Raw genomic sequence first — 118,955 nt, forward strand, 5'->3', positions numbered from 1 at the left:
GTCCTTCCCTTGAAGGTCCCTGGGGCCTTGAACCCTGGCAATGAGAAGGAATGTGTGACTGGCTGGAGGGGCAGGGAGCAGTGCTCTTGGTCACACTGGTGACACTCACCATCTGAGGAGGCGGAGCCGTGCTGGGTCAGAGCACATACAGTGTTACATTGTGTAACAGACTTTCAGGATGGATGGGACCTTACAATTCTTCCCTGCAACCTGTCCTGCTCCCACCTCAGTCAGATGCTGCAGTGCCTCACACATCTCTGTCAAGACGGCATCCTTCAAGTCTCTCTTGAAACTTCTCCGTGAAGCCTTCCCTGACACGCCCACCCACAGGTAAAGCTGATGGATTTCTCCCCTGTCTTCCTACTGGACTTTGTCCAAACCCAGAGTGTGACATGTTTCACACTGTCATGTCATCTTTTATTTACTTTTTGGTTAGAAATAATTGAAAATTTACAGAACATTGCAAAAATAAAAATAACACAAAAACACACATATAGCTTTTACCTAGATTCACCTATTGTTAGTATTTTACCCCATTTGCTTTATCATGTATGCCCTCTCTCTTTATGCATACACAAACACTTTTTTCTGAACAAGTTGAGGTAAGTTACATACATGAAGGCCCTTTCCCCTAGATAAGTGTGTATTTGCCTAATAGGGATATCCTCATATATAACCACATGCAATTATCAACTTCATATCATTAACTGTTTTTAATGTAACTTGTACTGTCCTAGGGTCCACCAGCCCAGGAGTTCTACTGAGCTGGAATTCACGGTACTGAATTTCTCTGGCTTTCATTCCTTCCCATTATTAGGAGAGTTCCTGCCCACACTGGAGCCCATAATCCCCAGGTGATGTTCTACTCATGCTTACAAACAAGATTTCTCCATTCCACACACACCCCCAGCCCAATTCCTTTCAGCACTGTCCACTGGCCTCACTCTGGCTGACCACTGAACTTACGACTCCTCATCCCCATCCCCTCTGCTGCTCGGCTGGCTCTCTGGGACCAGATGCTGATGTTCAGGGCACTGCTTCCTCTCACTCCTAGGCCTCCAGCACCCAGGAGCCATCCAACATGCTCAGTGTTGAAGAAAGCAAATGCCTTACACATGTATAAACCACTACCCAACCCCAGAACTGGAATATTATTAATAACTTACACTTACCCATGTGCTTCTATATATCACCCTGTCTGTATTTGCGTTGCAGGGAAGGAGAGAGGGAGGGAGAGATGCAGAGAGGACTGACCTGTCTCCCGTGCATCTCTGCTCTTTGGCACAACCATACGGAAATGACCACTAATATCACTTCATCAGGGAATTTCTCAGGTAATCATTAGGGTTGTTCGCTGTGATTAATTCTCTTCTTTTTTGGGGCACGTGGAAGACTGCACCTCTTCTCTGTGAAGTTAAACAAGCCATGGGAATTGTTCTAGCCAAGAAATGTAAGCAGAAGGGGTCACTTTCAGGCTGAAGGCTTTACCAGGCAGGGCACAAGTCAACATCGTCCTTTTTCCAGCCTCACGAAATAAATCAAATATGTAGCCCTGGCTTGGTGGTATGTTTATAGCTGATGAAGAAACTAATCTTGGAGGTTATCAGGATGGAGTTCTGTGTTCTGTTGTAGGGAAAATGTTACATGTGTTGCCTGTGGTATCTCAGGAGGTATGTGATGTAACTACTGCACTGGAGCTTTAAGGGAAGACCTCTGGGAAACAATGTGAGCACTGCATGTCAGCTGCCTTCGTTCTATATTACAAAGGACAAGACCTCAGGGAGAAAAGGTGGTCTGTTTTGCAAGCAGGAATGAAAGGAATAACTGATTCTGGGTCTTCAACAGGAAAATGGTAGGGAAAATTTTCCTTGATAAATCATCTTCAATCAGGACACACACACACACACACACACACGCACAAGCACTATATATATATATATATATATATATATCACTCCCAAAATCTTTCTCTCCATCACCTCAGTCAACAGCAAGTATTTACTACTCATATGCATTATAGTAACCAATGACACAGACCCAAGCTAGCAGCTGAGGGAGCTGAGAAATATTGTTCCTACACAATATATCAAACTTCTAAAATTTGACTAGTAAAATTTGGGGAAATAAAGCAATATATTTAAAATTACATTTGGACTGAAAATTCTTTCCGATGTTCATTCTTTGAGCATCAGCACATGGCTGTATCATCTGCTGAATACGGTTTCTAACGTGGGACTATTGAGACTATGTGGCCAAATGTGTATTCAGTGACCTCTACCAGAAAGGTGTGTAATTGCTGGATGAGACTGAGCAGCCCTAAAACCTGGGCTTGGTTGGGGGGGGTGGGGAGTTTGTGATTGCAGTACAGGTTTGGCATATGCTGACATTCTGAAATACAGAGCTCTTACGTTCCAAAATCCCAATATTTGGGGTATAATAACATATATTAGTGTTTTTCAAAAATATGAAATCTGAATTTGTGTATCTTAATATATATCTTGAGGAACACTTTGCATTAAAATTTCAAATTGAATAAAACTACACTCCTTTAAAAAAATATCACCACATCCATTCCTCACTCAAAAACCCATCCTGGTTTTACCCCAATAAGTACACTAGCATTGCAATCTTACAGAATATCAAAGTGTACAGGAGTACTGAAAGATTGTTTTGTAGTCACAACATCCTGGTAGCAGAACCAAGTTTTAGAACTGGTTATGATCTATTCTTGCAATTTTTAAAAATTCTTACTCCTTGGCATCAGAGAACTCTTTACTTATGTTAATTCATCCAGACCTATTGAGTAATTCATTTCCTTGACATCCTCGAAATAGAAAATATTAGCTTAGCAAACGTGGGAAACCACCAACTTTTTCCTAAGAACTGCTATAAAAGATAAATAAATATTTGAAGTGCAACAATATTAGTTATATAGTAAAAGCTTGCCTCAAAATTATGAAAATACATAGGAGGAAGTAGTTGATTCTATCACTGGGAAAGGGTTTTTTATTTATTTATTTATTTAATTTATTTATTGTTTTTGGCTGCATTGGGTCTTTGTTGCTGCGCATGGGCTTTTCTCTGATTGTGGAGAGCGGGGGCTACTCTTCGTTGCAGTGCACAGGCTTCTCATTGCAGTGGCTTCTCTTGTTGTGGAGCATGGGCTCTAGGCACATGGGCTTCAGTAGTTGTGGCATGTGGGTTCAGTAGTTGTGGCTCGCAGGCTCTAGAGCACAGGCTCAGTAGTTGTGGCACACGGGCTTAGTTGCTCCATGGCATGTGGGATCTTCCCAGACCAGGGCTCGAACCCGTGACCCCTGCATTGGCAGGTGGATTCTTAACCACTGTGTCACCAGGGAAGCCCCTGGGAAAGGGATTTAAATATTTTTTCTCAAAGAAATCATTGGCTCTGGGATATGAATAATGTCAAAGGTTTTGATCATGAGAAAGGTTTGTACTGAATCAAAGAGCCACAAATTGCCGTCTGAAGATGTGGCAGGTCATGACACTTCCAGTGGTTGGCATACAACATACAAAATATAAGAACAAAATTGTGGGACTTCCCTGGTGGTCCAGTGGTCCACCTTCCAATTCAGAGGACGTGGGTTCGATCCCTGGCTGGGAAACTAAAATCCCACATGCCACAGGGCAACTATGCCCACTCTCCACAACTACTGCACTCGCACACCTCAACTAGAGAGTCCGCGTGCTGCAAACTACAGAGCCCATGCACTCTGGAGCCTGCACGCCACAACTAGAAAAGAGAAAACCCGCGTGCCACAATTAGAGAGAAGCATGCCCACCACAACGAAAAGCCCATGCATCGCAACAAGAGATCCCGCATGCCTCAGCTAAGACCTGACACAGCCAGAAAGTAAATAAATAAATAAATATTTTAAAATAATACAACTATTTTTTTAAAAAGAACAAAATTGTGCGTTTTCCATGGAAATAAATATATTCAAGCTAAAGAACTATATTTACTCTGCGATTATGGCCTTTCTATTTTGTTGTTGTTAAAATACCTTTCATTTAAGATGATACTGATAACAGATGTTCTATTTTTGCTTCTTAATCTTCAATTGGCAATTTTTTTAATTTTGTAACTTTATATTGTTTCCCATGGAAGTAAATGAACTTCATGATAAATTCTAAGTCTATGATTCTGTGCTGAGCCTAGGCTGGCCCTGAGAAAACCAAAGTTCTTGTCTCCATTGAGCAAAATATGTGGGCAGTGGCGTCACTGGGCTTTCCTCCTAAAGGACTCAGCAGCAATCCCCAGGGAGTTTACAAAACAAGCACAGGATCCCAACTTAGCAGGGAAGTCCTCATTCCAAGAAGCTCGTCGAGGGAGGGAGACAGTAAGGAAAAGTTCCTCCACCCCTTGGAAGGAGAACTCAGGGGCTGTTCTGGTCTGATGATTAAGTCTCCCACCCCTTTCCGTTTGGGGCTGCATGCCTATTGTAGAACTATCTCTCCTTTCAATCATGTCCATCTTTGCTTTATGTATTTTAATGCTCTATTACTAGTTGCATAAATGTTAATAATTGCTGTCTTCTTGCTGTATTGAAACTTTACTAATATATAATGTCCTTTGTCTCTTGCAACTTTTTAAAATTTAAAGTCTATTTTGTCTGATATTAGTGTACCAACCCTGCCCTCTTTTTGTTAATATTTGCATGGGACATCTATTCCCCCCTTTCACTTTTATTTACTTTCAACACATTTGCATCTTCAGATCTAAAGTGAGTTTCTTGGAGACAGTATAAACTTGGATCATGATTTTTTAATCCATTCTGCCAATCTCTATCTTTTGATTGGAGAATTTAATCCATTTACATTTCAAGTAATTACTGATAAGGAGGGACTTACTTCTGTCATTTTGCTTTGTTTTCTATATGTCTTATAGATCTTCATTTCTCATCTCCTGCATTACTGTCTTCTTTTAAGTTTAGTTTGTAAATTTTTTTGTAGTGAAACGTTCAAATTCTTTTCTCATTTCCTTTTGTGTATATCCTATGGCTATTTTATTTGTGCTTAACATGGAGATTACATGTAACATACTGAAGTTATAACATCATATTTGAATTTATACCAGCTTAACTTCAATATCATATAAACACTCTGTTCCTTTATAGCTCTCCACCCTTCAGTTGTTGTTGTCACAAAATTACATCTAACATTGTGTGTCCAAAAACATAAACTAATAATGTTTTTAACGCATTAGTCTCTTAAATTATGTAGAAAAAAAGTGTACTCATAGTGTTTGAATTATTTGCTTACATGGATGTCTCTCCCTGCCATTCCCCTGACTTTGCCCTCTTTCCCACTGCACTCTACAACTCAATGAACATGTCTTTGTTTTCTTTGCATCTGTTTCAGAGTTTACCACAATGCATGGCACAGTGATTCTTCAGCAGCAGAAAGGCCCAAAAATGTCTTTTTAATGAGTGACTGAAATTGAATTGAAGTATGTCTTTTTAATGAGTAACTGAAATTGAATTGAAGTAGACTTTCCAAAACTCTCAAGAACACAATAAAATAATAGCTAGTATGTATCAAGCAGTTACCATAAGCCGGGCACTCTTATAAGGGGTGTAATGTTATTCCATTTAATTTTTAAAAAACAATATGTGAGGACTTTACCATTATTATCTGTATTTTATTATTATCTGTGTGATCTGTATTCAGTTAAAGAAACTGAGACTCAGATATATGAATAACTTTCTGGGGACCAGGTGAATTTAGGGCACCAAGATTTAGACTAAAGACATCTATAAACATTTTTGAAGTTATCTATATTGTCTGCCTGATAACTTTGTATCAATTTTTATTTCTACCAGTAGAGATTTAAAGGGTCCATTTCTTTCTTTTTCTTTTTTTTGTTGAGGTGTAATTGACATACAATATTATATTAGTTTTAGGGGTACAACATATTGATTCAGCATTTATGTATATTGCAAAATGGTCACCACAATAAGTCTAGTTACCATCTGTTACCTTACAAAGTTAATACAATATTATTGACTATATAACCCATGCGGTACATTACAAACCCATGACTCGCTTTTTTTATAACTGGAAATTTGTACTTAATCTTCTTCACCTACTTTGCTCCCCCAAGCCCCCTCCCCTCTGGCAACCACTAATCTGTCCTAAAAGAGTCCGTTTCTTGAACCCCTAGCCAAGGATTATATTTGGCTGCAAATAATAGAAAAACTTATAGCAGCTTAAATAGTTCAGGGGGTTATTTATCACAAAACAAAATTTCCAGGGGTAGGCAATGGAGGACTGATGTGAGACACAACTGTCTCAAGAGGGTACTTGACTTCTTTGATGTTCCTGCTTCACCATCCTTTGTATATATATATTTTTTCAGCCTCATGATCACAGAATGGTCACTGTCTCTCCAAGTTTTTGCACAGCAAAGGAAACCATAAACAAGACAAAAAGACAACACTCAGAATGGGAGAAAATATTTGCAAACGAATCAACGGACAAAGGATTAATCTCCAAAATATATAAACAGTTCATGCAGCTCAATATTAAAAAAACAAACAACCCAATCCAAAAATGAGCAGAAGACCTAAATAGACATTTCTCCAAAGAAGACATATAGATGGCCAAGAAGCACATGAAAAGCTGCTCCACATCACTAATTATTTGAGAAATGCAAATCAAAACTACAATGAGGTATCACCTCACACCAGTTAGAATGGGCATCATCAGAAAATCTACAAACAACAAATGCTGGAGAGGGTGTGGAGAAAAGGGAACCCTCTTGCACTGTTGGTGGGAATGTAAATTGATACAGCCACTATGGAGAACAATATGGAGGTTCCTTAAAAAACTAAAAATAGAATTACCATATGATCCAGCAATCCCACTACTGGGCATATACCCAGAGAAAACCATAATTCAAAAATACACATGCACCCCAATGTTCATTGCAGCACTATTTACAATAGCCAGGTCATGGAAGCAACCTAAATGCCCATCAACAGACGAATGAATAAAGAAGTTGTGGTACATAAATACAATGGAATATTACTCAGCCATAAAAAGGAACGAAATTGGGTCATTTGTTGAGACATGAATGGATCTAGAGACTGTCATACAGAGTGAAGTAAGTCAGAAAGAGAAAAACAAATATCGTATATTAACGCATATATATGGAACCTAGAAAAATGGTACAGATGAACCAGTTTGCAGGGCAGAAATTGAGACACAGATGTAGAGAACAAACGTATGGACCCCAAGGGTGGAAAGTGGGGGTTGGGGGGAGTGGTGGTGGTGGTGTGATGAATTGGGATATTGGGATTGACATGTATACACTGATGTGTATAAAATGGATGACTAATAAGAACGTGCTGTATAAAAAAATAAAATAAAATTCAAAAATTAAAATAAAATAAAAAATAAATGAATGTGTAAGCCAAATGAATGTGTAAGACATTCCAGTCAGGAGGTCCCCAAGTCCAAGTCTTCCAACCTCCATTGGACACTCTTCCCTCTAAAACTGAAAAAAAAAAAAAAATCCATTGGCTCAATTTCCTGCCTTACATACTATGGAAAAACCCAGCACCCTCTCTGAGATTTCAGGGGATTCCCAGGGGCTCCTTATGGTCACCTCTGGCTCTGACTTCCTGTTCTAGCTGAATTCTCTCACATCTCTCCTCCCACGCTGTTTTCTTCTCTCCACTGCATGTAGGACCAAGTATGGATCCCCCTCTTTCATCTGCAAAACATCACCAATCCAAGACAGTTGTGTAGATTGCTACCAAAGGTTTTGGATAACAGAGGAATTACCTCACAGCCCAAAAAATAAAGAAAAATGGGAATTAGGCATCTCTGCTCTCATGTTTCTCAGCATCCCTGCAACAAGGAACTTCCTACTGGCTGAATTTCCCCCTCAGAAGAGTGACCCCGCCTCTGGCTCCCAGACCTATAACAGCCTCTCCCTAGCCTCCCACATCAATCAATTGCCAACTTCCCAATGTTGTCTTATACGGGGAAGCCTAACTCTTCTTTGTTGCACCATCTCCTGTCTAGGCTAGGTTTTCACAGCAAAACTTGCCTATTTAGATGTTTTTCCTAACCCAAGACTTTGCATCTCTCCTTCTAGGCCGTGCTCTGTATAAGAGCATTTCCTATCTTCTATGAGCTAGGTGTCCTAATAGATGCCAGGATATAAAGATGAATAAAATATGGTTTCTAGGGAATTCCCTGGCGGTCCAGTGGTTAGGACGCTGCACTTTCACTGCCGAGGGCCCAGTTTCAATCCCTGGTCGGGGAACTAAGATCCCACAAGCCGTGTGGCTCAGCCAAAAAAAAAAAAAAAAAAAAAAAAAAAAATATATATATATATATATATATATGGTTTCTATGTTAAAGAAGCTCGGTTGTCTGTTCTTTATCTCAACATTTACTTTCCATGATCCAGCTGTCTGCCTACATTAAAATGAAGTACATTTCCATCCTCTGCTTCAACATGTTGTGCTGTTAACAGCAGTCAGGAATCTTTCAATTCCAAGTGATATAAATCTACCTCAAAAACCACCATAAGCAAAAAACGTAGAATTTATCAGCTATGTGACTAGGAGATTCAGAGGTGGAGTCAGGGGCATGATGGGGTAAGTACAGGCTCAGGTGAGGTCCTCAGGCTACTCTCTTCATCTTCTTTTTGCTTCTTTTACTCATTTTTTACTTCTGCAGACAGGCTGTCTCCTTTGGTAGGGAAAATGGATCTGTGGACTCCTCACCCTGTGCAGACGGGCACTGCCACGGAGACTAGCGTGGTGCCTTCTAAAGCATCCTGAGCAGGAGCCCCACTTGATGGGACTAAGAACAGTACTAACCATCTACTCAAGCTGAGTTGGAAGACTTGGTTCAAATCCTGCTGATTCTGCCTTTTAAATATCACTTAAAAGTCTTAAACTGGGACTTCCCTGGTGGTCCAGTGGCTAAGACTCTGCACTCCCATTGCAGGGGGCCCAGGTTCGATCCCTGGTCAGGGAACTAGGTCCCACATGCTGCAACTAAGAGTTCACATGTTACAACTAAAGATAGATCCCACGTGCTGCAACTAAAACCCGACGCAGCCAAATAAAGAAATAATTTTTTTTTTAAAAAGTCTTAAACCTTGCCTGTCTCCATTCCCTGCTATCACCGCCCTTCTTTTCCTTCACAGGTTTGGATTCCAAAGACCATCTTGTACCTCAAACTCCTTTTCAGTGTCTACCACCAGAGAAGCCAACATGAAACACCAGCCCCTGTTTTAAAATATAGCTTTTATTACTACTTAGGTATGGCAAGGCCAATAAATGAGGACACAACTGTCATTGAAGAGACAGTTATACTCTAGGTTAAGTATAACTTAATGGTGGGATGAACTGGGAGATTGGGATTGATACATATACACTAATATGTATAAAATAGATAACTAATAAGAACCTGCTGTATAAAAAAATAAAGTAAAATTCAAGAAAAAATAAAGGGTTTTGATGGAGATTCATTAGCTAACTGGATCTTTCCAAAATAAGAATACTAAAAATATAAATTACTGAACACACGCTTCCCTTCACGGAGAAAGTAAAGCTGTATGTAGGAATCTCACAGTTTTCTGGAAAAAAAAAAAAAAAAACTTCGCAACCAGTATTTCGCAGACGTACAGAATGCTGACGTGAAAGTTCACAACCGTGAAATGGAGCAGGATCCTGCAGGGCTTTGTTGGCCGAAAAGCTTCTCCGTCTCCCGAGTTTCATGTCCGGAGTTCCTTGTTCGGCAACCACGTCCTTCTCGTTCAGACTGTGAGTAACCAGTAACGCTGTGTGCGGATTTCAGCTCTCTCCCATGGCAGAGTGCTATATCATTTCCATACGGCTTCATCCGGAGTCCCTCCTTCAGGAAAAAAAGAAGGGATAGAAAAGTTTTCGGGCTATAAAACTCATAAAATGAGAAGCGGGAAAAGAAACGAAGTTCTACAGAATGAGAGTCACTGAACACGTATCTAGAAAAAGACGAAAACATTCCCGCCTTACGCTCCGTCGACAGCAGCAGCGCTTCTACTCAATGGACAAGTAGTTTTAAGGTTAACTACTCCTACCAGCCTTTCTCTTTACTCCACAGTTTACAGAAAAACAGGACAAACCATTATTAAAGCCCTGTGGAAAAAAAGGCGATTAGGAGACACCACAAGTGCGTGCTAATCTTGACACAATGAATCACCCCCCAAGTGCTAATCTTGACACAATGAATTACCTCCCATAGAAAAACCGCGCTGTCTTAACACTACAGAAAGAAACCAATGCGCAGGGCGAACAACAGCCCGCCATCATAACTCTCAGTTTTAAAAACTAAATTAATGTGTTACTCTTCGACACATAACTTACCCCATGCTAAATTAATACAAACAACTCCTACTCCTAATTTTATTGAAAACGCCGAGACACGCTACCAGCTGATTGGCTCTGGCCATTGCGGTTCTTCCTTCATCCCTATTCAAGTATGGTGAGCATTCTAATCCACACTCTTTGTCTAATTCCTTTTGCGTCGTCGACAGTGCTATCATGGACTCCTGTGCAGGCTTTCTGCTCTCTACTTTGTGAGGAGAAATTCTATGTACTTGATTGTTCCGTCATTCCCGCGCCGAACAGCCATTTCCAATCTGCATGCTCCGCCTTCTGTCCCCCGAGGAGGCGCGGCTACCGCGAGCAGACTCCACCCTCCGGACCGCCTCCTCGCGCCCGGAGCCCAGGCCAGACCGGGAGCCCGACTCCTGGCCTCCTGGCCGGTGCACTTCATGCTGCAGACCGGGGACAGGGGCGGCAGCCGGAGAATGCGAAGGGAGCGGTGACACGGCAGCAGCTCTCACGGTTCGAGCCCCAGAAATCAAGAACTTGCTTTTGCCCACCGCTCTTCCCCCCGCACGCACTGCACATTCAACAACCGTTCAATGAGTAGGCGTGCCTCCTACACGCTTAGCCAGTGCCCGACACAAGCCATGATTACGGGGGCTCTTCAACCACCACCACACCCCCTCGCCCCTCCTTGCTCGGGGCCGCTCTGCTCGCGTCGGTGTTCGCCCGCCCGTCTTCTGCCCGACAGTTCGGGTCCCGTGGGGGGGGGGGGAGGGTGTCGTCCTGAGAAGGGACTGTCCTGGGTGACAGTCGTTGGAATGCAACACTGCGCGTCGCAAATCAATACTTTAGCATCTCCGTTTTCTCAGCGTGATTCACTTCCGCGGAATTTGCTCAAATCGACGTGCACGGACTGAAGGGCCTGCGAATGGCGCCCAGCCCCCGTGCACGGCGCTCTGCGGAGGCCGGTCGGGTGCCCTTGTGCCCTCACGGTGGTGCAGGGCCGTCGCGGTGCTAGCCACCCTCACTGCAACGGCGTCTGGAATCTCGGGAGATCAGGGACGGTGACCGGAAGAGCAGGGCAGGCGTTCTCCGGCAGCGCCTCTTTCCCCAGCCTCGCCAACAACCCCACGTGGCATCAAACTTGGGAATGCTTTTTTGGTGCGGGGTGGTGAAAGGGGGAGGGGTCGATCTCATAGGTGAAAATGGTACCTCAGCGTAGTGTGGATTTGCTGCTTTCTAATCTTGGGTAAATAAGGTTGAGCGTCCTCTCCTGTTTCAGAGTCGCCTTTATTTTCTCTCTGTGAACAAACTCCTTGTTGGGGGTCTTCGGCCCTTTTCTTCCTGGGTTCTCGGTTGGGCTTTATCCTAAGGGCCTGCATCTGCAATTTACACATTCAGGGGACTGGCCCTTTGTCTGTAATGGAAGCGGTGAACATTTTCTCCTGTTGGATATCTGGCTTTGGCTTTGCTTGAGGTGATGATTCCATTGCCTAAAGGTTTCATGGAAAGTTCTTTTTATACCATCATACTTATCAATTTTAAAAAAATCTTTCAGATTTTGAGTCGAAAGGACTTATAAAATAATTTCCTAAATTAAAAAAAAAAAGTACTAGGGATGTAATGTACAACATGATAAATATAATTAACACTGCTGTATGTTATGAAAGTTGTTAAGAGGGTAAATCCTAAGAGTTCTCAGCACAAGAAAAAAAAAATTTTATTCTTTTTTTCTATTTAATTTTGTACCTATATTAGATGACAGATGTTCACTAAAATCATTGTGATAATCACTTCAGGATGTGTATGAATCAAATCATTGTGCTGTACACCTTAAACTTATACAGTGCTGTATGTCAACTATATCTCAAGAAAACTGGAAGAAAAAAAGAGATAGTTATACTCACAGTTCCCAAGGGAGGGGGGGGAATGCCATACCACAGGGGTGGGGGGCCCACACAGGGAAGAACCAGGGTCAATCAGGAGGCAGAGGGAGTGAGGGGAAAACTTACCCAAGAGCCTTTACTGTGGTTTCCACAGGAAGGAAGAGGCAAGGCAGGATAAGCAGTTTTAGGATTGGCTAGTTGGAATAATTTCAGCAGGCTCTGGGGCACAGGGGCTGTCCCTAGTTGTCTGGTACCTGACCCTGGGTGATTAGGGCAGGTGGATAGTGGCCCAGAGTGAAAGAGCGTAATAGACAGGTGGCTGAGGGTATGGGCTCTGGATTGGTTCGTTTGCACATGGCAGGAATGCTTGCTCACAAGCAAGTTGTTTGCTACCCCTAGGAATTAGCTAACCCGGAAAGGGGTAGTCCCTCCAGGGCAAGTAAGGCCCCAAGAAGTCAAAGTATCTGAAGATTAAAGGAATGGGCTCTTCTGCTGCCATTTTAAATCTAGCTCCTTAAAATGCTCCACCATCGTTGCTGCCTGGACTCAGACTGAGCACCAGGACCCCCACTGTGGAGAACATGAATAATGTGACAACACAGGGGCTTCCCTGGTGGCGCAGTGGTTGAGAATCTGCCTGCCAATGCAGGGGACACGGGTTCGAGCCCTGGTCTGGGAAGATCCCACATGCCACGGAGCGGCTAGGCCCGTGAGCCACAACTGCTGAGCCTGCGCGTCTGGAGCCTGTGCTCCGCAACAAGAGAGGCCGCGATAGTGAGAGGCCCACGCACCGCGATGAAGAGTGGCCCCCACTTGCCGCAACTAGAGAAAGCCCTCGCACAGAAACGAAGACCCACCACGGCCATAAATAAATAAATAAATAAACCCAAAAGTTAAAAACAAAAAAAGCAAACAAAAAAACTTCTTGACAGCTCCCCTTTGCCTATAGTTTTTTGTTTTTTGGTTTTTGCAGTTAAGTGTAAACTGAAGCCACGAGGACCTTCAATTACCTTGTTGCAACTCCCTCTTTTCTCCATGACCCTACAACAGGTCCCAGGGGGCATCCAAGGTCAATCCAGGTACACCAGCCACTAAGGGTGGGAGGTCCCAGAGTCAAGCTATATCAGGCAAGTTTACCCAGAGAAGTCAGAAGCAACAGCACAAAAGCAGGTTCAGTGGGTGAGGCAGGCAGCCGGAAGTCAGAGCTGCAGCAGCAGCATCAGTATTGGGTTTAAGGGTGAGGTAAGGACATAAGCCATGTGTTTTAATCAGGATGGGCTCTGTTATATTTCCCTAAAACAGCTTCCAAACTCAGTGGCTTAGCACAACAGAGGTTTATTGAGTGCTAATGCAGTCACCTGCAGGTCCGGGTGCTTGCAAAATATTTGTCATCCATGGAGCAGTTCACAGTAATTTCAACATGAGGCCTTCTTGGTTACAGAACAGATGATACATCTGGAGCATCTTGCAGGCTTTTCTTTGCTTTAGCCTGGAAATGAAATGCGTCACGTTTGCTGACAGCCCATTGTCCACAACTAGTCAAATGGCCCCACCTAATTTTAAAAACACTGGTACATGTGGGTGTGATAGACAGAATCCAAAGATGTCACCCACATTCCTTCCCCATTGATTACATGGGGATATCACTCCTCCCATCAGAGGTGCAGCCTATTTCCCCTCTCTCCAAATCTGACAATGTCACCTCCTTGATGGATAGAATGTAGCAGAAATCATGTAGGTGTAGCCGAGCCCTTAAGAAGTGGCACCTTCTGTTTTTGCTCTCTTGGAACTCAGCCTCCATGGATAAGGAAGTCCAAGCTATCCTGTTGGAGAAAGAGGGGTCATGGAGTGTGAGACACAGCTTGGAGAGAGAGGCATGGAGGAGAACCAAGGAGCCCCTGCCAAGTTCCCAGCTGAATGCAGCCCCATAAATGACCTGGCTGACAATGCCCATTGCTCAGTCAACATACAAAATCCAGAGAAATAACCCAAAAGTCCATCAACTGATAAGTGGATAAATAAAATATGGCAAATCCATAAAATAGAATGTTTTTTGGTGATAAAAAGGAATTAAGTATTGATACATGCTGCAAAATGGATGAACCATTTATATGAAATATTCAGAATAGACAGATCAATAGAGAGAGAAAGTAAATTAGTGGTTACCTAGGGCCGACAGGGTTGGGGGAAATGGGGTGTGATTGCAATGGGTATGGAGTTTCTTTGGGGGTGATGAAAATATTCTAAACTAGATTGTGCTGATGGTTACACAACTCCGTGAATATACTAAAAACCATTCAACTGTACACCTTAAGTGGGCGAATTGTATGGTATGTGAATTCTATTCCAATAAAGCTGTTTTTAAAATTCAAGGTAATTGATATACCCTCAGAACTCTTAACAAAAATTATCCAAAACTTGCAAATAAGGCGAAAGGATGACTGCATGTGGCTTCAAGGTCACACACAAGCATGGTCCAAGAGGCTCCCCCAAGGATTATCTCATTCTTTCCTTCCGGGCTGTCCAATACTGTAACCACAAGTCACAGGTGTCTACTGAGCACCTAAAATGTGGCTAGCACAACCAAATGTTTAATTTTATTTAATTTTAATTAATTTAAAATTTTAAACTTCAGTTATTGGGAAACTTTTAAATATATATGTATATATATATATATATATATACATATATATTAATGTAAGTCTTTGTCTTTATTTGCATCTTGGGTGGGTTTTTGGGGGGATGTTTGTTTGTTTGTTTTGGCCACGCCACACGGCTTGCAGAATCTTAGTTCCCCGACCAGGGATCAAATCCAGGCCCTCGGCAGTCCTAACCACTGGACTGCCAGAGAATTCACAGTATATTTTTAATTATGTTTGGAACAACTTTTTCACTATAAATTTTATGAAATCTAAATGCAACATCAACAATTCTGATGAATATATAGTATACAAATTGAGCTGAGCTGTATGTGAGTGTTAAATACACACTGGATTTTGAAGACTAAGCAAGAAAAGAAATTTTTTACATTGACTACATATTGAAATGATAATATTTTGGCTACACACACACACATATATTAAAGTTAATTTCACTTTTTTTTTTTTACTTTTTATATAGGGTTAAAAGAAAATTTTAAATTACATATGCAGCTTGCATTATGCTTCTATTGGACAGTGCTGCTCTAAGATACAAACCTTTCATTTACTAGTTGCAATTAATTAGGGCCTAAACTCTGAAGTTACACGTTAACTTGTCAATTTTTACCTCTTAAAAACACAAATGATTGAAGACTACCCCCGAAGTTTTATTGCCCAGCTTATTTCTAACTTAGTTGATTTATTCCAGAAGGCCCTTCCTGACTACTATATAAATCTCTATTCCACAAATGCTCTTTGTTTTTTGTTTTTGTTTTAATTTTATTTATTTATTTAATTTTGCCTGCGTTGGGTCTTTGCTGCTGCACGAGCTTTCTCTAGTTGTGGCAAGCGGAGGCTACTCTTCATTGCAGTGCTCGGGCTTCTCATTGCGGTGGCTTCTCTTGTTGTGGAGCATGGGCTTTAGGCGTGCGGGCTTCAGTAGTTGTAGCTCACGAGCTCTAGAGCACAGGCTCAGTAGTCGTAGTGCACGGGCTTAGTTGCTCTGAAGCATGTGGGATCTTCCCGGACCAGGGCTCAAACCCGTGTCCCCTGCATTGGCAGGCGGATTCTTAACCACTGCACCACCCAGGAAGTCCCTACATTTATTTTCATACTGTTAGAGGTATATCTTCAGGGTAAATTCCTAGACATGGGATTGAAACCGAGTCCCCCTAAAACTGAGTTCTCCTGCTCAGTTTATGATTAACCTCTCTATCCAAAACTTTATTCACTTTCTTGTCCCGCCCCTGTTCCCCTCAGGATTGAGAAGTATCAAAGAAAAGGAGGAGATTGAAAAATGAGCAGGACCCTGCAGGGAATTCCCAGGTACAAAAAGTCCTCCTTGTCCCCTGTTTCTTGTTTGTAGAAAAAGGATTTAGTCCCTTAGGCTTTCTCTGAGTTCCAAAGAGCAGACTCAAACAGTTACTTATTAGGGAAGTGAGGGAATGCAGAAAAAAAGGAAAAGCAGTCAAGCAAGAAAAGTAATGATAGCTTAACAATATTTCAGCCACAACACAGTGTTCTATTTCCTCCTCAAGGGACGTAGATAACAATCTGATGCATATCTTTGAGTTGTTCTGCAGAAACTAAGACACTCCCCACCCACACACCCAGGTATAGGATGGTGACTACATGCTGACCACAGCACATAGACCCTGGACTGGTTGGAACCAGAAGGTTGGTGATCAAGATTCCTGAAACATCAGGAATTCCCTGGCAGGCCAGGAGTTAGGACTCTGTGCTTCCACTGCAGGGGGCACAGTTTCGATTCCCTGGTCAGGTAACTAGGATCCTGCAAGCCACATAGAGTGGAAAAAAAAAAAAAAAGACTCCTGAAACATCACCCTGTTACCTCACCACCAACCAGTCAGGAGAAACTCCATGAGCTGCAATCCTCACCCCAAATGTTGCCTTTAAAAACCCTTCCCTTATAAAGCAGAAGCTAACACACCATTGTAAGGCAATTATACTTCAATAAAGATGTTTAAAAAAAAAAAAAAAAAAACCCTTCCTTGAAAGACATCAGGAGTTCGGGTCTTTTGAGCACAGGCTGCCCAGTCTCCTTGCTTGGTGCCCTGCAATAAATGCTGTACTTTGCTTCACCACAACCTGATATCAGTAGATTGGCTTTGCCGCATGGCAGGTGAGTGGACCTGAGTTTGGTTTGGTAACATAATGACCAGGTCAAATTTTAAATGTATATGTACTTTTGTTATGATATTGACAAATTGCCCTACCTTTTGGTTTGTGTGTGTGTGTGTCTGTGTGTTTTTAAATATTTATTTATTTATTTGGCTGTGTTGGCTCAGTAGTTGCGGTGCGTGGGTGCCCCGAGGCATGTGGGATCTTAGTTCCCCGAGCAGGGATCGAACTGTGTCCCCTGTATTGGAAGGTGGATTCTTAACCACTGGACCACCAGGGAAGTCCCACCCTCCCTTTTGTATTCACACCAACAACATACGAGTGTTTGTTTCCCCCACAGCCTTGACGATCAAGTGTATTATCAAGTGAAGTGGAGCAGAAAATGCCACCCCAAAATGTGCCTTTTTGGTATTGAGGAGGAAGAAATTTTCCTCTACCCAACTAGGTTTTTCTGGCTGGTTTAAGAAATAAATTGACATGAGACAGATTAACAGGAGCAAATCAAACAAAATTTAATTAATAACATGTATACAGGGCAGAGACCCAGGAAAACTGAGTAACTCACCAAAATGGCCAAAGCCCTCACCTTAAATACCATCCTCAGCTAAAGTCAAAAGAGAACGTTTAGGATGGGGGCAGTCGGTTATGGGAAGCTACCAGGAACAGCACAGCAAGCAAGGGTGATTGTGATGCAGATTTAAGTCACTGCCTTCTCCATTGCTAAGAGTTTCCAGAGATTTGGTCCTCTTCCTGTTCCAGGTACAGAGAAGATACACCCTTACAAATGGAGATTTCCCTCACAAATGTAAATGTTTCTTACAAAAGGGCAACTCCTACTTGGTTTTCAGAGCGCTTCCCATGTCTGCTGTTCCTCAGAAAATAACTAGCTTCAAACAATAAATATGCCAATGAGACATATTTTAAAGCGGCAAATTCTGCTCCCCTACATTGACATAAGGATTATCTTGAGTTGCTTACTTTTTAAAAACAGCAGACACAGGAAAAGCTCTGAAAACCAAGTAGAAGTTACCCTTTGTAAGAGAAATTTACATGTTGAAGGGAAATCTCCATCTGTAAGGGTGTCTCCCTTTCTGTACCTGGAAGAAGAGCATGACCAAGTCTCTAGAAACCTCTTATCAATGGAGAAAGCACAGACTTAAATCTGCATAACAAACCTTACCCTTTTTACTGTGTTTTGCCTGAAAACCTCCCATAACTAGCTCTGCGTCCCCAACACTCCAACATTTTGTGCCTTTAGCTGGAGACAGTATTTAAGGTGAGAGCTTCAGCCATTTTGGTGAGTTTTCCTGGAAACATGTGTACTGCAGGTATATATGTTATTAAACTTCTGTTTTTTCTCCTGTTAATCTTTTTTTTTTTTTTTTTTTCTGTTAATCTTTTTAATGTTGGAGGGAGGGGGGTTCTTCAACCAAGAACTTGGAAGGGTAGAGGTAAAGTATTCTTTCCTCCCCTATACAAGCTTTTTAAATTTTCCCGGGGCTTCCCTAGTGACGCCGTGGTTAAGAATCCGCCTGCCAGTGCACGGGACACCAGTTCAAGCCCTGGTCCGGGAAGATCCCACATGGTGCAGAGCAACTAAGCCTGTGCGCCACAACTACTGAGACTGTACTTTAGAGCCCGCGTGCCACAATTACTGAAGCCCGTGCGCCTAGAGCCCATGCTCCACAACAATAGAAGCCACTACAGTAAGAAGCCCACGCACCGCAACGAAGACCCAACGCAGCCAATAATAAATAAATAAAATAAAATAAAATAATAATAAATGTTGCCAATCTGATAAGTGAAGTTAACTATTTTTAATTCCTCATACTTAACTCTATGTCCAGGAAATCATGCCTGTAACATAGCATCACGTTTGGAAGAATAGCCATGCCGGAAGGGTCTAGCTCCACCTGGTGGTAACATATCTAGTTGCAGGAAAAGTACTGTACCTTTACTTCAGGGATATTTGTGCCTTTGCACATTTGCTTACCTCTTAAATCTCCTGCCCCTTCTTCCCTAATGAAAAAAACCTGTATTCTAACCCCTTTCCTATTGGCTACAGCATGTGCCATATGCCAAACTTTGTGAGTTAAATGACCACTAAAATAATCCACACCCACACAGTTTGCTGTTTACATTAACCTGACTTCACTATGTGAAGGTCTGCATTAACAAGACCTTACTAACCCAGGAAACTCTTGCCCAGGAACTAGACATCCGGACAAAGTGTCCTTAGCATAAAATGACTCATCAAACAAGAGTAGCTAGGAAACCCTTCCCTAGAAAATATTTCCCACCAATCCTAAATTATTTTGCCACAGAGTATGCCTAATCTCAATCAGCAACCCCTGCCTCCCCCCACAGTGAAATACCCCCTGTAAACCAGACTCCAGAATTCCCATCAATACCCTGCCTTTGCACCCCCATTCTGAGACTCTACTAAGAGTTTTATCAAAGGCGTTCTCTCTGTTACTCCAATAGGCAAGAAACTCGGTTTTGCCTTACCAACAGATTATTTTGTGGTATTTTGGGGGAGCCAGCTTTCAACTTAAGAGAGAGAGTAGTACCTTTATCACCAAGTTCCAGACAGGGGAAAGGTAAGGGATTGGCCTTTGTCATGCCAGACATTGGGCTTGACCCTCTTACCAACCTCATTTCACAAGTACACCTGTAGTTTAGTCCTTTTTTCCATTAGACTCTTTAAAATATTAGAGGGTGCCTTGGTCCATTTAGGCTGCTATAACAAAATATCATAGACTGGGTAGCTTATGAACAACAGTAATTTATTCCTCACAGTTCTAAAGGCTGGAAGTCTGAGATTGTTACTGAGTCCAAGCTCACTCTGCTCACCTCACGACAGGCCAATAAATCAGGAGAAGAGATGTTGAGGCAAGGAATAGTGACTTTATTCAGAAAGCCAGCAGACTGAGAAGATAGCGGACTAGTGTCCACAGAGAACCATCTTATCGGGGTCTGAATGTCAGTTTCTTTTATAGAGCAGAGAGGGAGAGGAGGTGAGGAAGTAAAGTAAAAAGGCCATTAGTTTTGCCTGGCTTGGCCAGCATATGGGAGGGGATGTGTTAGTTTCTTCTTTTCTGCAGCCATTCACAGGTGGGCAGGGTTCCCTGAGGCAGGCCATTATGTATGACTATAATAACAAAAGCAACGAAAAGCAAAGGTTAAAGTCAAAGAAACAGATCCAACATGGAGTCAGATTTTGCTCTTCCCTGTTACAAGATCAGGGTGCCATTGTGGTTGAACGAGGGCTCTCTTCCTCATTGCAGACTTTTCCTTGTATCCTGCATGGTGGAAGGGGCCAGGGAGCGCTGTGGAGCCTGTTTTATAAGAGCACGAATCCCATTCTTGAAGGCTCCACCCTCATGACTTAAGCATCTGCTAAAGGTCCCACCTCCTAATACCATCACCTTTGAGGGTTAGGCTTTCAGCATATGAATTTGGGTGGAACACAAACCTTCAGACCATAGCAGAGGGCAACTTTAGACCACCTGGACCTTAGGCTCTTTTCTGATGTTGGAGGCTAGAGGTTGTCAGCACCTGCTTCCCCCACTAGCCAGCTTCTTTCCCCCCAACCTATTTTCCTTTTATTTCTTCTTTTCTTTTTTTCCTTCTCTCTTCTACATGCCCAAGGCCTAAAGGTGACACTATAAGGCCCTATCTCAGGACTAAACAAGTTTTCAGTGAATAGGAAATTTGACCTGCATCCGTAAAAAATGCTTTCTTGAAACAGACTTCAGATCCAGCCCTGGATTCTGCAGGCACCACAGGGAGCCACAGGCAAGAGCCCCAAGTTGTGCCCTCCTGGTATCACTCGCATTGAATTCTATGAGAGTGGCACCTCTGGCCTGCAATGCCTCCTAACATGACATCTCTTACCTGTGAATTTTCCAAAAAGCCTCTGGAGTTGTGTACTGAGTGACAGTGCTGGGGTGGTTTAGGGAAGCTTTCCAATAGCTCTTTCCCATATAGATAATTATGTGTCTGTAACCTTGGTAGAAGCAGAATAGTGAGTCTTTAGAATTTGGGCTCTGGAGCCTGTCTGTCTGGGTTGGCATTTTGGCTCGACTACTTACTCCTATATGACCTTGGGCAAGGCACTAACTTCTTCCTGCCTCAATTCCTCACCTGAAAATGGGGATGATAACAGTACCTTTCTTTTAGGTGTGAGGATTAAATGAGTTAGTACATTGAAAGCATTAGAACAATGCCTGACACTAATGAGACTTCCAGGCCAACTACTATTATGTAAAGCACTACACAAATACAGCTTCAGCTCCTGACCTCCAACCAGATTGCTGCTCCCTAGGGAACAGCTTCAGCTACATCAGCTCTTCTGTGGTTCCTAAATGTGTAGCCCCATGAGGGAAAATATAAGGCTGTTTTTCACCTAAATCTGCTTATCTAGAGCTCTAAAGAATGCTCATGTTTCTCACATCTTTTTAAATCTGTGATGGTTTTACCCAACAATGACATCTCTTTTCAGCCTGGACATCTTTAAGGATTTCGGCCTGTGTCTTGTGGAGTACTCCCCTCCAAAAATAGACATTGAAGGGTAGCAGAATATGCCACCCCAAAATATGCCACTTTGGCATATTGATTATTTCGAGCTGAAAGGAATGAGAAGTGGATACAAGAAAAGCCCTCTGCCCTTCCCCTAGCTGCCTAAAAGCAGAACAGAAATTTGTAAAGGTGCCCGCCTACCTTCTCTACCAGGAAGGACAGAAGTTAATCACCAGAGACAACTCTAGACCTTTAGCCCAGAGATGGCAGCAGAAGAAATCCACATAACAAACCTAACACTTATCTCGCATTAGTTTTTCCCATATACTTACTTTCCTACAGTTTGCCAGCCTAGAAAGTCCTTTTCCTTTTGTCTCATCACTTCTTTAAAAATTTATTATTCTTTTGTTATGATGCTGTATATGCCCAAATTCTAACCACTCCTTTGAGTTACTCATCTGAGTTCTCCCCGTGTATGCATGACACATGTTAATAAAGTCTGTTTCTTTGTCTCTTGTTAATCTGTCTTGTCAGTCTAATGACGGGGCCCCAACTGGAGAACCTAGGAGGGTAGTGGGAAAAAGATATGTTTTCCTTCCCCTACAGCATAGACTTCAGGTGTTCTGAGTGCAAACAGAATTGGAAGTCACAAGCCTTTTAGGAATGTTGCCAAAATATTGGTGGAAAAGGGTGAGAGAGAGGGGGCTGAGGCTTTAGGCGTTGTCCTTGCTCCTCCTTTATCCCTCTGGACACACTGCCCTTGCCAGGCTCCTTCCACAGCAGGATAAAGGGACCTCATTCTCAGCACTCAGCCTTTCCTGTATGGGTTGATGTCTCCCTGAGGAAGGTTTCATTGTGCTCCTTATTGGCCACCTCAACACCTTAAACCGTGAGCTGGTCTCAGAGGTAGGAAGAGCAGCTCTGAAAATCCAAGAGCCCAGCCCACTTGGAAGGATTCAGCACACCAGAGGGAGTGAATGAGGCCACTTCATTCTCTTCTCGGCCCCGTACCCTGTTCCACTGTCTCCATTGCCTATACACCAAGAAAAAAATGCACGTTGAAAACTTCAGGGCCTTGGGCTTCCCTGATGGCGCAGTGGTTGAGATGCCGATGCAGGGGACACGTGTTCGAGCCCTGGTCTGGGAAGATCCCACATGCCACGGAGCAACTGGGCCCGTGAGCCACAAGTACTGAGCCTGTGTGTCTGGAGCCTGTGCTCCGCAACAAGAGAGGCCGCGATAGTGAGAGGCCCGCGCACCGCGATGAAGAATGGCCCCCACTTGCCGCAACTAGAGAAAGCCCTCGCACAGAAACGAAGACCCAACACAGCCAAAAATAAATAAATAAATAAATAATTTTTTTTAAAAAAAGGAAAAACTCATAGCTAACATCTTAAAAAAAAAAAAAGTGGTCTCGAATTTATGTGGAAGGGAAAGTAGACTATGGTGAATACATGGATTAAAATAATGTGAGGTGGCAAGCAACAACGGTTATACTGATAACATATTTCTGAGTAACCAGACAAAAGAGAAGGCATAGAGTGGATGATTCTTCTCTGGCCATTGTTTGGTACGGACTCATTTCCAAATGGTGTACAGTCTTTACAGTTTCTAAGGACAAGAATTAAAATATTCTTTTATATAAATATATATATACACACACACACACCAATTGCCAGTCCATCACCTGTTTTTGTGCAGCCTGGGACCTAAGAATGGCTTTTACATTTTTAAACAATTGAAAAAGATCTGTTACCCGTGTGACAACATGTGAAAATCGTGAAATTCACATTTCAGTGTCGACAAATGAAGTTTTAGTTGAACACAGCCACACTCATTCATTGTCTATGGATGCTTCCTTGCTACAACTGCAAAGTTGTGTAGAGACTGTGTGGCTCACAAAGCCTAAAAAGTTATCCTCTAGAGGCAACTTTGAGCTACTGGGCAGATACCATGAGCCAAGCTCACCCTCCCTATTTGAAAAAAAATTTTGTGGGGAATTCCCTGGTGGTCCAGTGGTTAGGGCTCTGTGCTTCCACTGTAGGGGGCAGGGGTTCGATCCCTGGTAGGGGAACTAAGATCCTGCAAGCTGCACTGCACGGCCAAAAAAAAAGAAAAAAATTTATAGAAAAGAAGTTGTCATTGAAATTAAACTGTGGCAGACATGTCCGAGGAATACTGTGGAGATCTGATTCCTTTATGAGTCCTGTGGTAGATGAATGTGTGGAGATGGTAACTAGCAGGCAACAGAAAGATACCAGAATGGTGGTAATAAGAATAGTATCATCATGTTAGAAGACTTCCAGCGTTTATAACCAACGGCTGTGTTCATCACAGGAATCAACTGCTTCTACACATCCCCCATCCAGAGCAACTGTTTTCCTGTGTATATTTTCTTATCAAACTTTCTTTTTAAAAACACCTTCGTGTTGAGGTCTATCCTGACGGGGCTTTTTCTGTAAACCTACACCATTGGAAACGCCTCATAGAGTAATGGTGTGGTTTCCTTTACTCATAGAACTACCTGTTAGATCTGTGGGAAAGAACTACAAGACAGAGCTGCCAAGTAAACTATGAAAAACCTAACAAACTTTTTAAATCTTAGATATTGGCATATCCCAATGATCTGTACTGTTCTAGGGTGTGATGGCTTAGGAGTGAATATGATTTGAACCTAATACATTTTTAGAGGATGTCAAATTCAGAACCAGGCAGATCCATCTCCTGACTCTAAACATGGTCCTAAAGTAAATCGCTTGAGGAAATTGGATCCCAAAGATTACAGGTGGGGAATTTTGAAGTGTGTCCATATTCCACGGGAGATCAAAGAAGCCTAACGAAAAGAACTGTGGGCTGACTCACATGACAACTTCTTTTTGAAAGGGCTATTTTATCGTGAAGATTATGAGTTTGGAGAAACTAAGGTGATTGGCAGTGGAAAGAATCAGAACATGTGAAATTCCTTAAAAATTTATTGACAAATAACTTTGTCTATGTTACACATAATTTTTTAAAAAACCTTTTAAAAAATAAATAAAAATAAAAACACCTTCGTAGGGGACTTCCCTGGTGGCGCAGTGGTTAAGAATCCGCCTGCCAATGCAGGGGACACAGGTTCAAGCCCTGGTCCCGGAAGATCCCAAATGCCCTGGAGCAACAAAGCCCGTGTGCCACAACTACTGAGCCTGTGCACCACAACTCCTGAAGCCCGCGTGCCGAGAGCCCATGCTCCACAACAAGAGAAGGCACTGCAATGAGAAGCCCGCGCACCGCAATGAAGAGTAGCCCCCACTCGCCACAACTAGAGAAAGCCCACGCACAGCCACGAAGACCCAAGGCAGCCAAAAACAAAAAACAAAAAAAACCACCTTTGTAAGTCAAAAAAAAATTACCTAGCCATTTATTGAAAGTTTGTCAACTCCTGGCCTAGAATATCCAGTCTGAAAGCAATTATGGACAGCTCTTATAATGTGAGGTACTGTAAAGTGCTTTACAGACCTTGTCTCATTTAATTCTAAAAATTTCATAGGGTGGGTATTATCACCAATTTTTTCGATGACAAAACTGAGACCCAAAGAGAAAAATTTGCCAACATCACAGAAGGTGGAATCAAACAAGGTCTGCCTGACTCCAAAACTGCTATTCTTTCTTCCCTACAGCACTTCCTCCTTAAAGCTCTGAAGGGCACATTCTGAATTATAACCAGTCTTCTTAGACATCATCCATTGGTCCTAATTTTCTGCCTTGGGACCATCCATCCAGTAATCTTCAAATATCTAATTTTGTCTTGCCTGAGTCTTTGATTCTCTGGGCTTGACGTTGATTCTTTTATTAAGCTTCTAGATAGCATAGTTTTAAGTCCCTTAAGACTTTAAGTCCCTTTAAGTCCCTTAAAAGTTTTAAGTCACCATCCAGATCACTTTCTATGAACATATTAGTTTGTCTATAATCATCTTAAAGTTTGACATCTAAAACAGAACTTGATACAGGAGTTTAGTACCATCAGCGAAGAGTATCCCTCTGGTTCTAGACGTTCTACATCTTTCCAAATTTATACATGAAGAATTGGTTTTGGGAGCCCAAAGTCAGAATCTTAACACTTATTACCACTGAACTTCACCTTGTTAAATGGAGTTTATCATTCCTGCCTACTGAGATCTTTTTGACTTCTCATTTTGCAAGCTGATGAAGTTGTTATTCTATCTCCTTGCCATCCACAAATATGATATGCATGCCTTGTTTTTCATTTAGGTCACTCACTGGCAAAAATGCAGTGATGTTATCCTTCATTCCAGAAGGTGGCACTCATAGGCCCTCCATTTTACCAAGAGCTTCATAATTGTTTGTCTCACTGTCCTGTAGATACTGTTGGGGTAGTCACAGCTCAGAGAAAACCCCAGGTGGACATCATTACTTTCAATGTCCTCTCTCCTAATTCCCACATACCTACCTCTACAGGGAAAGTTAACTTCTATCTCCAGCTCCTCCCCCTGCAGGGTCACTGTGAGCAGGACATATGCTATTCAGCCTCTCCCCAGCTGTCTTGAATCCCAGATCTACTACTTGCCTAGTACTGGTTGTGTGAACATGGGCAGGTTCCTGAGCATTTCTGTGCCTCTTTTCCCCATCTGTGAAATGGGGATAGTAGTAATACCCAGTCAGGAAGTTAGTGGATGATAGTAATTATCCAACAAGTTACTGGGCAATTCCCTGGTGGTCCAGTGGTTAGGACTCAGGGTTTTCACTGCCATGGGCCCAGGGTTCAATCTCTGGTTGGGGAACTAAGATCCCACAAGCTGTGCAGCGCGGCCAAAAAGAAAAAAAAAATTACTTCCCTCAAAAAAGTTCCATTTCGTATTAGATTTTTACAGCTAGTACCAAAGAAGCGATAATAAATTGGAAGAGCTACAAAATTAGAGATTTTTTTTTCTTAAAGTGCAAGTTGTACTTTTTCTTCATTTATCTCCTTTACTAAGCTTGTCCCCATGCCCCCATAGAACATACTGTCCTGTCATTCAGAAATGAACCAACCCCATTTCCCACTTTCCCCTCCCCTGGCCTTGATCTGCAGATCCTGTTGAGACAGGGACAACAAATACATCCTTAATGTTCAATCATTTTATCCCTAATCAGGGTGAGTTCATGTCTAAAACACTAATCTCTGTGGATTACCCTGTTCCTCAACCCCCAAGTCTCCTTTTAATGTAGAAAATGTCCATTTGAAGCATTCCCATCCACGTACAGGCCAATGGTAAGTTAAACTGAAATCTAACTACCAGACTATTTAGAAGGATATCCCTAATCTCTTTCTTAAAAAGACTACAGGTAAGGTTTTTGAATGTTCAAGTCACTTTGGGGGTCCCAATTCTTTTAAGCTAAAACTTCAGGACTTAAACAAACTCAATGTGAAAAATAAACATTTATTACAAAAATTAGTTGTAACATTCTAAAATGAAAGCAGACGAGGTGTTTTCCAACTCAAAGGGACTGTTGTAAGCTGAAGCGGTAAAGTCCGAGGCTGGTAAATAAGTGACTCATACTCCTCACAAGTCGTGACCTAGGGATTGAGGAGCCATTTGCTTCAGACTTAACAGGAGCAATGATTCACCTCTGCTTCCCTGTGGCCTTTTCTCCACATCCCTCCCACCCTGTCCCCCCAACAATGATACAAAACTGAAACATACTTCAAAAATCTCATTCTTACTGAATCGTTTCACAATCTCTACTTTTATTGCCTAATTAGATTTTATTTCCATCTGGAAAGCTTATTTTTTATTGGTGCGTGACGATACGATTTGGTTTTTGTTTTTCCTTCTGGATCCTTGATGAAAAGAAAACTCAGTTCTGTGATGGATTGTCAGATAAGGGAACAGAATATGGCAAAGTGGTGTTCAGTATCCTCCACAGAAATTAGCAAAATCCACCCTAGAAGACCCCTTATTTGCCCTCTTGCTAGTTAATAAATAGACTGGGGCTGCTGGGGTAGAGGGAGAAAACAGATTTAAGGGCAAAGAAGGGTCAAGATGGGACAAGGAAAGCAGTGGCAGGCAGGACTACCCTGCCTACTCCTGCTCTCACTTACACCTACCCCCTAAATAAAGTAGTAGCACTACTTTAAACTACTACTAAAGAAGTGATTCTGAAAATGATTTGAGAAATCCTGCTTCAGGCTCTGGAGCAGCTTTTCCTGTAGCCTCAGGGAAGTATATTAGTGTATCTGGCTGCCAGAGGTGGCAGGGTGGGCGCTTCTCCTCTCACTGGGTGGATCAGACCAAGTAGAACCCAGAGTACACCATCACTTCACCCGGGGTGCCCTTCTCCTGCCACAAGAGGACTCTGGAAATGAGGGTCCAATGTCTGCCTTGAAGGCAGGAACCAGGAAGGGGTAGGACAGTGAGCTAGGGACCAGCCCAGGTTGCTAGGAAGCAGGGCTTTGGGGATTTTCTTGTTTGCACTAAGAAGGAGCCTAGGTATTTCATTTCTCCCATTCCCACAGTACAATCTCACCAAAGAGCTAAGATGCCCTCCAACACACACTCAATTTCAGTATAGAACTGAGACCACACACACACACGCACACACACACGTGCTCAGCAGAGCTGACTACTACACAAATTCCCACAACCCTGCAGACACATCTTAAAAGTGTGGGTCCAGTTGTTCCAGCCAAGGGAAGGGTGATGGCTTGAGCTACCAGCTCCAGCTTTCTTTTCTGTAGATCAGTCGTTTAAAAACTCTTCTGCTCCGTGTGCCCTGAAAGCTTACTATGCTCTCCACAACAAAAGCTCTTGTTTTCTCTACAGATATAGCTGCTGTCAGTCTGCTTGTGTTCAGAAAGAGGACGGTGCAGGAGGATCCCAGTGGCACTTCTGGCGGGAAGACAGAAGAAAGTGGGCTGCAGAGGCGGAAGAGACTTGACGTCGTCACCAAACAACCATTTCAGCTGCTCCAGTCTCCAGTCCCCACTCTAGAACAGCTGGTACCGGTCCTCAGGAAGGCAAGAAAGAGCCAAGGAACCAAGCTCCAGATCCCTCCCTATTTGAGGACCACTACATGCAGGGGGCAGTGAGTACCCGCCACCCTCGCAGTCTACTTGGAAGGGAACTCAGCAGGCATCAGTCAGGACTTCTGCCTGATCCCTCATAGGGATGGGGAAAAAGAGCGTTAAACAAGTCCCAGGCCACTCAGCAGTGGTGGGAAAGGAAGGGAGGCAGGAAGGAAGAAGGTGCACGTGGCAGACATTATTAAAAAAAACACATCCTAACTAAGATAAAAGTGAGGGCCCCTTTGGGGGCTAGAAGACAAATAAGGCATCCCGTGAAACTACAGACATCAGGGGCCAGAGTCTGGTAGCACCTGTGTAAGGCAAGCACAGAGGACGGGAGATGAGCTGGACCTGGGTCACACCAAGAATGATGAGGTCTGTCTGAATTCCCCCTGCAGAAATAAAACATTCAAGTCAACTCTCTACAGTCTTCTTTAGCTGATAATCCCCTGAATACATATAAACAGTCTGGAAACCCCTCACTCCAGCCGGGAGGCCCTCCCCATCCCAGGGCAGGCATACTCACATCTCTTCGAGCAGTGGGCTGGCTGTAAATCACCTTCTTACTCGAGGTCCTACGGACAAGTCAGAAAATGGAGACATTCAGTCCCCTAGTCCCTCTCCTTAACCTCTGCTTGTTAACTTTAGAGGCCAGGACTGAGAACTTAATGGAAGCACAGAGTTCTCGGTAGGGAGGTTTGGGTGCAGGGAGAAAGGACAAGCACAGGACCATAGTGGACAGGGCTAGAAATCCAGATGTTTTTTCCCTACCAGGCTAGTTGCCTTCCCCTCCAACCCCTTCCCCCCGGGCACAGCTCAGCTTCAAACCATATACATCCATGTACTCAACCTTAGAGAGCTCTAGGACAGCAGCTCACTCACCCTTTCTTTGCTCCTGAAAGACAAGAAATGGGACCATGAGTGTCAGCAGGGTAGAAGACAGCATGGCGCAGGAAGATGGGGGACCTAGTGTGTGGCCCTGAGATACGGGGGACTGGTGCTCCCTGGGAGGTAACCCCAACACACACGGGGCTCAGTATCAGGTCAGTACTCAGGTGGCACCCAAGAACCAGGCCCTGAAATGGGGATGATACAAAGGAGAGCCTTTGAGGGCAAATACTTACTGTCAAAGTAGCCTCGGTTATAGGCGAACCAGATGCCAAAAATCAAGACTCCAAGGAGAATGAGTGTTACAAGGACAGCTGCCACGATGCCCCCTACATTCAGCTCCGCTATGGGACACAAATGAGAGGTCAGGCACCTGAAAGCTCGTTCATGGTATTGACAACATTGCCAAAGCCAGGATGGAAAGCAGACCCCAAACCCCACCCTGGGGTCTGAGCTCAAGCCCCAGCCACGCCCTCACTCACCAGCATCCATGTGCACAGTGTCTGACTTCATGGGTGACCCATACCCATTCTGCGCCTCACAAGTATAATCTCCAGCATCAGAGGCCGACATGGGGTCAAAGATCTGGAGGGCAGAAGACGAATTGGCTTCCTGCTTGAAGAAGCCAAGTACCTGTCTTTTCTGTCTCCTGACCCTAACGCCAAGGTTACCTTGTTGCTTGCTCTTCTTCCCCACTTTCGGGGGTTCTATAACCCCGAGCCCCCCTCATACACATCTTTTACCCTGACCCCGTCCGTACCAGCTCCCCTGTCTTATGGTTCAGGCTATAGGAAGAGTTGCTGAAGGCACGGTTGTTCTTGGGTTCCGTAGGCATCAGTAACCCATTCTTGAACCAAAAGTATTCAGAAGGTGGGGAACCGTCTTTCTCTGAGCAGGTCAGCACTGCTCGGGTCCCGATGGTAGCAGAGGAGGGGACACTGATTGTAGGCTTGGATGGAGGCACTGGGGAGGGAGAGAAGGTACTTGTCACAAGAGCAGGAGGGCTGCCTGAAGGCCAAGTAACATGACACTCCCATCCATCAGCTCTAGCCTTCCTCCCTTACTATGCCCTTAGTTTCCCCCTAACCAGGGGCTCGTTCTTCTCTGACAGCACCAGGACTCTGAACACCCCTCTCCCCAGCCCCACCGCCACGAGCATTTTCACCATCAGCGAGCTCCAAAGCTTAGCAGAGCCTGCTAAGGGTTTAGGGAAAGAACTGATTGCAAGCCCACACAGAAGACCTGTGGCACGTACCAAGCACAATGAGCTGGACGGTGACCTCCCCATAGGTGTTGCCGCCTTCGTCAGAGACCATACAAGTGTACGTCCCCGTGTCTTTCCGGGTCACAGAATGGAAGGTGATGCCACTGTCCGAAAAAGTAACTCGGTCCTCATAGGAAGCTACCAGGACAGAGGAAACAGGGGCAGAGTGAGCTGGAAAGCTAAGAGAAGCTGGTGACGGTGGCACCCAAGGCACAGGGGGCTCTCTTCTTCCCCCAGGAAAGGCTCCGGGAAGGCCCTGGGGACTTCAGCCCCAGGGTGTGCCCCCTGCAACCTAGGCAGTCAGCAAGGAGGTGGAGTGACTCACCTGTGATCTTGTTGCTATAGCAAACGAGGCTGGTGATGTCGCCATGGGCAAACTTCCACTCCACACGGGGAGAGGAGAAGCCCGAGTAGGAGCAGGACAACTTGGCAGCTGCAGACAGGATCAAAGTGAGTGGGAGGAAGAAACAGCAGTAAATGGAGAAGATGGGGAAATGGCCCCAAACCACAGTCTGGGCTGGATGTTCCCCAGGGGTCTGCACCTGCTCACCTCCCTTCCCTCCAACTCCCGCCACCCTCCACAGCCCCACCCAACTCACGTTTATTCTCAGCAACTTTGACTACTGGTTCAGAAGTTTGCACTGCACCCCTGCCCAATGCCAGTGAGCCTGAGAAGAAGAAGAGAGGCGGGTCCATCAGGAGTGGACAGAGAAATGCTGTGGAGAGTGGAGAGCAGTCCCAGCTGATGGGGCATCTAGGGCTGGGTCTCCCCATGCTGAGATTCCAAGGTCAAGGGATTCAAGAGATTCACGTTCCTCTCGGATCCCACACTTTCTCACCAATATTCTAAATATCTTTTAAAAATGCTTTTTGTTACAGTTGCAGGCTAATACTTGTTTTATCAGTGGAAATAAAATATTTCCTGCTAATGTAATTTCTTTATTTAAAAAAATGTTTCCCTCTGTGACTCCTAATAATCTAATTAGATTCCTCCTAGTCCAAGAGCAGCTTTCTAAATGACATTTCATGGTTCAGAGAAAGCTTCTCAGCAAATAATTGCAGTCACTTGTCAGACAATCCTGGCAGGAAGCCAGCAAAGCTGGAGGCAAGGGAGGGAAGGAAAGGGAGGAGTAATAATAGGATAATAATAATACATTTGTAGGGCCTTTTGTGCTTTTCAAAGTGTTTTCACATACAATTATATCATTTGATCCTTGAAACAAGCATGACAGATCAGCAGGACAAATATTATCATCCCAGTGTTACATGAGGAACTGAAGTAAAGAAATGTGTCTAAGATCACACAGCTGGTTCTGGACCAGAAGTGGGCTCAGATCATCTCATTAGAATCTCCTTCTGCCCAATGGAGAAGAGAAGGAAAATGTGGTGTGTGGTGAAGGTGGAGAGAGGAGGTGAGGAGAGGCAAGGCTAATTAAGTAACATGGTGGGAGAAAGGCAGCAGGGCTCACAGGAGGGGCCCACACATCCCAAAATAAGCACCAGTGCCAGAGGATTCTAGGATGGTGTGATATAGTTACCAACCTGCACTTACACAATTACTCTCATTCATGTTTTCAAAGCTCAAACTCATGAAGGATGCTTTACTTATAGCTTTAAGTCAAAGTCCTGTCTTCTTTAGATAAATGCAAGCATATCTGTTCAATGCAAGTATACTTTTTCTTTATTAAATTATCCAAGTAACTGAATATGGTCTCTTGACCCTGAACCTCCCTTTTCTTATCTGAAACATGACGGGTTTGAACTAGATGTTCTCTGAAATCCTTTAGGTTCATTTTCTTTTTCTTGTTTCTTTCTTTCTTTTTTTTTTTAAACCTGAAAGATTAAGTGTGTGGCTTCCCTGGTGGCGCAGTGGTTAAGAATCCACCTGCCAATGCAGAGGACACAGGTTCGAGCCCTGGTCCGGGAAGATCCCACATGCCGTGCAGCAACTAAGCCCACGAGCCACAACTACTGAGCCTGCGTTGTACAGCCTGCGTGCCACAACTACTGAAGCCCGCGTGCCTACAGCCTGTGCTCCGCAAGAAGAGAAGCCACCGCAATGAGAAGCCTGCACGCCGCAACAAAGACCAGCCCCGGCTCGCCACAACTAGAGAAAAGCCCGCAGGCAGCAGTGAAGACCCAACGCAGCCATACATACGTACATACATACTTACATACATAAATAAATAAATAGAAAAAATAAAAGATTAAGTGGCTGATCCAAGTTTTCATAGCTAGGAAATGGCAGAGCTGAGATTAGCATACAGGTCTCTCCTACACCTCTTTTTTTCCCTTATTATACCATACTTTTATACACCATGCTGCTTTTCAGAAAAGCCACTAGTTTAACGGAGGCAAACTATGTACTAAAATATAATTCTCTTAAAAGTCAGGTCCATTTTATCTAGAAATTATTTCTAATCATATTACTTTGTATCTGTATATTTGGCATTATATTTCAAAGTCAAATCTATAATCAGATGTAATAACAGATACAGAAATTGACCCAAATAGTCTTTACTAAATTGAAAACTGAGGACATGGAAGTCTCTGACTCAGCCCTCATCAAGAACGCTGACAATGAAATGCTTTGATTTTTTGCCCAAGTCAACTTTCTCTGCTTTGATGATGGGAACTTTGTTTTTTTAAGATTCTCGAATTTTACAATTTGCTACCTGTGATGTACACCAAGATGTGCAAACCAGATCTCTCTTCAGGAATGAAGGACTTGTTGTCTCAGCTGCTGGAACTGCTGCCAGAAGAAGGCCTGCAGCCATCAGCCCTCTCTGAGGATACCCAGAACACTGCCTTGCCCAGGGCCATGCCTCCTACCAGGCAGCAACAGGGTCAGGGCACCGGCATCCAATGCCTGATCAGTGAGAGGGGGGGTAGTTCTCTGGCGACCTAGTGGTTAGGATTCTGGGCTTTCAGTGCCATGGCCAAGGTTCAATACCTGGCCGGGGAACTGAGATCGAGCAAGTCCTGTGGCCAAAAAAAGAAAGGAACCAGCAAGAACTGACTTTTGGAGACTTCCCTTGGTGGTTCAGTGGTTAAGACTCCACGCTTGCTTCCACTGCTGGGGGCTCGGGTTCGATCCCTGGTTGGGGAACTAAGATCCAACGTGCCACGTGGGACAAAAAAAAAAAGGGGGGGAGGACACATATAAAGTCCCAGCTCTATCGCCCCAACTCCCCAACTTGGGACAACACTGAAGGGCTATTTCTGCTTCAAAGGTCCCTGTGCAGTAAGCTGAGGCCTTGTTGGGACTACAATGCAACTCATCTTTTCCCTCTGCCCAGTCCTGCTTCCACAGGTGTGGATCCCAAGAACACTCCCTAATAAATGTCTTGGTACAATAATTGACATCTCAGAGTCAGTTTCCCAAGAACCCAACCTATGACACCACCCAAATGAGGAACAGCTTGTAATTAAACTAAAAACTAGCCTTTGAAATAAAGGGCCGCCCAAAAGAAAATAAATAAATTAATCACAGCATATGAATTTGATGATTGCTTCTGCCTCACTTCTAACTTTAGCTGAAGTTCTTTTTTGAGTCCTCTCAGATTATCAGATCTAAAACATGTGCAGGAATGACACCACCACATATATACACAAACATATTGGGCAACTGGCATCTTCCCCTTCTCATTAATTCTGACTGCTATTACCTAGTCCAGGCTTCTCTCCTCTTGCTTAAAATACAGGGCCCTTCACCTCAGGGCCTTCCCACCTTCCTCTGATGCAGGACTGTTGATGTCTGCCTGTGGCCTGACTGCAATACTCAAACCTCTACTGTGACTGCGTCTCACACCATGAGTCAAGTCCAGCCTCCCCACCATGTCCTTCCTTCCTAGTGACCCCAGGACACCTCAGACATCCTGATCCACCTTCCCCTTCTTGTTCCTGAACAAGCCTCTGGATCCAGACTGACTGCATTCAAATCCCAGCTCTGTTACTTATAATCTGTGTGACCCGGGCAAGCCACTTAGTCACTTTGAACCTCAGTTTGCCCACTTGTAAAATGGGGATAATAAGAGTTTCTATGTCAAAGGGCTGTTGTTGAGAGTTAAACAAGCTAATACAAATAAAGTGCTTACAAGAGTGTCTGACCAACAGGAAGCACCAAATAAGTATTATGTCTTATTATTATCATCATCTGCCCATAGGTCCTTCTGTACATACTTCTTTTTCTGACTTCAAAGTTTTCTTCAGTAAGACATATAAATAAATATAAATACTGCCAGAAAAATGCTTACATTCCAGCCCACTAAACCACCTCTCCTCTATCACTGTAATTGCCTTGGAAAGACTAACTCTTTTCTAGAGCTTCCCTGGTGGTGCAGTGGTTAAAAATCCGCCTGCCAATGCAGAGGACATAGGTTCAAGCTCTGGACCGGGAAGATCCCACATGCCACGGAGAAACTAAGCCTGTGTGCCACAACTACTGAGCCTGCGCTCTAGAGCCCGTGCTCCGCAACAAGAGAAGCCACCTGCGCACTGCAAGGAAGAGTAGACCTCTCTCGCCACAACTAAAGAAAGCCCGAGTGCAGCAACGAAGACCCAATGCAGCCAAAATAAATAAATAAATAACTTATAAAAATTAAAGAAAAAAAAGACTAACTCTTTTCTGGAACCATCATGTATAGAGCAGCAGAGCTGAGGGCTTTCTCTCACAACACCCACAATTTCCCCATCCATTCTCCTCATCTATTTTATATGTTCCCTTGCCTCATCACGACCTCCCTTTTGCACTTAACCTTGGACCTATACTTGGCATACTGTACATACAAATGTCCTACTAGTTAACATGGTAAACCAAAACAGAAGGAAATTTCACCTTTTCCATTGTGATGTTTAATTTACTCCACGTTCACAACAAGAAAAACTACAAAGTCAAAGGCATCAATAAGAGTTTTTGGAAGGTGCGTGGTGAGAGGCCTCGTGGAGCGTGGAGGTGCTGCTATCGCTTCCAGTGGGGCTGGCATGACCACTGCGGGCTTGGCAAATGAAGCTCCTGAAATTCCAGACAACGTGGGAGACTGGCTTCGGGGAGTCTACCGCTTTGCCACCGATAGAAATGACCTCTGGAGGAACTTTTTTTCTTCTTTTTTTAATTAATTAATATATTTATTTTAGTTTTGGCTGTGTTGGGTTTTCGCTGCTGCACATGGGCTTTCTCTAGTTGTGGTGAGTGCTGGCTTCTCACTGCGGTGGCTTCTCTTGTTGTGGAGCACGGGCTCTAGGCGCGCGGGCTTCAGTAGTTGTGGCAGGTGGGCTCAGTAGTTGTGGCTCGCGGGCTCTAGAGCGCAGGCTCAGTAGCTGTGGCGCACGGGCTTAGTTGCTCCACAGCAGGTGGGATCTTCCCGGACCAGGGATTGAACCTGTGTCCCGTGCATTGGCAGGCGGATTCTTAACCACTGTGCCACCAGGGAAGCCTCTTCCAGAGGAACTTGATCCTTAATTTGGGACTCTTTGCTGCCGGAGTTTGGCTGGCCAGGAATTTGAGTGACATTGACTTAATGGCACCTCAGCCTGGGGTGTAGCCGTAAAGATACATGGAACCCCTGTGCTGTACTCGAACCTGCCAAAAACAGAGCCTCCAACCTGTGACCATCCCAAGACTTGCCCTGATGGCAGCTGAAGTTTGATTCAGATGGGCACCTTTCTTTCCCTGCTTGATTTCCTTTTCTTTGCTGAGTCCACTCAGAACACCCTTCTCTGGTCAGCAGGCAGGCTTCAGCTAAAGTGTTGTCCTCTGTTCTCTAAAGTTCTGTACATAGTTCCAAAGTTTCTGCAGGGGATGATCTTTGCTCTTGTCCTGAGGAAAAATCTAATGGTATTTCAACAAATAAAGACTGTACACAAAGACAAAAAAAAATAGATTTTTTGGCCCTTTCATGTACAGAAAACCTTCACTCAATCTTGTACCCCTCTCTAGTGACAATCCTTTCCTCCCCTTCTCTCTAAACTTCTTAAAGAAGTAGTCTACACACACTGTTTCCAGCCCAACACACACATTCACTGCTCAACCTACTGCAATACGTCTTTGGCTCTCACTTTGAAATTAAAATTGATTTTACTAAGGTCACCAATCATATTCCTCAATTCTAAGATACCCTGATTATAAGATATAACATCAATTTAATAATAACTTCTTGGGGGAACATCATATTAAATACGTACATGGGCTGTAAGTCACATCCCAATTTCCAAAACATTAAAGTAGTCTTATAATTAAAGATATCCAGTATTTGTTTTTTCAGTTACCTTCTGTGGCCTTTGTGAGATGTTTGACCCTGCTAACCACTCGCCTCCTCAAGCCACTCCACCCCCTTGGTTTCTGTGTTCAGCCCTTCTGGTCCTCCCCCCACCTCAGTGTTATCTTATTCGCCTTCTTGAACTTTGCTTCCTTTGTCCATCCCTTAATATTAGTAATCCCCAGCATTCCATCCTGTGCCCTTTCTCCTCTCCATATTCTCTCTAGGAAATCTCAAATACACAACATTCCTCTACACCAATATATGGCCAGCTCCAGATACCACCTCTTACCTGAGCTGCAGACTCCTATTGTTGTGCCTCCTGACACTTCTACTTGAACTTCACACTCCCCCTCCTGCAATCTCACGCTGCTCATCATTTCCCACTACCTCTCGCTTCCCCTCCTCTCTCCAGGTTGGTGGTATCACCATTTACTTGGTGACTCACTCTAGAACCTTTTAAGCCATCACCATCTTTCCTTCACTCTAGTCAAACACCAATCATTACAATGTCACCTCCCAAATCTCCCTCAAATTTAGCCCCTCCTCTCCAGACCCACTGCCACTTTTTAGTACCATCTGAAGAATTGCATTTGGTCTCTCAATAGGTTTCTCTGCCTTGTTTAATTTTGACCCACTCACATCCATCCTCCACCTCACTGCTAGAGAAAGAGTTGACATTTATTGAGCACTTACTATATTATATGCCAGGCACTACTATAAGCACATTACATGGATTTAATTCCTACAACAACCTTAGGAGTTGGGTGATACTGTTATTATCACCTCTGTTTTCTACATGGGGAAACTGAGGCCCAGAGCAGTTACGTGGTGGTATAGCTTCAAATCAAGGCAGTCCAATTCCAGAGACTGGGCTACACTATACAGCCTTCTAAAAAGTGCAAATCTAACACTTGCTTCAAGCTTCCAATGATTCCACATTACCTGTAAGATAAAATCCAAATTCTTCAGCCAGGCAAGAGTTCTAGCACCAGCCGAACTGGTGATAAGTTTATCATCTTCATCACACTCCCTATTCTTGCAATTTACGCTCCAGCAATACAAAACTACTTACAATTCCCAGCAAAGACGTGCAGTTTCACAATCTCTGCCTTTGCTTATGCTATTCCTGCTATACGGAACACCCTGTCCCCTCTTTCTCCACCTGGCCAGCAGGTATTCAAACACATTACTTTCTGGGAAATGACTTACCCCACCCCCAATCCTCACCACAGCCAAGTTAAGGTCTCTTTCCTAGGCTTCCACTACCCCATGCAAAGCACTGTCAAAGCACTTCCCACATTATAATGACATCATCTATGCGCCCATATCTCTCCCCTATCAGGCAGTAAACTACCAAAGGAGCAGGGATAATGTGTTAATCTATCATTCTGAGTTCTCAGCACTTAGCATAATGCCTGGTACAAACTGACATTGAACAACATAGAGCCTTAACAAATTAGGTCAGAGCAGACCATTCACTATAACATCTACTTATTAAGGTTTATCTACCAAGATAAGCCCATTTTTCAAACTGGCAGATGGGGCACACCCAAATAAAGAAAAAATAAACTTGGGACTTCCCTGGTGGTCCAGTGGGTAAGACTCCACGCTCCCAGGGCAGGGGGCCTGGGTTCGATCCCTGGTCGGGGAACTAGATCTCGCATGCATGCCGCAGCTGAGAGTCTGCATGCTGCAACTAAGAAGTCTGCACGCCACAACCAAGAAGCCTGCACGTCACAACTAAGACTCGGCATGACCAAAATAAATAAATAAATAAATATTTTTAAAAAGAAGAAGAAGAAAAAACAAACTTGATTCAAACCCAATCTTTAAAAAATTTTAATACTAGCAACAGTGTGTTTTTTTTTAAAAAACAAATTTAGTTCTCAGAAGAAAAAAAAGAGCGTTCTATTAATCATTTTTTAAATTTAGCTTTACAATTTAAGAATTAAGTGTTTTTAATTTGCTTCGTAGTTATGAAACAGAATTAAAGTTCTCTGCACATGAGTGGTTTCCACCTGCCATTTTGCAAAAGGGCCTCATTTCTGCACCTGGGCTGCAGTGTGTCTGTAGGTGTCTGCATGCACAACAGTAGAGGCTGGTTTCCCATATCCAGTAGAAGTGTGCAGAGCCAAAAGTGGAAGAAGTGCCAGCAAGTTTTCTAATGCAAGGTCTAAAATGGGCGGAGGGGGGGAATGGGGAAAAGATGTGAATCCATTTACAACACCCCCATTTCTTTTATGATCACAAGAGCAACCCAAGACTCCAAGTAGACCCAAGTCATCTGAGGAGACACCTGGCTAGATCACTGCTCTGTCTGCAGAATCTTCAAAACGGTTCATGGTTTTTATGGATTGAATTGTATTCCCTCAAAATTCATATATGAAAGCCCTAACCCCCAGTACTTCAGAAAGTGACTGCATTTGGAGACAAGCCCTTTAACGATGTAATTAAGTTGCAGTGAGGACCTTAGGACATGTCCTAATCCAATCTGATTGGTGTCCTTCTACAAAGAGACACCAAACATGCTCATGCATAGAGGGGATGACCATGTGAAGAGGCAGCAAAAGGGCTGCCATTGTAAGCCAAGGAGAGGCTTCAGAGGAAACCATCCCTCCAGCACCATGATCTTGGACTTCTGGGCTCCAGAACTGTGAGAAAATAAATTAGTGTTGTTCAAGCCATCCAGTCTTTGGTATTTTGTCATGGCATCCCAAGCAGACCAACACAAAGGTTTAAATTGGGCATCAGCTGTGGACATTCTGGTTGACTCCCCAGTCATTACAGCCTTGACTCAATCAAGTATGCACAGTGAAAGAATCAACATTCTGCACAGCAAAGGAAATCACCAACAAAATGAAAAGGTAACCTAGAGAATAGGAGAAAATATTTGCAACTCACTTATCTGACAAAGGGTTAATATCCAAAATGTGTAAAGGACTCATACAATTCAATAGCAAAAAAACCTAAACAATCTGTTTTAAAAATTGTCAGAGGATCTGCATAGACATTTTCCCAAAGAAGACATACAGATGGCCAATAGGTACATGAAAAGACGCTCAACATCATTAATTATCAGGGAAATGCAAATCAAAACCACAATGAGATATCACCTCACACCTGTTAGAATGGCTATTATCAAAAAGACAAGAAATAGGGAATTCCCTGGTGGTCCAATGGTTAGAGCTCCGTGCTTCCACCGCAGGGGGCACGGCTTCGATCCCTGGTCAGAGAACTAAGATCCCATGATGCACAGCACGGCCAAAAAAAAAAAAAAAAAAAAAGACAAGAAATAACAATTGTTGGTGAGGATGTGGAGAAAAGGGAACCCTCATGCAAAGCTCATGTTGGTGGGAATGTAAATGGGTACAACCACTGTAGAAAACAGTATGGAGGTTCCTTACAAAGTTAAATATAGAACTATCATATGATCCAGCAATTCCACTTATGGGTAGTATTTATCCAAAGAAAATGAAAACATTAACTCAAAATGCTATATGCAGCCCCATGTTCACTGCAGTATTACTTACAACAGTCAAGACAGGGAAATATCTTGAGTGTCCATCAATGGATGAATGGATAAAGAAGATGTGGTATATATATATATATATATATATATATATATATATATATATACACGATGGAATATCATTCAGCCATAAAGAAGAATGAAATCTTGCCATTTGTGACAACAGGGATGGACCTTAAGGGCATTATGCTAAGTGAATTAAGTCAAACGGAGAAAGTCCAATACCACAGGATCTCACTTATATGTGGGATCAAAAACAAACAAACAAAAAACCCCAAGCTTATAGATACAGAAAACAGATTGCGTGATTGCCAGAGGTGAGGAGTGGGGGGTTGGGAGGCAAAATGGGTGAAGAGGATCAAAAGGTACTAACTTCCAGTTATAAAATAAATAAGTCTTGGAGATGTAATGGGCAGCATGGTGACTATAGTGAATAATACTGTACTGCATATTTAAAAGTTGCTAAGAGAGTAGACCTTAAAAGTTCTCATCACAAGGAAAAAAATTCTATAATCATGTATGGTGATAGATGTACATTTACTGTGGTGATCATTCTTCAATAACTATAAATATTATATTATTATGTTGTACACCTGAAACTAAAATAATGTTGTATGCAAAATATACCTCAATAAAATAATTTTTTAAAAAATCAACAGAATTCTTGAAGACTTCTGCAAAGTTTGTCCTATACTTTTAATTAATTATATCCAAAATCTAGACACATGTTACTGAGCATGACCAAATGAATAAAATAATAGCATGAATAAAATAATAGCAGCTAACATTTCTTGAATACTAGGTACCAGATACTCTTCTGAGCCCTTTACAGGTTTAATTCATTTAATCCTTGTAATAATGCTATGAAATAAATATTATTATTGCTCCCATCTTACATGTGAGTTAATCGGGGCACAGAACTGAAGTAATTTGCTCAAGTTCACAAAGCTAGTAGCAGGCAGAGCTAGGATTTTAACCCAGGTAATCTGGCTCCACGGTATGATACATTACACAACTATGTAAAACAAAAACAAATAAAAATAACCATATTGCCATCCCAAAGGTCAAGGGAAATCAATTTGTTCAGGCATAGAAATATGTCCAAAATGTAAAAACAATATGTAGAACATGACCCTATTTTTACAAATAATAAAAATAACCCAAGTATACACATAAAGGAATCTCTAAGAATAGACTCCAAACACTTGACAGTGCATATTATCTGAGAGATGAGAATACAGGCAGCTTTTCTCTTCTATGTTCTATATTTGTGTAATAAACAAGTATGTATTAAGTGTTTTAATTTAAAGAAAAAAGAGTGGGAAGGGGAATAAAAAGGGAAAAAAATAATAAAGATCACAAGAAGCAAAGAAAAATAAAACAAAGCAAGAAAGGAGAGGCAAAAACAAAGGCAAACAGAAAGGAAGGATGATAAAGAATAACAGGAAATACCCAAATACTGACACACCAGGAAGCAGAGAATGATTAAATAAGACTTCAAAGGTGAAAGGAAGTAACAGAGGAGTAAGAAATAGATTATTACACTATCAAGATTCTGTATGTGAGTCTGATAAATTTCAAGGAGAGAAAAAGAGCAGGAAGAAATGAGCACATGCATTGTCTCATTAAAAACCCTGTGAGGAGGAAAAAAAAAAAGAAAAAAAAAAACCCTGGGAGACAAGTACTATTGTTATCATCCCATTTTATAGATGAGAACATTGAGGCTTAGCACAGTTGCCCCAAATCACACAGCTGCAAACAACAAGGTGGGAATCTTAACCCAAGTCTGCCTAACTCTGAGTCTCCAAAACTACTGCACTACACAGCATCTTCAGCAGAGCAGCAAGGAAACACCATTCATACTTCAAGATCCTGTTCCAGTGTCCCTTGATCCATCATGCCCTCCCCAAATTAAAATTAATCTCTCTCCAACTTCTAGGAATATAGCCTAGGAAAATAAAATAATTAAAGGTAAGCTTAAAGATGTATGTTCAAGGACAATTTAATGTATTTCGTACAGCAAAGAAAAAATAAAAAACCCTAAATGCTCAACAAAAGGTGAACAGTTAATTACAGGATAGCCATACAGTAGAATACTATAGAAGGGATTTTGTTTAAAGTGTATTTTGCTCAAAAAAAAAAAAAAAAAAAATACAGTCAGGACATGCTACCACCATACCAGGGACCATAGATGTTCCTATCCTCTCTGTCATAGAACGTAGTCACTACCTCATTTAAAACTAGTACGGGCTTCCCTGGTGGTGCAGTGGTTGAGAATCCGCCTGCCAATGCAGGGGACACGGGTTCGAGCCCTGGTCTGGGAAGATCCCACATGCCGCAGAGCAGCTGGGCCCGTGAGCCACAACTACTGAGCCTGCGCGTCTGGAGCCTGTGCTCCGCAACAAGAGAGGCCGCAATAGTGGGAGGCCTGCGCACCGCGATGAAGACTGGCCCCCGCTTGCCACAACTAGAGAAAGCCCTCGCACGGAGACGAAGACCCAACACAGCCATAAATAAATAAATATTAAAAAAAAAAAAAATCACAACCCTAAGGGGTACAGAAAATATTAAAAAAAAAAAAAAAAACTAGTACTGTGGGGCTTCCCTGGTGGCACAGTGCTTAAGAATCTGCCTGCCAATGCAGGGGACACGGGTTCGAGTCCTGGTCCGGGAAGATCCCACATGCCGCGGAGCAACTACACCCGTGCGCCACAACTACTGAGCCTGTGCTCTAGAGCTTGCGAGCCACAACTACTGAACCCACATACTGCAATTACTAAAGCCCGTGTACCTAGAGCCCATGCTCTGCAACAAGAGAAGCCACTGCAATGAGAAGCCCACGCACCGCAAGGAAGAGTAGCCCCCGCTGTCCACAACCAGAGAAAAGCCAGTGCACAGCAACGAAGACCCAACGCAGCCAAAAATAAAATAAATAAATTTATTTAAAAATAAATAAATAAATAAATAAAACTAGTATTCTGTCATTAACTAATAATCTAAATGAGAAGGGATCTATAACACAGTTTTGTTTTTTCCCACTGTAATTCCTACATAATCTAACAAACCGGCCACAGCTCAAAGTAGCATTAGTACACAGTTTGGTTTAAACATTGATATCTATGGATTTCTGTTGAGCTGGTGTGACCCTAATCAATATCTGCCCACAGAGCCAAGACTTAAGGAAAAGTCAGTGACACCAAACGGCCATTTTATTTTTTCTGATATATTTTGCACAGGTCATCTATACCACACATTTATTCATAGTGGAAAGACTAGAATAAAACCAGCAATCAGTGTTTATCTCTAGATAATAGGATGACATGTGATTTTACTTTCTCTATATCCCTGTTTTCCCATTATTCCACATTGAACATCTACTATTTCTTAATTAAAAATTTATCATTTTAAAACGTAACTCTTTCCTTCTATGCTCCCCAATCATTTCGTGCTTCGATGACAGCCCCTGACGCACGGGCTCTGTATTCTACTTAGTCAATATATGTCTGTAATTCCTTGGGAACAGAGAAACCAAATTATGTTTGTATCCTCCCCCGTTCCTAGCACTGTGCTTTGCCGCTCTGAAGCAATGCTGTGATGAGAAGGTGGTCACAGAGGGTGGAGGCATCCAGACATCTGACAGAACCCACCAACAACCCTCCCTTGTACACGCAGGTCAAACCCACAACAGAAAAGCTACTTCCTTCTGCTGCTTTACTAAGAAATCTTTGTTTTCTCTATGCATCTTGTTAATTATTAGAATTTTCCTTAAGTTGTTTTCATGCAATGAGTTTGTTTCGATCCATTTAAAAACAAACAAAAAAAGGAAGGAAAAGGAGGGAAGCCAGCCAGCCAGCCAAGCCAGTCTCTGGTTTTCTCTAAGAATTCATCCCAACTTCCCCTCTATGCAGATGAGCCTCACAGTACCCTCCCACTGTAAGGGAGCTGGAGCCTCGGAACAGGGAAGATGAGCCAAAGCCTTGGAAAGCCCCCAGCTACAGTGTGTTCACAGTTTACCTAACGTGGGCTAATTGTTACAATACCTGACTCCCCTCAGAGCTTCTTGATAGCAGATGTTATTCATTTTTTATCCCTAATCTCTAGCACAGTGCTTATAACATAGTAAACACCAATGTTTATTGGATTAACAAATGAATTTGACACTGCAATACAATTAGAACCTGGACCCAGGGCTTCCACCCCCAGTTTGCTCTTTCCTTCCCACCGCTCACCCTGTAGAGACTGAAGTCACTCCTGGGGTTTGGGGTGGGACAGATAAGGAATGAGTGGGCAAGAGGAAGGCTCTGTGAGCCCAACAACAGGCTGGGCTAAGTCAACAGCCAGGCTTGGCTGTACTTTCAGTGACGTGGTTCAACTGGCAAGGCCCTCTGAGGATGGTGGGAAGTGGTGATGGCAGTGGAGGACAGGAGAGCTTTCACGCCATTGCTCCCTCCTGCCCTCTCTCAGCAGAATTTCCAGTTCTACCTGCTCAGCTCTCCTCCCCCACCCATCTCCCCATTACAAGGGAAGGCTCTGCCTGCCTGCCCAGGGCTCACTCCAGGGGGCCTGGCATCAAACTTCCTGCCAACCAGCTGCTTCCTCCTGTCCTACTCATTGTAAAACAAATGACACCAGGCGGACTTTAGACAGAAGCTCTGCTTATCAGGGAGTCCCAGGCAGATGAACTCTTGAGTTTTCAATGCCTGGAAAACCCCAGTATGTATCCACTCACATTACATCTCACAACCCCCTGACAACACTGAAACCTCTTCCACAATTACGTTTGACAACTGGCCATCCAGGTCTTCCCTGAACCTCTAGAGGAAGCAGGTCTGAGTTTAGAGATTCCCCAAGGTCTTTCCTCAATGCTAACAGATGTGAAAAACAAGCCCCATCATTTCCTAATCTCTCACATGACATGTATATAGCTTTTAAATCTGTCTTTGAGCGGGAGTGTCAGCCACTTCTGAGTCCACAGAACAGATGCCCCTTGACCCAGAGGACTTGGGGAGGAGGGCGGGGGAGGGGGTGGAATATTCTAATGGCCAAGGCCACACCACCAATATGAAAAGATCTCCAGGGTATATTAAATGAAATAAACAAGATACAGGATAGAATACAATGAATATAGTGTGCCTCTTTTTGTGTAAGAAAAGGGAAAAGAAAGAAATATATATTTATATATACTGATATTTGTATAACAAAACACTGGAAAGATGTATAGGAAACTAGGGGAGACACGGAGTGAACAGGAACAGGGTGGGAGTGATAACCCCACTCTTTTATATCATTTTGATTCTCGAACCACACTAATGTATTAACCTCTTCTAAATAAATAAACTTTGTTTTTTTTAATTACAGCAGCTCCACCCCAAGCCAAAACTAGGTTGGAGACTCCAGGCAAGCCCAGGTCACAAAGAAACTGAAGAGAAACATCATAAAGTGAAAGTTCTGGAGCCAGGAGGGAAAGACTAAGACACTGGCATTCCACTACCACTCACTTCCTAGTTCCAACTTGCTGTGTCACTAGTTTCTAGGTTCTGGTTTCGAGGGAACAATTCTTTCCTGGGAGTAATTTCAACCCCCCAGTAGAGGGAGGGGAAAGGAGGAGTGACTCACCAATCTACAGTTTGAGGTAAATCTAACCCTGAACAGCAAAGCTAGAAAGGCAGAAACATCAATACGAAAGAAACACCGGGACTCACAGACTGACTCAGACACAGGGCAGCAGTTCCCCCCTCCTGGAATGTTTCAGTGGGGACACTACATGAAGTAAGAGGTGTGTGTGCAAACACCAGGCTTCCAACCTAGGTTTCCCCTTTCTCCTCTGCAGTTACACCAAAAGTCATCCTATGCACACACCACCCTGCTAAGCAGAAATGCCTCTTCCTGCCTGGGAGATAGCTGGAAACTTTTCTAAGCACAGGCTCTCTACGGGGAGGGAGACTAGTACTCTCTGTCACCAGTTTTACTTTTCCCAGGCCCAGTTCTCCCAGTGTTTAGTCTCCAACCCTGTCTCAGTAGGCTCAGGCCTTCCTCTCCACTAGGTTCCCCAGGCTGGGGTTGGGCCTTTGCTTGATCCTTTCTTCTTCCTCCCTGATGGCAGAGCCCACATGAGGAGCAGCCCTGGAGGGAGGAGGGAGAACATGCAGGTGTCCTATATATGCTTCCAGTATCCCAAGGGCAGAGGACAGACTAGATGCCCAAGAAAGCCCCTACTTTTTCACTCTCGCCTTTTGGAATCTAGCAGGGTCTCTCCCTGCTTCCTTTGACCTGCTCTACTATGGGCAGCATCCTTTCATCCTCACAAAATCCAAAGGGGATAAAAGCTGCCCAATAATAATCATTTCATATACATGTAATGTAGCTATTATCCCAGTTGATCCTCAGGACAAGGTTAGGACAAGTATTATTACTCCCGTTTTACAGATGAAAAGACTGAGTTACTAGCCTAAGATCACAAATAAGGCAGAAAGCCAAGCTAGAACCCAGGGGGGATGGCCTGGCTGCTATCTCCACCCTCGTTGTACTAACCAAATTGCTCCCCCCAGGTCTAGCCCTATTTACATGTGACAAGGTCAGTTCCTCCATCTCCTGGACATGTTACTTTCTAGGATCCACTGTCCTATCAAGCTAATACAACATCATCTCAAGCTCCCTCTAAACCACTGTTTCTTGATTCCCTGAACAGACTAGAGGACACTCCCAAGCTCAGAAGGGTGATATCACAACTCTTTCAGTGTCAGTATGTGATTATTATAGAAAATGAGGGGGAGAGAAAAGAAAAAGGAAAGGGGAGAAGGATGCAGCTCTAGGAAGCTTATAAGCCTGACAAATACTGTCACAAATAGTTACTGACTCAGAAACTTCTAGGTTGGGGGTGGGGAGTACTGGTACAGCACAAGTGTTGGCAAAGTGTTTAGTATTGAGTACCACACAGAACCAAAAAATGACCCTGGGTGTCACTAGCAGTTCTAAGATACAGACAGAAGTAAATGGGGAAGAAGGGGAGGAAAAGAATGGAAACTGAAGAAAAAGGGGAAATGGAGGAGTAGAATGAAAGGGAGAAGTGAGAGAAGAAGGAATCTAGTGGGAAAGAAAAATTGAAAAAGGTAGGTAAGATAGTGGACTCTGGAGCAGTATCCCAAACTGATGTTTTGATATCCTGGTTCCTGTGCCACAGGGTGCCTGAGACGCTGGAGCCAGGAGTGGGAAAAGGAGAAGTCAGTCAGGAGACTTTTGTTCCAGTCCCAGGTCCCTTTGTCAATCTGGAAAAGTCATTTCCCCTCTTTGTACCTGTTTCCTTATCTGTACAATAGGGAGAGGATTCGACTTGTCACTGGTCCAGTCCACCCCAAATGTTAATGTTTTCGTGATAAGGGACAAAGAAGTAGTCAATTCATCTGTCTTAAGACACCCTTCAAACTAAGCAAAGTGAATTACCTTATAACCGCTAATATTGATCATAATTGTTCATTTCTTTTATTTCCTAAAACATGGATGTTGAGAGGGAAATGGAGAATCTTACAGATCCCCTACTGACACAACTATCCACAGAAGCACACACACAGACACTCAAGAATCAGACAGATAAGTGCACAGATGCTGACACAGGTAGACTAAGGCACAAACTACACACTCGGCCGGGCACAAGCATATCTATAGACGGAGGCCTGCCCCAACAAGTGAGCCTCATTGTTCCACAGGAAAGGGAGTTTACAAAGGAAACAAAAACTCTCAAACAAGGCCAGGGGGGAGGGCAGAGTTCTGGCTCTGAGAAGGAACTAGCCAACCAAAAAACAGGACCTCCCCCTGCGAATAGTCACTCAGTCAACAACATTTATTAAGGACTCTGGAAGTAGTTATTCCAGAAAGGAACTTTGAATGCTGTGCTCTTGAGAAATTTTAGGTTTCAATTTTATTTCCTTTTTTTTTTTCCCAGATTTTGCACCTAGACACTTTTCCCAGAGCAACAATACCAACCCAAAGATCCGGGGAAAGCTAAAGAAACCCTTCAGCAACAGCCAGGGAAAGAAACTTACCCCCCACCCCACCTCCATTAGATTTTCTCTGAGGACCCTTAAGTAGCAGAGCATCCAGGGGCCAAGGGAGTCAGGGTATGACAGGCTTCCGACTTCTCTCGGGTTGTTCTCGGATGTTGGATGCGCGTTGGAGGGGCAGGATGGCCCCCTTCCCAGGTGTGTGATCCCGGCTGGGCAGGGCCCTCGCGCCCACCGGCCCTCACCAGTAGGTGAGGATGAAGGAAAGGGGAATCAACCTCTCCCCGTTATTTTTGGTGAACGTGCGGAAAGGCAGCTCCCTCCCGGTGGATGTAAGAGGAGGGGTCATTATTCACCAGTGTGGGGGAGGGGAGCCAGCCACTCACCAGGGTAAGAGGGACGGGAAAGAAGAGGGACGAGCCAGGGGTGGAAAGAGGACTAGGAGGGTGAGGCGGACTGGTTTCTGAACCCCTCCCCTCTCGCGGGCAAGAGGTGTGGGGAGCGCCTCCCTCCAACCTCTGACCAGACCCACAGATTCCTCCAAAAACTCCGGGAACTTACACAGGATCATCGACGTGAAGAGAAGCAACTGTTTCCGCCCGACTTTCGCCTTTGTCCCCAGCATGATCAAGATCCCAACAGACAGTAGTCACCGGAGCCCGGGAACAGACACAGCTTCGCCCAACAGGAGCGCGGGGACTAAACTCCAGCCGCCAGGTTGAGCCCAGCCCAGCCCTTCCCTTCATGCCCGATTGGTCGGCGCCCCGCCTCTGCACATTCCGATTGGTGGAAGGAGCCGCCGCTCCACTGAGTGATTCACCGTCGCCAGGTGCAACTCCGCCCACTACTCCCCACGGCTGACTGGCGCCTTTCCAAGACCAAGCCGCCTCTGATTGGGCCAGGAGACTGTCGCGTAAGGAGACCCCAGAACTCACCTTCTGCAGGTGAGGACACTGTGATTGGGCGGCGTTCCTGAAGTAGGGACTTTCTGACTGGCTAGGTTTTGAGTTGGAGCTGGAAGATTAGAGGAATACCTTAAAGGAGGTGGTAAGGAAGGTAGTCATACTGTGGGACTGGAGAGAGACAAGCCTGAGTTTTTTTGTTTGTTTGTTCGAATGTAATGGTATTGTTTGTTTGTTCGAATGTAAATTGCTGGGTGCTGCAGAAACCTTGGTCCCCTCCTTTGGCAAGTGAAAACCACATGTATTAATATGCGAGGGTTGGGGGAGAAGACCAGGAGACAAGTGGGGAATGATATGTTGACACTACCCCCCAAACTGTGTTCCTTTGTCCACTCCATTCGCAGCATTCAAGGCTGCGCTGAGAGGAGAAAAGGAAAAGGAGCGCTCAACTCAACAGTGGGAAAAGCAGAATCACGTTACCAAACAAACCCAGATAATACAAACTGACCTACAGACGCTCTATAAACATCACTGAGTAACTGTGGATATGTCCTTTACATTTGTTTAATCAGTCAGCAGAGCTCTGCATTTCAGAATTACTTCTCTTCTCACTGTGACTAACAGTTGGGTGCTGACTAAACTCTCTATAGGCTATGTTGATACTCAAGCTTTCTGTTAATATTTATACTGTTACATCATTTTTAATTGAAACTCATGCTCAACACCTTTACTATTTGTAGTTTCCATTTTATAATGATTTTATTTTGTGATCTTAGTATATCCAGGTTGCCTGTGGAAAAACTTCCTGAGCCTTATCTCATTGCAAGTAAGAAGTCCACACTTGTATCCAAAACAGTGGTATTCTTTGACCTTTTGCTTCTTTCACCTTTGTTCTCATTCCTTTGGGCCAAAAGTCTACTTCTGGTTTCACCCAACTTAAAGCAATGTTTATCAAGCACCTATTGGGTACGGTGGGGGAATACAAATAAATATAAACCGCAATCCCTGACTTCAAATGGCTTACAATCTACTTCCAAGACTAATACAGGAAACAGGACAATATGTAACCAAAAGTTAAACTTTGTATTACTAAATTGAAACAAATATTTGGGTGCCTGCCACTTGGAAAGCTCTGTTCTTTACCCTCAAGGGAATTTAAAGTCTTGGAGAGAGAGACATATACATGAAATTAAGTCAGAGAGTAAAGAGGAGCAGAGAGAAAAGCTTAGAGAGTCACTCTGGGCTGTGACTGTCAGAGAAAATTTTATGATGGGGGAACTTGAGCAGGGGTTTAAAGGAACTCTGAGATCAGTCTTAGAAGGGTAGAAGGGTCATCTTAGAGGTCATTTAAGTCATCCTCTCACCCTTCACAGAAAGGCCAATACAGCCACCAAGAGTTTAAACATCCTCTGGTTAAACTCTTTGAATAATTATCTCTCTCTTGCTTTTTTTTGTTGTTGTTGTTGGCCGTGTCACATGCTTGCGGGATCTCAGTTCCCTGATCAGGGATTGAACCCGGGGCACAGCAGTGAAAGTGCTAAAGCCTAACCACTAGACCACCAGGAAACTCCCTTTTTTTACAACCCTTAATTGTTAAAATATTCTTTCAACAAAACTGGAATATGTCTCCTGCTTCCAAACACTGCTCTCTGGAGTTACACAAAATGTATCATTATTCTTTACCAATGACAGCCCTTCCTTTAAGTATTTTAATATTCTTATTATGAGCCTCCTTACCTTCTCCAAGCTAAACTATCCTTCAAATAGTCTTCATATTGCTACCCGAAAACTGGGTTCGCCTCTTGGTGGGTGTCAAGCCAACAGACACAACCAAGCCAAAGATCGGGAGAAGGAAGAATTTATTATTACTAGCAGCAAGTAGGGAGAACACCGGGGATCTTTCCCAAAGCAGCATCTCCCTGAACAGCAAAACTGGGGAACATTTAAGCTAAGGGTACACGCACATTCATAAAGGGGCTTGAGCAGAGAACTCAGCATAGAATTGGGGCAAAGGTCAACAGAGTCCAAGCTTTAGTTGATTGAAGTCAGGAGGGTCAACGTCATCATTCCATCCTCCACCTGCTTGGGGCCTTAGTTCTTACAGAACTCAAGGATACATTATTATGTATATCCCTTGAGGAGGAACTAGGACTCTGCTTTATCACTGCACTATTGTTTGACATCACTGCACTATTGTTTGACGGCCTTTTCTCTGTTCTTGCATTCCTTTGTTCCCTTAATATCATTAATTACTGAGACCTGTTCAAGGGGCAAGCATTGCGGCCAGGCTTAGGTCACAAAATAGCTTAGGCCAAAATGGCTTCTCTTATGTCAAGAAAGCCATCCCTGGTCTCTTTCTCCTGGGACCCCCTAACTTATCTGCTTACAAAATAGCACAGATTTACATGCCACCCCCCAATTCCTCTCACTCCTCTGGATAACCCCTTGTTTATTACTGTACCAAGAACTGAACCAGGCACTGGAGAAACTATCTCTATGGGATGGACAGGTCTCAGTTCAAACCCAGTTCCCCAATCTAGCTACCTTGGCCAGCTCACATCTGTCTGAAACTTTCTCCATCCAGAAGGTAGTTATGATGATGGTAATATGACTTACCTTATGGCAAAATAAGAATTAAATAATATAATTGATGTACTATGCTTAGCACAGGGCCTGGTACATTTTAAGTACTGAAATGGTAGCTATTTTCATCACTCTTATTTACAGTCTAAGAATGCATTTGCAACCCACACACTTATGGTCAATTAATCTATGACAAAGGAGGCAAGAATACACAGTGGAGAAAAGACAATCTCTTCAATAAGTGGTGTTGGGAAAACTGGACAGCTACACGTAAAAGCATGAGATTAGAACATTTCCTCACACTATATTCAAAAATAAACTCAAGGGCTTCCCTGGTGGCACAGTGGTTAATAATCCACCTGCCAATACAGGGGACACAGGTTCGAGCTGGTCCGGAAAGATCCCACATGCTGTGGAGCAACTAAGCCTGTGCGCCACAACTATTCAGCCTGCGCTCTAGAGCCCATGAGCCACAACTACTGAGCCTGCGTGCCTAGAGCCTAAGCTCTGCAACAAGAGAAGCCACCTCAATGAGAAACCCACGCACCGCAACAAAGAGTAGCCCATGCTAGCCACAACTAAAGAAAGCCGGTGCGCAACAACGAAGACCCAACGCAGCCAAAAATAAAATAAAATTAATTAAAAAAAAAAAACTCAAAATGGATTAAAGACCTAGAAGAGAACATAGGCAGAACACTCTTTGACATAAATCGTAGCAATATTTTTTTGGATCTGTCTCCTAAGGCAAAAGAAATAAAAGTAAAAATAAACAAATGGGACCTAACTAAACTTAAAAGCTTTTGCACAGCAAAGGAAACCATCAACAAAAGGAAAAGACAATCTGCTGAATGGGAGAAAATACTATTTGCAGATGATATGATCAATAAAGTGTTAATATCCAAAATATATAAACAGCTCATACAACTTAATATCCAAAAAAAACCCCAATTTTAAAACAGCCCAGATAGACAGTTTTCCAAAGAAGACATACAAATGGCTAACAGGCCCATGAGAAGATGCTCAACATCACTAGTTATTAGAGAAATGCAAATCAAAAGCACAATGAGATATCACCTCACACCTGTCAGAATGGCTATTATCAAAACATCTACAAATAACAAATGTTGGCAAGGATGTGCAGAAAAGGGAACCCTTGTACACTGTTGGTGGTAATGTAAATTGGTGCAGCCAGTATGAAAGTTCCTCAAAGAACTAAAAATAGAACTATCATACGATCCAGCAATTCCACTCCTGGGTGTACAGCCGAAGAAAACAAAAATGCTCATTTGAAAATATACATGATGCATCCCAATATTCATAGCAGCATTATTTACAATAGCCAAGATATGTAAGCAACCTAAGTGTCCACCAGCAGGTGAATGGATAAAGAGGATGTGATTGATACACACACACACACACATACACACACACACACAATGGAATACAACTCATTCATGAAAAAGAATGAAATTCTGCCATTTGCAACAACTTGGATGGACATGGAGAGTATTATGCTTAGTGAAATAACTCAGACAGAGAAAGACAAATACTGTATGTTATCATTATATGTGGAATCCGAAAAATAAAACAAACAGATGTATATAACAAAACAGATTCACAGATAGAAAACAAACTAGTGGATACTAGTGGGGAGAGGGAAGGAGGACAAGATAGAGGTATGGGATTAAGAGATACAAACTATTATGTATAAAATAGACAAGCAATGAAGATATATTGTACAGCACCGGGAAATATAGCCTTTATCTTGTAATAACTTTAAATGGAGTATAATCTATAAAAATATTGAATCACTATGCTGTACATCTAAAACTAATATAATATTATCAATCAACTATACTTCAATTTTTTAAAATGCATTTGTAAATATGATTATTAATATAGAATTATTAACTAATAACATTAATATTATAACTACTAAGTTATTTATAGTCAATTTGCAGCAAACTAAAACCCATAAGCCTTTTATTTTCACTTGGACTACTATTAAATCAAGTCTCTCACATACTATATTTATACTATTGTTTGTTTTTTTTTTTTGTCAAACAAAGCTAAATATTTATTTGCATGCTGCATTATTTCCAAAACGAGACGTAAGGCAGTCTACGATAAAAGACTTACAGAACAGGAGTGAAAACAGAAATGGAGCACAGAAAAGAGAACCGCAACTGCCAAATACAACGGCTGATACAATTCGCAAAAATCAATACTAAGTTTGCCTTCAAGCTATCTACTAGCTAAAGAAATAGGGTGTCCATAGAAGAAAACATTTCCTTGAAATATACTCTTAAAAGAAGATCTATTTTAAATATTTTTAGTTGAACCATTTATGCCTTAGGTCCTTATTCAAAGGACGTGGAACAAAGTTTTGCAATAGAAATTTTGAAATGTATGTAAGATGTCCTCAAGAAGGTCGTCCCTGTATCAACACTCAATAAAAGCCAAGCACAGTCAATCCGTGATAACTGTTATTTTTTTGATAATTGTTAGCCTAGTGAAGGCACTGGTGGTGGCAGCAATGGTGATGGTGATGGTGGTGGTCGTGGTGGTGTGTGTTTTTGCATGTCTTGGGTTGGATGGTTGGAAGGAGAGATATTAGTAAGCTACCTAATGAGACCCAGATATAAAACTTTCAGGGGATTTCACCTGCTGTGGTATAAAGTTTAGTCAATATGGAAAGAAACAACGAAGCAGCATCTCCACATATCGCCTCCATGCCTCCCTGGAGTCTCACAAAGTCCAAAGCTTTAGAAGACACCTGAAGAATAAGCAATTCAATATCCAGCCTTCCAAGAAGAGCCTGAAATCCTGACGGTTGGGATTACTGGCTTAAGGAGATTCATGGGCTTTGTGTCCCAAATAACGGCGACAGAGTTGATGTTCTTTTATGCAAGTGAAAAATAGAAAGAGATGTCTGTTTGGAAGGGCTGCAGAAAGCTACTCACTTCTTGGTGTGATGTGTTTTCTCCAGAAGAACACTCCCACCCAAATGAAGTCTTAGCATTTCCTCTTGACATAAGCCTTAGCTATAAGTGCAGACTCCAGTGAACTGTATAAAGTTAAATCAAGAAATAAGATTAAAAACATAGGGTCCAGTAGTCTAGATGGTACAAAGGACTAAACCAGATACACACCGAGTTCTCAACAGGGACATCTCAGGCCTGAGCTGCTCCATCCATGAAACACCACACGTGAGGACAAAAGAAAATGAACGGAACAGCCAAACGTCTGGACACCAATGAAATAGAATAAATGTATGCCTCTCTATCAGAATGTCACTCAACAGTCTTCACATTTGTCTCCAATAAATGAGGAAGGTTGTGGAATTATGCAAAGGTCTTAAGCTTTCAATAAAACTTCTTGACAAGTGTAAAATATTAATTCAATCATGCTGTGTGAAAAGGTCACTGTGAATTATGTCAATCAAGCAATATAGCTTCTGAATGGTCAGCAAACCCACGGGAACATTTAGGATGAAATCAGTAAACATTTTGTGGTGTGACAAAACTGTTCTAACAGTAGATTATGGTGATGGTGTAGAAGTCTCCTTCCTGATGTGGGAAAACAAGATGTCTTCAGCACAACAGTCGACTGAGCTCTTTGGGATCAAATACCAATTTCACATCGTTGACAATGGTTGGCAAGTATTTCAGCGCTGCACCCGGTCCTCCTCTGCCCTCCATGAGTCCCCACGAGCTGGAACTGCTATACTATTGTTTTTAACCAAAGTGCATTTTGCATTTATACCCACTCAATTTCATATTTTTTGTTTTGAAAATGAATTAATATACAGAAAAGTATACATGTAATAATGTTAATGATTAAAGTAAATACAAATAACATGTATTCCAGTTATTTCCATATAAAACATTTATGTATATGTTAATATTTACAAAGCATGAAAGTAATTTTGGGGCATGCAAATAATTTGATATTCACCAGGTTCCTTTTCCTATAAAGTTGATTAAATAAATAATAAATTTTAAAATTTCATTATCATTGACATTTGTTTTCTGTAGTCTTTTTTGAAAGCCAGATTTTGTAAACTTCAGACTGGTGAGTTTGTCTGCAAAGTAGAAAATTCTGGAAGGGACTATTAAATATAAATCTTGATTTTGTCATACAGTATATTAGCAGTTGCACCTGAATCTGTGTTATGTGCAAATTTCATACATATGCTATCTATGACCCAATTCAATAAGTTAATAAAAATATTGAAGAAGGACAAAGTTGAAAACAGAATCCTTAAGTGACCTCTTTCCAAGCTGGCATAGTACACTAATAGCAGTCTAGGTATTGATATTTCCAGAGGTTCCTGTTGAGACATGATGTGCTTCTGTCATATGTTGGTCATATGGATACCTTACTTTTTTTTTTTAATTTTTATTTACTTATTTATTACTTATTTATGGCTGTGTTGGGTCTTCGTTTCTGTGCGAGGGCTTTCTCTACTTGCGGCAGGTGGGGGCCACTCTTCATCGTGGTGCGCGGGCCTCTCACTATCGTGGCCTCTCTTGTTGCGGAGCTCGGGCTCTAGGAGCGCAGGCTCAGCAGTTGTAGCTCACGGGCCCAGCCGCTCCGCGGCATGTGGGATCTTCCCAGACCAGGGCTCGAACCCGTGTCCCCTGCATTGGCAGGCAGATTCTCAACCACTGCGCCACCAGGGAAGCCTTACATTTTATAATCAATCTTGTTAGTCATTTTGCTTTACTCTCTAGGAAGACCAAGCCCAAATTTGCAATGCAAGTCTAAAAATTGACATGAATTCCTCATTTCACCTGACTTTATCCTGACTTCACCTGACTATGCTATTCAATCTTCCTTAGGGCTTCCCTGGTGGCACAGTGGTTGAGAATCTGCCTGCCAATGCAGGGGACACGGGTTCGAGCCCTGGTCTGGGAAGACCCCACATGCCACGGAGCAACTAGGCCCGTGAGCCACAACTACTGAGCCTGTGTGTCTGGAGCTTCTGCTCCACAACAAGAGAGGCCGCGACAGTGAGAGGCCTGCGCACCGCGATGAAGAGTGGCCCCCGCTCGCCGCAACTAGGAAAAGCCCTCGCACAGAAATGAAGACCCAACACAGCCAAAAATAAAAATTAATTAATTAATTAATTTAAAAAATCTTCCCTTAGCCCTGACATTTTTTTTTCTTTTATCCTTTTTGGAATGTAGAGTTTTCTGTACATACAAACATACTGTAGTGATGCTGTGATGTGCTACCCAGACTCCCTTTCAGAAATGAAGAACAATTTCCCCAGCTGTTGGCCTCTTTGGGAATTGCCTCCACCAAAGAGAGGCATCTAGGCCAAAGACACGCCCCCTCCCCTTCCCAGGGGAGGGGATTAGATATGTACAGGGATTAGACATATATCTAATGTCTAATCCCTGTAAATTGTTCATGGGTCACCTTGAAAGAAGTGTCAGTGGAATAGTGGAGTAAGCAATAAAACCTGTATGGAGTAGGCTGAGGAGAGAATGTAAATCGAGGAAATATAGACTATGGCTACAGGCACTTCAAGAGAGACTTTGCTGAGAAGGGCAGCAGAGAAAAGGAGCAGCAGCTGGAAGGGTGCTGGATGAAGGTAGAGCAGGTATTTTGTTTACATGGAAATGATTGTTGGCTAATGTCAATGACCCAGTAGAAAGGAAAAAATTAATGCTGTATGAAACAAGAGGGGTTAGTTGCAGTACCAAGTTCTTGAGGAGAGAGGAGATGGGATCCAGAGCCCAAGTTAAGGGTCAAAAGGGAGCAGAGACAACCATCCACCATGACAAGAGGGAAGTATATGGTACAGTTTGTACATTTGTTGGTGGGAAGATGATAAAAATTTGGCCTGCCTTCTGTTCTCTGGAGCGTGAGGTGAAGTCATTAGCTAAAAGTACAGAGGAAAAAGGAAAGTTTAGGAGATTGAAGAGTGGGAAGAAGCAGAGACAGAAACTGAACATACTAGGGAAGTGTATTAGGCCTGGTGAGCAGTATCAAGTGCCTACTAGATATTTTGGACATAAATTTAAAGAGAGACCAGTCAAGCTGGTATGAATTTTACTCCAGCTGTTTGACTGCAGGAAAAGTGTAAGTGGTTAGTTGGGTGGGACCACAGTTGGGATTTTCCTAAGAAGTGGATGGAGAAAGCAGCAGGGATGCTAAAGAGTTCAAGGGAGTGGCATTTTACTAATTCTCTCTGTGTCTTTCCAGAGTTTCTTTCTGCTAATATAAGCAATTATAAACACGTATTCATAGTATCTTTTTTTTTTTACACTACATTTTTTTTTCACTTGAAACATGTCTTGGAGATCCTTCGCAAATGTACTTGTTTCCTCATTCTTTTTTACAGCTACATAATATTCTATTGTATGCTTATAATGTTATTTATTTAGCCAGTTTTAACTTATAGATACCTGGATTGCTTCCAGTATTTTGCTAATATAAATAAGGTAATGAGGGCCTTCCCTGGTGGTCCAGTGGCTAAGACTCTGTGCTTCCACTGCAGGGGGCACAGGTTCGATCCCTGGTCGGGGAACTAAGATCCCTGCGTGCTGCGGCCAAAAAATAAATAAATAAATAAATAAAATAAGGTGATGAATAAACACATACATATATCATTTCACACAGGTGCAAGGTTATTTGCTCGATAAATCTCCAGAAGTGTGAATGCTGGGTCCAAGGATATATGCGGTTATTATTTTTATTGATATTGACAAATTGCCCTCCATGGAGGTTGTACCAATTTATATTTACATAACCTATTAGCATATCTATTTTCCCACAGTCTTGCTAAAAGTGTTTTATCAAACATCTAAATTTTTGCTAAAATGATAAATGCAAATTGAAACTTCAGTTTAGTTTTAATTTGTATCTCTTATGAGTAAGCTGAGCATCACTGTAGGTTTAAGAGTCATGTGTATTCTATGAACTGTCTCTTCATTTGTTTTGCTCACTTTCTTATTGGGATAGTTGTCTTTTCCTTATCCATTTGTAAGGGCTCTTTATATATTCCAGGAATTAGCCCTTTGCGTATGCTATGAGTTGAATTTTTCCCCTGGTTTGCTGTTTGTCTTTTTTTGTTTTTGTTTTCTTTGTTTTTGGCCCCGCAGCATGTGGGATCTTAGTTCCCTGACCAGGGATTGAACCCGCGCCCCCTGCATGGAATCTTAACCATTGGACCGCCAGGGAAGTCCCCTGCTGTTTCTCTTTTGACTTGACTTGTGTGATGTTTGTTTGTTTTTGCCACACAGAGGCTTGCTTGTTTTGTATTTTCTCAGTCTTTTCTTTCATGGCTTCTAAATTTTGACTTAAAGTTAGAGCTATCTCCCCCACTTTTAGATAATAAAATAATTCTTCTTGATAGTTTGCATTTTTACTTTAAATCTTTGAAATTTATCTTGGTATATAGTGTGGGGTTTGGAACTCATCTATCTAATTGCTAACTATTATATATATATTTTTTAATTTTTATTTATTTATTTATTTATGGCTGTGTTGGGTCTTCATTTCTGTGCGAGGGCTTTCTCTAGTTGTGGCAAGTGGGGGCCACTCTTCATCGCGGTGCGTGGGCCTCTCATTATCGCGGCCTCTCTTGCTGCGGAGCACAGGCTCCAGACGCGCAGGCTCAGTAATTGTGGCTCACGGGCCTAGTTGCTCCGCGGCACGTGGGATCCTCCCAGACCAGGGCTCGAACCCGTGTCCTCTGAATTGGCAGGCAGATTCTCAACCACTGCGCCACCAGGGAAGCCCACTATTATATATTTTAATAGTTGGTAGGGCTTGCTCACCCTTACTGATGTTCTTTTTCTAGATTTTGTGGCTATTCTTAATTTCAACTAAACTGATATATTTATGGAACTGAGTCTTCCTATCCAAGAACCTTTTAAGTCTTATCTTTTGTGCAAGTCTTCTTTTAAGGTCTTTTCATCATGTTTTAACATTTTCTTCATATTGGTTTTGAATTTTCTTGATAAGTTTAGTCCCAGTTATGCAAAGGAATGATGATAATGATGAGCCATGCATGGAATCAACTAGATTAGGAGGAAAATAAAATCATGAGGAAAATAATAGTGAAATTTGGGTAAGGTCAATTAATTGGAGGACTTGATAGGTTGAGGAATATGATTAGGATTGGGAAAACTAGTGGAATAAATGAGCTGGAAGGACTTCCCACTGGGAAATGCTATCAAGTCTGGGTTCTGAAGACTCTCAACTCTCTTGACTCATATTCTCCTTAGAGTCTCTGGCTATGAGCTTAACTGATATTTTCTTTTAATTAAAAAAATCTGCTTTTCTTGTGTCTAATTGTGCTTAGTGTTTTCTTCTTTGGTTAATATGAATTCCAGGAGACATGGTCTATTATTACCATGTAAACACTAACCTAAATGAAGCTGGTGTAGTTGTAATAACAGCAAACAAAATAGACTTTAAGGTAGGAAGTATCACCAGAAATAAAGAAGGACATAATAAGAAAAGGATCCATTCCGGAGGAAGCATAGCAATTCTAAATCTGTAACATATAATAACATAGTCTCCAAATATATAAGTAAAAATGTCAGAAAAAAAGGCAGAAAAGACAAGTTCAAATCATGATGAAAGATTTAAACATACCTCTATAAGTAGCTAATAGAATAAGCAGACAAAAAAAATCAGTAGAGCTATAGATGTGAACAAAATAATTAATAAACTGGCCCAAACTGACATATATAGAACACTACACTCCAAAGCTACAGAATATACCCTCTTTTCAAGTGTTCATGGAACATATATAAAAATTGACCATACACTTGGCTATAAAGCAAGTCTCAATGTGATTTAAATGATTCAAATCACAGTGTATGTTTTCTGACCACAGCAGTGGTTAAATGAGTGTGTAAAAAATCATCAAGCTGAACACTTATATTGTCTGACTCTTCTATTAAATATATTTTCTTTTAAAAAAAACAAAACACTTGGGCTTCCCTGGTGGCGCAGTTGTTAAGAATCCGCCTGCCAATGCAGGGGACATGATTTCGAGCCCTGGGCCGGGAAGATCCCACATGCCACGGAGCAACTAGGCCCGTGTGCCACAACTACTGAGCCTGCACTCTGGAGCCCGCGAGCCACAACTACTGAGCCCACGTGCCACAACTACTGAGGCCCGCGCGCCTAGAGCAAGTGCTCTGCAACAAGAGAAGCCACCGCAATGAGAAGCCCGCGCACCGCAACAAAGAGTAGCCCCCGCTCGCCACAACTAGAGAAAGCCTGCACACAGCAACAAAGACCCAACGCAGCCAAAAATAAATAAATAAAATAAATAAATTTATTTTAAAAAAAAACAAAAAAATAAAAACAAAACACTTTTTGGGACTTCCCTGGTGGTCCAGCGGTTAAGAATCCGCCTTCCAATGCAGGGGACACGGGTTGGATCCCTCGTAGCGGAACTAAGTTCCCACATTCCACAGGGCAACTAAGGCTGCATGCCGCAACTACTGAGCCAGGCGCTCTCGCGGGCCTGTGCACCGCAACTAGAGAGAAGCCCATGCACTGCAACAAAGAGCCCGCATGCCACCACGAAAGAGCCCGCACGCTGCAACAAAGACCTGACGCGGCCAAATAAATAAACAAAACAAACCCCTTGTAAGTTAACATAAATAATATTTTTAAAAAAACACGTTTCCACTGCCAGTCATAAGTTCCCTTCCATCAAGTTTCAATGATATCTATGCTGTTTTATTTATCTTCTTGTGTTTACTCATATATACATCTCTAAATCCACACGTTTTAAATGACAGGCACTTTACATATGTTATCCCAGTAAACTTTCACAACCATCCAAAGAGATAGTCTTTTAACCCCCATTTTATAGATAAGGAAAGTGAGAAGCGGAATAGTTAAAAAGTAACTTGCAGTGACCACTAAGTAGTGCTGAGTCAGAACTGGAACTCAGAACTCTCATTCATAGCCTTTGCTCTTTACATGATAACATGCCATGATATCATTCGTGAGCATTATTCCCAACTTTCACCCCTTGCATTTTCCCCGCTGGAAATTATTAAACACCGCAATAAAAATTCAACATCTATTGAGTACCTCCTTTATTCCAGGTTCTGGTTTCATTGTTGGCCATACAAAAATAAACTAAACAGTCCCTCCCCTTAAAGAGTTCAGTCTAAAGGGGAAGAACCACGTAATTTATAATACAGTGTGTTAAGTGCTACATAGAGGTGTGTACCTTATCCACCATTCTCCTGTTTCTTCTGTCCTTCATGGATCAGTTATATAATCTTATCTGGTTATTTTTCTCCCTTTTCCTTCAGTTTACAAGCCCTCTAGATGAAGACAGCAAGCATCCTGCCAAATACATTCTTCTAATTTTTGTGAAATTTAGTGTGGCACAAAAGAGGCTGGAAGCTTCCCAAACAGGGTAAATGTTGAGTAAAGGCCAGGGTCAGAAAGGAGTAGGGTCTACTTTGGCCACTAAAGAAACTAGCCTGATGGGAGCTGGCACTGAAAGATATGTTTGAAAAGGCAGGGTGATGCCAGATGCAGACTAGAGACTGCTCGAAATGCCAGGCCAAGGCATGTGCTTGAGCCACTAGGCAACAAGGACCTACTGTAAATTATTAACTCTGACTGATAAGATTAAAATGTTATTTTAAGATTGCTCAGGCAGCGATGTTTCAGAAAGACTGAAATTAGAAGATTCTGAAAGTGGCGAGGCCAGTGATGCTCAACAAACACCTACTGAGAACTCAGATCCCAGGCACTGGAGGTAAGGAAATGAAAGCCAGTTCCTGCCTTTGAGGAGTTCACTATCAACTAAGAGAGATAAACAACCAAAACGTAATGTAATAGATATGATGACACAGTCAACACAAACCTAGGGTAGATAAAATATGGTGAAAGAGGGGCTTCCCTGGTGGCGCAGTGGTTGAGAATCTGCCTGCCAATGCAGGGGACACGGGTTCGAGCCCTGGTCTGGGAAGATCCCACATGCCGCGGAGCAACTGGGCCCGTGAGCCACAACTACTGAGCCTGCGCGTCTGGAGCCCGTGCTCCGCAACAAGAGAGGCTGCGACAGTGAGAGGCCCGCGCACCGCGATGAAGAGTGGCCCCCGCTCGCCGCAACTAGAGAAAGCCCTCGCACGGAAACGAAGACCCAACACAGCCAAAAATAAATAAATAAATTTATATTAAAAAAAATATATGGTGAAAGAGAGGAGTCTGATGTAGCATGGAAAGAGAGAAGGCAGGGGAAAGACATGGAGCTGGTAAGCTCTAGCTCTTCAGCCTCACCTGCTGAAATAGTTAGCTATGAGGAAAGAGAAAGAGAACGTTAAAGGGCAAGGTAATGGGTTGGCACAGCCTATCAAGATTATGAACCATATAGTTAATGAGGGAGAAAGAGGAATGTTCTCTTAACAATGATCAAGCCAGAGGGCGTGGTCATGTAGTGTGCCAGCTCAGTTTACTTCCAGGATCCTCTCTAACCCTCATCAGCTAAACTGAAGAAAGCAAGTAGTGTAGGTTGGCAGCCAGGAAGGAAGCTAGAAAACTAGCTTAGGTGCTAGAAGATAGAAAATGGTTGCCTAGAAAGAGATTAGGGATGGAATTGACTGGAAAAGCACCCTAGAGAAATTTGGGGGATTTCGGTGTTCTGTATCTTGCTTAGGATGCTTGTTACAAGTAAGCATACGATTGTCAAACCTCAATGAACAGAACACTTAAGAACAGTGCATTTTAGGGAATTCCCTGGCGGTCCAGTGGTTGGGACTCTATGCTTCCACTACAGAGGATATGGGTTCAATCCCTGGTCGGGGAACTAATATCCCACATAACATGTGACCAAAAAAAAAAAAAAAGAACAGTGCATTTTATTGTAGGTAAATTATGCCTCAATAAAAAAAGAAATCAATTTTGTATCCTGCAACTTTACCATATTCATTAATTAGCTCTAGCAGTTTTCTGGTGGCAGTTTTAGGATTCTCTATGTATAGTATCATGTCATCTGCAAACAGTGACAGTTTTACTTCTTCTTTTCCAATTTGTATTCCTTTTATTTCTTTTTCTTCTCTGATTGCCATGGCTAGGACTTCCAGAACTATGTTGAATAATAGTGGTGAGAGTGGACATCCTTGTCTTGTTCCTGATCTTAGAGGAAATGCTTTCAGTTTTTCACCATTGAGAATGATGTTTGCTGTGGGTTTGTCATATATGGCCTTTATTATGTTGAGGTAGGTTCCCTCTATGCCCACTTTCTGGAGAGTTTTTATCATAAATGGGTATTGAATTTTGTCAAAAGCTTTTTCTGCATCTATTGAGATGATTATATGGTTTTTATTCTTCAATTTGTTAATATGGTGTATCACATTGATTGATTCGTGTATATTGAAGAATCCTTGCATCCCTGGGATAAATCCCACTTGATCGTGGTGTATGATCCTTTTAATGTGTTGTTGGATTCTGTTTGCTAGTATTTTGTTGAGGATTTTTGCATCTATATTCATCAGTGATATTGGTCTGTAATTTTCTATTTTTGTAGTGTCTTTGTCTGGTTTTGGTATCAGGGTGATGGTGGCCTCTATACACTAATGATGAAAAATCTGAAAGAGAAATTATGGAAACACTCCCATTTACCATTGCAACAAAAAGAATAAAATACCTAGGAATAAACCTACCTAGGGAGACAAAAGACCTGTATGCAGAATACTATAAGACACTGATGAAAGAAATTAAAGATGACACCAACAGATGGAGAGATATACCATGTTCTTGGATTGGAAGAATCAACATTGTGAAAATGACTATACTACCCAAAGCAATCTACAGATTCAATGCAATCCCTATCAAATTACCAATGGCATTTTTTACGGAGCTAGAACAAATCATCTTAAAATTTGTATGGAGACACAAAAGACCCCGAATAGCCAAAGCAGTCTTGAGGGAAAAAAACGGAGCTGGAGGAATCAGACTCCCTAACTTCAGACTATACTACAAAGCTACAGTAATCAAGACAATATGGTACTGGCACAAAAACAGAAACATAGATCAATGGAACAAGATAGAAAGCCCAGAGATTAACCCACGCACCTATGGTCAACTAATCTATGACAAAGGAGGCAAAGATATACAATGGAGAAAAGACAGTCTCTTCAATAAGTGGTGCTGGGAAAACTGGACAGCTACATGTAAAAGAATGAAATTAGAATACTCCCTAACACCGTACACAAAAATAAACTTAAAATGGATTAGAGACCTAAATGTAAGACTGGACACTATAAAACTCTTAGAGGAAAACATAGGAAGAACACTCTTTGACATAAATCACAGCAAGATCTTTTTTGATCCACCTCCTAGAGTAATGGAAATAAAAACAAAAATAAACAAATGGGACCTAATGAAACTTCAAAGCTTTTGCACAGCAAAGGAAACCATAAACAAGACGAGAAGACAACCCTCAGAATGGGAGAAAATATTTGCAAATGAATCAACGGACAAAGGATTAATCTCCAAAATACATAAACAGCTCATGCAGCTCAATATTAAAGAAACAAACACCCCAATCCAAAAATGGGCAGAAGACCTAAATAGACATTTCTCCAAAGAAGACATACAGACGGCCACGAAGCACATGAAAAGATGCTCAACATCACTAATTATTAGAGAAATGCAAATCAAAACTACAATGAGGTATCACCTCACACCAGTTAGAATGGGCATCATCAGAAAATCCACAAACAGCAAATGCTGGAGAGGGTGTGGAGAAAAGGGAACCCTCTTGCACTGTTGGTGGGAATGTAAATTGATACAGCCACTATGGAGAACAATATGGAGGTTCCTTAAAAAACTAAAAATAGAATTACCATATGACCCAGCAATCCCACTACTGGGCATTTACCCGGAGAAAACCATAATTCAAAAAGACACATGCACCCGAATGTTCATTGCAGCACTATTTACAATAGCCAGGTCATGGAAGCAACCTAAATGCCCATCAACAGACAAATGGATAAAGAAGTTGTGGTACATATATACAATGGAATATTACTCAGCCATAAAAAGGAACGAAATTGAGTCATTTGTTGAGACGTGGATGGATCTAGAGACTGTCATACAGAGTGAAGTAAGTCAGAAAGAGAAAAACAAATATCGTATATTAACGCATGTATGTGGAACCTAGAAAAATGGTACAGATGAGCCGGTTTGCAGGGCAGAAGTTGAGACACAGATGTAGAGAACGGACATATGGACACCAAGGGGGGAAAACTGCGGTGAGCTGGGGATGGTGGTGTGCTGAATTGGGTGATTGGGATTGACATGTATACACTGATGTGTATAAAATTGATGCCTAATAAGAACATGCAGTATAAAACAAACAAACAAACAAAACAACTAAAAAAAAAAAATCAAATTACAAAACTTGAGGAGGGAAAAGAGAAAACTAGAACAGTTAAGACTCAAAGAGGGAAATTAGATCCCATGAAATATTTCCCAACCAGTCTGAGAACCAAAGGAATTTGGGTATTTGGGGAAAGAGTAACTGATACCTATTACTTGCCAGACCCTAGACTAGACTCTTTCACATATTTCAACTTTATCTCCGACCCAACAATGTCCATCTAAGCTCGGTATTTTAACAGTATTATGACTATTTCAGGGAGAGAGTGAAATAGGTCTGTGAAAGGAGGTGGAGAGCTCAGATGAATGGAAGATTTTGTACAGTGTGCAGTGTAGACTGTGAGATAAAAGATGTATGAGGGCTGGGTTCAGTCCCCCAAAAGGCAGAAGGCGAAGAGGAAAAGGTGAGAGCAAGGCAGGGAATACAGGAAATGTCTGAAGGAATTTCTCCAGAAACTTGAAAAATCAGAAAATTGGGTCCATCTCTGACTCAACCTTTTCTTCCACAAAAAAAGGAATAAAATTTTTGTAAATCAAACTTAAGAAGTCAAAACTCTGCCATTAAAATATCTAGAAGGTCTGGAACCATATGCATTAAACCAGGGGTCCCCAACCCCCAGGCCACGGACCAATACTGGTCCGTGGCCTGTTAGGAACTGGGCCACACTGCAGGAGGTGAGCGGCAGGCGAGCAAGTGCGTGAAGATCATCTGTATTTACAGCTTCTCCCCATCACTCGCATTACCGCCTGGGCGCCGCCTCCTGTCAGCATTATGGTGAGTTGTAAAATTATTTCTTTATATATTACAATGTAATAATAATAGAAACAAAGTGCACAATAAACATAATGTGTTTGAATCATCCCAAAACCATCACACCCCCACCCCTGGTCCGTGGAAAAACTGTCTTCCACGAAACCAGTCCCTAGTGCCAAAAAGGTTGGGAACCGCTGCTTTAAACCATGAACCATGCTAGAGGGAAGTTATATACCTACTGTATAGTGTTGCATTTTATCTCAGTGAACATGTGCTTTTTCTTTTCTTTTTCTTTTTTCTTTTTTTACCAGTTAAATTTTGTTAAATCCACTGTGGGATCAGAGAACAGTGTTGCTAAAAACTGGGACCTCTTTCTGCGGGCACAGGAGGAACTCCTCATACCTGTAATCTCTGTTTGACACAAGTGTAGGATTAAGAGTGGCATCCATTCCTTCACGCGACTGCCTGGGAGAGCCCTTTCATTTCCTCAACCCAGTGACAAAGTCTGAGGGAAGTGAGGTTGGGGCTGGGGACCTGAAGATCTAGAGCAAGCGTAGGCAAACTTTTTCTATAAAGGACTAGATAGTAAAAATGTTAGGCTTCGAAGAACATACAGTCTCTGTTACATCTATTCTGCCATTTTAGCACAGAAGTAGCCATAGACAATATGTAAACAAATGGCCATGGCAGCAAGACCAAGTGGGGCCATAGTTTGCTGATCTCTGGTCTAGAGCAGTGGTTCTGGCTCCTGACTGCACATCAGAATCATTTGAGGGGCTTGTAAAACCACTGATGCCCAGGTCCCACTGTCGAGACTCCAAATCTGAGATGGGGCCCAAGACTTTTTTTTTTTTTTTTTAAACTACCAGGTGAGGACTTCCCTGGTGGCGCAGTGGTTAAGAACGCACCTGCCAATGCAGGGGACACCGGTTCGAGCCCTGGTCCGGGAAGATCCCACATGCCACGGAGCAACTAAGCCAATGTGCCACAACTACTGGGCCCACGCACCTAGATCCCGTGCTCCGCAACAAGAGAAGCCACTGCAGTAAGAAGCCCACGCACCACAACGAAGAGTAGCCCCCGCTCGTGCCAACTAGAGAAAAGCCCGCGCGCAGCAGCCAAGACCCAACGCGGCCAATAAATAAATAAACAAACTACCAGGTGATTCTGAATTATAGTCTCTCAGCAAACGGCTGGGTGTTTTCATTTTTGTTGTGGTTTTGGTGTGTGAGGGTGGAGAAGCAGATGAATGCTGGAAGAAGAAGAACCTAGGGCTGAAATGAAGTCTAGATTAAGATTAGAACTGTTTTCAGTCCACCTGACAAATTAAGTGCTTCCAATACTTTAATTAACTGCTCTTTATTTGTTGCTTTTGGTGCACAGCACTATAAGAAGTTGCCCAACCCAGCAAGTCAGCCCCTTCATCACTCTTAGTGAAGGAGGCCATGGGCGGGTGGAGGGAGCATTCAATAAGCCTCCTGCTACCTAACCTTCTTTCTGGAACCATTCACTATAGGCCCCTTTGTAGTTCCGAGCCCTGTGGAGAAAAAAGAGGGGTGAGGGAAGGACAAGCCCAGGAGGCAGTCCCCAGTCACGCCCCAGCTAGCAATTCACACCATCCCCATACCCTTTGTATCCAAGGCCCAAGGCCAACTGTGTGGCCTGAAAGCCCCGCTTGCCCCTCTGACAGAAGAAAATGAGGTTCTCATCTTCCAGCTTTGGTTTCTCGGTGGAGTACAAAGCCTTGAAAGCAGCTGGCTCCATCTGCAGGGCAGTTTCCAACTCTGACACTGGGAGGAAGAGTAGAGAGGACAGAATGGAAAGCCGGCAGTTTGGCAATCTCAGGCTCTGAGGCTGGGCCTGGAAGGACTGGTCCTGTGGTCGAACAATCTCCAGGGGGCCCCAAAACAACACACGGTGACCACCACCCCCCAACCTCAAAGACAAGATACAGCCTACCTGCACAGGAAGTCAGCCACACAACCTTTGAATGGAAGCCACTTCCCTAGTTTGTGAGAAGGAGCGGGCAAACTCAGGCATTCAGCCTTGGGGAGATCGAGCGTGTACAGAAGCTGGCCTGCCACTTCCTTGTCGCCTGTTATCCCCTCAAACTGGAAGGGCCAGTTCCGCTGCCAGGATCCGCCTCCAATCAACCCTTCTTAAGGGAAGTTTGGGGGGCTACCGGAATACAGGAGCCCCGTAACCAGTGCCTTCCCCACACCATCCTAAGTGAGGTCCCATTGGCTGAGACTCTCCTGGACGGCCTCTACTCCACCACCAGGGCTTCCCCTCTCCATCCCATACCGGGGATGTTGAGCGCCCCAGGGATGGTCCCAGCTGCCGCCTCCTCCCGAGATCTCACGTCGATGAGCTGGGCCCGGCCGGAGGCTAGGAGCGAACGGAGTTCGGGGAGCAAGACCGTGGGCTCTGAAGAAGGGGGCACGAGAGGCTTGAGGGGAGCAGGTCTGCAAGGCCCGGCTGCCGCAGCACCCCCTCACCTGGCCGCGCCCCAACCCGGCGGGGGTTGCGCGAGGACCCCCTCCACCACACCCCTTTGCGCCTCCCTCCGTGTGCACCTCCACCGGGGGGCTCCACGCGCGGCCCACACGAGATCCCAGGTCTCCCCTGCAGGTACCTCCAGCCATGGTGCGCGCTGCAAATGCGAGTTTCAGGAATGCGGCCCCGGCCAGCCCCCTGGGCACCCGCAGCATCTCCCGCGCCCTCTCGGAGCCGGAGCCGGAACCGGAAGCGAAGGCACCGCCTCTCGCATAGCCCCCTGCGGCCCCGGTTCCCGGTGGCCCTAACACACGCCCGCTGGAGAAATCCTCGCGATTGCCGGGCGTGGGCGGGCAACGACACACCGGTCTGAGGTGTGTCCAACAGGTAGGACTCAGAGTCCAGGAGCAGCTCCCCACCCTAACCTTGGCCCAACCCTTACTGGTCAAAGCACAATGTGCCCCCTCCCTCCCGCCCTGGGGCCCGCAAAAGGAGAAAAAACGGAGACAATTGTGGCTCTGTATATTTTATCTTAAAAAAAAAAAAAAAAAGGAAAGAAAGAAAAGGGGCGGGGGAAAAAACCATCCCCACAAGGGGGTAAGGCCCCCAGTGGGCCCTGCCTGTTGTTCTCCCTGGCTCCAGAGACTTCTGCATAGGCCTTCGCTGCTTGCCAGCCAGTCTCCTCTTCCTGGGGCAGCAGCCACTGCTAAGCATCCTATCCCCACTTCTTGCTGAAGCCTGTTCCCCAGAGTCCTCAGGTGCACATCTGAGCTCCAGGGAAAGGGAGAACCAGTGGAAGCGCCAGTGTCCTGGGGCAAGCCAGAGCTTTGCTTGTCAGCAGACCCTCTGCCGGCACTCTAAGCAAGCACAGGGCAAGCCCCCCAGTTCAGTGTGTCCAGTGTCCAGCATGGAGACAGCACATGCATTGTGCAAGAGGAGCACAAGGGCCCAGGGGCTGCACGGTGGGGTTGGGCGAGGATGTCAGTACGCATCCACGTGTGTGTTTCACACCACTGCAGGCTGCTGTATCACAGGGCCTCAGTTCAAAGACACGCCTTCTGAACTCCCCCCAGTCCCACGCCAGAAGTGGGCAGTGAAGGAAAGGGCACGGGGTTAGCCTGTTGCTCCTGGGCCATCTGCAGTTCTCTGAAAGGGGCTGTAGGGCCCAAAGCCTCTGAATCCCCAGAATTAGTTGCTATCACTCTTGATGACGACCTCTACTCCGTGGTGCCTCAACTGAGCTCGTAGCAGCAGATTCTTGTTTTTAAGATCTTCCACCTACCATGGGAAGGAGGCAGTAAGGGAAATAGGTAGCAAAGTTGGCACAGCCAAGTCCCTGAACTTACTGGGACCCCCACCAGTGAGGAGGAAAAGATAAAGCCCTCTCTGTGGAAAACAAAATAGGGAGGCCCAAGCTGGGTTAGTGGTTAGGGAGGCTGAGGACAGCTATACTGAGGGTAGGGGGGGTCTGACCTGCTGTCGAAGCACATCATTGTCCAACTGCAGCTGGTCAAGCCCCTGCAGTTCTTCAGACAACCTGTGGTTACTCTGCCGAAGTTCCTGGATATAATCACAGGCTTTGGATAGAATTCCACCTTTACTCTGTAAGAAAAAGCCAACAAAATGAGGACTAGGATATAAGCTACCTGGCTTGCTTTCCAAAAGCATGTTTACACTTTGGACCTCATTTTCCCTTAAGGATGGTGAAATAACATCTCCCAGGGATTCAGGAACCTCAGAGAGAGATAGGAAAAGACTACTGCCATGTGTGCCCACTCTCTACCATTTCTGGAAACAATACCAGGAGACAGAATTCAGGCATCTTGCCCACTACCAGGGTCTTTCCATGACCTGGCCAGACTTGGTGCTCTCCATGGAGCAGTCTGGGATGATCTTGGACAGCTGTACAATCCAGTTGTTAATCTTGTCTCGGCGGCGGCGCTCCACTGTGGGGCAAAGTAGAGGACAAGGTGACTCAGGGAGAAGTCACCAAAGGCCCCAGGGTAAAATTACCTAACCTCTCCCCTCAACATCACTGCTATCCCCAATCCCACCAGACAGCTCCAAGCTTCAGACGCAGATCATACCTACCTTCATTATGCTGAGCCCTGCGTTTCTCATCCCGAGTTGTCCGGGGAGCTTCTGACTTCCTAACAACAGAGCCCAGAGCGGCCAGAGTGAGGGAGGGTCAAAAAATGAGATTGGAGTTTGGGGTGAGGAATTACACCAAATCTGGAAGGAATCAAGACCATTTCTGGTAACTGAAAAGAAACAGGGTTACTCACGGGGAATAAGGGTGGGTCCTGGGGGCAATAGAGCGCTGGCTTCCTCCTTGCAACACTTCTTGTGGTGACATCATCACAAAGAACTGACCTATGAAGATGCACGGTAGGTTCTGTCAGGACATAGGCCTAGGAACCTCACCAAGCTCTAAGGCCAAGGCCCTGGGACCCTCCTCTAAAAAGGACATACTGCCTCCTGCTGGAAGGGCAGCCCCAGACTCACTGCCTGCCCAGGTCTTTGTGATCATTAAGGGATCATGAGTAAAGGCCCACTGCCCACCAGCCATGTCCCACAGCCTATCCTAGCCCCTCCAGCCAGCATCCTCACATAATATCTCACCAGTGCCAGGAGGGGTCGCCTGCCCCAGTAGTGCCTCTGAGCCCTGGGTGGTAACAACGGCCGCCGTACTCCCCGATGTGGTACCCCCTGCCCCATCTCCCACTGCAGTGCTGGGGAAGTAAGTATAGTGCGTCTCAGCAGCTGTCCCCTCTGTGTCAACTGCATCATCACTCGTGAACGCACCCTGGATCACAGCCTGGGAAGGGGAGCAAGAGCACGGAGACAAGTGACAGTTAAATACTTCCCATGAACTACTCTGCAGCTTCTATCCCTTGGGAGGAGGGAGGGAGAAACATCCAGAAAGGGAGAGTCCAGTGCTTTGGGTCAAGGCAGCCCTAGATGCTTCCCTATCCCTAGCGACACCTATCCTATTGGTTCCCTTCTTCATCTTACTACTCAGAGCTCTAGTCCCCTCTGCAGCCCACACCCCTGTACCTGGGTCATGGATTGAGTGGCAGGGTAGCCACTGATGGCACCAGTCCCCTCAGTCTGGCCATCCAGCTGCCCCTCAGACACCTGGATCACCCTGTACATCACCTAGAGGCGGGGAGGAAAGGGGAAGGAGGGGGAAGAGGGAACAAGAGAGTAAGTGCTAGGGATTCCAGGGTCCCTCATAAAGCTTCTCTCGGATAGGGCCCCCAAACAAGAATCCTTCAGAGACATATATTTAGCCTTTCCCCATATAGAGCTTTCAGCGTAGCCCCTACCCCACACCAGTCTCTACTCCAAACCTCATACTCCATCCCCCATCCCCTTCCCCCCAAATAGTCCACATCTTCACCTCATCCTCCAAACCAGGTTCTACCCATGACAGGTTCAATTACCTCCCTCAATCCCAACCCCAGGTAACACCTGCAGCCACCTGGCCCCCTCCCTTACCTGGCCCCCATTTTCAGTTCGGAAGACGTACTTGACGTTGGGGTCAGGGAAAGTGGCAGCTGACTGGATGCTGGCGATAGCCACACTGGTTGGGTCCTCCCCAGTTGCCACTGCGCCTGAATTAGGAAAAGGACAAGTCTGTGAGTTACTGCTTTTCTCCCTCTGTTGCACTTGCATGTCATTTATAAGAAGCTTGCACAGGTGATAGGCCCATGGGGTAGGGGAAGAGGCCACGATGGGCTCTTGGTCTCAGCTCAGTTCCGTTTCTCCCACTCACCTTCCTGAATCTGCACTGTCCCCTCTTCCGTTTCAGCTGTTTTCTGCTGCCTGTTTGTGAAGGGACAAGAGGAAGAATAAGGGAAAGTGAATTAAAAGCTCACTGGCCCAGTAACATATGGCTCCCAAACTCATTGGCATTCCCAACAGGTGCTAGGTTAGGTTAGAATAACAAGAGCTAGTATTTACTTAGCACTGAGCTAAGCACTTAACAGGCAATATCTTACTTAATACTAAGAACAGCACTATGAGTAGGAAGCACTACTTGCACTTTATAAACTGGAAACCAGATCACATTAGCAGGGTGATGTAGCTGGGACCTAAATCTAGGTCTGCCTGACTCCAGAGCCAGTGCTCTTAGCCATTTTGCATTCTCCCAGGCCTCCCATCTCCCATCCCAGACCCTACCTCTTCTTCACTCACCCCTTCATCTCTCTGTGAGGGAGCACATCCGAGGAACTGGTCCTTCTTTGGAAGTCTTCGTATCTCCTGCCTCACAGGCCTGAGTGCTAAGTCCTGGTAGGGATCAGGGAGTCTAGTGAGTCCAGGAAACTGAAAGCTCCCCTGTTTCTAGAACCTAGGCTCCCTGAAGACACATCCAGGAACATACACCAATCATCTGCAGGCGACAATCAGCTCTCTCCATTCTGATACTGAGGGCTGGCTACGGTGATTGAAAAAGCAACTCTACAAATGGTGCTCCGCGTCTCTCCAATTATCACTCCATCTCCTGATGGAGAGGGAATAATTATACTGCAAGACTGAGAAACAACATATTTCTGGATGGATTATTATTAAAGCTATTACGATCTGCCATGACATGGGGATTAGGAAGGGCCATGTTTAGACCACAGCTATCAAAAAACACAGGGCCGTGGATGCTGACGCTTCTTTCAGCCTCTCAGGCACATAGTGTACCTGTCCTCAAATCTAGGAAAGGGAAACCTGAAACCCATTGGAAAAACCTCCGGAACCATAGAGACCAGACTTGGCCCTCGGGCCCCTTTCTACTGACAGGGCTCTTGTTTGGGGGAGTCCAGCTTTATGTCATTCATTAAAGACCCTAAAGCCCAAGTGTATCATCTTCAGGCTCCTACTATTTTATTCACCAAGCCTTCCTGTAGCCTTTTAGCAACACAGTTGCTAAAATGTTGCCATGACAACTCCAAATCAACTGAGCCTCAGCAAAAAGGGGCGAAACTCCAGGTTCGGGGTTCGGAAAGAGACGAGACAATGGGGGAGGAATCCATCTACGAGGTGCCTGCCTTAAGACCGTTGACACCCGGGGCGGGGGGGGGGGTCGCGGACTGGGGAGGCGGGCAGGAAAAACAAAGGGCTGAGCAGACAGATGCCTCCAGAAAGAAACAGCTATGTAGTCCAAAGCGATAAAATAATCCCGACAAGAAAGGGGTAAGACTTTTGTAAATCCTCTACCCATAAGGTCCCCCAGACCTTTATCTTCAGCGAATGAGCCATGGAAAGCTTGTATCCAAAGTGTTAACCAAAAAAAAAAAAAAAAAGGAACTGAAAGTGAAACTGTCCGGAGGAAGTAGCGCTGCAAGAAGATCCCAGCCCCTAAGGGAGAAGTAGCACCAGTGTTTCGAGACCACCTTACCTCTCCATCCTCAAGCCTGCGGAGGAAGTGCCCCTCTGAGGCTTGCAGCGCTGACAGCAGAAGGAAGCAATGAAACAGAGGCCAGGGCACAGGAGGCGTCTCTATGGCCCACAGCTGTCAGACAGGGGCAGCCTCTGAGGACACCCAGCAACGGGATCAGGCTACTTATTCAAATCTTATGTGGACATCGGGAAGCATTTCCTGAGCATTAGGGGTATGCGACACGGAGAGCGGGCTAGCATGTTGTGGCGTGCACGCTCAGGGAACGAGGGCCCTGCAAGAGCCCTAAGTCTCGACACAAAGGGAAAAAGAATCAAGTTCGCAAAGAAGTCAGGCGCCTAGACCTTGCCTGAGAATGCGGCGTCTCCCTGCAGGCCCACCAACCAGTAGGCGCTCAGCAGCTGAGCGCCGGCCAGGCGCGAGACCAGGAGCCCGCGCGGTGACCTGGCCAGCCCGGCCGGGCTCACCCCCAGCCTCCGCTGCTCCGCAGAGGTAGGAAAGGACACCGGGGGCTCAGCGGGCCCCGCAGTGTCCGGCCCAACGGCTCGCGGATAGCAGCGCGGGAGGGCGGGGACGTGTGCGCCCGGGGGCGGGGAGTGAGTTCGGCCCACAAAAGGGGGAGATAACGAACCAGGCACGGCCCCCTCCCTCAAAACAAAGGCTTCCGCCCCAGGAGTTCCTGAACCTAAAAAACGGAAACAAAATCGAGGCTGCTCTGCCTCGCCGGCGCACCCAGTCTCCAGACTCCCGCCGTGTCCTGCACTCACCGGCCAAGGCAGCTTCAGCCGCCGATCTCCCCCCAACCGTGTTCTCCCTCTCCGGACTGGGGTATCTCCAAAGACAGCTGATCATGCGCACTCCCAGCCCGCACCCATGTTGGTGAGGGGCGGAAGTGTCTCTCTGGACCCGCCCAGGCTACTCAGCCTCTGAGTCGCCCCACTTCCGTTCGCTCCATCTTGATGAGGGCTTGGATGGGGCGTGTTGTGGGTGTTGCTGGGTCAGCGAAGAAGCAATGCTCAGGGATTTCGGGACAATGGCCTTGAAGTCCTAGTCGCTTTCGTCCTAGTCCAAGAACGGGAGAAGGACGACTAACTTGGTGCTACCATTTTTCTGCTGGACAGTGCCTTTTTAGTTCCAGGAGAAGGGAGTGAGAGAGGCCAGCTTAGATCAAGAGAGGGACATCGGATGGAGGCGCCATCTTTAACAAAGGACATCTTTTTTAAGTTTTCTGTTGGAGATTAGGACATATCTGGGCATACATAGAATTTGTATTAGCGTTAGCGGTCACCCAAAGACCCCCAAGGCTTATGGTTTTTGTGAGGCTCAGAGTTTCTGTGAGAGGTATCTTGATTCCCATTCTTTTCAGTCAAGACCTACCCTTAATGGATTTGGAGTAGTGTGGTGTAATAGGAAGAGTTCACACTCTGGAGCCAGACAAACTCGGGTCTCAGACCTAACCTCTGCCACTTCTTAGTTCTGAGACTTTTGGCAACGTTTGACTTAACATTGGTTTCCTCATCTGTAAATGGAGATTACAAGTACCAACCTTATAGAATTATTAGGTGGACCAAATAAAATCAAGAGTGTAGATTCTGTGCACATAGAATACCTAGCCTTTACTGGCATATAATGAGCATTATGTAAATATAAGTTTCTCTTCCGTATTTCCTGACCACCATGAACCCAGCTCTAGTTTCTAGCTACAGGTCTTCACGACAACAACTTAGGAAGAGCACCCAAATAATAAAAAAAGAAAAACACAACGTTTGGCCAAACGTATCACTCAAGACTTTAATAAGAATAATGAGGGCTTCCCTGGTGGCGCAGTGGTTGAGAATCTGCCTGCTAATGCAGGGGACACGGGTTCGAGCCCTGGTCTGGGAAGATCCCACATGCCGCGGAGCAGCTGGGCCCGTGAGCCACAATTACTGAGCCTGCGCGTCTGGAGCCAGTGCTCCGCAACGAGAGAGGCCGCGATAGTGAGAGGCCCGCGCACCGCGATGAAGAGTGGCCCCCGCTTGCCGCAACTAAAGCCCTCGCACAGAAACGAAGACTCAACACAGCCAAAAGGAAATATAAAAATAAATAAATAAATAAAATATTAAAAAAAAAAAAAAAAAAGAATAATGAGACACCACACTACTTATGTGTAAAAATACAACGTTTATTCTGAGACATTGCCCCTCGGGACGTGTGGCCCCAGCCTGTCGGGAGAAGCAGTCCCAGGGCCTGAGTGACGCCATTCCCCTTCCCTAAAATAGGAAGTTATTCCAAAGGAGAAAGGAGAGGCCAGAGAGATCTATACAAGTCCTCTCTTCCTTGAGACGCAGGGAGGCAGAGGGTGGGGGAGCTGGGAAGGGAGCCAGTCCCTCCAACAAATACTCCGCATTCAAAGTTTCCTGCACATTTTCCTCCTAATCTGGAGTTAAGAGGAGCAAGAGGTGTCCCAGGGCCCAAGAGTAGAACAAGGATGGGTAACTCTAGAAGTGTTTGTATGTAACAGGCTCTGATCTGGCCCTGACCCCTGCCTCTACTCTGGACTTCCATGAAGAGAGGTTCATTGCCTAAGAGGGCAGGAACTTGGCTGGAGTTCTGCCTTCATTCTTCACGTTGAGAAACCGTTAAGTTTGCCGCCTACTCTTTGTTCCCTTTGGCCAATGACCCCACTCTCTGGGAACAGGATCTTGGTGACTGTCTCTGGAATCTCGTAAGGGATAAGTGCTTTGTGTCTGAGACAACCTCAGGTAAACGGACCAAGACGTGCCTCCCACGGTCATGAAGAGAAGCTGGAGGGCCAAAACCTATAAAGTTGGGCACTAAAGCTGCTCAGGCTGCCGAAGAGACAGCTGAGAGACCCTGGAGACAGCTACTGTCCCCTCTGCCCAGTGCTCTGGCCCTAATCACAGTGCCTCACCTTTCCCAGAGTTAGCCTGTGTTTCAAATGCATACGATCGGCGCTGGGGGGACGTAACGGGCTCAGGGAGCTGGGGTTCTCTCGGGGGCAGACTAAACCGACTCCGGGGTCCAGACCCTTCTGTGCCTTCAGCCGGGAGCTCCAGGCAGCTAAGGGGCCGAGGACAATAGGCGGGGATCATGCTATAGGGGGAGGTTTTGGGGATGAGGCTGTAGTCCCCAGCCCCAGTACAGGTCTGGGTCCGCCGAACTGCCTGAGCTTCAGTCCTCTGGCGGTCCCGGGCCAGGGCCACAGCAGCATCAAAGGAAAGACTGCCCCCATTCCTCCAAGAGGAGCGGGAGGCTCGGGACCCCCAGGCCCATTCCCCAGGAGTTCCATCAAGCCGGCCAGGCCTTGGGCATGGGTTTGCTGGTGCCACGTGGATCTTGCCACACATTGCACTGGGCATCTTGGCAAACTGTGGTTTGGGGGGCACCACAGGCACAGAGCGGACCTGTTGGACCTGAACCAGGGTGGAAGCCAGGCGCATGCTCACACCACCAGCTGAGCCGAGGGGACTGGGCTGCCCCTCAGGATCCAGCTCCTCTGGCCGGCGTGGCTGTGGGGCTGCCTGTTCTGTCTCAGAGGACTGGGCATTACCCTCTTTGGCACTGTCAACCTCCAGAGACTCTACAGGTGACACTTCAGGGAGGGAGCCCTCTTCTAAATGGTCACCTCCAGCCCTCTGGTCTCCCTCAGCTTCTCCGTCTCCACACTCCCGTTCCTTGCTGACCTCCCCTGCTCCTCCTTCAGCTGCTTCTTCTGGTATTCTGCTATCTTCACCATCTCCTTGGTCTTCTCTTGCCTCTTGGTTCTCATCCCCCCCCTGCCCTTTGACCTCATCTTCTCTGCCTCCTTCAGCCTCTTGTTTGTGTACAACTTCCCAGCTCTCTTCAGCAGTTTGGTTTTCCTGGGCCCCATCCTCTGGGTCCCTCCCGGCTTCTCCCTGGGCTTCATCTCCTTCCTCAGCTTCTTCTTCTCGCTCAGTCTTTCCTTCCTTCCCCTGGTCTTTACCCTGCTCCCCTCCTGTTTCCTCCACACCCTTAGCTTCCTCCATACTCTCATCCTCCTGCTGACCTTTGGACTCCTCTCCCTTGGCGTCTGTCTCCTCTCTCTCTTCCCCGCATCTTTCGCTCAAACTGTCAATCACCTTTTGGCTTCCCTCAGCCTCCACTCCGTCCTCACTGGCCTCTGCACCCTCCACTTCACTCTCTGGGCTCCCCTCAGCCTCCTCCCTGATGTCCCCTCTACTTCCAGGCTCAGCCTCCTTGTCCTCCTCAACTTCCCAGAACGCCTGTTCTCCCTCAGCCTGTCCTGGAGCCTCCTGTCTTCCAGACCCTGTTCCCTTTTCCTCTAGACTGCCTGAACCCTCCCAGGTCGGGAGTTCGGGCCCCAGAAGGGGACTTAGGTCATCATAGGCACTCAGGAAGACTTCCTCCCCACTTTCCTCCTCTGCTTCAGGCCTGGAGCCAGGAGAGTCCAGGGAACAGCAGCTGGGAGCCAGGACAAACTGAGCCTCATCCAGAGACAGGTCATCCAGGGGTGGCTCCACAGAGAACTCCTCCACCTGTAAGCACAGCATCGTGGCTCAGGACCACGTGGCCCTGTCCACCCTCTGGATTCCTTAGCACCCCCGAACCCAGCACAGCGCCTCCTTACCTGAGGCCCAACTCCCAGGAGCTCCTCCAGGTAGCCCATCCCAGGGTCGTCCTCCCCAGGGGAGAAGGCTGCTCCTGCTGGTCCTGCCTTGACCACCTCCCCATCCACCACCCCCACCCACTCGGCCTCTGAGCTGCTTGAGTCCTCTAGGAAGGAGAAGGAATCCTGCACCTCCTGGGACAGGCAGTCCTCCAGGGCAGGGGTCATGTCCGCTGGGCCTGAGTCAGCCAGGGGACCTGGGGCTGGACTTGCCTCCAACTTCTCATCTGTTGGGAGAAAGGTAGTCCCAGGAATACAAAGGTCAAGACCAGCCCTGACCCTTTCCAATGTGAGTCTTCCTAGCATTGCTACACTATGGGCCCAACATTCCCAGCATAGATACTCCATGTGGCCGATCCTCTCAGACCAATATCCCTAACTATTGGCTTATAGCCACCTTTATTGAGCTCCTACCAGGTGCCAAGCACTGTGCTATACATTTTATAATGCATTATCTTATTTTTTCCATAAAACAACCCTATAATGTAGGGTATTTATCCCCATTTTATACATGAGGAAAGTGAGACTCAGAGAGAATTGTCCATGGTCACACAAACAATGAGTGGCACAGCCAAAATTTGAATCCAAGACTACTTAACTCTATAGCCCTTATCCTTACCCAGTACCCAGTGCTGCCTCAGTACTTCTCATTATTGACACTTCAGCAACTGGAGTCAGAGCAAAGATCAGATCCCAGCTCTGCCACCTCCTACCAAATTGCTTAACCTAAGTCTCAGGTTCCACTGCTGTAATATAAGGATAACAACAATACCTGTGTCAACATTATGAGAAAATGAAATGAGCTAATGCCTTCAAAGTCCTTAACAAAGCACATCATAAACTCTCGACAAGTGTTAGCTATTAGTATTAATATTATTATTATTACCATCATCTATGATATATTCCCACTTTGTACTTAGTAATCCCTGCTGTATATATCTGACACAGATCCCCATTCTTGGGTATATCAGTGATCTAAGGCTGCCAGAGATCCTCTCTGCAAGAATTTCACACAACCTGATAATATTACTGGATTCCCCCAATCTTGAATCCGGGGAGGCAGCTAAAGATAACCACCCAAAGCCCAGAGCAGATTCCCCAGCATCGAAGCCTCAGCCTAGCGTTCTAGTCCCCTCTCCCAGCCCTGGGCAATCCTTGAATCCTCACCTGGGGGGCCAGGGCCAAGGCCAGGGCCAGAGCCAGGGCCAGAGGCAGGGCTTGGCCGGGGCTGTAGGGTGGGGTACTCAAGACCACGGGCAAACCCGGCCAAGGAGACGTTAGAGATGATGCCTGGGGATATGTTGAGCATAGAACTGATGTGTGGTGGGAGGTTGACATCGTAGGGCTCCGAGATGTGGACGCCGGCACGGCGCTGTGCATGGCTGCTGCCCCCAGCACGGATTGCTGACCGCCCAGGTCGTGGTGTGCCGGGCTCAGAGCTCGTGCCACCCAGTGCCTCCGCCTCAGGCTCCTGTTCACCCTCTGCTGCATCCACAGAATCATTCTCCAAGCTCGCCAGCAGCAGTGGGGCTGGTCGAGGACTGCTGCGTCCCACCAGCCCCTCTGGCTCTGTGGAGGAGAGAGAGGTAGGCAACAGCCTCTGCAAGGGGACTGGACACCTCAGAAAGGCTCTGGAGAGTGCCCTCTGTTTTCTCTAGCCTGGAAGACACCAGGCCCAGCTTCCCTTAGCCGCTACTGCAAACCTTACACAGCCAGCAGGTCAGAGGTCACCCCACCAACATCTACTTAGGAACCCCCTTCCCTCCCTGGAGGTACAGTCACTAGCCGTCACTACCCGCGCCCCGCCTTGACACACACACACACACACACACACACACACACACACACAAGAGTGCACACCTGTACTCACCATCACTGACCCCAGCCACGGCACTCAGTGAGTCCATGCTCTTGGCTGGCCGCAGACTCCCCTTATCAGATTTGTCCTCTGCAAGACAGGGACGTGCGTAGAGCCAGGGCCTGGCACACCCTCAGCAGAGCTCCCCCTACATCTCCCCAGACTTACCCCTGTCCTCAGCCCCCCGTGGAAGTTTACGCTTGGTCTCATGGCCAGAGCGACCCAGATTGAAGATGGATCTCCACTTCCTGACCTTCAAAGACCCCTTCCTCCTGGAGGGGATGGAGAAATCACTGCAGTTGCAGCCTGGTGGCCAGTGCAGGGGAGGAGGGCCCAGGAAGAAGGCCTTACTTGTGCTCTGCAATCTCTATGATAGTGTGATAAGGCCGCATCTGTGGGGGTCCATCACCAGCCTGCAGTATGCTAGGCAGGTGGTAGGGCAGGGATCGGGGCATAAGGTCCTCGGGGCTGCCTGACACCCGGACCCCTGGAAGTGATCGCCATCCACTTTCCACCTCACCACCTAGGAAAAGAAGAGGAATTGGCCAGCCAGGAACAGCGAGAGGGCTATGGGTACCGAGCTTCTCACTGCACCCTCCCACTCACCAACCACCATGCTAGGGATATACCTGGAGGCAGACCCTCTGTGTCTAGCTCCTCAAGAGGGAGTCCTCAGGGCCAAAGGGAGCCAGGAGATCCCAGGACATCGGCCCAGTGGGCCGGGGGTGGGAATGATCCTTCACTAGCCTTGAGAACCAGGATGGATGGTGATTAAGAGGTCAAGTTATGCCCTGGACGGAGAGCAGAAGAGGCCTACTCAAGTCCTGACTGCACCATTCTCTCTGCAGGGTCTTCTCCACGTGACCATAAGCAACAACACTTTATGAGACCCAGTTCTGTCATCTGCAAAGCAGGGAGACTGAACTAGATGATCTTGGAGGCTCTCTATAACTCTGACATGACTCCCAGACAGAGAGTGGTGATTTGGTGAGTTGGAAGGACACTGACCAGAGAGAGCCGCACCCTCAAAGAGCTGGTCCACATGTGTGAGGATGAACTCGACGACAATGGACTGCACCCGCACCTCCATGAAGGCTGCTGTCCCATTGAAGCCTGAGGCCTCTATGTCCTTAGACCTGTGGAGATGTGGAGTTATTCTCCCCCAGCCCCACCACACTTTCCCATTCGAATTCTCCCTAAAAATATCTTATACCCTTTCCCCTGAATGCCATTAACCCCATCTTCACCTCTTAATCTACATGCATGATTCAAGTCTCAAATGGCCACTTCCTCCAGGAAGCCTTCTTGGACACCCTCCTCAGGATTAATCTCTACCTCCTCTGCACACCAGGGTGCCTTGTGTATAACGAATCTCAGGACTTCTCATAGTCTGCCTTGCACCACAGGGAGTGACATGCAGCCCACTTCTCCGAGACATTTGCTCAACAAACGTTTGACAAGGATCCCCCCCACCCCTTCCTGCTCCAGTCCCTGAGTTAAGTGATGCAGTGTAAGATAACACAAAGGTCTGGGAATTCCCTGGCAGTCCAGTGGTTAGGACTCCGTCCTTCCACTGCAGGGGGCACGGGTTCGATCTTTGGTCAGGGAACTAAGATCCCGCATGCCACTCAGTGTGGACAAAAAAGAAAAAAAAGAAAGCACAAAGGCTCTGTCCTTAGGGACTTTACTCAAGCTCAGAGAAGGGGCTCACGTGGGTGAGCTCCATCGCACTCAATGTGATCCTGAAACTTCCTGTTCTCACCGGGTGAGACCCCTCTCCAGTGCACCCACACAGTCACACACCATCCTCGAGCAGCTTCCCAGGGGCTAGGCTCTGCCAGGATCCCCACACACACACCCACCTCAGCAGGTTGGGGGCCCACACGATGGCCAGGTTGCGGGCGTGCATATTGGTCTGGGCACTCAATGAGGCCATGTGCACCAAGTGCCGCATGAGGAACTCCAGGGTCCTGCAGAAAGGGGGCGTCATGGGGTAGAGCTCACAAAGGGAGCACTCAGGCAGAGGCAGGATTGAGGTGTGGGAGCAGGAAGAGAAGTGACAAGTCAAGGCCCCAGGTGGAGAGAGAGGCTGGGCTGAGTGGGGTAAGTCGGGACTCTGGGTGGGAAGGAGCCCCACACACCTGTAGTTTGGGACAGGGAGTTCTCGAAGCACCTCTAGGATCTTGACCAAGCGCTCAGGTTCCAGTTGCACTGCCACAGCCTCCTGGTTGAAATCAAGGAGCAGGAGTCAGTGACCCAGCGCTGCCCCTGCTTCCTCCCCAGAGTTCTGAGCCAAACTCTCAGAAACAGTCTGTGCTGTACTCCACTCCATCCCCCAGGTTGAATCATCGAAGCACACTGACGTAGAATTTGGGTCCCACAGGACCTGCCGATGAATCTTGGCTATGCCACTTAATAGCTTTGTGACCTTGAGCCACTCACTGCCACTCTCTGCCTTCGCATCCTCATCAGTAGTGCTCTGGTTCTGGAACACATCAGGTTCCACCCTGTGGGTGCCCCAGGGGCCATGGAGTTGATTTCAAGGTGTCCAGGAAGGCCCATGCCCACCCATTCTGTCCTGTATGGGCTGAATGGCATGCCCTGGTATTCAGGGTCTCTAAGTGATGTCATGCTCAATAAAATGCAACTTAATTTAAAAGTGTTACTCAATTCAAGAGAGCGCTTTTGTCATGTATTTTCTTTTTCAAAAGATGTTGAACACACGATCACAGTTCATGGAAGGGCACTCTTGAAAAAATCATTGACTTCCTAAAAGGGTTCTCATTCCCTTAAATGTAGGGAAGCTCTGGTCTAGGTGATTTCCAAGGGCTTTCCAGCTTCTGCTCTCTGTCTGACCTCTCCTCTCCCCCAATCTCACCCTGCACTGTGTGCACTTTGCAGGGAAAGGAGGAACAATGAAGAGCAGAGGGACAGGGGAGGGCAGAGGTTGCAGGGCTACGAGACTTGTAAGGGAGGGGTCTTTTCATTTTCATGTGGTCTCTGTCATGCAGGATCCCTAGAACTCGGTCTGGCATTGGACACATCTGGGATGCCAAAACCACAGAGGTCACCCTCAGCCTTCTCTTCCCCCCACCCCGCTGTCACTCAACTCACAGCAAACTTGTCATAGAGCCGGTAAGTGAGCAGGGGGTCTGGCAGCTCTCTGAAATAGGCCTTGCACAGGGAGGAGACGCAGTGAATGTCCTGAAGGTAAACATCTCGCCGCAGGTCTGGCTTCCGCTCAGCCTCAAACTCCTGCCTGGGGAGGTGCAGAGTGGTCAGGAGTGGTGACGGTCTGGGGAGATGGAGGGACCCTCACCTACATTAAATCTATGATTTGAGGGACCCTCACCTAGGGAGAGCTGTAGAGATGAGCTCCAGGCAGGGTCAAGGGTCAACATGTATGAATCTTGGAAGGAAGAGGTTGGGGCGTGTGTATACGTGAGGCAGCAAGTATAAGGCATTGTGTCTGTCAACGTGCAGAGTGGATGTTGAGATGGGTAAGTGGATAGGTGAATGGATCTATGCATGAACAAGGGTACATATCAGGATGTAGAGTCGGTGTGAGTAGCAATGTAGGGGCATGTAGGAGTCGGTAGAAGTGGGGGAATGAGCCTAAATGTGTGTTTCTGGGTATGTGTAAAGATGGAGCAGTGTAACTCTCAGAAGGGAACATAAGTGTAAATCTTCATGACCTTGGATTAGGCAACAGTTTCTTGGATATGACACCAAAAGCACATGCAACCAAAGGAAAAAAATAGATCAATTTAACATCAAAATTACAAACTGTTGTGTACCAAAAGACCCTATCAAGGAAATGAAGACAACCCACAGAATGGGAGAACATATTTGCAAATCATAGATTTAATAAGTGTCTAATATCCAGAATACATAAAGAACTCTTACAACTCAAAAGACACAAATAACCTAATTTTTAAATGAGCAGAGATTTGAATAGACATTTCTCCAAAGATACACAAATGGCTAATAAGCACATAGAAGGTGTTCGACATAATTAGGTATTAGGGAAATGCAAATACAGATGAAATATCACTTCACACACATTAGGGTGGTTATAATCAAAAGGACACACAGTAACAAGTGTTGGCTGGGATGTGGAGAAATTGGAACCCTCATACATTGCTGGTAGGAATGTAAAATGATGCAACTCCTATAGAAAACAGTTTGGCAGTTTCTTAAAAAGTTAGACATAGAGTTACCATACGACCCAGAAGTTCCACTCTTAGGTATATACTCACGAGAACTGAAACCATATGGCCACACAAATACTTGTACACAAATGTTTATAGCAGCATTAATCATAACAGCCGAAAGGTGGAAACAACCCAAATAGCCATCAACTGATGAATGGGTAGACAAATGTGATAATGCCACACAGTGGAATACTATTCAGCCATAAAAAGAAATGAAGTACTGGTACATGCAACAATATGCACGAACCCTGAAAACATGCTAAGTAAAAAAAGCCAGACACAGAAATTTACAATTATATGATTCCGCTTATGTGAAATGTCCAGAATAGGCAACTCCATAGAGACAGAAAGTAGACTAGCGGTTGCCAGGGGCTGGGGGAGAAGGGCAATGTGGAGTGACTGCTAAGGGGTACAGGGTTTCTTTTGAGGTTGATGAAATGCTCTGGAATTAGACAGCGGTGGTTGCATAACCTTGTAAATGTACTAAAAACCACTGAATTACACATTTGTTTTGAATTATACATTTTTAAATGGTGAATTTTATGGCATGTGAATTATATCTAAATTTGTTTTTAAAGCTGGGTGGGTGCATGTGGGAGGGGAGGGGTGTGTGTGTGTGTACATGCGTGTGCACACACACATGCATGCATGCAGGCTAGCCTGTGGGGAGTGTGGGGCATGGTGTCAATCTTTCCCGAGGAGACTAGAGCTCCTCCCTTGGACAGTATCTATCATCTATGTTTCCTTCTCCCCAAATCCCCTCACCCCTATGGTTCCTGGCCTCCTGGCCACAGAGCCCTCCCCTCACTGCCTGACTCACCGGAGCTTCTGGATGTTGGAAGAGACCCCTGAGAGGCGGTAGATCCCATCCACCACTCCATACTCCTCCACAAACTCTGCACAGCTCCTTAGCACCTGGGGCACTGGGAACACAGATGGGGCAGAGAAAGAGAAATCAGAAGGTCTGGGAGGTCAGAGACTACAGGGGGTCTGAGAAATGGATGTGTCAGGGAAGGGGGCTTGGGAAGACTGAAGGCAAAGCTCGTGGAATAAAAACTTGTCAGAAAGATTCTTGCAGGACATCAGGTCCAGCCTGCCAACCCGTTACAATCTCTCTGCCCATTGGGTCTAGAGTCTCGGCATAAACTCCCCCAGTAAGGGGGAGCTCAATGCCTCCCCAGACTGCCCATTTCTGTTAGAAAGTTCTGCCTTTGTTGACCTGAAATTCTCTTTCTCTGTAATTACTAGTTGCTATTACAGAAATTTTAAAGGGACAGCGATGTGATTGCAAGAGGACTCAGGGTGAAGGACTGGTCTCGAAAGCGCGTTTACGTAACACTTTACATAAGATAAAGGAACGTTAGCTCTTGCAACCAAAATGGAACAGAGCTGATGGGCATTATTGTGAAGCACCTCTTCTGGTGAGAGAATGCATGGATCTTAGATCTGCCATAGGAAGGTACATGAAATTGTGACAGACCTTCAGACAGGTCAGTTCAGGAGGGAAACAACTATATGCCAAGCACTATGCATTAGACATGAAAACTGAGGATCGTAGAAGTAATGAGTGTGCAGTATCACCCAGCTAGAGCCAGCATTCAAATCCAAGAGTGCAAAAAGTTGTATTCTCTCTCCCTTCTTCGGAGCCCTTCCCAGTTACTAGACTGTAAGCTCCTTAAGGACAAGATCTAAGTGTGACCCATCCTGCTGTTCCTCATCTTATTTGTCATGGTGTCTCAGTTGTGGGAAATCCTCAGAAACCGTGTGTTGAATCTCATCTCCACAAGGCCACATAGTTATCTCTCTAAAGCACTTCCATGCTTTACTTCTTTTTTTTTTTTAAGCACTTCCATGCTTTAAACCCTTTGCTACGTACACACTCTGCTCCACCCCAATCTTCAATGCTTAGCTTACAAACACAGAATAAAATAGAAGCTCCTCAACATGGTATACTGTATAAGACCTTTCACAAACCAGGTCCAGCTGCCATTCCAGCCTTAGCTCCAGACAGCTTCCCCAATAAATCCTATGATCCAGCACTTTCCTACTCCCTGAACAAGACTTGGTACCATCACTCATGTTTTCCCTTGCCTGGAAATGCCCTCCTCTCTGTCTCTGCCTGGTGAGCCCCTATGCATTCCTCAAAACACACTTCAGACATCACTTCCAATTCTGAACCCTTCGCTTACATCCATATTATACTTCCCAAGGTCCTTTGTTTATATCTGTACATAGTACTTATTGTACTTTGTTATGATTTGTATATTTTGTATCTATACCTTCTGACAAATAGTAACATCCTCCCCAGCGTCTAGCACAGTGTTGAAACAGAGCAGGTGCTCAAAAGATGCTTATTAAATTACTCAGTGAATTAGTCAATGAACTGGAGCTTTAATAGAGAATATTGCCTAAGACAAAACATTGAGTCCAATTAACTGAGACTCACCAGAGAAATTCCTGTCATGTGTTAGTGTCAGAAAAAGCTGTGCTTCTCCTAAACCACCTATTTTTTTCTTATGGGCTTTATGAATTTCATACCTGATTATGTTTACCTCTTTAACTACCAGGAAGCTCAGAGCCCATATCTTGGAACCATATAGAACCACCTGAAATGCATTTCTAGGTACTGATCTTACCCTTCCTGTTTTCCCTTCAACTCAATTCCTTCAGTCATTTATTCTTTTTGTAAAGTTTTGGGTTTTGCAAGTCATCCATCTCAAGCTCTTTGTGGAATTAAGTAAGTTAGAAATACAGATTGAAGAAAATCAATAAATCCATCAAACACTATTTTAAACCCTCTTTATATGACCTGGGGTCCACACCCTTTACCCTCCTGCACCCCAGAGCCAGGATTTGGGTGAGACAAGGAAAGCATCAAGGCTGCAAAATTTAAGCACTCACTCTTAGGGTTGTGCAAGTGCCAACTGTGCACATGCACGATCTTGAGAGTGAATGCCTCCTTAAGAAAGAAGCACCTAGGACTCCACTTGCCTGGCCCTGAGTGTGAGAGTGTCCTTACATTTTGCACCCTAGTCACCTCTCTTGCCTCACCTTAGTCCTGGCTCTACAGTTCACCATCCATCCCTTCAGGACATCTGCCCATTTGCCAGGGTCCCCTGAACTCAGGTTCCCAGCACTGAATGAAGAGATGAGGCAGACCCTCCTGGTTCAAGCTGTTGCTCTACTCTTGGGTGAATAATGCTACCCCAACTCTTTTGGCCATCACTCTGTTGACTCATAAATAGTTCGCTGTCACCTAAACCCCAGGTTGTTTTCACAGTAACTGCAATCAGTCCAGGTCTTCTCCATCCCATCCTTCTCTGTTGATTTTGAGTCTCCACAGGAGGCCTTTGAAGAAGGCATGCCTTTAAAGAAGGCATTTGAGAGCCTAAGGAGTCAGAGCCATAGAGGAAATGGGTCAAGGAGATGGGAGAAGAGATAATAGGATCAGAGGGATGGAGGAGTCAAGGAGACAGAGATAAGAGAAATGGGGTCAGAGGTAAAAGTTAGAGACATAGTTGGGGTGGTAGAGTCAAAGGGTGGGTCAGGGAGGAGGGCCTGAAGCTTAGGAAACTGGAGAATTGGAAACCTGAATAAGATCTCAAAGAGATAAATATTAGGAAAAGGAAGAACTCAATTCATATAAGGGCTCGGGGAGGAAGAGACCCACCTAGGGCAAAGAGCTGGGAGAGGGTGCTGAGATGGAGCGAAGCTGCAAGGATGGGGGAAACCAAGATAATCAGGGAGGATAAGTTGACCACAAACACAGCTCTCCTGGCCTGGGCTTTCATTTTTGCTGGATCTTGGCTTAAAGAGAGAAGCCATCACTGGCCTCTCTCTGTCCTTCCACTTTCCACCTGTCTATGCTAGGAGGAGCTGGGAGAAGGGGAGACGGCTGCCACTGCTGCTCTGGTGCCCAAGATACTCCTCCCCCCTTGGACTCAGGTGAGGTTCTGGTGAAGGGCAGGAGGTGCTTGGCTCTCTCTCTCTCTGGGATTCACTAGGATCAGGACCCAGCAACCAGATGCCTATCCCTTCCAGAGAACATGTCCCTCACCTTCTGGGAATGCTGACAGAGGCCAGGAAGGGATACAGGAGTGGGATCTGGGCTGGCTGTGAGTTCAGTGTCTCAACATGAGGTTGGCAGGGGGTCCACAGGGAAGGACAGCGCCAGGATGAGGAGGCTGAACTGAGGGTTTGCAGAGAACTGGAAGAACATCAGCCCCAATTAAATCATGTGGCCCTCACACAAGAGCCGTCATTCTCAAGAGGCATCCCTTGTAAAGGAGTCAACCCCACACTGGCGGCTGGGCTGTGCCCTGTTAGAAAAGAAAGAAAGGCACAGAGAAGACACTTCGGCTGTTTAACACCCTTCCTTGGGGCCTGGGCTTTCCCTTAACTGAGGTCAGTGGGATGGGGGCCTCTGGGGGAGGAGAAAAGGGGAAGGAGGTGTCTGGGGACACAGGGGCGGGGCTAAGAGCAGGAAATGAGCTGGGAACCACCATCACCCTCCCTCCACTGCAGGCGCACAGCCCAGAGCAGAGGACAAAGAGGAAATGACAGATTGGGGTGGAGGTGGGGGAGAAATCATGCCCTTCTTTGGGAGGAGGTCGAAGTACCAAAAAACAAGCTGGGCTGGGCAGTCAGGATACCTGCGTTCAGTTCCAAATCAAATCAAGAAATGTTTTTGAGTGTCTACTCCACACCAAGCACAGCTGGGAGCCAGTGTTGTCCCTGGTCCTGGGCGTTTCCAAACGCCCTCCAAGGTAACTCAGGGAGGATGCTTTCCACAGACAGTCCTCACCCCCACCCTCCTTTGTACCCTCTACCCCCATCTTCACACCAGGCCTCAGGCTGTCTCTCTTACGGTTCTGGTGTTCCCATTTTAGCAGCTTCTCCCCTCACCTTCCACTTTGAACCTGTTTCTCCTTTGCACAGAGAAAACCGGAGAATCAGAGAGACTGAGGGAGGGGACTATCCCCGCCCTGCACCTGTGGCCCAGCAAGGCTGCAGAGGGATCAGAGCCCCATAACCTCGTCTCCTCCAACCAGGAAACACCCATCCTCCCCATGTGCCATCCTCAGGCTCTCCAGGGGCCCTTCTCCTGTCTTTTTTCATTCAGACCTAAGGACCATCCATGCCCCTTCAGCCACTCATCTCCTGACCCTGTCCCCTCAGCCTTCCTCTCCTGTCCCCCAGCTGTCATCTTCTCACCTCTGTTTCTTCTACCTCTCCTGGGTCTCCAGTCTCTCCCTCCTCTCCTCTCAGTGCTCCCTCGGTGCCCCCATTCTCATCACCAGTCTCTTCACCCCCAGGCAGTCACACAAGGCTCTTCGCTGAGCCATATTTCCTGCCCTGCCTGCTCATCAGCTTCCTGGGGGTGACCCCAAGCCACTGCCCCTTCTCCATGAGCTCCTGGAAGCTGCTTCTGTACCCTCAGCCCAGATCAGGCTGGAGAAGCTCCACGTCTCCCCATCCACCCGACAGCACCTCCGGGTTGGCCTCCTTACCCTCCTGGCCTGAGTGCTGCAGGTGCTCCTGCAAGTCACACCCAAACACCCGCTCCTTCGAGCTGCCCTTCTTCTTTCCTTTCTGCCGAGACTTCATGGCCGGAGCCCCAGGGCTCTGGCCCGGCCACCTCTGTCCCCTAAGACCTTTGCCCTACTAGTCCCCCATGGGATCCCAAGCCAGCCTCTGGGCTTGGCCTGGCCCCAGGGGGGCAGGGCTCGGGACTGGGGGTGGAGGGTGGCCTGGGCAACGGGCAGCAGCTCCTGCCTCTGGGGCCCCGGCCACACGGAAGTGGCTGTGGAAGAGGAAGCTGCCAGGACCCCGGCAAGAAGTTGTGTCTCGTGGCCGGGCCTGGCACTCGCCTTTCTCGCCCTGCTCAGCCCTGGGGGGCAGGAAGCTGTGCAGCTCCTTAAACCCGCTTCCTGTTAGAGCATCTTTGCAACCACAGAGCTGGGGTGGGGGAGGTAGCTGACGTTCACATCCTCACCCATTGCTGGGCCTCCACTCATTGGTCAAGAGGAGGTGATGTCAGAGCCCTGGGGTGGGTGGTAGCGCCTGCGGCGTGAGCAGGTGACTGACACCCTTGGAGACCAGAATTCTGGGGTCTGAGGTGGAGACCCGAGACTTGCCTAGGAGGAGAGCAACACAGGGCTGTGCAAGGCATACCCAGGAGGGGGGATGCCCAGGCTTTGGCCCTGACCGGCCTGTAGTCTCAGTCAAGTCACATGACTTTGCTGAGCCTCAGTTTCAGCACATATAAAAAAATGAAGAGAGTGGACTAAAATGATCTTTAAATCTTTCCAACTCTAACATTCTGTGGAACTCATTTGAATTTTGGGTTCTTTGACTGTAAAAAGTTTACACTGTTGTCTACTTTCCAGGCCTGTTGTAGTGAGACTCCGATACAATACAGGGTATAAAATACTGCCAACTAAGGCACTGCCTGTCCTGGAAGGGCTTATAGTTCCACTGTCCGACCTCGACTCTCAGAGATGGCTGAAGGTCTTGTGGAGGCCATTTCTTTTCCCCCGTCCCCCATATAGTTCCAGGCAAACTAACTCCTCCGCTACTTGGGACCACAAGGAGGATGGTGCTGAGACAGACAGCACTGAGGTTCAGGACTTACACAGTCCAGGGAGCAAGACAGGAACCAGAAAGAACAGGTTTTATCTGTTTATTTAAAAACAGAATATCTTTTTTATGTACAAATATGAACATATTTACACAAAATATACATACTAGAATTCCATATCTCCAGGTTCCACATCCAAAGTCCTGGGCTGGCTGGAGAGCAGGGGATGAGAGTCTCTCCTTTGGTCCAGAAATCCAGCAGAGTTCAGGCTGAGCAGGGTTTGGGCACTAAATCTAGATATTCTGGTTCAATGTATTTGGGTGGGGCAGGCAACAATGGACCTTATCTAATCCTAACCAGAGAAACTGCTGGAAGAACCCCAAGTTAGTAACCCTGAGACCCCTGGGGAAAAGGAGACATTCTTGCTCCCAGCAGCTCCTTCACCTCCCTTGGTCTATAATCACTATTCTGTCTCCCCTACACCACAACAAAACCAGGAGCCCTTGTCACCAAGTCCTAGCAGCGCCCCCACCAAGGGATCACAAACAACTGTGGATACAACTAAGAAAACATGAGGCTAGGGGAAGAACTGAGGAACCGCTAGGGCCAAGGACCCTACCTACCCTCCCATAGCCAGTAACTGAGGGGCGCACACCCCTCCTTCAAACTCCATCAGCTCTTAGGCTCCCTCCCAAGAGCCTGCCTAGATTAAGATGCTTTAGATGGAGCACCTTTCAGAACCACAGGAATTAACCCCCCTGGGGTAGGACCTGAGCAAGGTCTAGCTTTGCTGAATTCTTGTGTAGGCTGATGTCACTTTAAGCAATCCTTGCAATAATAAATGTCCAGATGAATCAAAAGTTTTTAAAAAGTCTTTTCTCTTATTAATGCGTTTGGGGCAGTAGTCCTTAAAGAAGCTCCACTGTGCAGGTTTATTTACAGCAAATATGTACCTGCAGCAGGCCCAGAGGCCACCAGAGGGCGGAGGGTTTCTTCTGTAACAGTTTGAGCCTCTGGCTGACCCCTAGGCCCGCTGCTTTACACTTGCCCTGACAGCTCCCAAGTGGTGGGAGCCCGGCTCCCGCACTCAGGAGGCCAGATTCCAGCTCCAACTATGCCCGCACACCTGGACATGGCCCACAGTCTCCACCTTCCACCTCCAACCTCTGCATCATTAATACTGCTCTGGGGTCTGAGGAAAACACCTGCATTTTACAGGCACAGGTCACACAGCCACACGACACACAAACCGCTCCCCCGTGGCGTTCCCCATGCAGCCACTGAACCCTGTGGCACACACACCACGGTTCACTTGGACTCTGACGTGACAACACAACGCACACCGTGGGCACAGTCACCCCTCCGCGCACACACAGTGCACACTCAAACAAGCACAAATGCACGCACGGTGACCTGCACATGCTGTGGGAGGGACTCAACAAGCGGAGCCCTTCCATCATCCAACAGAAGGACTGGAGGAAAAGGTCGAGCAGTCAGTGGGGTGGGGAGCATCTTCCTCAAGAAATGAGGTGTGTCGGGAGGCTCCCCGGGGATGAGCTGAAACCTTCCATGTCAGCAGAGGGGGGCCAGGCTTAGGGGACGGAGGCAAGCCTGGGTCAGACCAGGTGCCCCCGCCCATTGATGTAGATGCCATTGCCCGTGGGCTTGGCCCGCAGGGTCCCATTCTCCTGAACAAAATGGTTCATGGCCTGTTTGATGCCTTCATCCTGATCTTCCTCCTCCTCTGTCCGCCCAGAGCCTGGAGACAGCAGTTCAGTCTGTGTTTCGATCTCCCTCACTGTGGTCAGCGTGGAGTAACTGCGGCCCTCTGCCTCTTCGCTCTGGAGACCAAGGGCGGAGGGCAAGTCAGGAACCAAGGCGGGGCAGCCAGACGTGAGGGGGTCGGCTGGGGTATGCTGGGGTCAGAGGTCAGGCACAAGCAGGGGTTATGGTTGCTCAACGGCTCAGAGATGGGGGACCAGGAATGAATGTCTGGCCTGGGGAAGGGGAGACTAGGGAGCAAAGGCATAGCGCGGCAGGGAGGGGATGGGATGGGGCAGCGTGGGTCTGAGGTATCAGGGACGGGGGAAGGGGCAGCTGACGCACCACATCGGGGACCCGGAGAGGGGCCTGAGGAGAGTGGTAGGGACGCCGGTGGGGCCGGGGGCCTCACCATCACAGAGCAGCTACTGTTGTCCTTGAGACTATCAGGGTGGCCCTCGGCTCTCAGCCCTACACTCTCCTCCGGCTGCAGGGCCCGGACATGGGGGAGGAGTCAGAACAGGGCTCAGCCTCTTGGCCTCTATCCTCCCCCCAGCCTCCCCCCCAATCACCTTTCCCCCAACCTGACCTGGCCGTTCTCTTCTCGATGCAAACATCCTCATTTCCCCCACCCCTACCCTCTTCCCACCCTAATCCCACCCTGAAACTGGTGCTGATGGTGGCTTCCCACAGCATCCTGGAGGCCAGTGCTGAAGGGGGCCTTCTGAAGGAGCCCAGCAAAGCCAAAGCAGCGCCAGACCTGCTGGGGCTGAGTCAGCGGCCAGACCTGGGGGCGGGCTGCGCTTCTGGTCCGCAGAGGGGCCCCGGCCCCAAGAATGCATCCAACCTTGGCACACACCTGGTTCTTGGGGTCCGGATGATGGGAATGCAGCCTCCGGATGGAGTTCTCCCTGGTCAGGGTCAGCTCCTCCTCACTGGGAAGACACCCCCTGGTCAGGAGCTGAGGGTAGTGGTAGCCTCCCAAGGTGAACCTAGCCTGGCCAAGCCTATGTGAGCCGGGGCTGGAGGGTGTGGGCGCTGGGTTGTCCCTGCAAGTGTGAGTGAGTGGCTGTAGGTGGCGGTGCGGCTACAGAGCGTGTGTGTGCCCATGTGGTACTCGTGCATGTGGATCTGACCCTCACTCAGGCAGCGTGGCCCCCCTCATCCAGCTGTGACCCAGGCCCCAAGGCCCTTCTCATCTCCCAGAAGGCTGGCTCTGCCTACCTCTGGTCCACAAGCTCCTCAGATGTCAGGCCGCCCAGTCTCCTCTCGCTTCTCGGTCCTGGCCCACCTCCTGGCCCACTCTACCCGCCCAGGAGTGGCCAGTACTCACTATTTCTGGGTCATCTGCTGGGCCTTGCGCCGATGGTATCGGGACATGAGCACCACCACCACCACCAGAAGGCAGAACAAGAGTGCGGCAATCACACCCACCACCACCACGGAGGCCGACACCAGATCCACCTGCTTCCCTGTGGCATCCTGGGGGTCTGCTGGAGACAGGCCACTGTCTGAGGCAGATGCCCAGATCCCTGACCGGGCCCCGGACTCCACAGCCCCCCACGCACTGTCCTCACAAAACACGTCCCAAACCACCCCCTCAGCCTGGCCCTCTGCAAAATACATGCAGTCCAGCCCCCTCCAAATATCTACTCTCCCAATTCACTCTCTCTGTCTTGCTCCCTGTCCCCCGACCAGGCCCCTGGCCCAGGTCCCAGCCTCTGCCCCAGTGCTTACCAAGAACAACCACAACCACCTGAGAATCCCTTGAGGAGAGCTCATTGCTGACGTGGCAGACGTAGGTGCCACTGTGCTCAGCGGTCAGCGGGGGGAAGCCCAGGGTATCTCCTTCTGCTCGTACCCCACTGGGCAGAGGCCCGTCCAGCCTGGAGGACAGGGAAGCTGATGGGTGCTGGCTGGGGCGGGCTGAGACTGCCACGACCCAACGTGCCCGGGCAGCTCTCCACCTCCCTCCCCCATGACGTCACCCAGAGCCACCGGCTGTTCCCACGGTGCCCCTCCTTCCCCTAGGCAGGTCTAGGCAGAGGTCCCTTCTCCCTGCCGCCCAGCCTGACCCAGGCACCCACACACACACTTGGGGAAGATCCACACGTGTGCCGTCCCACAAGCTCCATAGGCATCACGTCATCCCGCACTAGGTACCAGGTCCACACGGTATATAAAGTCCACGCAACAGGACTGTCCCTTCCTATCGGGGCTCAGATGTACTTGGACAATGTGACTGCATGCCCCAGCACCCACGAGGTTTCATGGCAGGATACATGAACACAGCCCCAGGCACAGGGCCACGTGCATGGCTCATCTGCTCACATGTGAGCCTGTCATGGGCTCACACACACGTGTCCCTGACCCCTCCCTGATTGTCTGGCCATCTCAGACCCTGAAAAAAAGCCAAGGAACTGGCAGAGATGGGTGGGTGCTTCTGAGGTGCTAGCAACCTGGCAGTGGCTATAAGAGTGTTAGTTTCACAACAGTCACAGTCAGCTGTATCTTTTGGTCTTATTCACTTTAGGCACTTACATAAATATATAAAGTATTAACATTGAAATGCTGTATTATATTTCACAATTTTAAAGTTAAGGAAAAAAAAAGCCAAGGACTTATCAGCTAATTCCCTGCCAATTACCTACACTCCCAGGTGCAAGCCAATAACAATGTTTGGTGACCATGCATATTCTTGCATTGGTCTGAACATGTGCCCCAATTTATTTGGGGTTCAGAATATATTGTCCCAGTCCACAGTGAGTACGTGCTAGTCCTGAGGGAAAGACCCTGGTCCCAAGCTAGGCCCTTACCGTGTCCAGTTGTACGAGGGAGGGGGCTGTCCTTCACTCAGGCACTTGAGCATAGCTCCTTCTCTGCCAACCTGCCACAGATTTTGGTCTTCAAGGCCCCTCACAGAGGCCTCAGCAAGGACTGGAATGGAAAGGTGGAGGAGAAAGAATGGAAATGATGCCTTTGATCATGCTCTTCCTCAAAGGGCCCCCACCCCAGGCCCCACTTTGCCTGGAATAGCCTCCCCTTGCCCTTCTCCATCCTACTCATCTGCGGCCCAAGCTAGCCCAGCCCCACCTTACTGACAGCTCCCTCCCCTCTCTCTAAGTTCAGAGAGCCCACATGGGTTTACCTGTGCAATGAGCCTATAAGTCCCTCTGCACAGCAATGTGGCACACCTTTTCTGACTCCCCCGTGGTCCGTAGCATAGCGCTAGTCACAGAACAGGTGCTCAGCAAACACTCCCTGATTCATCAAAGGCTTAACCATCCTACTAGTTCATTCATTTCTTTTTTTTTTTTTTTTCTTGTCTGTGTGGCGCAGCTTGTGGGATCTTAGTTCCCCGACCAGGGATCGAACCCGGGCCTTTGGCAGCAAAAGCATGGAGTCCTAACCACTGGACCACCAGGGAATTCCGGTTCATTCACTTTTTTCACAAACATTTGTTGAGGACCTACTTTGTGCCAAATGCTGGGTTAGTATGAGTAGAAAACAGTGCTATCCTCCAGAGAGGCTCAAAGTCTAATGCCAGGAAAACTGTATCGACTGTCGACCGAGCACCTTCTATGCACTAAGCACTATGCGAGAGGCTCTGCATTCGTTCAGAACCCTGTAAAGTTAATATAATAATACTCCTTCTCTTGATGAAGAAAATGAACCTTAATAAGATTGAATAACAGCTGGTAAATAGCAGAACTAGGGCTCATCCTAAGTCTATCTGTCTTCAAATCCTAAACTGTCTATTTTACAAAATGCTTTTAATTCCATGTTTATATCTGATTCTCCCAAAAACCCCTGAAGCAGGGCCAGCTCCTTTGTAAACAGAAGGACACCAGGTCAGAGCATGATTTGCCAAGGTCATCTGGGATGGGCTCCAGGTCTTCTACCTTGGACTGGTGCTCTCTCAGCCATACAAGGTGGCCTTCAGGACCCAGGCTGGCCAGACTGGTGTGGCTTAGGGTCTCTCACTATCTCACCAATCCTCTTGGAGCCCATGGGGGCGCCCTACCCAAGATCCAGGTACTCACAGGCCACTTGGAGGATGTGGATGATCCTTTGGTCCTGGAGCAGGCCAGGGTGGGACACCACGCAGGTAAGTGGCTGTCCATTCATGCTGCGGCTGGGCACCAGATGGAATTCTGAAGTGACAGCAGCTGAGCGAGAGTGCGTGAAAGAGCGGCTGGATGTTGTGCCCTTGACCTCTGTGTCCCAGGTCACGCTGGGGGCCGGGCTACCCTCTGCTGTGCAGGAAGCTGCCAGTGTCAGGCCCTGGCCCTCTTCTAGTGCTGGACCAGGATTCAGCGAGGGAAGGGGAGGCACTGCAGATTGGGGGGAGGCAGAAGTCACAACCTTTACAACCCCTGTCAGGAGGCCCCGCCCCATCCCAGTTCAGTCTTGCACAGGTACAAAGTTTCAGGCCCCTTTTTCTTCTTTTATTTCATCAACAAAGATGCCAGATGAGTGGTAGCATTTCAGCGGACTTTGTACCTTTCTCCAATGCGTGAATTTTTTACAATGAGTACGGGTCATTTTTAAAATAAAAATAATGAAGTAATTAAAAAACTAACCAGATAACATCTATATAATAATAATAATAGCCACCATTTATTAAGCACTTACTATGTGCCCAGAGTTGTGCTAAACACTTTACAAACGTCTCTTTTAATCCTGTCAACAAACATGAAGCAGGTATTACTATCTGTATTTTACAGCTGAAGAAACTGAAGCTCAGGGAGGTTAAATGATTTATTCCAGATCATTAGCTATTAGGTGGTGAAGCCAAGATCCACACCCAGATTTTTCTACCAAGGCTGGTATTACTAACTTCCATGTGGATAAAGGGAAACTATAAAGGCCTTCATTTATTTTTATCTTCATAACATTAACAGTCCAAGCACAGAATGGAAAAGACTTAACTTGACCATAAGTCTAGGGCATCCGTGCAAAGTGGTGGTTTAAAAGGTGACTGTGGTCTCCAACCACATTCACTGAAGGTCCAGATCAGGAAAGGTCTCTGCCCCACTGGTCATGCCCCACTGGTCATGCACAGCCCCACTGGTCATAGCTGGGTCTGCATGTCCACGTCTAGGCACCACATTCTAAAACCATGGAGCCCAGGGTGGTGAATGAGTGTCTTTAGTAGAACTGTTGCAGAAACCTGTACGTTTAGCTTGAAGAAGAAGAGATTTGGGTGGGGCATGACAGAGGTCCTCAGCTGGTGGAAAGGCTGTCGTGCAGAAGGGAGAATAAGCCTGTGCCATCTTGCTGGGGAGGGTGAAAGTAACCGAGAGGGAGATTTCAGATCAGCAGAAGGAAGGACAGCCTAATAACGTGGATTCTTCCCCAAGGCTGACCAAGCAGTATCAAGCTTTTGGGGTCACTTGGAGAGAATTTCTGGATTGGGGTTGGGTGGAGGTGGCTAAATGAAGCTCCCTCATCCCTACAGGGCCCCACCTCTTCTTCCTGTTCCGCCTCTGCCCCCTCCATCTCTGCAGTCTCCATCTCTGCATCCCCCCCGCCTCCAGCTTCTGCCCTCCAAGACCCGGGGGCCTGAGGACCTGGTGCTTCTGCACACACAGCACCCCCGCCCCCATGCCCAAGGGGCCCCACTTACCCAGCACGCGGAGCCGAAGCCGCACCTGGAAGCTGCCAGCAGGGAAGGTACTGACGCGACACTCGTACTCGCCCTCGTCCGCCTGCACCGCGTTGCGCAGAAGCACCGCACCGTCCAGGGGGTTCCTTGGGGGAGGCGGCTCTTCCACGCGGCCCTCGTAGGCTGAGCTCACGTGCAGCCCGTATTTAGAGTTCAGAAGTGCCAGCTCCTGGCCGCCCTCGTCCGCATCCACACGAGCCCACGCCACTTGCTCCACCTGCTCGCCCGGGTCCCCTCGGTAGAAGCAGGGGAGTTTTGCGTCCTGGCCCAGCACCACGGTCACCAAGTCCGAGGTCTCCAGCTCGCCCGCCGGGCACCGGCCTGCAGTGGGGCAGACAGAAGCAGCCAGGATTAGGGGCGCTGCCAGAGCCGGGGGAACACTTATCCACAATGATAATGTCCGCAAAGGCAGCCTGGAACTCCCGGAGCATTTTATGCTTGCAAAGCGCGTTCAGTCCATCACCTCATTAGATCCATAAAACATTCCCAACAGGCAGGCGTTATTATCGCCGTTTAACAGATGAGAAAACTGAGACCCAGAGACAGGAAGTGACCTGCCTAAGGCCACACAGGTGGTACGTGGAAGAGTCACACCCTCTCTCAGCCCAGGATTGTATCCTGAGCAATTGTAAGGTGGGGGCTATAACAGGAGGAGAGACCCAGCCTCTGCCCTCAGGGAGCTCAGGGAAATGGATTTTGTGCACACAAAGATGGGAAGCCATGGACAAACTTTCACAGAAGGCTCAACCTACCAAGGGGGGGAATAGTGAATGCTTTCAGAAAGTGTGGCCAGGAGCCAAGGCAAGGGTCGAGAACAGTTGGTGTCTGGGATGGGGCATGTAGTGTAGGAAGGGTCCAAACCAGCAGGCCCTTCGGAACAGTTTTTTCATGGCTTCAAGATGAGAGACCTGGATTCCCAGAGAGAAGAAGGTATCCTATGTGGGAGGAATGGCACAAACCAAGGCTCAGAGACAGGAATGAGCAAGTCACTGAAGACAGAAAGGTCCCAGGTCAGAGGCCCAGAGATACGAGGTCAGGACAGACACACATGACAGGGTCAGAACCGTGAGCCAGAATCGGAAGACCAGAGATAGGGACCAGTGACAAAAGGTGAGTGTTTTGTGCATTGACAAGGAACAGTATGAAGCACTCAGGGGTATCTATCATGTAGCCTTATCTGCAAAGAAGGATGCATTTCCTGCACTCATAGAACCTGAGCTCTATTCTGGAAGAAGAGATACGTATGGAGACAGCTATGGAAACACTTATGATGGTTTCTGATTTAGTGCTGAGTGGTGTGTTGCAGGTTAGTCGTGGGATGGGACAGTCACAGTGGTCCCAAGTCACATGGGAGGGGCTCATGCATGAGTTGGGTAGAATCAGAAGGGGATGAGACCTGGAAAGGGGTCCCAGGTAAGGGACCAAGGTGGGCAAACCCCAAGGAGGTGGAGAGGCTGGCTGGTTCAGGAAGCAGAGAGGAGAGGACAAAACTAAGGCAGAGGGTGTGTGTTGAGCAGGAGCAGGACATCTGGTCAGAGCAAAATCACCCAGGACCTTCCATACCAGGCAAAGGAATTCAGAGTTGACCAAGATGAAATAGGGAGTCACTAAAGGATGAAGCCAATGGGCATGTGCCCTCAGACTAGAAAGTAGGGAGACTGGGGACAGGAGACCCACCAGGACCCTGCAGCTGCCGTCCTGCACCATGCTGCTGAGAGGATGGGACAGTTCCAGGGGAAATTTGGCAGGATTTGGTCACTGACCAGAAAGAGAGAGAAAAGACTCAAAGACAACTTCTAAGTTTCTAGGATAAGTAACTTATGAGGGAGGCATGGCCGGGGGAATCTCATGGCTGGGAAGAAAGAAATTTGGAGTTGTGGAATAAAGCGTGTGAAACAGAGGGCTGGGGGCTGAGGGTTGTGGACAGAGTGAATGCTCTCTGGGATGGCAAGAGTTCCTTGAGTTGGAATGCATATCCAGCAATTCCCAAAAGTTCAAAGCTCCTGCCTGTGGCCAGCACTTCACACACCCTGCTGGCCCTCACCTTGCTCACACTGTGCTCCTGCCTGGAACGCCCTCCTCCCTAAGTCTGGCAGCTCCTACTCATCCTTGAAGACTCTGCTTAGACATCACTTGCTCCTGGAGTCCTCCCTCCCCCCACCCCCACCTCAGGCAGAGTGAGGTGCCCTTCCTCTGTTCTCCTCTGGCACCCTGCTTTGACCCATCGTAGTACTTTATACCACAGATTGTATTTGCTATTTTCTTGTCTGCCTCTTCCACCAGATTGAGAACCTCAAGAGTATAAACTCGGTCTCACGTCACATATGGAAACATGGTTTCTGATTTAGTGCTCAGTGGTCTGCATTCCTGGCATATAATTGGTGCTCAATTAATGTTTATTGACTGACTGACTGAGTGAATGGGTGGGTGAATGAATGAATGCGAGAGACAGGCGGAAGAAGGAAAGGGTAGAATGAGGAGGACTGTGCAGTCTTTGGTTGGGCTGGGCAGGGAGGGGGTTGGCATGGCAACCTTAGGGTGGAGACAGGATAGGCTGGCTACCTGGGTTCTCTGCCAAAGGGAGTACCTCCAGACTGGACCTAGGGAGAAGGAAGGGGATGGAGGGGGTCAGGCATGGAGGGAGAAAGTGAAGCCCCACTAGAGTGGACCAGAGGGTTCCAGTGAGGCAGAGCGTGGGACAGAGGAAGGGGGTCCCATGGCCCTGCTAGCAAGGGAGGAGGAAGGGAGGATGCTGTTGGGAGCTGGGAGGGCCCAAACGGGACAGGACAGACCTGCAGGGCCAGATACCAGGGCCCTGACCTGCCTAAGCTGATGTTGGTCCCACCCAGCCCAGCCTGGGAGTCCAGCTAACCATCTGCACCTCTCCCAGACACCTCCTCCTGGCGCCAGAGGGAGCAGGGCTGCCAAGGAAGGGCTGGAGGTGCGGTTGAGATAGGGGCTTCCCAGTACTTCCTCTGCTTCGAACACTGGTGTCCATGCAGGTCACAGGGAGTCCAAGCCCTGCTCCACTGGGACACTCAAACCCTTTCAAAGACTAATTCTGGGACAATGTCAGATGGCATATTTCCCATCCCCATCCCTACACTTGCCAACCAGCTGGCCCCTCCCCACCACTAATCACTCACATTTCCCCCCCAAAAAAATACCCTCTTTTTTTTTTTTTTTTTTTTTTTTGCCACACAGCGGCATGCAGGATCTTAGTTCCCCAACCAGGGATCGAACTCATGCCCCCTGCAGTGGAAGCTCAGAGTCCTAACCACTGAATTGCCAGGGAATTCCCAAAACTACCTTCTTAGGGTACAACATGCATCAAGTCCCCAGCACATGTCTGAGTTCAATCTTCCACATCCCTACCTGTGGGTCCAAGAGCCCCATGATCCCAAGTGATAAGCCCAAGCTTTGCCGGATGAGAAACCCAGTAAAACCAGAAAGTCCCTTCTGCGTGAGCTCCCCATTGTCCTAAATCCACTGTTGAGTGGGAGCATCTCAGCTTGAGCAACGCCTTCCTTCACTTACACACACACACACACACAAACACACACACACACACACACACACACACACACACACACAGGCTGCAAGAGATGGAAAAGAGAACTTGGGCTTTAGAATCCCTGCCCTGAGCTCAGTGGACCCAGAAGCTCAAACTCCCAGGGTAGGGTAGGCCAGGACTGCCTCCCCCTTCTTCTCCCCCACCCAGTGCCCGCCCAGCGTCAGCATGATGATGTCACCAGAGCAAAGGAGACACACCGCCTGCCTGGTGAGGTCACCCTGAGGGCATGTCGTAGCCAGGCCAGGCCCACAGACCCTTCTGCTGCAAATGGTTTCCTGAGCCTGGTGGACTCTGCTGGCTGGGCACTCCTACCTCTGACCCTCCCCTCCCCTCCCCTCCTTCTGGAAGTACCAGGACGCTGGTCAGGAGCCTTGGTGATTCAGCCACTGCTGCACAGCAGGCCTAGCCTCAGTCACCACCAGCCACCACCTTGCGCAAGAGAGAGAACAGGCCCAACTGGCCAGACGGGATCCCTGCCCTCAGCCTCCCCCACCCCTGGCCAAGCCCCCACGGGCCTCTTTGGTGCCCTGCCCTCTGTGTACCCTGCTTGCTCCCAGACAGGCCCTCCATTCCTGGCTTGGGCTGGCTGCCTGCTCCCCACCCTGCGCCTGGGTCCCAACTTTCCTATCTGTGTGAGGCCTGGCCTCTGATCTCCAGAGGGGAAACTGAGGCTGGCAGCTGCAGATGACAGCATCTCTGGGGAAGGAGGCTTTTCTTTCTGAGGAGACTTTCACCTTCAGCATCCCCTGCTAGTACATCTAGGGTTACACAGTGAGGTCCTAGAGATGGGCCTGTGAGGAGGAAGAAGGGAATATGTGTGAGCCTTTTGCATCTGAACGTACATCTTTGGGTGAGGGTCTGGTGAGTCTCAGGGCTGGTTCGCATGCAGGAGAGGCTGTTTCTTTGCATGAACTTGGGGGCGTTTTGCACATATATGTGTTCATGTCTTATCTTCAGGAAAGCGTGTGCGCTTGTCTGCATCCAGAGCGAGCTATGAAACGGCGTGTGTGTGTGAATGTGCACACATAGTAAATATTTTGATGTCGGTTTCTCTTGGCTTCTGCACGGCTGTCTGTCTCAGCTGCCTTAGGTCAGTGGTGTGTGGCTCGGCGCCTTCGCCTCTGCACCCATCTGGAGTGTCGCCCAGGCATCCCTCCCCACCCCACCCCAGACTTGAGGGCAGATGCATCTCAGGTGGAGGGACCCAGAGATGAGGTCACTGCCCCTCCAGGGTGATGGGAAATAGCCATCAAGGACTCCCCAGCAGAACAAAACAAAAGCTCTCTCTACCCTTGCTCCTCAGGTTCCTACTAGAAGGACCCTCACCCTTCTCACCCCCCAGCCACGCCCCCAGGCCCCCCAGCACCTCTGGCCCCCCAAGGAGGCCTCTCCCTGGGAATCTCTGTCAGGCCTCTGCTGCTGCCACCACCAGAAAAACCAGCTCTAGCTCCAGGCCTGGGGTGAGGGTTGTCTGGTGTAGGTTGGGTGGGAAGTGGTGGGGGGAGACCCTGCCTGGGGCTAGGGGGAGGGGTCCAAGCTGTCTAGGGTCTCACTCTCCTTTGTTAACTCTTGCCTCCCCTCACCCCACAGAAGCAGCCTCCACCAGAGACAGGTGGAATATGTGGGTGAGTTTGGGATAAGAAAGGACGTGGGAGGGGAGCCCTGAAGCCCCCCATTCGGGACAGGTGATATACACAACCCAGCACTTTTTTTCTTCCATCCTTCCCCCCATAACCTTGGCCTTGGAATGCTAAGGAACTTTGAAAACCAGCAGATTCTCCCTTTGCATTCATCCACCTCCCTCACATTTACCCCACATTGTCCTAAGCCCCCCAGCTTAGTGAGAGTTTCCCAACCTGGGCAAAGCGCCCACCACAGATTAGTGGATGGGGAGGGGGGCCACAGCAATCACAAAGGGAGGTGAGAACAATGGGGGAGGACAGGCCTTGAGGCAGCCCCAGCTCTGGCCCAGACACAGCTCCCAGCACAGATAAGTCCCCTAAACCCCCCGGAGCCAGAGTCTGAGCCTGGTTGAGTCACCAAAACAGCCACACCGTGGGTGGGAGACCCAGAATTCCGCTTCTCCCAAACTCCTGAGATCCTAACCCCCTCCCCAGTCCTGCCAGCCAACCAACCACCCCCTCCCCCATCTCTGCAAGTGTGGCCAGCTCTGCCCCGCCCCAAATCACAGCCTCAACCCAGCTCTCAGGACACGCCAGCCAGTTTTAAAGGCAAGAGGGGAGGAGGGTGGCCTGAGAACTGTGGGTAAACTTCTGAGGCCAGAGGCTCCCTGCCTCAGTGAAAGAGTGACCCTGACCCCCTCCTGTGCAGCCCTGCTCCAGGAGGCTTGGTGGCTTGCCCCCAGTTCTGAACTTGACCTTCGCATTTTAGATTCTGTTCCCAGATCCAGCCCCTAGGCTCCTCTCCTCCCTTCCCTCCTGACTCAGCTCCCCACCCCACCCCCATCCCTTCTCTCTGTCCAGACTTTGGTCAGCACCAGGGCAAGTTTGGAAGGCCGGGAAGCCCAGGCATTCTCTCCTCACTAGGCTGGCTCCCCACGGTGGCTGACCCCCCTTCACTTTGCCTGGAGGACCCCAGGATCCCGAGGCTGGGGTCTAGAGGCTGGGACTGTGGACTCTACTATGAGCCCCTCACTGCCATCTCTGTGGCGGGGGTCACCTTAGCCCAGCTCCCTGAAACACTGGGGTGGGACCAAGGTCAATGGGGCCACAGGGCTTCCCTGGGATTCCCCCTAGTTCTCCCCACCTTGGGCAGGGAAGTTAGCCTCCCTTTCTAGCTTCCCTGGTTTTGGGTAGATCCTACAGGAAAGGGCCTGCCCCCCTCTGTAAACAGGAGTAGGAAAACAGGGATGGGGCCGTTCCCTTTCTAGGAAACTAACTTTAGACAGAAAGCTGGTCCTAACCCTGAGAGGACAGACCTCAGAATTCAGAGAACCCCGTGCCCTCTGGGGTCCTGCAGGGCTCAGTTGGGCCCAAAAAAAGATCTAGGGGGCTTCCCTGGTGGTGCAGTGGTTGAGAACCGCCTGCCGATGCAGGGGACACGGGTTCGAGCCCTGGTCTGGGAGGATCCCACGTGCCGTGGAGCGACTGGGCCCGTGAGCCACAACTACTGAGCCTGCGCGTCTGGAGCCTGTGCTCCGCAACAAGAGAGGCCGCGACAGTGAGAGGCCCGCGCACCCGCGATGAAGAGTGGCCCCCGCTCTCCGCAGCTAGGGAAAGCCCTCACAGAGAGACGAGGACCCAACACAGCCCAAAATAAATAAATAAATTAATTAATTTTTAAAAAAAGATCTAGGAACTAGGATCCTATTGGAGGGGTATCTGTAGATTTAGATCCCTCAGCCCCAGGGCAGGAGATGGGGAGGGAGAAGGGAGGGGACCTTACCTGGAAACTCATCCCATTAAGGAGAGGCAAAGAGCTGTGGTGTTGAGGTGCCTCCCTAGCCTGGGCTCCTTTCCCTGTCAGGGGTGGGGCAGGGCCCTGGGGCTCAGAGCTCTAATGGCCCAGGACTTGGTGGGGGCACTAAGTTGCAGCAGTGCAGGGGCAGAAGACAGTATCCAGGGTAAAGCTACCCTTGGTCCCCACTGAGAAATGGGGTCAGGACATTTCCCCCTTCTGTCACCACAGCCAGACTGACCGCCTCTTCCAGCACCCAGCACCCACCTTCAGTTCGGGGCTGGATATTTACGCAGACACAGGCTTTCAGAGCTGGAAGGCCTATAAGGATCATCTGGTCTACTGAAGTCTAGTTTCTTCGTTGCCCAAGGTTGTGTAGCAAATTAATTGCAGGAAAGGGACCAGAACCCAAGACTCCTGACTTCACAGTCCAAGGCTTTTTCAGAGACAAGAAACACGCTAGTTTCCTGGGGGCCATTGAGGAGATGCCTACAGAGGAGCCAGAATGGGGGTGGCAGTTAGGTGGGTGCATCTGATCCTCGGGCTAGGCACCTGGAGTCTGAGTTCCAGCCTTCAGAGCGCCCTCCAGCTCTGTGCAGGTTATAGCAGTAGAGCGCGGCTCACTGGGCACCAGCTTCCCTGGAGCCGGGTAGCCACAGCGCCTGTCCAGGTACTGGGCAAGGTTGGGGTGACGCCCTAACTACAAGGGGTCTCCTCTACCCTTCCCTGGCTTCTCTGAGAAAGAACAGCTTCGTGTCATGGGAAAAGAAAGCGGGGACTTTGTCTTGTTCACTGCTGCATCTCCAGCATCCGGCACCCTGGCTATCCCCAGTGTGCACTCAGAGGTACTATGCTTTCATGAACTAGGAACTGGGAGACCAAGACGCTAACCCTGGTTACGCTTCTAACACTGAGTAATCTTGTTAGCTCACTTGCCTATCTGTTTCTTTCAGTTTTCCCATCTGTAAAATGAGGGAGTTGAATCGATGATCTCTTTGGTACCTTCTGAGTCCTGAGACATCATGGCTCCATTCTTTAGGCGTGGGTAGATCCTACAGGAAAGTGGCTGCCGAGTTCCCCGGCCTCAGCAACCAGGCCCCACCCTCTTGGCCGAAGCAAGTGAGAAGGTTGTCTGGAAGATGGGAACTAAGATGTGGGGGGTAGGGGGGGGTGGCAGGGCTTGGAGTTTCAGTAACCTGCGATTGGAGGCTGTGCCAACAGCCCTTCCATTATAAGATCAGAGCAGGAGCAGACCCTACCCATCCACACGTCTAGACCTCACTCTCCTCCGCACAGCTTTAGCTGGGGATGGAGGTTGGGGGACATCACTGCTAGGCCCTGCTGGACAACTGAGGCTCCGTCACTGCTGATCCTGGGACTGGGAATCAAACTGTCCCATATAGATAAGGCCTTGTCTTTCCAAGGAGAAAGATTTCTCAGTTGCCCATTATCCTGGGAACAGCCTACGGAACCCTACCTACCGTGGTCTCATTATGTGCACGCACGCCCACACACATATACTCTCCCCCGCTCTGAAGATTATAAATTCCTATCATTTATATCTTCTGTATATACATTACACGAGAGTAATACAAGGCATCTAGTTGAGAAAATGGGGGGACAGGGGATATACAAAAGAGTACCCTACCCTAGACCCCCATTCTTCTGAGTAACCGCCTGATTCCCACCCTGGCACCTCATAGTGTGCTCAGGGCCAGAGGGGGCCAGAGTGAGAAGAGATTCCAGCTCCCCTGTAGTCACCCAACAGTATTCTAGGATATCGTGAAGAGAGGAGAAGGAGATAGAAAGACCCTGTCCACTCTCTGGGCATCAGGCTTCCTACACCTTGATGACTGGGGAAACCAGCTCAACCCTGAGTCAGCTGCAGCCCCAGTCAGCAGTTCCGGAGCCCAGGGGGTAGGCGAGGGAGCGTCCAGGAAAACCTGGGGTGAAAGGGTCCCCACAAGTTCTACCTCCCTGGCTACCTGCAACGGGTCACTGTGTCTCTTCCCCAAGAGGCAGCTCCAGCCCTTTGGCTGAGGTGGTCAGGGACCCCAGACCCAATGACCTGGCCTGGGGCTGGAAGGGGACATGAAGCAGGAGAGCTACAGTGGCTCTTCTCGGGGCACTACTATCAGCTGGAGGTGGGAGAGAGAGATTGATTCCTCAGTTCCGAGTAAAAGGAAAGGGAATATGTACGTGTGCGTGCGTGTGTGTGTGTGTGTGTGTGTGTGTGTGTGTGTGTTGGCTTGGGCTCAGAAGCAAGGATCCTGAAGCAAGTCCTACCTGTAAACGATGCCAGGAGCAGTAGCAGCAGGCAGGTCTCAGGCCCGCACATCTCGGCTCCCAGGGACAGAGGCATCGGTCAAGAGGCAGAGCTGCCCGGTGTTTCTGAAGTTCCACCGAGTTCTCCCTGGGAGCCGGCTCTAGAGCTGGATTGGGCACCGACCCAGAACGCAGGAAGTCACGGAGTCCTCAGGCACTGACGCGCCTGCCTATCCCACTAGGGTCTCCACTCGGGGACCCGGCCCCGTTCCACCCACCCAACCGTAGCTACCCGCAAGTAGCCGTGATCGGGAGCTCCGAGCTCCCCCAGAGCTGCTTCCCACGCCGTGGCCAACAACGACAGCAGAAACTTGGGAACCTGCTTAGCAGGTCAGAACAGGTGCGTCTCTGGGGGCTGGGCCTGGCGCGGAGACTCGGCAGCCGCCACCCCCGCAGCCTGCGCTGGCTAATGGGTGCCAGAGAGGGAGGGAAGGAGGGAAGGACCTGGGGGGTGGGATCCCATCGTCAGCTCCAGGCTTTACCTGGCAGTGTGTGGAAGGGGCTGTGACCAGAGAGGAAAGGCGGAGGGGGAGGGTGGGGGGGGGGCGGGGGGGGCTGGGGGCTGGGTAGGAGAAGGCCTGGCGTGACTCGAAGAGGGAGGCGCCAGGCCAGGAGGAACAGGGGCAAGGCCCTTGTGGGTGGAAAGGAACCCAAGCATCCCACACCCCAGCCAGCCTTGCTGCCTTCCCCCGGGGCCTTGCCGAGTTCCCCAATCTCCCAGAGGGGTTCAGCTTGGGAACCAGAATCAGAGAAGGCCAGAACTGAGGACAGTACTGGCCCAAATACCTCATCCATCAGACAAGAAAACAGAGGCGCAGAGTGAGGAAGGGGCTTGCTGGAGGACACACAACTTAGGTAGTATCAGACATCCCTATCCCTGAGGCAGGGAGTTAGTTCAAAGACCCCTCAGATGGAACTTAAGTGACCCCCTCCGCTTCACCCCTCCCCCACAGAGGATAAGCCAAGGGATTGACCAAGGAATTAACCCCACAGATTCCTGGCCTCCCTAGCAGGACCCTCTCTCAGCATCAACACCTTCTCATTACTGGCCAGAAGTCCCCAAAGTGCGTCAGCACTACCTGAGTGGAAAGGGGTTCCTTTCCACCATCTCCATGGTCATTCTATCCATTTATCCCATGGTCATTGGACAAAGCCACATGTCCGGACTTTGCAAGGACAATCTTGATTCCAAATACTCTGTCCTTATATCCCTATAGGTATACTCAGACCCGTAAGACCACGCGTTTCCATGTTGGATGCATATAATGTAACCGCCAAGTTACACAAAAACTTACTGGCCTAGCTGGGATAGCCAGAGGAGGGGGCAGACTCTGAACTCCCTGAAAACTGAAGAATGGGGAGGGGCACGATTGCTGGCATACTGGAGCTAAAAATAGATATACAGGTAGACAGGAGAGAAGAGAAGATACATACGGGTTAAAATCTTGCAGTGGGATCCTTTTGTCTGGAGAGGGGCAGGAAGGAGGAGCCAAGAACAGCAAGGTGGGGGGTCATTTCAGGTAGAATATTTTCCACACACACACGCACCCCCAACTCTACCTGTCAAAATCTTACTCATCTTTCAAAACCGACCTCAAATGCCACATCTTCCATGAAGCCTTCTCAGCTCCTCCCACCTAAAATTAATCTTTCTCCCTTCTGTTTTTTTTTTTTTTAAATTATTAGCACCTTTAATTTTTATTTACTTACTTATTTTTGGCTGTGTTGGGTCTTCGTTTCTGTGCGAGGGCTTTCTCCAGTTGCGGCAAGCAGGGGCCACTCTTCATTGCAGTGTGCGGGCCTCTCACTATCGTGGCCTCTCTTGTTGCGGAGCACAGGCTCCAGACGCGCAGGCTCAGTAGTTGTGGCCCCCGGGCCCAGTTGCTCTGCGGCATGTGGGATCTTCCCAGACCAGGGCTCGAACCCGTGTCCCCTGCATTAGCAGGCAGACTCTCAACCACTGCGCCACCAGGGAAGCCCCTCCCTTCTGTTCTTCCTCAGCCTCTGCTAGTCCCTTTATTATAGTTTGTGTACTCATAATCTGTGCACATCTTATCTCCTTAACTAAATTGTAAGTGTCAATTCAAGAAGCATCAGTTGAAGCCTGCTGTGTGCCAAGGATTCAGTAAATGTGTTAAATTGAGGGACAGGACAAGAGCTGTAGTCTGTGAACTCTTGGAAAGTCAGGCTTGTTTTATAATCTGTCTCAGTCATCTGTGCTAGGACAGTCCACAGCACTTAATGGAGATTGAATACATTTTTGTTGAAGGCATGATGTTATGAACGGAAAAGGTGGTCAGGTAGAGGAGTGGAGATCCTGACTCTCCTGAATCTGGTTAGTGACCCAGACTTTAACGCTGCCTCTGGACCGTGACCCCAACTCTCTCTCTAGATCCCAAATCTCAGCAGTGTCCGTGGTAGTGACCTCTTCTTGGAGGGCTCTTTCCCACAGGTCGGGGCCAGGCCGAATGCCAAAGCTCCTGTTTCTCTCCACCTCCACTTTGGTGAACCCCTTCCCCTCTTTGGGACTCACATCCCCACCTGTGCCAGGGGAGCAGCCCCACCCCTATGCTGCTTTGAGATCCACGGTGGCAGGGGTGGGGTAGAGCAGTGGGGAATGGGAGGGAGGAGCATCCCGTGTTATAATTATAATTATCAAACCTTGGATCCTATCGCGTGATTTCAGAGGAACTCCTTTCCTTCCCACAGATTCACCCCTCCTGGTCCAGGAAACCACAGGAGAAACTGAGGCACAGTGGTAGGAAAGCAGTTAGATCACAAGGTGGGTATCCAGTCCCTATATCTCCTTCAGCCTTTTAGTTCACAATACACCCCAGTGCTGTCAGTCAGGAAGTCTGTGAGCCTCTGGCTGGGACCCTCAGTCACCGAACCCCCAACTCCAGCCATGTGGATCACTGCGGGGAGGCTGGACGTTCCAGAGGTGTTAAGTCCAGGCTGTGCCAAATATTTTTTCATGGGTATGTTCAGGTCCTATTAGACCCCAGAGGTGGCCTTGGAGGGAGGGCTATGCGTACCACTGGGCCTGAAAGGGAGCACTTGGGCCAGGCAGTGATTCCAGCCCTCTGCTTGAGGTAGGGATGTTCCTCCCCTCTCATCTAACAAATATCGGTCTCCAAGTCCCCCTGCCCCCTGTGCCCTCAGTCCTGCATATCTCACAAGGGCCGTGCTCTTGGGGAATACACCCTCATCCTTAGGCCTTGCCTTCGCTCTTCTGGGATGAAGCTTGCAGAAGGCAAATTCCAGGGTTGGGGCTAGAAGGAAATACTGGTTGGGGAAGACTTTCCAGACCAGTGCCTGGTCTCTTAGGTTCTGTTCTTTCTTCCTCATTGAACCCCCATTCCCTTCATGCCTCACTACCTACCCTCCCCCTACCTGCATTCTGGGCCCTAAGAATGGGAACAATTCAAGTCAAGGAGGCATCCTTAGCATGTAAATTGTCTGAGTGGCACCACTGCATGCATGCCTGCATACCTGAGCTTATTCGACAGACATTAGGTAAGCACCTCTTCGTGCCAGGCTCCAGGGAGAGGACACAGACACATAATACATGGTCCCTGCCTTCAAGGAGTCCTCAATTAGGACAGGCAGACACATAAACAACTATAACATGCTATGTCCCTCCATCATGTGTTCCCTATATGTCTCTGTATGTATATATGCCGTGTCCATACCCGGGGCTGTCTCTATGTGCATAACCGCAGATGTTCATTACCTGCATGTATCCGAGCATCCACTTGTAAACTGTGTCTGTCCCCATGGCAGGCTGCACACCTTAGCCAAACCGGTTGGAGTGGGTTGTGCTGAAATTTTTGTTTGTGTCAATGGGACTTGGAGGTGAGTCAGGGAGGGACAAGAATGGGTGAGGTGGTGTGGGGGAGAAGAAGAGTGAGAGTGAGGGTCAGAGTGAGTGGGTGGGGGAAGGAGGGAGTGGGTCAAGGTGGGAAGGGCTGGGGGTGGGGTATCAGGAGGATGGATTGGGGGAAGGAGTAGATGAGAGAGCTTCTTAGTGAGTAATATCCTATTTGTCTGCGGTGAGATCCCAGGTCAAAGAGTCAGAGGCCGGCAGGGAGACCCTCGGGCTTTGGGAGAGACAAGAGTGGATAATAAATCAGAGTGGAACTAGTTGGAAGCATGGATGTGGACAAAATGTCTGCAATCCATTTCTATACAGCTTGTTTCTCTGTGTGATATTAAGCTATTCTTGATCTGCTCATTGCCTTGGCTTCTTTGTACAGAGAAGTGTTGGGAGGTTGACTGACGTTGTAGTGGAAGCTTACTGATAGGGGACTTGATTCCATCCCCCAGGACCAAGGCTATTTCAGGTAGAAGCTTCAAGGTCCCTCTTCCTGCTCGTCCCTAGGCTGCTCCTCACACACAGAGGTCTGGGAAGCGATCCCCATACAGAAAACAGGGACTCCAGCAGCTTTTCCTCCACTGAAAATCACCTTTGCTCCCCCCCAGCTGGAGCTTCACTGTGCCCAGTATTAGGATGGTGGCATCCTGCTTTCCAAGAGATTCCATCTAAACATTGCCATGTGCTGTGCTCTTCCTATCTGCCTATCCTGCAGGCCCACTGATCCGCAGTACCCAGCCCCATCCCTTAATGACAACCACACTTCCTGGTTGCCTAACAACATCACTTAGAGTTCAGGAGGCTGGATTTGCTTGTTCCTAAAGAGTCCTAAAGCTAGAGTGAGGAAGTAGCTGAACATACGGCACATTTGGGCCCTGTATCTCAGTAGGCCACTGTGTGCAGAATCCCCTCCTCCTTGCTCTCACCCCATGGACTCCCCAAGCTTCTGTAAATACATAGTCATAGAATCAGGGACCAGGGCATGGGTAAAGAGAGAGATGCCTTATTCTTTGACCCTGTGGTCTCTGGGTAGGCTAGCACTTTTAGAAGGCTCTAGAAATAGGTCCTGGCTGGCCCAGGACGAGAGTAGGAACCCTCATGGAAATCAGAGTCTTCCAAGTGCTGACAAAAGCTGCAGAAGATGCAGTGGTTAGGAGGAGGTAAGAGCAAAGTTTAAGTGGGGTCCTAAGAACTTGATGAGAGAATGGATTCTAGTGAGGACCCCAAGCTGTGCTCCTCTGAATTCTCCCCATCCCTGTCCCCACCGCTGACCACAGAAAGAGCCAGGCTCCTCCCAGGGAGCCCGCCTGTTGAGGAACATGCATGTAGGCGGCCCCCAAGGGCCAGCCCAGCCTGCAGAGCCTGCACCACCAGGGCATTTTCAGGTAACACCTGGCCTCTGTAGTTTCTCGCACTCATCTCCAGGTATCCAGCTTAGATGCTGAGGGTGTGGTTCCTCTCTAAACCAAAGACTGCCACTTCCTGGCCATCAGCCTGGGCTCCTGCCACCGCCCAACTTGGCTTCCCTAGGGGAAAGCCTCCTGAGGCCCTGCGATCAAACATCACCCTTGGAACAGGCCCTGGGGGTGGCAAGACAGCTGCAGAGCAGAATATGGGGCCGCGGATGGAGGAAGACACCATGAGACCCAAGGGCTGTGGAAGCCTGGAAGAGGTGGGAGCTTGGGGGAAAGAGCGGGGAAGACCCCAAGGGGAGAGGGCCAGTGTTGAAGGGACTCTGAGGGAAGACGTTAGAGGAGAGGGGCAGAAGCTGAGAGTACACGAGCAGCAGTTGGGAATCGGGGGAACCAGTAGGACAGGGGATTCTTGTAATTAGAGAGTAGATTTTCTTTTAAAATTCGTTAGCAGAGTTCTCCTTCTGTATGGTCCAGGAGTATTCACCTCTCCATCACATCAACTCTAATTCCCTCCTTTCTCTCCACACCAGAACCCAAAGATACCTCAAACCTGCAGCTCCGCCTGTTTCCATTATCAGTGCTCAGCACTCAGCAGGCAGGTGTAGCTGCCCTGGTCAGAGGCCAGGATGTGATGCAGCTGTAGAGGAGCCCTAGTCTCAGTGCCCTGGCCTTTCTCTGCCTCATCCTGGAAAGCAGGGGCTGGGTCTTCAGGTTCCAAGTCACCCCCAAAGCCCCAGTGCAGCAGGACTAGTTCTTGGCCTTGCTCTCACTGCACTAAGAGACTTGGACCCTGTCCTGCATCTGTTTTTAGTCCTAGAGATAGCAAAGTTGGGAGCCTTTGAGCTGAGGATGGAGGAGGTAGGTCCCAGGCTGCAGGAGAAGCAGGGATGGAAGCCGAGTAGAACATGCCCCTGAGTCCCTTCTGAGGATCTTCCCCACACATCCCAAGATGGACTTCATGCTTTCCTTGCAGGAACCCCTAGTAACTGCCCTCCAGCCTCACCTTGAAGCCTTCCTGAACCTCAATTTTTCCATCAATTCTAGAAGTAGCATAAAAGAAGAAAGGCTAGGGATCAAGACACAGAGCAAGAGTCCCTTGCTAATGATAACTAGCGAGATAACTAACTAGTGATAACTAACTAGTCCCTCACTCGTGAAAACTAGCGAGATCAGGAAGCATTGGTCCATGGGCTATAAGGAAAGGTAGGGGAACAAAGACTGGAGTCTAATCTCCCCGTGCCAGCCTGATTCTCTCCCTGGGCCCAGGACTCCATGCTCTAAGGTCCTCTGTGGGGAAATCCTACTTCCTGAAAAGGCCCCTTTTGTTGAAGCTCACTCAGGACCTCATCAGTAATCAATACCCTATGACTGTGCCCAGGGACCCCAAACTGGTTCTACAGTTCTAGCATACAGCCAAAGGGGAGAAGCCTGGCCACTCCTAGAAGGTTCCAAAGCTCCTTGCAGAAAAGTCAGATGGTTGCCTCTGTCCAGCAGGAGAGAGAGGGCAGGGGCGACAGAAGGGCAGAGACCCAGAGAGAAAAACACAAAGTAGATATGGTGAGGGAGATCTCAAGGCACCGTGAGACAGGTCAAAACCTAGAGATAGATACAGAGAGGGAGAAACACACAGACACACATACACACACACACACACGAGTTATTGAAGGGGGGTAATTCAAAGAGATAAGAAGCTGAGACAAAATCTGAAACAGAGACAGAAAGACCTAAAGAGAAATTTCTGGATGCCTACTTTCCCACTGCTGGGATCACTCAGGGACTTCCCTCTTCCACCCTCAATTTCCACCACTCAGCAATGACCCATTGATACTTTCCTACTCAATATCGCCATGTCCCTCAAAAACTCACGTTTTTCCCCATCCTTATCCCACCTCTCCATCATTCTCTAACTCGTCTGATTCCCACTCCCCTCCACCCCAAGTCTGCTCACACTTCCACTTCTCTCACAAACTACTTTCAGCTTACGTCTCAATCACGTCTCAAGATCTGGCCTCTTGAAATCTCTTTTCCTGGTCATTCCTCTGTCCTTCTGTTTGCCCATGTCCTTATTCTGGCTGAGCTGAGAGCAAAAAACCAGAATTGGGGCCAAGAAGGCATGGGGCCAGGAAATCAGCTAGGCAGAATGAACTGTGGGAAAAATGTAGAAAGTCCAGAGGACAATAAAGGAAGAGCCAGAGAGACCGCCTGAAGGATGGGACAGCCTGGGAGATGTAGGCAGAGGGAATTGAGAGAGTCTTGAGAGTGTGACTAAGACCCCTAGGGTCCAATTGTTGGCTTTCTGTGTGTACTGAACAATGCTGAGAACCAGGGATGGTTCCAGGGTCAGAAAATGAGGTTAAGGGGAGGAGAAGCTAGACTAAAAGTTTTGTGAAGGTTTGAGACAAGGGCGTGTAGATTTGGGGCTGGGACAGACATCTAAGACTAAGAAGCTGAGCTGCAGGGATCCTTGCTTGCCAGAAACAGCCAACGGAGGAAACCAAACTCATAGGATCACATCAGGATTCTGAGACTTTCAGAATGATCAGCCACCACCCCCACTCCTGGACAGAGGTTGTCCCTTTCAGTTTTTTATCATTGACGGGGTCATTATACACCACTTTTGATGCTGCCCTGGGGTGTCAAGTGTTTGTCAGACAAGTACAAATTGGCTTATTTTCTTCCTCTCTTTTCTTCTCCTTCTTCTTCCCCTTCTCCTCTCCCACTTTCTTTCCTGCCTCCTCCAAAATATGGGCTTACTTCAGACTAAACAGGGGAGGTACGATTCCTCCCCCAGGTCTGTGTTTGGAGCAGCAATGGATAGACACCTCTAGCTACTAGGTGGAACTGGAGGAGGTGCAGAACTGGGAGGGAACAGCCAAGGAGCAATGTGAGGTTCAGGCTCCATGTTCAAGTGAGATGACAACTGCTGAGGACTCAGAGTCAGAGTGGAAGCTGGGAGGAGAAGGAAAACAAAGCTGGGAGAGACGAGCTGGAAAGGCCCCTGGGGCGGGGAGTTCCCTGTTCTATCCAGGAGAGGCAGAAAATGAGTCTGGCAGAACAGTCAAAGACTTAAGCAAAAGCAAGAGCCTAAAATGGGCATATAGGCCAGTACAGTTAAAGCAAAATGACACCACCCACCAGGCAGCTCCTTGCTGAAATCCTAGGAGTATGACAGATAGGAATCTGTCAGTTGGGAGGTTAGCCAGTCAGAAGATTTAGGGAAAAGGCTGGCTTTCAGATTTCAGCCAAGGATGTTAGAAGTTAGTGATTTTTTTTTTACCATGGTCTGGAAAACTGAGGATCCTCTTTGTCAAAATCAGGGAAAGCTATAGTTGGGTGGGCAGAGACTTTCAAAGCTACTACTGGGTCTCGGCTTTAAGGTATAGGTGGGGAACAGGTCTTGGTACCTACCAGTCTCTCTAAATGTGCCTTCCTGCCCATACCCTCCTCATGCTATTTTCTCTAAGGACCAAGAGTTAGGATCTGGAATGGGAAGTGCCCTGCCCTGAATTACATGTCCAGCCTCACTGCAGCTCTAGCCACTCTCTATGGCCTCAATTTCTTGGGCCTGATGGGGATCAAGTTGATGAATAGAAACCAAAGGCAAAAGTAAGCAGTCATCACTCTCATTTACAGACCAGCCCTGGGGGACACAAGTCCTGTTTCTGTCCCACCCCAGCTATGCTGGGAGTAGAAATCTGTCTGCATTTTCACCAGTAGCTAAAACTAGTCAGCTTGGATCTGGGCCTCTTCATTCTTCACTGGGTGTTGGAGGGATGGAGTTAAGAAGAAGCTCAAGGACCTGGCTTGAATAAATGGAAGATACCAAGGAGGGGCAGGAGTTTGTTTTTCTCACTCCTCGCCTGCTTCACCCCCATCCAGCTTCTAAGACTAGGCAGCTTCTGCCCTGGATCTTATCAGGAGAAACTCCCTGACCTTAATTCTGCATTCCAGATGCCACGGTACCTCAATTTCCTCCTGCTGTATGAGCTTATGAGACAAGAGGAAATAAGGAGTTACTTTTTCTAGGACTCAATAGTGAAAAGTTCTCCCAGGTTCAAGTATGCCTAAGGTACCTTCCGTCACCCTCAACCCAATCAATCTCTCTCTCTCTCTCTCTCTCTCCCTCTCTCTCTCTCTCTCTCTCTCTCTCTCTCTCACACACACACACACACACACACACACACTCACTCACTCTACAATGTGCCCTGAGAGACTGGGTTCTACTACCCTCTAGTGGCCAGAGAGGAAAGGGCTGTCCCACCCAGTCAATCAAGACCTTCAAGACTTTACCACGGTCTTTGGTCTGGAAGACACCTAAGGGATAAGCCAACAGCACATTTTATAAATGAGAAAGAAGAGGCCTAGAGGAAAATAATCACTTTGAGAGTCAGGGTACAGTTGGGACCAGAACTCAAGTCTCCTGACTCCCAGGTCAGTGCTTAATCCACTTTCACTGCCTCCCCTCTGACTTTTGTCTCCCTTTCCTAGCTTATCCCTGGGGAGGTCAGAACGAATCAGAAAAACGCCCAAAACGCCAAAGCCAAAAAGGACATGGTTCCTCCTCAACCCCTGCAGAG

At 47.1% G+C, this 118,955-nt stretch overlaps 6 protein-coding genes and 2 non-coding genes across 12 annotated transcripts; 3 read left to right on the forward strand and 5 right to left on the reverse strand.

Annotated features, from left to right (window-relative positions):
- Window positions 1-8,945: 8,945 nt before the first annotated feature.
- TRNAG-CCC (transfer RNA glycine (anticodon CCC)) lies at window positions 8,946-9,018 on the forward strand. The gene has a single exon. It is a non-coding gene; the product is annotated as a tRNA-Gly (tRNA).
- A 14,481-nt stretch (window positions 9,019-23,499) lies between these two features.
- LOC114236421 (small nuclear ribonucleoprotein G-like) lies at window positions 23,500-23,841 on the forward strand. Its single transcript, XM_028163849.2, has 2 exons — window positions 23,500-23,525; window positions 23,661-23,841. The coding sequence occupies exons 1-2, from the start codon at window positions 23,500-23,502 to the stop codon at window positions 23,839-23,841; spliced, it is 207 nt and encodes a 68-aa protein (XP_028019650.2).
- A 133-nt stretch (window positions 23,842-23,974) lies between these two features.
- On the forward strand, window positions 23,975-24,105 carry LOC114236441 (small nucleolar RNA SNORA18). The gene has a single exon (XR_003622401.1). It is a non-coding gene; the product is annotated as a small nucleolar RNA SNORA18 (small nucleolar RNA).
- Window positions 24,106-26,946: 2,841 nt separating this feature from the next.
- F11R (F11 receptor) lies at window positions 26,947-49,268 on the reverse strand. The gene is made up of 10 exons (XM_007171743.3): window positions 49,091-49,268; window positions 31,343-31,411; window positions 31,069-31,176; window positions 30,735-30,881; window positions 30,240-30,442; window positions 29,962-30,064; window positions 29,716-29,823; window positions 29,474-29,486; window positions 29,118-29,166; window positions 26,947-28,983 (listed from the first exon to the last, which is right to left on the reverse strand). Exons 1-10 carry the CDS (start codon window positions 49,152-49,154, stop codon window positions 28,948-28,950), a joined length of 900 nt encoding a protein of 299 aa, XP_007171805.1. The 5' UTR covers window positions 49,155-49,268; the 3' UTR covers window positions 26,947-28,947.
- A 19,248-nt stretch (window positions 49,269-68,516) lies between these two features.
- Window positions 68,517-69,928, reverse strand: TSTD1 (thiosulfate sulfurtransferase like domain containing 1). The gene is made up of 4 exons (XM_007171742.3): window positions 69,789-69,928; window positions 69,458-69,580; window positions 68,781-68,943; window positions 68,517-68,690 (listed from the first exon to the last, which is right to left on the reverse strand). Exons 1-4 carry the CDS (start codon window positions 69,862-69,864, stop codon window positions 68,639-68,641), a joined length of 414 nt encoding a protein of 137 aa, XP_007171804.2. The 5' UTR covers window positions 69,865-69,928; the 3' UTR covers window positions 68,517-68,638.
- Window positions 69,929-70,165: 237 nt separating this feature from the next.
- Window positions 70,166-75,951, reverse strand: USF1 (upstream transcription factor 1). 3 transcript variants are annotated; one of them, XM_007171740.2, is made up of 11 exons: window positions 75,809-75,951; window positions 73,850-73,942; window positions 73,428-73,477; window positions 73,151-73,266; window positions 72,707-72,808; window positions 72,272-72,467; window positions 71,935-72,022; window positions 71,741-71,799; window positions 71,501-71,595; window positions 71,123-71,251; window positions 70,166-70,927 (listed from the first exon to the last, which is right to left on the reverse strand). In XM_007171740.2, the coding sequence occupies exons 2-11, from the start codon at window positions 73,855-73,857 to the stop codon at window positions 70,838-70,840; spliced, it is 933 nt and encodes a 310-aa protein (XP_007171802.1). In that variant the 5' UTR covers window positions 73,858-73,942; window positions 75,809-75,951; the 3' UTR covers window positions 70,166-70,837. The 3 variants fall into 3 exon arrangements, with proteins under 3 accessions (XP_007171802.1, XP_028019725.1, XP_007171803.1); XM_028163924.2 differs by lacking the exon at window positions 75,809-75,951 and adding an exon at window positions 75,042-75,756; XM_007171741.2 differs by lacking the exons at window positions 73,850-73,942; window positions 75,809-75,951 and having other exon boundaries at window positions 73,182-73,266; window positions 73,428-73,478.
- Window positions 75,952-77,216: 1,265 nt separating this feature from the next.
- ARHGAP30 (Rho GTPase activating protein 30) lies at window positions 77,217-92,297 on the reverse strand. 3 transcript variants are annotated; one of them, XM_007171739.3, is made up of 12 exons: window positions 91,275-92,297; window positions 86,585-86,687; window positions 84,665-84,809; window positions 83,692-83,774; window positions 83,413-83,520; window positions 82,559-82,686; window positions 81,902-82,073; window positions 81,719-81,822; window positions 81,563-81,640; window positions 80,860-80,982; window positions 79,654-79,919; window positions 77,217-79,561 (listed from the first exon to the last, which is right to left on the reverse strand). In XM_007171739.3, exons 1-12 carry the CDS (start codon window positions 91,369-91,371, stop codon window positions 77,942-77,944), a joined length of 3,027 nt encoding a protein of 1,008 aa, XP_007171801.1. In that variant the 5' UTR covers window positions 91,372-92,297; the 3' UTR covers window positions 77,217-77,941. The 3 variants fall into 3 exon arrangements, with proteins under 3 accessions (XP_007171801.1, XP_007171800.1, XP_007171799.1); XM_007171738.3 differs by having other exon boundaries at window positions 79,825-79,919; window positions 80,860-81,261; XM_007171737.3 differs by having other exon boundaries at window positions 80,860-81,261.
- Window positions 92,298-92,432: 135 nt separating this feature from the next.
- Window positions 92,433-109,361, reverse strand: NECTIN4 (nectin cell adhesion molecule 4). Its single transcript, XM_007171734.2, has 9 exons — window positions 109,051-109,361; window positions 99,735-100,094; window positions 98,149-98,439; window positions 96,922-97,042; window positions 95,843-95,991; window positions 95,439-95,595; window positions 94,965-95,040; window positions 94,518-94,592; window positions 92,433-94,185 (listed from the first exon to the last, which is right to left on the reverse strand). The coding sequence occupies exons 1-9, from the start codon at window positions 109,124-109,126 to the stop codon at window positions 93,961-93,963; spliced, it is 1,530 nt and encodes a 509-aa protein (XP_007171796.1). The 5' UTR covers window positions 109,127-109,361; the 3' UTR covers window positions 92,433-93,960.
- Between the last annotated feature and the right edge of the window lie 9,594 nt (window positions 109,362-118,955).

This window comes from Balaenoptera acutorostrata, chromosome 1 (assembly GCF_949987535.1).
Source record: "Balaenoptera acutorostrata chromosome 1, mBalAcu1.1, whole genome shotgun sequence".
NCBI classification, from domain to species: domain Eukaryota; kingdom Metazoa; phylum Chordata; class Mammalia; order Artiodactyla; family Balaenopteridae; genus Balaenoptera; species Balaenoptera acutorostrata.

Coding starts and splice junctions, on each gene's coding strand:
- TSTD1 (XM_007171742.3), bottom strand. CDS start 69,864: ATGCTGCGGGTGCCCAGGGGGCTGGCCGGGGCCGCATTCCTGAAACTC. Junction 69,581..69,788: donor AGCGCGCACCATGGCTGGAG/GTACCTGCAGGG, acceptor CCCCTTCTTCAG/AGCCCACGGTCTTGCTCCCC. Junction 68,691..68,780: donor TTGGGCCTTGGATACAAAGG/GTATGGGGATGG, acceptor TTTTCTCCACAG/GGCTCGGAACTACAAAGGGG.
- F11R (XM_007171743.3), bottom strand. CDS start 49,154: ATGCTGGGGACAAAGGCGAAAGTCGGGCGGAAACAGTTGCTTCTCTTC. Junction 30,443..30,734: donor CGTCCAGCTCATTGTGCTTG/GTACGTGCCACA, acceptor CTCCCTCCCCAG/TGCCTCCATCCAAGCCTACA. Junction 28,984..29,117: donor AGCCCACTGCTCGAAGAGAT/GTGAGTATGCCT, acceptor TTATTTCTGCAG/GGGGAATTCAGACAGACCTC.
- ARHGAP30 (XM_007171737.3), bottom strand. CDS start 91,371: ATGAAGTCTCGGCAGAAAGGAAAGAAGAAGGGCAGCTCGAAGGAGCGG. Junction 86,688..91,274: donor GCAGCACTCAGGCCAGGAGG/GTAAGGAGGCCA, acceptor CTGTGTTCCCAG/TGCCCCAGGTGCTAAGGAGC. Junction 79,562..79,653: donor TCCTGGGAGTTGGGCCTCAG/GTAAGGAGGCGC, acceptor CTGTGCTTACAG/GTGGAGGAGTTCTCTGTGGA.
- USF1 (XM_007171740.2), bottom strand. Junction 73,267..73,427: donor GACAGTGCAGATTCAGGAAG/GTGAGTGGGAGA, acceptor TTCCTAATTCAG/GCGCAGTGGCAACTGGGGAG. Junction 71,252..71,500: donor AGAGCACCAAGTCTGGCCAG/GTCATGGAAAGA, acceptor TTTTTCTTACAG/AGTAAAGGTGGAATTCTATC.
- LOC114236421 (XM_028163849.2), top strand. CDS start 23,500: ATGAGCCAAGCTCACCCTCCCTATTT. Junction 23,526..23,660: donor CAAGCTCACCCTCCCTATTT/GAAAAAAAATTT, acceptor CCAAAAAAAAAG/AAAAAAATTTATAGAAAAGA.
- NECTIN4 (XM_007171734.2), bottom strand. CDS start 109,126: ATGCCTCTGTCCCTGGGAGCCGAGATGTGCGGGCCTGAGACCTGCCTG. Junction 100,095..109,050: donor GCTCCTGGCATCGTTTACAG/GTAGGACTTGCT, acceptor GCCCCACTGCAG/GCCGGTGCCCGGCGGGCGAG. Junction 94,593..94,964: donor ATCCGGACCCCAAGAACCAG/GTGTGTGCCAAG, acceptor CGGGCCCTGCAG/CCGGAGGAGAGTGTAGGGCT.